Source organism: Gobio gobio (genome assembly GCF_949357685.1).
Source record: "Gobio gobio genome assembly, chromosome: 16".
Lineage (NCBI taxonomy): Eukaryota > Metazoa > Chordata > Actinopteri > Cypriniformes > Gobionidae > Gobio > Gobio gobio.
The window spans coordinates 24,673,025-24,799,482 of NC_137109.1; the positions used below are offsets into that span (position 1 = coordinate 24,673,025).

At 39.2% G+C, this 126,458-nt stretch overlaps 3 protein-coding genes and 1 pseudogene across 5 annotated transcripts; 1 reads left to right on the plus strand and 3 right to left on the minus strand.

The window, feature by feature from the left end:
• Positions 1 to 12,845: 12,845 nt before the first annotated feature.
• On the minus strand, positions 12,846 to 15,772 carry LOC307140011 (annotated as a pseudogene). Its single transcript, XR_013818691.1, has 4 exons — positions 15,664 to 15,772; positions 14,988 to 15,049; positions 13,955 to 14,799; positions 12,846 to 13,099 (listed from the first exon to the last, which is right to left on the minus strand). The product of XR_013818691.1 is annotated as an uncharacterized misc_RNA (transcript).
• A 2,124-nt stretch (positions 15,773 to 17,896) lies between these two features.
• atox1 (antioxidant 1 copper chaperone) lies at positions 17,897 to 22,394 on the minus strand. The gene is made up of 4 exons (XM_079839121.1): positions 22,042 to 22,394; positions 21,799 to 21,871; positions 21,393 to 21,548; positions 17,897 to 18,772 (listed from the first exon to the last, which is right to left on the minus strand). The coding sequence occupies exons 1-3, from the start codon at positions 22,045 to 22,047 to the stop codon at positions 21,424 to 21,426; spliced, it is 204 nt and encodes a 67-aa protein (XP_079695247.1). The 5' UTR covers positions 22,048 to 22,394; the 3' UTR covers positions 17,897 to 18,772; positions 21,393 to 21,423.
• A 502-nt stretch (positions 22,395 to 22,896) lies between these two features.
• Positions 22,897 to 116,159, plus strand: slc36a1 (solute carrier family 36 member 1). Of its 2 annotated transcripts, none has more exons than XM_079838219.1 (12): positions 22,897 to 23,046; positions 25,208 to 25,317; positions 25,882 to 25,993; positions 26,071 to 26,161; positions 28,488 to 28,576; positions 29,085 to 29,174; positions 37,083 to 37,167; positions 37,672 to 37,890; positions 46,631 to 46,729; positions 46,832 to 46,998; positions 47,230 to 47,399; positions 115,676 to 116,159. In XM_079838219.1, the coding sequence occupies exons 2-12, from the start codon at positions 25,290 to 25,292 to the stop codon at positions 116,035 to 116,037; spliced, it is 1,512 nt and encodes a 503-aa protein (XP_079694345.1). In that variant the 5' UTR covers positions 22,897 to 23,046; positions 25,208 to 25,289; the 3' UTR covers positions 116,038 to 116,159. The 2 variants fall into 2 exon arrangements, with proteins under 2 accessions (XP_079694345.1, XP_079694346.1); XM_079838220.1 differs by lacking the exon at positions 115,676 to 116,159 and adding an exon at positions 85,844 to 86,237 and having other exon boundaries at positions 22,906 to 23,046.
• Positions 98,860 to 108,018, minus strand: mtnr1al (melatonin receptor type 1A like; the record flags this gene model as incomplete). The annotated part of the gene is made up of 2 exons (XM_079838652.1): positions 98,860 to 99,629; positions 107,832 to 108,018. 2 exons carry the CDS (start codon positions 108,016 to 108,018, stop codon positions 98,860 to 98,862), a joined length of 957 nt encoding a protein of 318 aa, XP_079694778.1.
• Positions 116,160 to 126,458: the final 10,299 nt, after the last annotated feature.

Genomic DNA, 126,458 nt, shown 5'->3' on the forward strand with positions numbered 1-126,458 from the left:
TTCTCTGGTGTTTACTCAGAAGTGATTATTACATATACATGCCTTTATGTGATTCACTCCTACTCATTGAAGCATTTATGTTCAGATAATGGTGTACAGATAACCTTTAGTGCGGCTGACTGTATTTCAGACCGGCAGCACAGATTTTTTTTTGAGACCGAGTGTCAAATGGTTGAATCTTCTAAAAAAAAAAATCCTGTCTGAAATTCCAGGGGCCCATCCCAACTGTACTGTCTCTTAGTTTTGTGTGTCCTGACCACAAGACTAAACTAATCACGCCTACCGTTTCATTCCACCCATCAGACATCTGCTGTAAAATCCCAGTCAAAGAGGTTCACTCTGCAATAGATTGCTAATGTCTGTACTTTCTGAGTGTACAGAGCAGTTAGGAGAGAAACATCTGGATGAGACAACGATGGAAAAAAATAGTTTCTCTGCAACGTGGCATTTTCCATTCTGGCCTCTGCAGACACTGAAAGCAGGCCACGGAGGAGGTGTAATTATTCTATGCACTGCAGACGTGGCGCTGTCTGTGGGATCTAACAAGATCGCAAAGGGTCACAGACTCCCTGAAATTTATACACATTTATATTATAAAGAATAGGGGTGGGGGGGTATCAACCTGCAAAAATGAAACACCAGATATACTCTCTCAAGCAATATGTTTTGAAATGTTTCAAAATGTTGCATCACAAATGCTGGCACTTGATTTATTTTGAAAGAGCCCCTCTTTGATTCATTTACGGGAAATACCTCTCTTGGGGCCGTACTGAAAATAGCTAGATTCTGAATTACACACCAGATGGTGGGATTTCTACCACCATTTCCTCAATAAAGTTCCACAGGCTCTTCAAAGATTCATATCCTTTAAGGAACAAGCTTCCTTTTCACCCTAGTTCCTGTTTAGACTTTAGTCTCTGGCCAACAGGACCAGAGAATAATATCAACACTGGATGGGAATATATCACATATTAGTTTACTGTACATATACAGGATGTGTGTATAAATCATATGCTTTATAGAGCAGGTTTAGGTGGCATTATGCTGATAAAGCTGAAATACAATGTAGATATCAATATATTATATATCTTATAATGCCAGCAAGTAAAGCAATTTCCCCGATGACAATTTCCATCCTCCAAAAAAGTTGTGATGGGGAATACAATGACAGAATGTGCTTGGCAAGAGATACCTCTCTTTGTCGTTACGTCAACCGAAAAGAGCCCACACAAATTGAACGTGTCTTTTCACAGTGAACCATCTCATTGTCTCAAGAGCTGCTCTGTAATTTGGAAATAGACCCCATCATCTTTGCCAGTGTGTGGCCACTGTGCAAACTACTACCACAAGACACACACTCTTTTATTTATGTGATTCAGGTGCATAATATCATACTGCAGGCTCCGAATCCAGCTTGAATCTAGTTGTAGACTTTGAGTACAGGTCAGTGCTCAAGGGCACAATAGGTTATTGCTAAGCTTATACACCGTTCAGGCATAACATTATGACCACTAACAGGTGAAGTGAATAACACTGATTATCTCTTCATCACCGCACCTGTTAGTGGGTGGGACAAGTGAACATTCTGTCTTCAAAGTTGATGTGTTAGAAGCAGGAAAAATGGGCAAGCGTAAGGATTTGAGGGAGTTTGACAAGGGCCAAATTGTGATGGCTAGACGACTGGGTCAGAGCATCTCCAAAACTGCAGCTCTTGTGGGGTGTTCCCGGTCTGCAGTGGTCAGAGTCTATCAAAAGTGGTCCAAGGGAGGAACAGTGGTGAACCGGCGACAGGGTCATGGGCGGCCAAGGCTCATTGATGCACATGGGGAGCGAAGGCTGGTCCGTGTGGTCTGATCAAACAGACGAGCTACTGTAGCTCAAATTGCTCAAGAAGTTCATGCTGGTTCTGATAGAAAGGTGTCAGAATACACAGTGCATCACAGTTTGTTGCGTATGGAGCTGCATAGCCGCAGACCAGTCAGGGTGGCCATGCTGACCCGTGTCCACTGCCGAAAGCACCAACAGTGGGCACGTGAGCATCAGAACTGGACCACGGAGCAATGTAAGAAGGTGGCCTGGTCTGATGTATCACGTTTTCTTTTACATCACGTGGATGGCCAGGTGCGTGTGCGTCACTTACCTGGGGAACACATGGCACCAGGATGCACTATGGGAAGAAGGCAAGACGGTGGTGGCAGTGTGATGCTTTGGGCAATGTTCTGCTGGGAAACCTTGGGTCCTGCCATCCATGTGGATGTTAATTTGACACGTATCACCTACCTAAGCATTGTTGCAAACCATGTACACCCTTTCATGGAAACGGTATTCCCTGGTGGCTGTGGCCTCTTTCAGCAGGGTAATGCGCCCTGCCACAAAGCAAAAATGGTTCAGGAATGGATTGAGGAGCACAACAACGAGTTTGAGGTGTTGACTTGGCCTCCAAAATTGCCCAGATCTCAATCCAATCAAGCATCTGTGGGATGTGCTGAACAAACAAGTCCGATCCATGGAGGCCCCAGCTCGCAACTTACAGGACTTAAAGGATCTGCTGCTAACATCTTTGTACCAGATACCACAGCACACAGGGATCTAGTGGAGTCCATGCCGTGATGGGTTAGGGCTGTTTTGTCAGTGAAAGGGGGACCAACACAATATTAGGTGGTCATAATGTTATGCCTGATCGTTGTATATGCGGCTCATTTTGATATGGCAGGATCTGTGATGTCACATGGACAAATACTTATCTAATCTTTCAATTAACTGCCGCTTATAACAGCATATAAGCAGCCGCTCACCTTGCTCTGGCATCAGCTGTTTTGGCTTCCCTCCATCTCCCACATCTCCACCAACATAATTTAGGCATCTTGTTACCATACTCATCATCCAAGCGTTAGTTGTCACACTGGGGGATATATCTAAGCTCAAGTTGAAGCTGCTTCCTCGATCCCCTCCACTGCGGACAGCAAGCCAAATATGCTTAACCTTATTAGTTTAAAAATTATATGGGCAAACAAACTTGTGAAATATGTAAATGATTTCATAATGCTTTGTTTGTAAATGATGGTTTTGTATGGATAATGTTTTCAAAACCCTCACTCATGTGCAATAGCGAGTGGATGTTGATACTGTTTCCTATGCAATGACGTTAGCCAATCATAGCAGTGGGCGTTTACTGACAAGCTTTAAAGGCACAATATGCAAGATTTTTGTAATAAAATATACAAAAAACACTTGCACAGTGTGATATATTTCATGCAGTTAAGTAAAGATTTGTTAATCTAGAGAAATTTCGATTTTAAATAATGGCTCGTCCCTTGTCATTGTCGCCTATCAATGACGTGTTATGTATGTTATGTTTTTTTCCATGTATGCTTTGCAATCTGCATTTCTTTTTTTTCTGGAGAGCGTGTGACGACGCTTTAAATAGCTGCGGCTAATCTAATCTAATCTAATCTAATATCCACACTATCCTCGGTTTCCGCTTGTTGAAACCATGGCAACATGTGTGGACAAATGAGGAAGTGGTGGTTATACAGCATCTAGCACGCCGCTGTTTTGTCGTCATCATGGATCGCGATTATTCTGTGGCAAATACATAAAATCCAAAAAAACGTAAGATCAACTGAGGCAAGCAGGCCTTGGGACAAACGGAGAAACAAAACTAGGATCAATATTGGCATGCCGTTTTCAAGATGGAGAGAGCTTCGCGACAAACATGGACTTGACAGAAACTCTGCTCTTGCATGATTCAGGTAAGCAAATATATATGCAAGTAATAGTCATGTAATTCTGTGTTGGTTATGCTGATGAAATTACACATAAAGTTATATTGCACTTTGTTTGTACTTCAGTAATGCTTTTTATCAAGTCTGGTGACCAAGTCTATGGCTGTGAAATTAAATACAGTATGTGTTGCACAAGAATATTTAGCCATTACTTGCAAATACTGTGGGTTTGTTCAAATGTACAGTACTTTTAGTACGATTGTTTTAAACACGTAAAACCGCGCAGCATTAACCAACCAAATAATTTGATATATAGTCACATATCAGTAACAGGCTAATATGGCATTACATTTCACGTTCCTTTCAGCTAATTCATTACGATGACATAAAATAGTGTGATCAAATGTACAGGTAATACAAAAACTAATTAATTACCTCATCCATGAACATAAATACGTGAATTCCATACATCTCCGGATGGTGAAAACGACATCTCCCATTGTTCCACTCTCTTTCATAGCGTTATCAAGCTTCAGCTTTGGTATTGTTTTGAAAATGCGACCTCTAGCGGCAAAAACGTACATGTTGTGCCTTTAAAGTAGCCACCCCTTAAAAATGGGTCAGAGGGGCAGAATTGAGGTTGAAAATAATTGTTTTTGTTTTGTAGTGCAAAAAAACTATATTAACATTATAATATGAACATATTAAAATAATAAAAAACCCATGTCATGACCCCTTTAAAACATTGATGGATGACGGTCAATACAGCAAAATCAAGTATTTGTTTATTTAATGTTTTTTTTATATTATTTCATTTAAAACATCAATGGACGATGGTCAATATTGTAAAATCAAGTGTTTATTTATTTATATATTTATTCATTTTTATAACTTTTAATTTAAAACATTAATTTAATACAATTGCTTTAATTTTAAAACCAGTGCAGTGTACATAAAACATATTAATCTCCATAAACTGTAAGGTGCAGATGCAGATTAAGCCGTGGATCTAACAGCACTGATGCAATGAGGCTGCAAATCCTTTTGTTCAGTGTAGGATTAGATGTAATCTCTGGCCATAAAGTGGCCATTTTATCTGACAGTAAAAAGATGCTGAGGTATTAAAGAAAGCTGTTATGGTGAGAACGCGTGGAAAAACAGATGGGAGCAGTGTACTATACAAAATACAATGGCACTTCCTCTGTAGCCTATCCCTTATTTCCTTTATGCCGAAGATGACTTGTACAGATAGACGTGGAGAGAAAACATCTGGCCATCGATTCAGGAAGACAATAATGGTAAACTGACAGATGGAGCAAACGGACTGAATAGTGAGTATGTTATGATTCTCCTGGAGTGTCTAACTAGATCAGAATGCAGCATTATGGGATGTGGGCATCAGGCGCTGTCAGTGGGACGGCTTGCAGAGGTTGGTCCAGATCTGCTGCTGGAGGTCACGTGCAGACTAGAAGAAGCCATGATTTATTTTTACAAAGACCTCTTATATGTCAAAAGATCAAGGCAAATTTGATTTCTCATGTCATGACCATTAACATCTTCAGGCTGGACAGGAGAACTGCTAAATTATCGGTCCTAACCTTTACTTTTTTATTTCTCTTCCCTTTTTTGCCTTTTCTCACCAAATGTGTGAACAACACATTTTTAATCAATTATGTTTATAATGACAGTCCTCAAGGCCGTTATTCCATAATAATCCCCACAAGGGGCATTTGATACCGAAGACATTTAAAACATTTGACAGCGCCGATGACAAGAATATTAAGAGTAGAAATATGATCTCATAAAAACGTCCTTGTGTTGCCACATCAGCAGCTTTCTTCTGAAATCTGAATTAGTGAATAAGTGATGGCAGATTTTTCATTTTATTATGGAAACTTTCTGCCACAGAATAAAAAAAGGTAATAGCTCAAAATTCAGACTTTTTTTCTTACAATTGTGAGTTTATAACTCGCAATTGTGAGATTCCATATAAAATAAAATTCCATATAGAATAAAACACATTTTTTTGTCTGAATAGTGAGCTATAAACTCGCAATTGCAAGAAAAAAGCCAGAATTGTGCATGACATTAAAACAAATTGCCTTTAAGCTAATTGTTTTTTAATTCCGTGGAGAAAATAAGCTTCCATATTTTCGAGAGTAATCTCGCTTTAGGAAATCTTACAATGAGCATTTTGTCTTTTTTTCTGTCGGTATATGCATAAAACCTATACAATATTATTTTAGTCCTTATGTTTTTTCTTTCTTTCCTTCTTTCGTTTTTATTTTTTTTAAAAAGCTGTATTTATTCTGGTGTATAGGCTATGTTTGCAGTAAGTGGCAGGGCATTTGAGATGGAGAAGTCTGAATTGAACAGGGTGTGCTTTTGTTACCTTGATCTGCGTGCATGATTACACTTGTCTCTACCTGCATGGCATCTCACTCTATAGTCACGTCTTGTAGACTCAATATTTTGAAAAAGGAAGGAATTCTTTTCAATGCCACATGTGACATTATCAGTAGATAAATATTTTACTGTTTTCAGTACCAAAGGGGAAAAAATAAAAATATTCAAGAGCAGGAGTTATTTGACACTGGACTTGGCCAGGACCACGTGAATGCTCAGTCCTGAACTGCATGTTGTGATACAGTAGCAGTTCATTTGTGCAGGAAAAGCTCTGTTTGAGCCTGTAAGTTTAACATTTTAAGGAATAGATTTAGCCACTGTCCTTAGGCTATTGCTCACTTCATTTTGTGCTGTAAACTGAGCCTTGCATTGCAGTTTAAACTGGTGTCTGATACTGAATCACCACACTATATGAAAATATTGAAGAATTGGTGCTGTAGATGACCATTTGATCAGACTGAAACAAAATATGTTTATTTTCTATAGTCTGTCACTCTGTTCTGTGAAATAATCTAACAGAAATTATGAATCTAGTCACCCTGCAGGCTGTTCAGCCGAAGGCTTAGCTGTGGCCTTAGATGGTGCATTTAACTCAACTTTCATTAAAGGCTTAAAATCTTTCCAGTATGTTGTTGATTTTGAATTACAATACTTTTGACACACCTAGAAGTTTTGTAAAAGTGAAGTTTACATATTTACTCCCATGCAGTGAGCCTAAAGCCCTTATATTGTGTCTATCTGTAAAACATTTTGATGGCAAACAGACACATCTAAGGTACGGCTGACTTTATTCTACATCCATCCATCATTTAAAGCTGTCTGAGAACTGTCATGTTTATATTTCTGTAGCAGCTCCACAGTATACTTTATATTAAAGGCACAATGTGTAAGATTTTTGGATTAAAATATCCAAAAACCACAAGAGCAATGTTACATATTTTGTTGACTTGTGTACTTACATTATCCCAAACGTTTCTAGCAATGTTTAAATCCAGAGAAATAAGCGATTTTAGCCAGGACACGGACCATGTCTGTGCATCGCCTATCAATGACATCATACCTGCGTTACTCTTGATTTCACATTTTATTTTGTAGAAACCATGGAAACACCAAAGACACTTTAATATATTATGTTTTATTAGACAGGTGAGCTACTGTTTGGATATATTCATCGACAGAAAACGAATCGTTATATTGCTCCACACGTTTAGTCTTATTGTTTAAATTTCGTTTTCATGATTTACCGCGAGTACCATGTTTTACCATGTCTAATATCGATCAAACTTACTGCAATGTGCAACAAGTGTCTCACAATAAAGTCACAATAAAGAACAAAGTCTTTCATAATAACGTTCAACACACTATAATGTAGGTAATATGATAAAAAGAACACTGCGCGCATGACCGGAAAAAGCGGAGGCTGTCGTCTGCGGACTACTAATAGCTCCGTGAAATCCATGCGCCATGAAGCTAATCCTTTGTTTTGAATAAGCGACCACTAGCGGCAAAAAATTACACATTGTGCCTTTAATTCAGTGTGAATCACTGTTTGCAACCAATTTTACTTCGGTAACATAACATATTTTGGAGTTTTAATGAAAAAAATATGTATGGCAGAACAATCCCAGGAACTGACTTTTGGAAACCAAAAGTTTTGGGACGCCTGCCATGCACATGAACTTTAATGACATCCCATTCTTAATCTAAAGGGTTTAATATGGAGTTGGCCCACCCTTTGCAGCTATAACAGTTTTAACTCTTCTGGGAAGGCTTTCCACAAGATTTAGGAGTGCGTTTATGGGAATTTTTCACGATTCTTCTAGAAGCGCATTTGTGAGGTCAGGCACTGATGTTGGACAAGAAGATCTGGCTCATAGTCTCCGCTTTAACTCATCGCAAAGGTGTTCTATCGGGTTGAGGTCAGGACTCTGTGCAGGCCAGTCAAGCTCCTCCACACCAAACTCGCTCATCCATGTCTTTATGGACCTTGCTTTGTGCACTGGTGCACAGTCGTGTTGGAACAGGAAGGGGCCATCCGTAAACTGTTCCCACAAAGTCAGGAGCATGAAATTGTCCAAAATGTCTTGGTATGCTGAAGCATTAAGAGTTCCTTTCACTGGAACTAAGGGGCCAATCCCAACCCCTGAAAAACAACCCCCACACCATAATCCCCCCTCCACCAAACTTTACACTTGGCACAATGCAGTCAGGCAAGTACCATTCTCCTGGCAACCGCCAAACCCAGACTCGTCCATCGGATTGCCAGACAGTGAAGGCTGATTCGTCACTCCAGAGAACACTCCAGTCTCCACTGCTCTTGAGTGCTTTACACCACTGCATCCGATGCTTTGCATTGTACTTGGTGATCTAAGGCTTGGATGCAGCTGCTCGGCCATGGAAACCCATTCCATGAAACTCTCTTCACACTGTTCTTGGGCTAATCTGAAGGCCACACGAAGTTTGGAGGTCTGTAGCTATTGACTTTTTTGCAGAAAGTTGGCGACTTCTGCGCACTGTGCGCCTCAGCATGCGCTGACCCCGCTCTGTGATTTTACGTGGCCTACCACTTCGTGGCTGAGTTGCTGTTGTTGCTTCCACTTAGTTATAATACCACTAACAGTGGAATATTTAGTAGTGAGGACATTTCACAAATGCACTTATTGCACAGGTGGCAACCTATCATGGTACCACGCTTGAATTCACTGAGCTCCTCCTGAGAGCGACCCATTCTTTCACAAATGTTTGTAGAAGTGTCTGCATGCCTAGGTGCTTGATTTTTTACACCTGTGGCCATGGAAGTGATTGGAACACCTGAATTCAATGATTCGGAGGGGTGTCCCATTACTTTTGGCAATATAGTGTATATTCGAATGAAGCGACTTCTCAAACAAGACAAAAATTGTAAGGCGGGGCTGGGATTTTGTCCCACTTACCCAATGAATAATAATAATATTGTCAGAGTCAGCAACACCTCAATCAGCACCAGATCACCAGCACCCACTCGTTCCCATGTCACCAGAATACTGATTCCCTGCACCTGCACTTCCTCATCAGCACGCCCTCGCCCTATACATTCAACACCATTTCTTACATCAGTGTCTGGGGTCTTGCCTTACGGCACGACTCCTTTTGGCTATCCTTATCCGAAACACTTGCCTGGTCGTTTCATCCTGTCTTCTGTGTTCTGTCATCCGTCTGCAACTGCCATCCTCGAGGATCCACTGATTCAGCCTTCATCTCCGGTTCAGTTCCTGCAAACATGAACACGAAAATTACACTCTGTCTACCATACGGAATGCATCTTGATTATTCAGAGTCACCTGTGTTTCTTCTACTTCCCCACTGACCTCTGCGTGTATCAATAAAGTGTTATCTGATTTCACTCACCATCTCTGTTCTCTTCTGTTGCCTGCCAAATATAAACATGATCACAGTAACTTAAGCTTTCTATTGGCCTCTACTTGATCTGCAGTATCACAGTGAAAACACAGTCATTCTCTTACAGTGGCAAATGAATTCCAAGAAATAAATGGGCTTGAGACAAAATTCCTGATAGGAATCAAGGATTTACCCTGTACTGCAGATGCATGGTGATACTTAATTTGTCATGCAAAGAAAAAGAAAAGTGAAGACTGGCTCCTTGTTCCAGAAGTAAGCATTAATGTAAAAGCTTCTTGTATCCTTGTTGTAGGCCTATACAGTGGGTTTGTTTGCCATTCACTATCCAGCCGGTGGGAACCACTGGGGATCTTTTTGACACTCATAGTTACAGTTGTGAAGGCTTCTCTAGTCACTATAGGATGGTTGAGCATTCCTTGCATTTTCTCTTTTCAATCTAGCCTTCCCACACAACAAAAGATCAATTGTGTGACACCACAGTAGCATGAGTGAGTTTCCATCTCGGTTTCCATCTCTTAAAACCAGGCAAGCTTGGCATGGCTGAAGACAGTTTTACTCTTGTCTTTTCTTTAGTGTGATGTGTAAATAGGCCTACAACACTGCTGCATTCTGTTCAGACTGGGATCTGTTTCTGGAGTTAAATGGTATTGTTTCACCAGTAAATGAATATATATATATAGAGAGAGACACTATACAGATATACAGTTGTTTTCCCGTGATGACGGCCCTGGTTTAGCAAAGCTGCATTGCCTGTCAACATCTCCTCTGTGCTTTTATAAGCTACACCCTCAGCAATTATACCAGCTTGAACAATGGAAAAGCAAGTCACTGATTCACCCTTTCAGATTCTTTTCGGGTAAGAACCTGTTCTACATCAATGAGAACACACTTATATTTTGTGGATCTGTATTCCTACAGAGCTGATAATACACAAAACTTTGCTATGGACATATTGGTATCCAGCAAACACCCATTTCTAAAGTACAAGATGTACAGCAGTTTGCACAGTTATTTGTATTATAATAAAACGTCGGCCCTTGAGCTGCTAATTGTAATTCTTTCTTACTTGATGACCGCATTTAAATGGCTTGTGTGGCATTTCTTTGTTACCCTCTTGTGATTGTGACCCTTACTTCTGTGGAATACACCTGCATGTATGAAATGTGTAAAGCGTATGCTGTACATTTGTTTGATTTTATGTTTATAATATTAAAGGATATCAGATTATGGCCATGTTGCCTTTTTTCTTTTCTACAACATCCAAAATCCAAGAGATTCTCATATAATATATTATTGATCATTCTGAAAAGAAAACTAGGTATGATGTTATCAAACTTCTATAAAAACAATCAGGAACTGCACTGATGCAGTTTAACATTAACTTTATAAAATAATTGGACTGTTGAATTATTTGAATTAATTTAATGTATATAGTATTTCATATTTATATTGTTATATTTTAGATTATATGTTTAATTAATACTGCAATTAAAATAAAAACTATCTATTTTACACAATTTTCCTATAATTTAATTTTCATTTCTGATTTACAGGACTGGAAACCCCATACATTTAATCAGTTTAATGACCAATAAATAGGCCCATAACTCTTCTGATATGATTCTAACAGATAAGATAAACACATTCAATGATTAATTTACTTTTTTTTTTTTTAAAGAAAAATATATGTGATTAACATCATGATGGCAAGTTAGAAACTCACTCCAGTCCAGACCAGTAAATGCAATATATTTTTATAAGGTCTTTTGTCAAGCACAAAGGGTGATCACAACACTATGCCATTGAAAAACACTGTTTACTATTAACTGTCCCCACCCAGTGAGAAAATATAAACGTGAAACTATGGACTCTGAAAATGACATAACTACACTGTAAAATCCAACAGTTGTTCTTACTAAGACTTTTTTAGTAAACTTTACTTAATGTCCAATAATTTGTTGACCTTCTTAAAACAAGTAAGTAATCTGATATTTGCATGCTATGCCTTCGTTACTTAGAAAACTCAGGTAAACATTACTTGACTGGTTTGAGTACCATTTGGCCAAAGCAAAAAAACAAACGGGCGGACGGGCGGGCGGGCAAAGTGTTTTTGAGGCAATTTTGTGTAGACTTATCACTCATTTCCTCCACTTCTTCTCACCATTATTGTGATTAGTGTTCCCTTTGGTTGGACACTTGGAACTTCATTCATATTATAGTAATTAACTTCCTATTAATGCAGCAATGCAACAAGAAATTGATTTCTAAACAAGGGAAGTAATATATATATATATATATATATATATATATATATATATATATATATATATATATATATATATATACATATATATATATATATACATATATATATGTGTATATATATGTATATATGTGTATGTATATATTTGTCCATTAATGATAAATAACATAACTATATTTCATATCAAATAATGACCTTTTAACATATTTTTGCTAATATTTACGGCATAACCTTTTAATTGAGTTGATATAATCCCTCTATGTTTGTCACAATATCATTTGACCATATTCGAGTGTGTCACACACAGACTTCAACATTCAGCATGCAAAACACAACAATGGTAACAAGGATTACATTTTTTTTTTTTACATTATTATTATTAATATGACCTTTATTATTTTACTTGCTGTCATTATTGGGGTTATACTGACAAAATACAAATAGTAAAATAAAGCCAAAAATAGTAAAACGAAGCAATTAATTTATTCATGCCACAATGCACTCTGGGAGAACACTTCCTCAGATCCCAGATAGAATTAAGTTGACAAAACTTAAACGGTTTAAGTAAGAACAACTTAATGCAATTAAGTAATGCTTACTTAATTGAATTAAGGCAACAAGTTTGCACAATTTAATTAAGTAAACTGAACTAATTAGTTTTTACAGTGTAGATTAGACATAAATAGAATAGACATGCGTCAGTGTGAGGAGCTGAAATGAGGAGCTGAAATTGGCTATGGACCACAATATTGCTTTGAATAAAAAACATCTTATGAATCAAATTATCTGATTTTTTCTTACCTTTTTAACCACATCAACTGAACTAATGATATTTCACAGTAATTTCCTCAGTAACAACCTTGCTTTTTGGATTTTAGCCTTGAATTTGAACTGGCATGTAAGTGCAATATGCAAAATATTCAAAAAGATAACTTATAGAAGTTGCAATTCTCAATGCAGTGATTCATTTGACAAGACATTTTTATTCTTAAAAAACATGAAAAAAGAAGCAGTACATTTGCGATTTCTATCTATTTTATGTTGTTGTTTTATTCTTTTTAACAGTTATCACCACATTGCCCTTTTGGGTAAATTACATCAATGATCTGAATCCGACTTGGATCCCAAACACAGTCTTCTTCAAGACCACTTCGCACCATGCCACAGTTTGGAGGGCACCAGGCAGTGTCGTATCCATTATCATGCCAGGTTTTTTGCAGTGGATGACCTTGATAATCAATCTTCTTCACTCTCCCAACATTGACCTTTACTCTTATAACATTCCGGGGGTTGTGAACGGGTGTCCCTTATTTTGCCACACCAAAGGTGGCAACCCTAACGTTAGTATGTGTGGCTTTAAACACAACTTGCTATAAAACGTAATGAAAATATGTACTATTCCACTGCGAAATTCTGATTCTGGCTGTTGGATGTGTGTTTTTTCTCCCCGGCCTCCCCGGCCCTCTCTTTTACTTTCACTTTCCTAGAATCGTCGACAATCATCACTATTCAAGCAACGTCACCACTCCACTGCAGCCAACCAGGCCACACCTTTTACGTTCTATGGGCCACACCCACGAAGATTAAATTGCGCGCCAGTTCAATCTTGGTTTGTTTGCTCTTTAATAATTAAGTGTTCAGTGTCGTGTTGGTGGACTTCTGAACTGAACAGGCAACCTCTGTTTTTTATAATAGATTTTATAATTATTCATAAAGTCACCATTTAAATATAGTTTCCAGGTAAGAGACATATGGATCAACATTGACAAGAAAACAACAAATTTTTTTATTTTCTTTATTATATCTTTATTTAGCATATTAACATACTTTTCAAATTTTTTCATTTTGATTTTACATTGCTTCAGAAATATAACTACAATAACAGGCCTACACTAGGCTATTACTAAAATCAATATTATTTAAATAAAATACAAAAAATAAAGCATTACTCAACTTATACTATGCATGTTTGTTTTTAGCAATGAATAAACAAGTAGTGTCAAAAATTAAAAGGTATGTAGCCCAATATAGCCTATATGACACAAAACTTAAAAGGTCAGAGCATTGTATAATGATCAAATTCTCAATACAACAATATATTTTAGGATAAAATACAGTAGGCTATAGGATTTACATCGCTCAGCTAACAAACATAACATACTCCTTAGTTTGGGCGAATTACATCAATGACTGTAATTCGTCTTGGATCCCAAACACAGTCTTTCTCAAGACCACTTCGTACCATCCCACAGTTTGGAGGGCACCAGGCAGTGTCATACCCATCATCATGCCAGGTTTTCTGCAGTGGATCACCTTGACAGTCAATCCTTTTCACTTTTCCAACATTAACCTTCACTCTCAGAACACTTCTCTGATGCATAGGTAAATGCGTAGGGACATTAAAGGCCTTTTCTACATCTCGGCTGAGGTAGACTCCACGTCCAAGTATGCCCTTAGACTGACAAATGCCATGAGCCTTGATTTTTTCTGCATTCTCCTTAGATGTGCCATAAAACATTGTGTATTCTTTATCTTCAACTGGATCAGCTTGAACAGTGTTTTGAAGGCTTGGTGGAATCACGTCAATAATAGTGATTCGCTCCGGATTCCAAACACAGTCTTCTTCAAGACCACTTGTCACCATCCCACATTTTGGAGGGCACCAGGCAGTGTTGTATCCCTTATCATGCCATGTTTTCTGCAGTGGATGATGTTTTTTGTCGATCCTCTTCACTCTCCCAACATTGACGTTCACTCTAATAACAACTCTCTTACTTGGTTTATCAAGCGGGTATCTGCTGGCCTTGTTAAGGTCTCGGCTGAGGTAGACGCCACATCCCAGCATTCCATTTTCAGATGGCTGAAAGCCAGAGTCTTTGATATCTTCTGCTGCTCTTTCAGTAGTGCCATGATACATTCGGTATATTTGATCATCCACAGGCTCTGTATTGCTTTGGAGACACGACACACCTGGACCCAAGTCACTCTCTGTCCACATGTTTAAGCCTAAAGACAAAAAATAATCAATCTACAGTTTTCATGTTTGGAAAGAGAATAGCAGAAAGAGGGAAGGAAGTCGATAAGGAGGAATACATGTTCACTGTACATTTTACATTAGAACATTTTTCTAAATAATCACATTCAGGCCAGGGTATAGGTTAGGGTTAAGGACGGGTTAGGGTTATGTTACTTACCTCTATGACAAATTCAGTCTGAGCAGAGATCAATTGTCTTGGACACACCTTAAACCAATAAGCTGAAGAGGCAGGAAAAAAGTAGCACAAGTGAGTACAGTGTATAGGTTTTTTTTCCCTGTAAAGAGTATATGTCAACATTATCAGTCTTCAGATGATTGGAGATGAGGTTCAAAGTACAGGTATAGATTGTACAGGTTTGTATGACTCAAGCGTGGACAAAACAGTCAGGCGATGCATATTAAAAGTCAAATTCAATAGAATGCAAACTTCTTATGCTGCGTTCACACCAAACGCGAATTGAGCGTCAAAATCGCGTCTAGTTTCACGCGCGAACATTTTGAATGCATTCGCGTGTCCGCAGAGAATTGGACGCGCGTAGAAATCGAGCATTTGAAGCGAAATTGACGCGCGTTCAAGGCACTCCAGGAGAAATATGTCATAAAACACCACTCTGCCTCTTTTCGTTTTCATTAAAAATATATATTAAGCATGAATAGCCACACAAATGTGGTCCAGGCAACTCCTACATTATCTTCACTGCATGTATGTTTAAATATCCTTAAAATATAAAGTTATGAAACTTCTCTTTGCCCTCAGTCAAAACGATTTGGCAGACAACAAATTATAGATTCATGAGAGCAAAGCTCGGCCGTTAGATCTACACAAAACGAACCACTACAGGACATCAGAGCCAGCGGCAGACGCCAGAAGGACTGGCCGAGGAAAGGCTGCCTTCGCCGGGGTTATGAGCAGTGATTGCCCGGTGATCGCCTGGATCTCACAACTCCAAAAACACAAGATTATTTTTTAAAATAGGCGCTCTCTTTATAAATAAACCACAGATTTGAGCTTTAAACAACTACATTCCCACCTGAAAAAGTCTTAAAACTACATTTTGTGACACAATAGTACTATTTTTAATTTATGCAGGGTTTCTCATACACGTCACTTTACCACGTGACAGCAGCAAGCAGGCTTCCGCGCCGCGGGACCTCCAGACGCGCGTCAACGCGCCTTTCCATTGACTTAACATTGAAATCACTCGCGCCTGACGCTCAATTCGCGTTTGGTGTGAACGCAGCATTATAATGCTGAGGCTAAACAATGCTGCAGAGACAGGCAGAATAAACTGGAATAAATTGACCAAATAACAGGCATGAGAAACTCAGGAAGGAAATGGGCAAAGAACTTTGCAGAATTATACAGTGCTATTGACTAAAAGCTTTTTTAATTTCATGAAAACCAAGAAGACATTTTAGATAACATTAACTATTACAGTATAAAATAATTTCACCGGTTATTCTGGGATTTCTAGGCTTAATGACCAAAACACATAGACAAAGTGGTGCCTTACCTCTGATGTCGCTTCTAATGCTGATGGTTAGCCGCATATAAATGGCACATTTTCTGGGTGTGTCCATGACCGTAAGTGTTCCATTGAGTATCAGTTTCTTTTCCTCTTAGTAAGCTATTATGGATTGCAACAACACTGCATCAGGGCATCTAGTTGACTTCATCCATATAGTTCCATCAACTAAAACTGATGGTTTTTGGTCTTTTTGCATTCAAAAAGTTCAGAAATGTTTTCTTTGTCCATGGGCTTTTGCCTTCATCAATAGGGCAGTATCTAATGTATGAGAATAACTGCACTCCAACAGAATACAGTACATGATTAACTTATGTGATGTACTGTAGATCCAGTTTACATTTAAAGGGATAGTTCACCCAAAAATGAAAATTACTCCATGATTTACTCACCCTCAAGCCATAGGTGTATATGTCTTTCTTCTTTCAGACGAATGCAATCGGAGTTATATTAAATAATGTCCTGGCTCTTCCAAGCTTTATAATGACAGTGAATAGAGGATTCGATTTTGAAGCCCAAAAAAAGTGAAGCGATGCGTTTGTGAAAGAAAAATATCCATATTTATAAAAAAAAAAAAAAAAAAAACTCCTGGCAGAAGGCCCACACAATTCGACTTACACCAAAAGAGTAACCCCTGACGCGATGTATGTTCGACTCCTCATGCGATTCAAACAAATAGAGCTGGGCAACAAACTCAAGATCTCTGAAATTTCTTTTTAAAAATTCTCGTTTTAGACTTCTAATTTTTTGATCGGTGATTTGTTTTGCTCTATCCTCTGCACCTCCGCATTTGTCTTTCACCGTAAATTGATGCATTCGGCCGTCTGTCACAAGCTAGTTATTTTAGTTAAAAAAGTTTTAAATATGGATATTTTTCTTACACAAATGCATCGCTTCGCTTCAGAAGGCCTTTATTAACCCCCCGGAGCTGTGTGGATTACTTTTATGATGGATGGATGCACTTTTATGGGCTTCAAAATCCAATTCTCCATTCACTGCCATTATAAAGCTTGGAAGAGCCAGGATATTATTTAATATATATCTCAGATTGTGTTCCTCTGAAATAAGAAAGTCATACACCTAGGATGGCTTGAGGGTGAGTAAATCATGGGGTAATTTTCAATTTTGGGTGAACTATCCCATTAACAGAGATCTTTAACAGGGGGTCTGCAACGGATCTTAAATTAATTTTTGCAACTTCAACCAATCCTCAAAAAAACTAAAATTCAGATGAAGTGTTTAATTTTCCCTTCGCATTAAAATGTATTATGTAAAACTAACCCTACTCTATTATTATTACTCTACTTCTAATTATTCTATTATCTATATGTATTCTTCTAAATATCTTCTATTCTTCCATTTAAATACATGAATATATGCATCTCTCAGTCCACCAAAGGGGTCATTTTTGGCTGAAAAAACATGCACACTGAATTTAAAAAAAATCGTGCCTGGAAAATGTATGTTTTATTGAAAGGGTGACATTGCCCCCTACTGGTGCAATGAGGCCAGTTAAAAATAAAAGCCCACTGACAGAAATCAGTGCTTCACAAATGTAAAATTGTGATTTTTTTTATTTATTTACTGTAACCAATAGATGCATTACTTCATTAGGTACCTTAAGGTGTTATGTAAAAAAACACTGAAGACGGAAATACAATCAAGTTGAAAGTGCCAGAATTATATTTATACGCATTAAGCATAACATAATCTGTTATATGTTGAAATATATTGATCTCAAGTAAACAAAACAAAACTGAGATCTTATTTTGAACTGAAACTACAAATAAAACCATTAAAAACTATTTTCATTACTTGCAATAGTATAAACATCATCTGAAATAAAATAAAATATATAAAAACATTTAAAAAAAGTTGTTTAAAAAAACTATTTAGGCTGCTAAGGCAATTCATTTAGTTTAACTTGATGTAATAAAATAACAAAACAAAAAAAAAGTGATATAGAACTTGATATAAAAACTATAAATTTTAATAAAAATGACAAACACACATTTGAACTAAAATGAAAAAGTAAAATATAAAAATAAAAACCTATTATCAAAAACTATAAAATCATCTCAATTATACTAAAACAACACTGGTTATAGACAAACACCAAACATTCACAAAGTTTTGTTTCCCTTTAAACAGGAATCTTTATTTGAATTATCATCTGGATACTTTCAACCATTCCAAGCAGACAAGTGTGGCATGAAAACAACCATATTGTAAAAGATTACATTTCTTTTCAACATTATTATAATTGACATAAAAACAAAACAAAATCAGCCTTATAGCCACTCTTCATGATGCTCTGCTGAACATCTCCTTCAGTGGTCCCGAAGATATGCGATGATTTATCTGATGTGTGATGTACGGTCCCACTTCATAATCTTCAAAGCAGCATGATTCTGACCTTTTAAAACATGGTTCAACTAATCAAAATAGATTTGAACACGTGTCCCCTTTAGGTAATCTCAACTGAAATATTTCTTTGTGGCAAAATCACCACTATGAGAAGGAAGAAAAGAATAAAAATGAGAGCTTCACTACCTGAAATATACACAGACCAGGCATAACATTATGACCAGGTGAAGTGAATAACATGGATTATCTCTTCATCACGGCACCCGTTAGTGGGTGGGATATATTAGGCTGCAAGTGAACATTTTGTCCTCAAAGTTGATGTGTAAACTTAGAAGCAGGAAAATGGGCAAGCGTAAGGATTTGAGGGAGTTTGATAAGGGCAAAATTGTGATGGCCAGACGACTAGGTCAGAGCATCACCAAAACTGCAGCTCTTGAGGGGTCCCATGCTGACCCCTGTCAGAACTGGACCACGGAGCAAAGGAAGAAGGTGGCCTGGTCTGATGAATCACATTTTCTTTTACATCACGTGGATGGCCGGGTGCGTGTGCGTTGCTTACCTGGGGAACACACACATGGCACCAGGATGCACTATGGGAACAAGACAAGCCAGCAGAGGCAGTGCGATGCTTTGGGCAATGTTCTGCTGGGAAACCTTGTGTCCTGCCATCCATGTGGATGTTACTTTGACACGTACCACCTGCCTAAGCATTGTTGAAGACCATTCATGGAAACGGTATTCCCTGCTGGCTGTGGCCTCTTTCGGCAGGATAATGCGCCCTGCCACAAAGCAAAAATGGTTCAGGAATGGTTTGAGGAGCACAACAAAGAGTTTGAGGTGTTGACTTGGCCTCCAAATTCCCCAGATCTCAATCCAATCGAGCATCTGTGGGATGTGCTGAACAAACAAGTCCGATCCAGGGAGGCTCCACCTCGCATCTAACAGGACTTAAAGGATCTGCTGCTAACATCTTAGTACCAGATACCACAGCACACCTTCGGGGTCTAGTGGAGTCCATGCCTCGACGGGGCAGGGCTGTTTTGGCAGCAAAAGGGGGACCAACACAATATTAGGATCATTATGTTATGCCTGATCTGTGTATTTGCGATCATAAAAACTTAAGAAGAATATATCCAGGCATATTAGGGCATTAGAAAGCAGAGGCAACACTGATTTAATGGACGCTTAGCAGGAGGATGGAAACTAAAAGTAAGACATGTATATGTTACAGCCTATTGTAAAAAAAACTAAATAACTTTGGACTTTCAAGTAAATCCTGTCTGACTAAAAACGTCAAGGGTTGTTTTCAATGGTGTGCGTTTAAAGGGTAACTAAACCCTAAACCAACTTTTTTTAGTTAATGATCTGTAATACAGGGGCTTTATTAATGCTGTTCATTGATTCGAGTAAATGTTTTGACATTTGAGTATAAAGTGTTTTAATTCTATAAAATATGGTGTAAAACCGTAAAAGCCCACTTTTCCAGCATTTTTTGAAAATTGCCAGTGGGTGGAGTTAAGCTCTGAGCAGGGGTTTAGTTACCCTTTAAAGAAGCCTAATCACATCAAACATTACAACACATCACTATTTAATTAGTTAGACCAGGTACCACCATTTACAATAACATAATCAGTTAATATGTTTAATCTGGCCAATAGATAGGTTGAATCAATAGTACTACTTTGCAATTAAAGGGTAACTAAACCCCTGCTCAGAGCTTAACTCCACCCACTGGCAATTTTCAAAAAATGCTGGAAAAGTGGGCAGAGCCCGGCGGACACAGAGGGGACGAACCGAGGGCGGGGCTGAGCGGAGGGTGTGCATCTGAGACCCGCAGTAACGGGTTGATTGACAGCTGTCTGACTCGCGAGTCGTAGAGATGGAGAATGACTGGAGTGACGCCAGCTTTGCAACAGAGCGGTCATTTCTCCTACCTTCACCTGAAGTGGAGGAGGGTGGATTGTCTGTAGATACAAACCCGGAGCCTTATCAATGCGAGCCGCTGCTCAAACTGCGTTAACTCCCGATGCCGACGATGCTAGTGAAGCAGCCGCGCAAGAGAACTGACCTAATCTATCTGCGTCCGCGGCAACCACTTGCGTGTCAGGGTTTGAAAGTGCGTCTCATGTATGAAAATTATCTGTACGTTACACATGACGGGCGGCAATAATATCTCAAGAAAAGCCTGACGTGTACTGACAACTGCATTATTTAACCGTATTTCCTTCAATACAATGTTAAAGCAAGTGTCAAGTGAGTTTCATTCATAATGTTTACTTCATGTAACATGACAGTTCATACTGGAGTGAACTTGAAGCCGTTCTCATCGTGTGATTGGGGGAGACATTTCTGAGGGCGTGGTGAGCTCGTGCCAGGGGCGCGGATAGTGAGCCGTTGGAGGTACCATCCTACGTCACGATGTACCACAACGTCCAATAGGAAAATTCAACTGCAGTAGCCACCGTTCAACCTTAAGAGGGCAGCACTTTGGCGGTTTTACACCACATTTTATAGAATTAAAACACTTTATACTCAAATGTCAAAACATTTACTCGAATCAATGAACAGCATTAATAAAGCCCCATTATTACAGATCATTAACTAAAAAAAGTTGGTTTAGGGTTTAGTTACCCTTTAATGTGATTGAATTTCAAACAGCCCCTTCTCACCTTATAGTTTTTAATGTAGGCATATAATATTTCATTTTGGACCAATGTAGGTAACGGTTTTCCCAGTCTTTTTCAGCGTTTCCAGAAGAACATCCGTATCTTTGTCTGACTCAACGAAGACCTTCTTATTGGGGAGATCAATGTCGAACTTGACATCTGTTGAGAAACACAACTGAACTATGAACTATGTCAAAGGCTTAAAGGGACCTTGACTAGTTCACCACATTAAAAAGCACATCTCACAAAAAAAAAGAACATGAAGCTACATTTTGGATGTATTTAACCAATGTAGTCTCACTTTCACAAACATCTAAGTTAGCTTAAATAGTTATGACAGGTTAACATACACAGTTCAAACGCCATACATGAGGAGACTGTTTGAAATATGAAATACTTAGAAGCCTACCCAGTTTTTTAAGCACTCGAGTCACTGCACCAGAGCATCCCTCACATGTCATGTCAACAAAAAACTCGTGAGTCTGTCATGAGGAAAGAAAACACATTTGATTCAATTCTAAGGGAGAATAACAAGCTAGCTAACGTTACAAAGCTAAGAGTAAGCGAAGTTATCGAAAATAGTGATTTAGGATGTCCAATAATCTGACAGCAGATCTTTGCGAGTTCAATTTTAGATTGAATGTGAAATTACCGTCATGATCGATCCGATTGTCTGTGCGAGCTCAAATCTGCAGACTCGCTTTTGCTGGGACTGTTGCTTTACAGATGATGACGCGTGTTTAGTTTAGGGCTCGTCCCTAATTTCTAACATTTTCTGACAAGCGTTCATTTGAACCACCAACTAAACGTACATATATCCGCTCAAAGCAGCCATATTTCGAAAACTCTCTATACTAAATATCACGTTTGTGTTACGAGTCAACGCGTTACTTTTCGAATGATATACAAGTGTACTATAAACACGTAGTAGTCACGCACAATACATAATTTACATGATCCCTTTTGCTTGACGCTCCCTCTGCAGGCAGTAAAATAAAATAACATAAAATAAAATGAAATAAAATAAAATAAAATGAAATAAAATAAAACAATTAAAAAATAATAATGGTTGGAAGAATTACAGGAACAACGAGTTACGTTTCGGATAATGTACAAGCGTACAATAAAAAACGTACAATACATATTTTTAAATGCCTCATTTTTCTTGATGCAAGCATTAAAAATAATAATAAATTAAATTAATTAAAATATAATAAAACAATTTAAAAAATAATAAAAAATAATGGTTGAAAGAATTGCCCAATTACACTGAATGCGATTGCAGATTCTCAAACAATAGCGATCTCTCGAAATTGTTTTAACATAATAAACGTTCGTTTTACTTTTGCCACAGGCGCAACATGGGATGTGGATACAATTTAAAAGTTAAAATCTTTCATTTTCAAACCAGAAACACAGAAGCATTAGATACGTTTGTTGTTGTTTTTTCTGTTACAGACAGAAGTGAAATCAGCTGACCGACACGTGTTGATGGTCATGTGACAGCACAGCAGCAGGAGGAGGAAGACGCGAGCAGACTCGGATCATATCATGTCCGTTCACTTGTGTGCGTCTGTGCTTTCATAGCATGTCCGGGTTCAGACATGGATTTTATGAGCTTTACATAGTAGGTGTATATCATTCAGCTGTGCTAACGGTAAGTCCAAGTCTGTCATCTCATGAATCTAACGTTACTAGCTCTACATTACATTAGCATATACAAGGTCTTCAGTTGTGACAGCACTGACAGCGCAAGGGAAATTCAGGACATATTACTGCTTTTTTTTTTTTTTTTTTTTTTTTAAACCTTTACACTTTATTACCACAGATTACTGTCGGGAACGATCTAAAGGTTCTCCCTTTAAATGAAAATACACTTGTCTTTTGTGATTTCCTTGTAGAATAGAATATATACTGTTCTGTACTACATTAACATCGTTACTTTCCGTGACATTTTACAATAAGGTGTCATTCGTTCGTTAATATGAACTAAGAATTAACATACTTCTACAACATAGCATTTACTAATAAATTTTTATGAGCAAAATATGTATTTGTTAATATAAGCTAATGCACTGTTAACTAACAACTAACAAACCATGAACAATTATATTTTACTAACGAACATAACAAAGATTAATAAATGCTTTGAGAATTGCTCATTGTTAGTTCATGTTAGCTAATGCATTTACGAATGTTAACAAATGGGACCTTATTGTAAAGTTTTACCATACTTAATAAGACAGCAAGTCTATGTCAATGTCCTTGTCTGAAATTTTAAAATGTTCCAGTAGTTGTTAGAGAAGCATTGAATATACAGTACTGGGTTTCTTGATGTTTGTATTGCTTTAAAAAAGCCTAAAACTGTGACTATAAGTTGTTCCCGTAGATTTACTTTGTTTGTTAAGACTTATATTTAGAGCATCTTTTTTATGCAAATATTCTATTAAATTTACTTCAATAACAAGTTAACTGCATGGTCATGAAATACTTTTTTCCCGCGTTTATTTGTTTTTATTTTGATTTGACTTTTACATACAGAGACAGTGAGGAGTCAATGGGAAATGTGTTTAAGCACTGGCCACTCCAAAGTCAAATATTGATTTTAGATGTGTGTCAGCACTGAATAGAGTTGCTTTGCATTATCATATAGTGTTGCTTTCATGCTCCGATAACTGTAGCAATAGAATTGGGCTATCTATAATTTGTGTCAGTTACAGCTTTTACTCCATGACTCAATGAGCTGAATTGTCTCAAATCTTGCCACATATGTGGTTTGGAACAATTTCAAATAGTTGTGACATCTTTCTGACATACTGTGCAAGCTGGTGGTGGCAGTGTGATGCTTTGGGCAATGTTCTGCTGGGAAACCTTGGGTCCTGCCATCCATGTGGATGTTACTTTGACACGTACCACCTGCCTAAGCATTGTTGCAGACCATGTACACCCTTTCATGGAAACGATATTCCCTGGTGACTGGATAATGGATCTTTCGGCAGGATAATGCGCCCTGCCACAAAGCAAAAATGGTTCAGGAATGGTTTGACAACAACAAGTTTGAGGTGTTGACTTGGCCTCCATATTCCCCAGATCTCAATCCAATCGAGCATCTGTGGGATGTGCCGAACAAATAAGTCTGATCCATGGAGGCCCCACCTCGCAACTTACAGGACTTAAATGATCTGCTGCTAACATATTGGTACCACAGCACACCTTCAGGGGTCTAGTGGAGTCCGTGCTCAACGGGTGGGGCTGTTTTGGCAGCAAAAGCAAACCAACACAATATTAGGAAGGTGGTCATAATGTTATGCCTGATTGGTGTATGTATATATATATATATATATATATATATATATATATATATATATATATATATATATATATATATATATATATATATATATATATATATATATATATATATATATATATATATTAGTATGTGTGCGTATTATATGAGAGAGAGAGAGAGAACTTTTATGTGCTATTTTTTTGCAGCTTACATAATACACATCTGCCAATTTGACAACACATTAATAATTATTTTCTCATAATTTTCTCTATATGCATAATTATACAGATGGTGGCTGTGAATGATGCAAAAGTTCATTTGAGCTTCTCTGTGAAATTCTCACTGCTACATTAAAGTGTCAGATATAACTAATGTTGATTGCACACAGTCATTTTGCATGTTTGAAATCTTCGTATTGCTTTTAGCCCCAAGAGATGATAAAAAATATGACGACACAAAGGGCATTGTGCGTCATGCGTGTGTTCTGGGAGGGCTATTAACTCTGTTCATTTGTCTGCGATCACAGTTCCTGTAGATGCAGCGTCTCTGCAGGGAAGCTTTTGATCAGTGAAGCTATCAGTGGCAAATTACACCCTACCAAAGCAAGCATGGCCTCTGATATCAACTATCAGGATGGTAAACCAATTTCCTTTGCAATATGGGACACTGATTGTGACTGTTGTTTTGTTTTGTTTTTTTGGTTAAGCTTGGTGGAAGATAATGTTATAAATGAATGAACAAATGTACGCTACTGTTCAAAAGTTTGAAGTCAGTAAGATTTTTTTAAAGAAGTTAATACTATTAATTAGTAAGGAGGATGCATAAATTGATCAAAAGTGACAGTAAAGACGTTTATAATGTTACTTTTTAATTCAAATAAATGCTGTTCTTATGAAAACCGCAAACCATAATATTAGAATGATTTCTGAAGGAACATGTTACACTAAAGACGCTGAAAATCCAGCTTTTCCATCACAGAATAAATTACACTTCAAAATACATTCAAACCGAAAACAGCTATTTTAAATGGCAGTAATGTTTTACAAATTATTACTGCTTTTATTTGTTTTTGATCAAATAAATTGATGGGCATAAGAGACTTCTTTCAAAAATATAAAAAAATCTTGCCAATGCCAAACTTTCGAACAGTAGTGTATGTGTGCTTTTTATGTAATAGCTATATTTGTGTGATGGTCTTAGGCCCAGACTTTTCTAGAAGAGATGAGAGCCCCACTGAAGATGAGCCCATCCGTTCACCTGGTTCCCCACGGCAGACAGAATATGAACGGATCGGAGGAAGAACAGGATCCTCGTAAGCACTGTGATCTTCGCCTATTAAATCTTTTATGTTCATATGACCTATTTTAATTTTGTTTGATTTTTTTTCAGGTTTTTTCAGACCATAATTCATTTACTAAAAGGGAATATTGGCACGGGACTGCTCGGCTTGCCTCTGGCTGTCAAGAATGCAGGACTCCTGGTAGGACAGAAAATCTAATTTGGAGATGAATGGTCATGATGTTGTTTTATTTTGAACTCTTCTGGTCTTGTGTTCTAGTTTATCTTATTTCCTCATTGTGGCAGTTGTTGTATGTCCTGATCTGCAACATCGTGTTAGCCTTTCATTTTCATATATCTAACGTTTCTCATAAGTGTTATGATATTTAAGAACTTCCACACATACCACACCTTTAGGTTTTTGAACAGGCAGCACAAACAGTGATTGTTCATGTTTGTACAGCCTTCTGGTTAGAGAACAGCTTTTTTGTTGTCTTCACTGACTGAGATCTGCTCGTGCTAGTATAGGGTGCAAATATAACTACAGTGCCCTCCACTAATATTGGCACCCTTGGTAAATATGAGCAAAGGCGGCTGTGAAAATAAATCTGCATTGTTTATCCTTTTGATTATTATTATTTTTTATATGAAAAAAAATCACAAAATTCTATCCTTTCATTGAAGTAAAAAATCCCTGAAGTATTTTCCCATTCATATTTACAGTTTTTTTTTTTTTAGCACACCAGGTTGACTAGGATAGTGAAATTGTCCAGCTATGACTTCTTGTTCCAAAGGAGTAAAAATATGAGGAAACACAAAGACCAAGTTCCTTTAATCATTCATCACAATGAGAAAAACCAAAGAATATAGTTCTGATGTGCAGCAAAAGATTGTTGAGTTTCACAAAATAGAAAGTGTCTGTAAGAAAATAGCTAAAGCATTTAAAATTCCCATTTCCACCATCAGGGCAATAATTAAGAAGTTCCAGTCAACTAAATATGTTACGAATCCGCCTGGAAGAGGATGTGTGTCTAAATCATCCTAATGCGCGGTGAATTGCATTTAGTATAAATATAAATGCAAAAAAAGCCACATCCTCTTAACAAAAATGACTGTCATAATTCATTACTCTGTAATACATGACTATTTTATTTTAATATAATTACATTCAGTATGAATATACCACATTTCTGCCAGAATACCTTGGTTAGAGTTAGTGTTACGACAGTAAATCATTGGTAAATATTGGTGATCAGTGTGACTGGCAGGAAAAAAAGTTCAAATAAAAATGCTGCCATTGTTACAGAGTTTAAGGAAACAAAAAAACAAGAATTATAACATTTATTTGTATTTTATTTCTAATAATTTAATACTTTCATATTCTGGTCATATTCATATTTTCGTTTTCCTTCTTTAATGTTCACTACCATTCAAAGTTTAATGTAAGAATATTTATTTTTATAAAAGAATATGAAGTATTTTATGCTCTTCAAGAATACAGAAATGCAGTAAAAACTGTAATTTTGAGAAATATGATTACAATTTAGTGTTTCAGTGTTTTCTATTTTAATATATTATCAAATGTAATTTATTCCTGTGATGTCAAAGCTGTATTTTCAGCATCATTACCCCAGTCTTCAGTGTCACATGATCCTTCAGAAATTATTCTAATATGCTGATTTGCTGCTCAAGAAACATTTATTATTTAAACAGTTGTGCTTTTTCATATTTATGTGGAAACCATGATACTTTTTTAAAAACTTTAATTTCATAACTTTGATGAATAGAAAGTTCAAAAGAAAATTATTTTTTGGATCATTATAAATGTCTTCACTGGCAATTTTTATCAATTTAATGTGTCCTTGATTCCGAATAAAAGTATTAATTTCTATATTAATTGTACAGACCCAAAACTTTTGAACAGTAATGCAAGTCAATTAAAATTTTCCACATTTAATGCATCTGTCATGTCTGTCCATAGCACAAACTAGGTCTAATACTAAAGGTTATGTCTATGTTTAAATCCCTTAAAGTCCCAGTGAACTTTCACGCTTTGACCTTTTCGCTAGTTGTATTTTTAGGGATTCTTTGTGTACACATCATTACTATTTTTTTATCATATAAAATCCTTCCTCCCAAATTGTTCTCTAGACTGCATAGTGGAGATGCACAAACCTAACCAATTAAGTGATGTAAAAGTGCACATTTTGTGTTGATAATTAGATATGTTATTAGCATATTAGAATGATTTCTGAGGGATCATGTGACACGGATGATTGGAGGAATGATGCTGAAAATGTAGCTTTGCATCACAGGGATACATTACATTTTAAAATGTTAAATATATTTAAAAAGAAAAGAGTTATTTTAAATTGCAATAATATTTCGCAATGTGGCTTTTTATTTTCAACCATTTAAGTTTGTATAGTGCTTTTTTTTGCATCAATATTCAAAAAGGGAGTTGTCAGTTAACAAGTTAAACATGCTTTATCATTGGGTTGATGTTCTCTGTCTCTTATATGTTGCAGGTGGGGCCTTTAAGTCTTCTGGTCATGGGTATAGTGGCTATACACTGCATGAACCTCCTTGTGAAATGTGCACATCATCTTAGCGTAAAGTAAGAATAAACAGCTTGAGTGTTTTTAGAAATACTGCCCCTCACTTTCTTGGCAGGTTTTTTTTTCCTGCCATGGTGAATTTGAGTTTCTTTTAGTTTGCTTTATCATATGCATTCAGCTAAAAAGTTTAGATATTTTTAAAGTTGCTTCATTTAGTCAGTGTTAAAGGCACAATATGTAAGATTTTTGGATTAAAATGTCAAAAAACCACAAGAACAGTGTTGTATTCTGTTGACTTGTGTACTTGCATTATCCCAAATGTTTCCAACAATGTTTAAATCAAGCTAAATAAGCCATTTTAACCAGGACACAGACCTTTGTTGTGCCTTTAAACGCAAATCTAACTCTATAGGGCTGTCACTTGAATTCATAGGTTAAATTAATTAATTAATGAATCCATGGTCTATTGATTAAATGTAGGTGTTTGTTCAGGGACATTTTAGTAGAATATAAATGTTTTGTGTTTATTTTTTTCTACTTTTCTAAATAAATATTGTCTGTATTTAGGATGGGCAAGCCCTTTCTTTCCTATGGAGATGCAGTGGAGTATGGCATGGAGAACGTGCCATGGCTGAGCAGACACTCTTTGTGGGGAAGGTAGTTGAACAACTTTGTTTCAGTGCTTACAAGGCAGTTTTTTTATATTCAGTAGTCTGTTAAAGTTGACATGCAGTTTGTGCTGTTCTCACCATAATCTTTGACCACTTGTGACTCATTCAGCACCTGATCTATGTGCTGTTTCACATTGTGCATATGATAGCATATATAGTAATCATACTCTACTGTTCAAATGTTTGGAGTCAGTAAGATTTATTTAATGTTTATGGAAGAAGTCTCTTATACACACCAAGTCTCCATTTATTTAATCAAAACAACAACAGATAAAAACCCAATGGTGATGTTTTTAAAACAACATTTGTCTATTTTGATAGATTTTAAAATGCAATTTATTCATGTGATGGCAAAGTTGTATTTTCAGCATCATTACTCCACTCTTCAGTGTCACATGATCCTTCAGAAATCATTCTTATATGATGATTTGCTGCTCAAGAAATATTAAATATTAAAAACAGTTTAATAATACAAATAAAATTTGGGGGGGTTATTTATTTATTTTTGATGAATAGAAAATTCAAAAGAACAGCATTTTAAAAAAAAACAAACGTTATACTGTAAATGTCTTTACCGTATTTTCCGGACTATAAATTGCTCTGGAATATAAGTCGCATCAGTCAAAAAATGCGTCATGGAGAGGAAAAAAACATGTATAAGTCGCACTGGACTATAAGTCGCATTACAGTGAGGAAAATAAGTATTTGAACACCCTGATATTTTGCAAGTTCTCACACTTAGAAATCATGGAGGGGTCTGAAATTGTCATCGTAGGTGCATGTCCACTGTGAGAGACATAATCTAAAAAAAAAAAAATCCAGAAATCACAATGTATGATTTTTTAACTATTTATTTGTATGATACAGCTGCATAAGTATTTGAACACCTGACTATCAGCTAGAATTCTGACCCTCAAAGATCTGTTAGTCTGCCTTTAAAATGTCCACCTCCACTCCATTTATTATCCTAAATTAGACGCACCTGTTTGAGGTTGTTAGCTGCATAAAGACACCTGTCCACCCCATACAATCAGTAAGAATCCAACTACTAACATGGCCAAAACCAAAGAGCTGTCCAAAATTGTACACCTCCACAAGGCTGGAAAGGGCTATGGGGAAATTGCCAAGCAGCTTGGTGAAAAAAGGTCCACTGTTGGAGCAATCATTAGAAAATGGAAGTTGAAAATGACTGTCAATCTCCCTCGGACTGGGACTCCATGCAAGATCTCACCTCGTGGGGTCTCAATGATCCTAAGAAAGGTGAGAAATCAGCCCAGAACTACACCGGAGGAGCTGGTCAATGACCTGAAAAGAGCTGGGACCACCGTTTCCAAGGTTACTGTTGGTAATACACTAAGACGTCATGGTTTGAAATCATGCATGGCACGGAAGGTTCTCCTGCTTAAACCAGCACATGTCCAGGCCCGTCTTAAAGGGGTGGTAAACCACGATTTCACTATTCTAACTTAAGCTAGCGTGTAATGTTGCTGCTTTAGCATAAACAACATCTGCAAAGTTACAACGTTCAAAGTTTAAAGCAAAGGGAGATATTTGCTTTTAAAGAAATCCATTTCTAAGAACTACAGCAAACGGCCAGTAGGCGACTACACACATTCCTCCAGGGTTGGTGACATCACCAGGCTCAATATTTACATAAACCCCTCCTCCGAGAATATTAAATAAGGGGGGGTGAGGCCATTTTGTATCGCGGCGCTGTTGAGGTATAGTTAGGCTGGAGTGGTGTTGCCGAGGAAACGCTGTTATATTCATCCGGATTGCAGGTCTGGGGTACTTGCTTTGTTCAGCCTTCATAGGGACAGGGGTGCGTTGCAGAGCGTTTAACATACAACATGTTATATGCACGTGTGTATGAGACAGAAGGGAACAGGCACGTGCGGGGCTCCTGCAGCACATCTCACGGAGGGAAACTTTCACAATGTTCGCGAGTTCATCACCGGATTTGCACAACGTCAGCTGCATAAGACAAACACTGCCAGTGTGTGAATGCACGACGCGCGCGGGGCTCCCTCCCGCAGCACATTTCACGGAGGAAAACTTTCACAATGTTCGCGAGTTCAACACCGGATTTGCACAACGTCAGCTGCATAAGACAAACACTGCCAGTGTGTGAATGCACGACGTGCGCGGGGCTCCCTCCCGCAGCACATTTCACGGAGGAAAACTTTCACAATGTTCACGAGTTCAATACAGGATATGCACAACGGCTTGACCTGAAAGCTGGATTTACAAACAGAAGCTGTTTACGGGCCACAACCTGTAAGTCTGATTTATATTTCATCGATGTGTTTTCCTGTAATAGGTTGTAGCAAGGAAGTAAACAGATGACAACACTGTTCTGCAAACCAGTCTGTTAAATGCTTATTCATACTTAACGTTATCCGACGAACACCTATCGTTACAAACACTAACGTTAAAATCTCAACAGCGAACTTGGCATTAGTGTAAATGATTCTTTGATTAGAGCTTTTATGTATTATTTATCTACAGGCATGCTAAACATGGTTCTGTGTGTGATTTGGCTACTATAGTAAAGCCAGTGTTTAGTGTTTTGGGTTAATAGTTCTTGCGACAGATATTTGGCTATAATCGTTCTAAAAATACAAAAGTAACAGTGCCATTCAGTAGCGATCACTATAGATCCGCAGTCTTTACTCATTAGGACTGAACAGGTTCTGCTCGATCATCTTCACTAAAATGTTCTGGGTCTGATTCGGGCTCAGATTGGTGTGGTTTTATTGACGCCATCGTTTCTAATACTGACAAAAGCACAGTCTACCGGTAAGGTAAGGGGCGTGACGTTTCCGATAAACGTACACTGCGGTTAGCGAATCACAACACACTGGGCCAGCTAACCAATCTGAGCCTATTGCGTATTTTTGAGGGACTGGCTTCATACAACCCGGAAAGCATCAGACCGTTTTACAAGGAGGGACAGAGCAGTGTAGAATAAATGTCAAATATATGAAAAATAATGATTTTTTTTAAAAAACGAAGCATTAACACATGTTACAGTGCACCCCACAAACACAATCAAGCCTTCAAAACAATGTGTTTTACCACCCCTTTAAGTTTGCCAATGACCATTTCGATGATCCAGAGGAGTCATGGGAGAAAGTCATGTGGTCAGATGAGACCAAAATAGAACTTTTTGGTCATAATTCCACTAAACGTGTTTGGAGGAAGAAGAATGATGAGTACCATCCCAAGAACACCATCCCTACTGTGAAGCATGGGGGTGGTAGCATCATGCTTTGGGGGTGTTTTTCTGCACATGGGACAGGGCGACTGCACTGTATTAAGGAGAGGATGACCGGGGCCATGTATTGCGAGATTTTGGGGAACAACCTCCTTCCCTTAGTTAGAGCATTGAAGATGGGTCGAGGCTGGGTCTTCCAACATGACAATGACCCGAAGCACACAGCCAGGATAACCAAGGAGTGGCTCTGTAAGAAGCATATCAAGGTTCTGGCGTGGCCTAGCCAGTCTCCAGACCTAAACCCAATAGAGAATCTTTGAAGGGAGCTCAAACTCCGTGTTTCTCAGCGACAGGCCAGAAACCTGACTGATCTAGAGAAGATCTGTGTGGAGGAGTGGGCCAAAATCCCTCCTGCAGTGTGTGCAAACCTGGTGAAAAACTACAGGAAACGTTTGACCTCTGTAATTGCAAACAAAGGCTACTGTACCAAATATTAACATTGATTTTCTCAGGTGTTCAAATACTTATTTGCAGCTGTATCATACAAATAAATAGTTAAAAAATCATACATTGTGATTTCTGGATTTTTTTTTTTAGATTATGTCTCTCACAGTGGACATGCACCTACGATGACAATTTCAGACCCCTCCATGATTTCTAAGTGGGAAAACTTGCAAAATAGCAGGGTGTTCAAATACTTATTTTCCTCACTGTATACTGGACTATAACGCCGGCTTCACACCGCACGGGCAAGCATTGGCAGGGCAGAAGCAGTGCGGGAGAGCGAGAGCAGCGCGTGCGCGCCCGCTGTGTATTCACACTGGCAGCGTTTGTCTCGCGCAGCTGAGCCTCTCCTGGCAGAATGTTGTTCAAGCACCCATCTGTGGACTCGTTCCTCCAGCTCTGGCCATCTTGCTTTCAGTCCGCGATTCGTTTTCTTCATTACAGTTAAAGCTACACTATGTAACTTTTCCGTCCACTAGAGGTCGCCTGTTCAAAACAAAGGCGTAATTTGATGACGGCACGTTTGAGCGCAGAATCTCGGGACATGTGGTCTTCACCTCTCAGCCGGTGGGAAAGAGTCAGGATAGGACTCGGGCAGAAATCATGTTCATGGATGTGATTATTATCATTACTGTAGTGAAGCAGAGCAGGACCGAGTGTTGTGGAGCTGAGCAAGGCCGCAGGAGCGATTGAAGAGCGGGACTGTTATTATGGCATAGTCGCTGGCGGGACTTTTATTATGACACGGTTGCCGGCGCTACTTCCTCTTTTCCAGTCATGAGTTTGAGGTAACGCAACTCTGTTTATCGTATTAGATATATCTGAGTGTGTTGAAAAGGAAGTTATGACGTTCGCTCGGCGGCTGCTATGACACTTGTTCACAATGCAGTGAGAGTAAAGTGTTAAACTGAATAAAACCGGAGACCGAGGGTGACGCAGATATGACGCAATCGACAGGCGACTCCCTCACAAGCATAGCTCACACGTCCCGGTTCCTTGGTTAAAATAGCAATTTTCTCACGATTTACAAATAGTTTAAAACATTTGGGATATTCTAAGTACTCAACTGAACAAAATATATAACACTGGCCTAGTGGTTTCTGGATATTTTACTGCAAAAATCCTACATAGTTCACCTTTAAAGTAACCTTTGCTTTTCGCCAGTCCCTCACAAGTTTCTCACTCACTCCAAACTTTCTTTCTGCTACTCGATTACCGGTTTCGGCTGCATATTTTACTAACGTTACCTGCAGTTTGTAATTTGCAGAATAGGATTTTCTTTTTGGGGGGCTTTTTGTTTGTGTTCAGTCTTTCTCAGTTGTCTTTAAGTTAATATTTCAGTTAACAGGTTTTCAGTTTTCTGTTGTTTTCAGTAAATTTTTTCAGCATAGAGCGCCCTCTCGCAGCTGTAGACGTAGATAAATGTTCATTCTTGTCAGTCAGTATGAATTAATTTTGATAAATAAGTCGCACCTGAAGTCGCAGGACTAGCCAAACTATGAAAAAAAGTGCAACTGTAAGGCATAGCTTGATGACGCCTTGATTTCGCTGAGCTTTTATTATGGCCGCAGATGAGAGCTTTCTCTTATTCCGCTCATGCGTATGTAGGGTAATGCAGCGCTGCTTTATCATATTAGATACCTGAGTGTATTGAAAGTTATTTTATAATGCTACTCTGTGCAATTGCTCGGTGGCTACTATGAGACACTTGTTGCACATTACAGTAACCTTGATCAATATTAGACATGGTCAGAGGTAGACAGTAACTAAGTAAATTTACTTGAGTACTGTACTTAAGTACACTTTTTGAGTATCTGTACTTTACTTGAGTATTTTTTTTTTTCTGGAAACGTATTACTTTAACTTCACTACATTTGAAAGACAAATATCGTATGTTTTACTCCACTACATTTCTATCAAGGTCCTCAAAGTCGAAAGTCGTTTCTGTAGCAGCTCTGAAAGTCAGTGGATGATTTTTTTCTTCTTTAAAAGTTTTTTTTTTTTTTTTTTTTGCAGACAGCCTATCGGTAATCACTCTTGTCTTGTATAGGGTCATGTAAAGTTCAGTGGTGGTAAGTAATGAAGTAAAAATACTTTGTTACTTTACTTAAGTATTTTTTTCGGGGATCTGTACTTTACTTGAGTATGTTTTATTTGCATCTACTTTCACTCTTACTCCACTACAATATTACAGACAAAGTTTACTTTTTACTCCAATACATTTCCCCATGCCCGCTCCAAGTATTTATTACACTTGCTTTCCAAACCAACAAAAAACGTGGGTGCAGGAGAGAATCAAGCTAGTAAGCTGGTTCTCCCTGCATGCTGTCGATCGGTCATGGATGATCCAGTCGGGGCTAGACTTGGAAAAGCTGACTAGGTTTGCCACACTAACGTTAGCTCAGTGTTTCCCAAACTTTTTTCTTTCGCGGCACACTATTTACTATGAAAGCATCGGTAACACTTTACAATAAGGGGTGCACTAATATGCAATAATTCATGCTTAACTAATGCACAGATAATCAAGAGTTAATGTATGACTCATGAAGAACTAAACCATTTATTAATGATTACTGCATCAGCAACTAATGAACATTCTATGATTAATAGATTAAGTAATACATTAATTTCTATTAATTAAATATGACAATGTATTAATTCCCTAATAACATATTATATTAACTAATATGTAAATTAATCTGTTAATTATCACAATGAGTCAAAGCCATGCATTTCAACTTCCAGTTGTCTGCTTTAATTAATCATTCGATAACGATTTGCAAAGGTTTCATTATGTCATGACTTCACTTGTTGAGGCACATCACTATTAACTCATTGTTAAGTAATATGTCATTGTGGTTATGGCTTTTGAATTCATTTTAAATTAGTTAATAGTATCTTGCACATCTTCTGTGTGATGCAGCTAATGTTATGGAGCATGTCTATTTTAAGTTCAACCCCTATACTGGTGCTTCATTGTCTCTTATGATTGCAAATCTAACAAATTCTTAATTGCAGTATCTAATCTTATCATTTGTTCAATTAAAGCATTGCATATCACTCCCAAAATAATTGATGTGTTTAATTATTGATATTTACAGTTAATTTGAATATTTACTTTTTACTTTCGGTACTTGAGTACGTTTTAAATTGGATACTTTTGTACTTTTACTCAAGTGATGTTTGAATGGAGGACTTTCTACTTTTACTGGAGCCATTTTTTATTTAGGTATACATACTTTTACTTGAGTATAACTTTTGAGTACTTTTACCACCCCTGGTAAAGTTTCCCAAAATTGAACACTGATCAGTTTATAGCAAAATGAAAGAAGGCGGTTCCTCTGCCCAGTGTGTGCACCCATGGCCATACTTTAAAAAGTATGTGTTTTCTGAAAAGATTAAAGATTAGTTTAGTTGGTATACACTTGATGCATGTCTCATAAAATGTAAAAAAAAATATAGGGTCCATGTATTCCGCCTTAAAGTGACAGCACCTTTGTAAAGAGCTTTGTAACTTTTATACAAGTATTGAAATGAGTTTAAGGTAGTTGTATGCTAGCATGTTGGATGGAGCATCACTGACTGGCTTAAACCACCATGGTAGCATAATGTGCATTTATACAACAACAATAATAAAATAATGTATCGACATAAAAAAAAAATACTTTTGATACTTAAGTACTTTTAAAAACAAATACTTCTGTACTTTTACTTAAGTAAAAATCTGTTTTTAGAACTTTCACTTGTACCGGAGTAATATTTGACCAGCAGTACTTTTACTTTTACTCAAGTAATAGAGTTGTGTACTTTGTCCACCTCTGGACATGGTAAAATATGGTACTTGCGGTAAATCAAGAAAATGAGATTTAAACAATAAGGCTAAACTTGTTGAGCAATATAACAATGATTACTTTTCTGTCAATGAATGGATCCAAACAGTTGCTCACCTGTCTAATAAAACACATAATAATAATGTTGGAAATGTTTGGGATAATGTATGTACACAAGTCAACAAAATATATAACATTGCTCTAGTGGTTTCTGTCAGAATTTTTTTTTTACTGTCTCCAAACATTTGAACAGTATAAAATATAACTAGATATTTAGATTACTAAAAAATAGTTTGACATGTACCTGAACATATTGTTGTTGTTTTTTTTTGTTGTCTTTCAGGCGTGTTGTAAATGTATTCCTCAACATAACCCAGCTGGGCTTCTGCTGTGTGTACTTTGTGTTCCTCAGTGACAATGTCAAACAGGTGAGAGACCTTTAAAACAGAAGAAAAGACATTTTTCAGATTTGAATAAAGGTTTTGTCCACATTAAAATAATACACTTTAAAGTCACACAGCATCATTTCCTTAATTATTGTCAAATTAAAAAATCACTCAATGAAAACGGTAGTGTTTCTGTTGGCCAACTCTGGCAGAACATGATGCTAGATGCCAAGGTATTATTGGTATTATTTGTATAGAATGTATACTAACGTAGAACTGCTAAAATATTTACCCTTTGGATAAAAGTTTCTGCCAAATGTATAAAATATAAATGCATCAAAGAAATGCTGTGAATTTTTTTTTTTTTTACCACAAGAGGGCAGCATTGCCTTTCACTTAATTTGGATAAACCATCCAGTTTTGCTTCCCCCAAATTAAAAAGATGTTCTTCCTTTCTTTATTTTGAACCTGCAAATATAAAAATCTCTCAGTACAATCTGTCATATTGTTATTGCCATAAATAATCTTTCCATTGACTTTTTATAGGTGGTTGAGACTGCCAATGCGACAACAGTGAACTGTCACAACAACGAAACAGCAGTGACTGTCCCCAGCTACGACTCTCGCCTCTACATGCTCTTCTTCCTGCCCTTTGTCATCGTGTTAGTGTTTATCCGCAACCTCAAGTACCTGGCTCCTCTGTCGTTTGTAGCAAACATTTCCATGTGTGTTAGCCTGGTCCTCATATACTACTACTGTCTGACGGTAAGACACATTAAACACGGAGTACACAAAATATGTTGAAAGTGTATCTTAGTTACATACATTGCATCATTATTCATTTATTGTAAATAGTGTCATATATGATTCTGTCACGGCGTGAAGGGAGGACACAAACGCAGAGGATGCGTATAACAGTTTATTAGGACAAACAGAAAGTCAAATAAACATCCGACGTGTGCAAGGATTCACACGTAACAAAATAAACTGTAGAACAGATTCCAGAGCCGTCCGTACAGCGAACTGCGGACACTGGCTGTGGAAAACACCCCCGGTGCCAGCCCAAACGGGACGCAGAAAAAAGAACGAGGAAGGCGGGCACACGGCCAGCCGAAAACCTCCTCGTCTAGGCGTCCTGAGCACAACAGCGGGAAACAGGTAAGACACGAGACAGATACCACCGTACAGGACAACAACACAAATCTACTGACAACCAGGGAACGACACAGCTGGGAATATAAGGGAGGAAGGGAATAAGCGACAGGTGAGGGAAAACAGCTCGTGATCAGAACACACCTGCGCTGAATCTCAGCGCTGATTGCCCTGGCCACGAGCTGTCGAAATTGACAGGACAAACACAGACAACAGGAAGGCCGATGACACACCCTGAAACCGTGACAGTACCCCTCCCCTCAGGGACGCCTCCTGGCGTCCCCGGAGGACTCACCATGATGCCGATGGAATTGGTCGATGAGAGCGCAATCCAGAATGTCGCGAGCTGGAACCCAGCATCTCTCCTCCGGACCATAGCCCTCCCAGTCTACCAGGTATTGATGGCCTCTACCCCTACGTCTCACATCAAGGAGCCGCCGTACAGTGTAAGCGGGAGACCCCTCGATGAGTCTGGGAGGCGGAGGGACAGAGGTCTGGGGCTGAAGGGGGGAACGCATGACGGGCTTGATCTTAGAGACATGAAAAACCGGGTGGATATTCTTAAACTGGGGGAATAATTTGAGTCGAACCGACACCGGACTGAGCACCTTAGTGATGGAAAACGGTCCAATAAATTTGGGTCCCAGTTTACGTGAGGGGAGTCTGAGAGGAATGTCCTGAGAAGACAACCAGACCTTCTGCCCACACACGTAAAGTGGGGGCTTAGTACGGTGACGATTCGCCGACGCCTTGTTCCTGTCACCTGTCCGAGTAAGGGCTTCTCTGGCGACCCTCCACGTACGGAGGCATCTCTGAATAAACGAGTGTGCGGACGGAACAACGACGTCGGACTCCTGGGAGGGGAATAAAGGTGGCTGGTAGCCTAAACAGCACTGGAAGGGAGAGAAACCCGTAGACGAGACCGGAAGGGAGTTATGTGCGTACTCGATCATAGTTAATCTGGAACTCCAAGATGACGGTTCTGCAGATGCCACACAACGCAAGACTCTCTCCAGATCCTGGTTAGCACGCTCGGCCTGACCGTTTGTCTGCGGGTGATACCCAGAGGAAAGACTTGCAGTCGCCCCCAGCTGTCGACAGAAGTCTGCCCAAAACGTTGACACAAATTGGGGACCCCTGTCCGAAACCACGTTAACCGGGAGGCCATGAATACGGAAAACGTGATCCAAGACGATAGTCGCTGTCTCCCTCGCTGAAGGCAATTTGGGGAGGGGAATAAAATGAGCCGCCTTCGAGAACCTGTCCACAACAGTGAGGACTACCGTGTTGCCACTAGACGGAGGTAGGCCTGTGACGAAGTCCATCGCTATGTGTGACCAGGGTCTCGAAGGGACAGGCAGCGGCTGGAGTAACCCTGCTGGGGGTCGATTGGAGCCCTTACCCGCAGCACAAACCGGACATGCCGACACGAACTGGCGAGTGTCCCGCGCCATGGACGGCCACCAGAACCGTTGCTTGATTAAACTACAGGTACGAGTCACTCCCTGGGTGGCAAGCCAGTGCGGATGAGTGACCCCACTGGAGAACGCTAGTACGGACCGATTCAGGTACGAATAACAGACTCTCTGGGCACCCCGCGGGAACAGTGACGTTGCGCAGAGCAGAACGGACTCTGGACTCCATCCCCCAGGTGACCATTGCTACCACCCGACCGGGAGGAAGAATGGTCATCTGGAGGTTGGATCTTGGTTCAGCCTCAAAAATCCGCGAAAGTGCGTCAGGCTTACCATTCTTGGACCCCGGACGGTAGGAGATGTTAAAATTGAAACGACCGAAAAACAGTGCCCACCGAGCCTGTCGGGAATTTAGCCGTTTAGCGGTGCGGATGTACTCAAGGTTTTTATGATTGGTCCAAACTAAAAAAGGGACCTCTGCGCCCTCTAACCAGTGGCGCCACTCCTCCAACGCTAACTTAACAGCCAGTAACTCCCTATTCCCGATGTCGTAGTTCCGTTCCGATGGGGTCAAGCGATGAGAAAAGAAGGCGCAGGGATGTACTTTGTCATCCGAGGGTGATCTCTGAGACAAAATCGCCCCCGCTCCCACCTCTGACGCATCCACCTCCACAATGAACTGACAAGACGGATCGGGAGTGGTAAGGATAGGAGCTGAAACAAAGCGACTCTTTAAGTATGAAAACGCAGTCTGAGCCTGCGGCGACCAACAGAAACGTCTTCGAGTGGAGGTGAGATCCGTCAGAGGAAGAGCGATCTGGCTGAAACCCCGAATGAACCGCCTGTAAAAATTGGCGAACCCCAGAAATCGCTGGACCGCTCTGCGACTATCTGGGGTAGGCCAATCAGCAACTGCTTTTACTTTGGTGGGGTCCATTCGGATTCCCTCGGGTGACAGAATAAATCCCAGGAACGGAACCGACCGTGCGTGAAACTCGCACTTCTCCACCTTGGCGAAAAGCCGATTCTCAAGTAGCCGCTGAAGCACCCGCCTGACGTGCTGGACATGGTCACGCTCGTTCTGGGAGAAGATCAGGATGTCATCGAGGTAAACAAATACAAACCGGTCAACCATGTCTCGGAGCACATCATTAACGAGTGCTTGGAAGACCGCCGGGGAGTTAGAGAGGCCAAAAGGCATAACCAAATACTCAAAGTGCCCCATGTGGGTGTTAAAGGCGGTCTTCCACTCATCCCCCTCCCTAATCCGAATTAGGTGATAAGCATTGCGAAGATCCAACTTTGTAAAGATGGTCGCCCCCTGCAAGAGTTCGAAGGCTGATGACATCAACGGCAAGGGATAGCGATTCTTTACCGTGATGTCATTCAAGCCCCGATAATCAATACAGGGACGGAGTGACCCATCTTTCTTCCCCACGAAGAAGAATCCCGCCCCAGCCGGAGAGGAAGAGGGTCGGATGATTCTGTCACGGCGTGAAGGGAGGACACAAACGCAGAGGATGCGTATAACAGTTTATTAGGACAAACAGAAAGTCAAATAAACATCCGACGTGTGCAAGGATTCACACGTAACAAAATAAACTGTAGAACAGATTCCAGAGCCGTCCGTACAGCGAACTGCGGACACAGGCTGTGGAAAACACCCCCGGTGCCAGCCCAAACGGGACGCAGAAAAAAGAACGAGGAAGGCGGGCACATGGCCAGCCGAAAACCTCCTCGTCTAGGCGTCCTGAGCACAACAGCGGGAAACAGGTAAGACACGAGACACAGATACCACCGTACAGGACAACAACACAAATCTACTGACAACCAGGGAACGACACAGCTGGGAATATAAGGGAGGAAGGGAATGAGCGACAGGTGAGGGAAAACAGCTCGTGATCAGAACACACCTGCGCTGAATCTCAGCGCTGATTGCCCTGGCCACGAGCTGCCGAAATTGACAGGACAAACACAGACAACAGGAAGGCCGATGACACACCCTGAAACCGTGACAGATTCATACTTAGCCCACAATACAACTGAGCAATTCAAAAAACACTTTGAACACTTAAGCCATGCTACTGTATGTATGAATGTAATTGCATTACATAACAAAGAGTTAATCCAATTGGTATAAAAATGTTTTTGGTGTCACACTTGGTGTCTTTAACTACTATGTACCTACATCCAAAAAAATGTTAGGCACAATGTACTTGTGGTTATGTTGTATTGCAAAACATGGTTGCACTTTATTTCACGGTGTCCATGTTACAGTGCAAATATGCATTTAAGGATTGTGTAATAATAATTAACTACATGTACTTACTTTTGGGTTAGGATTAGGGTGTGGTTTAGGGTTAGTTGCATCTAATTAGGCATAATTTATAGTTATTACTACAGTAACTACTATGTAACGTGGAACAAGGACACTGTAAAATAAAGTGATGCCCAAAACAATTCAAAGCTGATTTTGAGGGATACAGGTAAGGTTAGGCACAGGTTTAAGGGTAGGTTAAGGTCTAAGGAAAGGATCAACAGTAATAATAGATGAATTACTGCTGTAATTACATGCAGGTATTTTAAAAATATAATTATATGCAGTATTGGAGAAAGTTAGTTTTAAATGTAATGCGTTACAATATTGCATTACTCCCTAAAGTGACTAATTGCATTACTTGGTTACTTTTTTTAGAAAGTAAGACTTTTGCGTTACTTTTTCTCACCTGTGCTGGGCTTCCTTGTTTGCTTTTTAATAACAAAAAAACAAAGTTCTATTTTTGCTAATGTAAAAGCCCTTTCACACCAAAAGTGAAATGAATAACACCGTGTCTACACCGGAGTCGGACGCGCTGCAACAGCTAGAAGCTTTCTACACTGGACAAAGCAATTGTTTCAAAGCATTTGTCCCTTCATGTCATAAATAGACAGGGCATCAGTTTACTGTTAGGGATTTGTTGCGCCACGCCACATCCATTGTAGACAACATCACTGATTATAATGGGTTATATTGTCGTTTCCCGCGTCACATCTGTATCCGGTGTAGACACGGTGTAAGCCTCAGACCGAAGGAAATTCAAATACATGCCTGTAAAGTAGATACAATAAATGGGAAGACTTGTGTTACTTATTTGAAAAAGTAACTCAGATGTTTTGTTTTAATTTCTAAAGTAATGCGTTACTTTTACTAACCTTTTTCAAGTCACCTTTATTTATATAGCACTTTTTTACAATACAGATTGTTTCAAAGCAGCTTTACAGTGATAACAGGAAAATAATGCAACAAACTTTGTTTCACTGTACATCAGATCTGGAAGACAATAGTGTCATAGTCCAGCTTAAGTAAGTTCAGTGATGGTCCATTTCTGTTGTAAAAAAAGTTACCTATACAGCTAGAAAACAGTGATGTCTTCGTCCAGCTCAGTTCAGGTCTCATACAATGCGGGAAGATCAGTAATATAGTTGAATATTTAGTGTCCCCAACTAAGCAAAAGCCAAAGTAAACAAAGGCTACAGTGGCAAGAAACCAAAAGTCCATCAGGTGACAGAATGGAGAAAAAAACCTTGGGAGAAACCAGGCTCAGTCGGGGGGCCAGTTCTCCTCTGGCCAATGGACAAGCAGTGTATAATTATGATTCAGGCAGCGGATCGGAACATTCAGAATATTTGTCCAGTTCCATCTGGTTGAAGTCATCAGGCCAGTATGGGACGGGTCTTGTTGGGGATCAGTGCCACTGTCTGTCGTGTCGATGAGGCCTTCACAGGGGAGAGTTTAGTTGACACAATCTCTGCTGACACTTAAAGGTGCACTATGTAACATTTTTGCAGTAAAATATCCAAAAACCACTAGGCCAGTGTTATATACTTTGTTCAGTTGAGTACTTACAATATCACAAATGTTTTCACCTATTTCTAAATTGTGAGAAAATTGCTATTTTACCCAAGGAACCGGGACGTGTGAGGGAGTTGCCTGTCAATTGCGTCAGATCTGCTTTACCCTTGGTTTCCGGTTTTAATCTGCAGAAACGCTTTACTCCCACTGCAATGTGCAACAAGTGTCATAGCAGCCACCGAGCGAACGCACAGAGTAACGTCATAACATCATTTAACACACTCAGATGTATCTAATATGATAAACAGAGCTGCGTTACCTCATACTCATGACCGGAAAAGCGGAAATGGCGCCTGCGACTTTGGCATGATAAAAGTCCCGCCGGTGACTGTCATAATAAAAGTCCCGCTGCTCGCGAGGCGTTTGTTGCCTTCATCTTATTAACAATCGCTCCTGCTGCGTTGCTCAGCTCCACAACACTCGGTCCTGCTCCATACAGTGACGTCAATAAACACATCCATGAACATGATTTCTGCCCGAGTCCTATCCCGATTCTTTTCCACCGCCTGTGAGGTGAAGACCACATGTCCCAAGATTCTGCGCTCAAACGTGGCATCATCAAACTACGCCTTTGTTTTGAATAAGCGACCTCTAGCGGACGGAAAAGTTACATAGTGCACCTTTAAGCATTGTGGTCGTGTCTAGGCACATGTCCACCATCTGATCTGGATTCGGCCCAGATCCGGCTGACTACAGTAAACCTCGGGATAAACAGTGAGACTAATATTAGCGTAGATGCTGTTCTTCTTATGATGTAAATGAGTATATTGGTGTTAAATAGGAAATGTTCACGGTTCCAGCGGACCTAGTTAATGGAGCCTAACAATCATTTAACTGATTTGAATAATAGAAATTGATAATGTTCTATGTGTATGCCAGGTTAAAGAGATGTGTTTTTAGTCTAGATTTAAACTGACAGAGTGGGTCTGCATCTCGACCAATGCTGGGAAGACTGTTCCAGAGTTTGGGTTGCTAAATAGAAAAAGGATCGACCACCTGCAGTGGATTTTGATATTCTAGGTATTATCAACTGGCCAGAATTTTGAGATCGCAACAGACATGAAGAACTTTAATACGTTAAGAGCTCGCTCAAGTACTGGGGAGCTAATGAAAACACTAAAAACATGTGTTTACACAATAAGTGTATTGTACCAAATGATGATTCATTTAAATGTTACTACATAGTAGTTAAAGACACTTAAGTGGTACCAAAGTTTGTTAGGGTTAAAGTTTGTTGTTAAATAATACAACAATAGATCCTCTGCTCCAAGCAATTTTCAGGACCAAGTGCTCTCCCCTGGGCTAATGATTCAGTCGCAGATGTTATGGATGAAGAGTTAAGTGTAAATGACAGGTTTCAGGGATGTTTTTTAGAGCCCATTTCCCATTGAACCGCTTTAAATGCTTTAAATCAGACCCTCTGCTTGTAATTGGAAGGCAGCTACTGAGAAATGAGCAAGTGGGAAAACAGTTTTTGAGTGAGGTAAGAAAAGTTGTCATGGTGGAAACAGCAAGAGGAAGTTGGCTGAAGATTGCAAATTGGTTTGTTGTTCACAAAAACATTGTGAGCATGAAGTCAAGGGAAAAACATGTTCCTTTTAAATGCATCTTGAACCAGCACAGCACATCATAAGATCACTGTAAATTCAGTGGTTTACCTTCATGATTTCATTTGCATAACAGTTATGCTCTAAAACTTATTTTAAATCGTTCTGATTTATACAGTGTGTCTCAAAAGTATGCGACTTCTTAAATTTGAAATGTTTATCATATTGTAAGATATTTTGAGTTTTAAACAAAAATATGAGTTACAATGAATAATTATTAAGGAATATTTAAGATAATAACTATTTAACTATATAATTGTTAAATGAAATAGTTAAAATAAACATTTTTCAGCAAGGATGCATTAAATTGATCAAAAGTGACAGTAAAAACATTTATTATAATGTAAAATAATTTTTTTTAATTTTAAATACAACTGTAAATGCTGTTCTTGTGAACTTTCTATTCATCAAAAAAAAATAAAAAATTATCACGGTTTCCACAAATAAACTAAGCAGCACAATGGTTTTCAGCATTGATAGTAATAAGAAATGATGACTAGAGAAATCACAGGAATAAATTACATTTTTTATGTATATTTAAATCGAGAGTTTGTTGAAATTAGCATTGGAGCTTTGGTGAGCATAAGAGACGATATTGTATATAAGTATACTTAAAGCTGCTGTCCGTAACTTTTTTTGTGTTCAAGATTTACAAAAATTATATAATGAGAATAAACAGCATGAATCCATTTTCCAAACTGTGTTTTTGTCTTACCCTGAATCATTATGGTACACTTATAATAAGTGTTTATATTGGGACTATTTCAGACCGGACTGGTAGGAACCGCTGCGGAGGAGCACAGTCCCTGCGTGACTCGCTATAGACATAAACATAGAGAAGTAGTTCCGGCTGCAATGTTCTTCCACGAGACTCTGCAGTTCTGTTTATTAACCGCTAGAGCGCAAAAAGTTACGGACTACAGCTTTAAAAATAATTGTAAAGAAATTTCGGACCCACTTTATATTAGGTGGCCTTAACTACTATGTAGTAACATTTAAATTACTCATTTGATACAGTGCACTTTTTGTGTACATACATGTTTTTACATTGTACTTACATTTTAAAAATGACCTGCATGTAATTTCTGTAGTTTTATAATTACACTGTTGACCCATACTTTACACCTAACCGTACCCTTAAACTTACCCATACCACTACACCTGTCCCTAACTTTACCTGTATCACACCTCAATATCAGCAAAATTGTGTGCAATACAATATTTTTATGTAAGTACATAGTAGTTAAGGCCACATAATACAAAGTGGGGCTGAAATTTCAATAAATTGGAAAAGATTGCAAACCAGAAGAATTTTCTTGGTTGTAGACTTTTTGATCTCACTATATGTATATATATATATTCATGTAAACTTTTTTTGAAATATTCTCAATGTCACAGACTGCCAGACATGTTTTTCTATTCTTCTTTTGCATCAACAGAATATCCCATACCCCATCAACCTCCCGCTGGCAGGAAGGGCAGTTGACTATCCTCTTTTCTTTGGAACGGCAATATTCGCCTTTGAGGGAATTGGAGTTGTAAGTTTTTCTTTTGCTCTGATTTTGCTCTGGCAGAAATTTTATTCAGGGGGAAAAAGTTCAATTTAAAAAGGTGTCGCTCCTGTTCTTCATCATTTACAGGTGCTACCGCTTGAGAATAAGATGCAGAATCCCAGAAAGTTCCCTATGGTTCTGTATCTTGGCATGGGCATCGTCACCACCCTCTACATCTCCCTGGGCACCATCGGCTACATTGGCTTTGGAGAGAAAATTCGGGGCAGCATCACATTAAACTTACCATTGTGCTGGTGAGTGCCAGGGAATCTTTAATGTGTCTTCTAGTCTAACTTTTTATTTAGATTTTTTTTAATAATAATTCAGAATATTACTGTTTTTACTGTATTTTTGATCAAACAAAACACAGCCTTCATGAGCCTATAAGAGACAAAAAAAATCTTACTGACCTTAAACTTTTGAAAGGTCTTATTTCTGCAGCCATTTATGTCAAACTACATGAATGTAATATGTGTGTTCTGTAGGTTATATCAGATCGTGAAGCTGCTTTACTCTTTTGGAATCTATATCACCTACGCGCTGCAGTTCTACGTGTCAGCAGAAATCCTGATCCCGCCGGCAGTGGCGCGATGCGGTCCCAGGTGGGCGGTGTTGGTGGACCTCAGCATCCGCGTGGCTCTCGTAGGCCTCACATGTGAGTCGTGCTGCAGCAGAAACACCTTAACACACCTCTTCACTCCAGTAGCCTTTCAGCCAAATCCAACAGCCATTGGGCCACTTACATCAAAAGTCAGGAGCGTTCATGCGAGTGTCAAATGTCTCCTTTTCACTGTGGCTCAAGGTTGTTCAGGCACTCCACAGGGCATTTGTCATTGTTAGATGAAGTCTATTTTTACCTTTTGTCACTTTCTGAAATAAGCCAAACCTTGAACACAACAGATAATGTTTTCCGTGCGTGACTCAGCCCTGTGATAGATATTTGAAAGGAGTGCTGAAAATAAATGAGCCCTGTGTTTTGGTTGCACAATGTAGGTGTGTCAAAGAAAGTGGTCAGGTAGTGGACATCTTTTGCTGTAGATGAAGATAATCATGCCTTCTTAAAATAGCCATGAATGGCACGTGCTGTACCAAACCACTCTACTTTCAACACAACAGCTACATCCCAGACCTTTAAATGTATTTACAGAAATATCCGGGGTTAGTCTTTTTTTAGCAGTTGTATTGATTTCCCTTGAAACACAAGGTTGTTAATTCCTGTTTGACACGTGAGGTGAGAGCATCTCACACGAGCAGCAGCGGCCGTTCTGCTCTGACAGTGTTTTCTTCACTAGGAGGCAGTCTTGAACACTGCTTCCTCTTATATCTGTTAATCTTAATATACTTTACTTTGTCTCAAGTATCACATGGGGACCAAACATGTAGATTACATATTAATGCATAATGCAGTTTGTTTTTGTTTTTACAATTTCCGTTACCATTTCTTACACCACTTCTTTGTCTTTCTTTTTGATTGAAATCTCTGTCAAGAACATAGTAATTATTAATTTTTTTTCATCTGAAAACATGCGCAAAGCATTTAGGTGATAGATTATGTTCTTACATTCACCAAGGCTGTGAACAGTTAGCGGAAGTTAGAGATTATAGTTTGTAAAGTTTTAAATATGGATATTTTTCTTACACAAATGCATCGCTTCGCTTCTTTAATAAGGGCCTTTATGAAACCCTGGAGCCGTATGAATTACTTTTATGATGGATGGATGCACTTTTATGGACTTTTATCTTAAAACAGAAACACCATTCACTGCCAAAATAAAGCATGGAAGATCCAGGACATTTAAAAAATATATATATAACTCGGATTGTATTCGTCTGAAAGAAGAATGTCATATACAGCTAGGATGGGTTGAGGCGGGTGAGTAAATCATGGGCTAATTTTCATTTTTGGGTAAACTAACCCTTTAATGTAATTACGTTTTTATAAAAGTGGTAAATTCACTTTTTTTTGCCAGCCATCGCCAGCATTTTTGATAATTTTCACAAAATGTCATGGTCCCCAGAATATTTTGTTGTATGAATATCTGAACATGCAATATATCAAAAGAGAGAACAGACCCTCTGCTTTTTTCCTTAAAAAAACATTTATTTTATTAACACTTAAAAATGGGTAAGTTTCATAAAAAAAGCTAGCCTGGATGTCAGCCGAACTTAGCCCCACTCACAACATTTGAGGTTGGGCAGTTCGGTCTGGAATTGATCCGTTGTGGAGTAACTATGCCCGAAAAGGAGCTGTTCGGACCAATGAAATTGTCAGGGCCGGCTTTATACGATGATGGACAGATGATAAACAGTAACGTAAGCATCCACGTCACCAAAGAGCGCTTGGGATGAATTTGTTCTAAACCTAAACGGAGAACTGGTTCGTATATGCATTCACCTTCACTATTTCTCTCAGAAATGATGATCGTGTTGGCAAGTACTCCGTATATCCTTAAATACTTTTTTACAACACCGGCAAAGATCGTTTACACTCATCTTCTTCTTCTACTTCTTCCAGCATGCGTGCAGTGCAGTTGAGTTCTGTTGACATTTGACAACTAACGTTATGCGTCGCTCCATTGCTCTGATTAGTTGTAGGTCTATCCAATCGAGGTCTTCCTGGTTCGGTTGAAACACGCCCCATAATCACTGCCCAACGGAGCAGTATCAGACTCATATTCTGACTAGAATTGAGTATGACAACGTCAGGCTATAAAAAAGCTGAGCAAAAAGCTGAGAAAATCCTGTTTTTGTCAAAGACTACATCTAGATCGCAGTGCGATGATCAAAACATAGATGGAGTAAATCGACTTCATCAACACCCCCAAAGTTTCACAGTCCTATAGCTCATCCTGGGTCGACATTTCATTCAGTAACATTAGACAGTTTTGATTTATATACCGTTTAATGTTGATGATCGAGTTATTTTACATTTGCATATGATTACATATGATGCCGCATGTTTCTGCATCTTCTTTGCATATGTTTTGATCAGGAGATTCGGTGCTCCCTCAGAAGATGTGTCATAGCACCCCCTACCGTATAACAGTGAAAACATGGAAACGCTGAAAATTCTGTCTGGCAGGGACGTTTTCTCACAAATAATGGAAAATTCTGTGTTTGGCGGGGTAAGAGTTAATACAACTTTGATTGTGTTGAGCTGAAAGAAGAAAGTCTTATACACCTAGGATGGCTTGAGGGGGACAAATTTTCATTTTTGGGTGAACTATTCCTTTAAATATTCGCTTAGTTATCACTAAAGCTCTCTCTGTTTAGCTGTAGATCATTAAGCCATTACGCTGTCCATTATCTGAAAAAGTGTTGCATGCATGGTGAAAAAAAAATTGTTAATTGAATAGGGTTATATGAAGGACTAAATGCTCCATGTGTTTCTGTGTTATTGTGTCTGCCTAGTTGCTTTGAACTGGTTTTAAGCAGAAACATTAAGGGTACCATTTCAGCCATCATGTTAATGGCATTCAAGCGTGTAGGAAAAATTGTCAGCACTGTGGTGTTGGGCTGGCATGGAGTCAGATGTGCAGCTGTGAGATTATATTTGGTTTTTAGTTAAATTGAGCAAACCGTGTGATAATGTCACTGGCGACATAAGCAGCAGGTGCCGGGAGAGATAGGCCTTTTGAGTTTAAATCGCCCAAGGCATTGTGCTTGATGTTTTTTTTTTTTTAAAGAAAAACATTAATCATTTGGCTTTTTGAAAATCGAAGTGAATGAAAATATCATGTGACACATGTGAAATGTAATGCCTGTTTATCTCCTCACCTGAATGGGGTTTGAACCCAAGTTGGAAATCCACTGTTAACCTTGAGGTAGTTGTATATCATTCAGCAGTAAAAAGAAAAATGACTTCAGCTCAAGTGTTTTTCTAAAGGACAAAAACACAAATCCCACCCCTTTAAGAAAAAAGAAATGCACACAAACTTAAGATATTTCTCTTTCATAGAACCAGATTCACAGTGATTCAAGATGCTCACATTTATCTCATTAAATAGAAAGGATAAAAAAACTAAATACCTTTGTTGCCATTCATTGCTTGAAGCACAAAGCTGAAAGCACATAACAGTCCAAGGCGAGTTATCTTAATAATGAGAATATAATTGTATTTAACTTTTTCTCTTGCACACATTTTACTGAAAGACGATTTATACGGCAGGAATGTTCAGTAGGCCACTGTTGGGTTATTATAGAGCAACAGTCGGGTTCTGGAAGTAAAAACTCCATGCATTTTCTCCATAGGGAAATTGATTTTTGACGATAACTTATAAACCTTTAAATACAGCCTTACTGTGAGCTATGAGGTTGTTAAGCGATTGTACTTGCTTCTGTTGAAGCCGTCAGCCCGCATTATTTCAACTTTGTTTTAAAATAATCGTGTTTAACAGCCAATTTCATTGTGAAAAACGGCGCCTTTCATCTTTGCGTCATTACGTCACATCTGTATACATAAAGAAGGAGTCCGGCTAGTAGTAGTATCACGTGAGGATTCTGCAGATGGCAGATCATTTATAGCCTTTTCTCACAGCAGCTGGAATAATTAAAAGTATCATTTTGATGGCGGATTGTAATCCAGAAAGGTCCAAACGACAATCATCAGTGACAACTGGAGATTCACTCGTAGTCAAAAGCAAAAGTTTAGACTGTACGGAAATTGAAATCAACAGGTAACGCTAATACACACTAAATACACGTAGTCATGCAATGATGATGTTGTTAACATTAACAGTTTGAGAACAAAGTATAGCAATAATAATAATTTGAACGGTTTGATGTGAAATGAGCCAAGCGATCATTAGATTCAATCACCGTTGGTACCGTTAGCTTGATTTTATTGTAATGCTTTTTCTCTCAGTTGGTCAGTGGCAGACATGCTACTTGTTCAGATGACATTTTCTGGTGAAAATTCTTATTTTGTTCATACTTCCAAGATGTAGAATCTGTGATTCCGAAGAACAGTATCCACCCCGGTGCGGTGAATGAATGACAGCCACACAAACTCCTCAAAACATTAGATGAATTCGCGCTGAGGAGCCGTGCCGATGCACAACCCACGTAAAGATGATAATTCCTCAAATGCAGGTTTCAGACAAAGAGGCAAAACTTACGGACTGCAGCTTTAACCGATCCACAAAAAAAAAAATCTGATTAAAGATAATTGTTAGTGACAGCCCTAGATTAATTAAAACATTTCAAAATGCACTTGAATGACTTTCACATATTTTGTCATTGAAAATTTCTATAGTGTTAAAATATTGTCTTGCCTAATATTGTGTATTGTCTCATCTCGTGAGCTATAAGTGTATCATCACACCCCTAGTTATTACTTTTTACTTGCTGATTACAACAGAGAACATTTTTAGACCAATTAAATGTAAACTTTTCCATATGAAGCAAAAAGAAAGGCATTTCTAAGAACTTGGCTTTCTAGATTTTTTATGGGTCATTGAGCCATAAATCTAGCCAGATTTAATGAGGTTTATGCTTAAAACAAGCGAACACAAAAAAGGAAAAAGAAAACAAACAAACTTAATTCAAGATATATTCGCAGATACAAGTATTTAATATGCAATTTTGCCATGCTTGTTTTAAAAACATGCCATATATTGAATTTCCTCATTGCAACAACCTCTAAAACCTCTCGTCTTTTGTGTTTTCCAACTTTTCTCCTTGAAACTTTGGTGGAAGTTTGCAGTCCATTGAGATAATCTCATTGTAAGCACATAATAAAGCATAGCTTTCTTCTGCCTGCTCAGCAATTTGCATCAATATTCACTCTGTAGCATTTGCATCTTAATTCTGTTCTTTCCTTTTTTTTAAATTCTGAATCCAAAATCAAACACCAGAGACTCTCTGCATTGGCTGATTGAGGGCAGACAGGACGTGGTTGAGAGTGGCTTTGTCTTGGAGATGAAGAAACCAAGACTGTGACTCCTCATTTGTAGATCTCCAGGGAGAAGCTTGAGGGCTTCATCTAGCACACAGAGCTGAGGCTCTTCTTCCACCTCGTGTGATCACAAGTGTATGCAGAATCCATCAAAGGCCAACAGCGGCTGGGCTGTGCTGATAGTGAGGATGCAATAAGCATGTGTTGCAGAGAATAACGTCAGTAGACAAGAACACTATGTTTGGCAAGAGGACTGATCCTTTACACTTAGGGGCTTCAATGCTGACTGACATATAGCTGGCATGTTACATTTTTTTATAGAGCTGCTTGTGCAAAATAATCACTTCAAAAGAATCGTTTGCAAAACATAAACATTTATACACATTCACGCCACAAACATCAGCATACAACAATCCAAATATGTAGGGAGAGTGGTACTAGTTCCTGTGGTTCCAATGGAAAGTTGTCATAAGGGCTCTATTTAAAGTGTGTTTTAAGTGATTAACTATAATGTATACACTCACCAGTCACTTTATTGGGGACACCTTGCTAGTATCGGGTTGGACCCCTTTTTGCGTTCATTTCCACCTAGCGTTATGGTTCAGTACGGGACACATTTTTTGCCATTTCCATTGCCAAAAGAGGTGAATGGTATCCTAATTACAAACCCCTTCTGTTGGGGTACCTAGCACAGTAGTCCGGTACTAAAAGGTGGAACTTGACTCAATGCAGAATGTTTATTTGTTGACAGAGAATTGTCATGTGCGTGTGCTTTTTCGGCTGTGTTTTTCCTAGAGATGCTCCGATCAGCATTTTTGGGGCCGATCACCGATTACCAATCACCAAGATCATGATCTGCCGATTGCCGATCACTGCCGATCACAGAATGGCAGGGGAATGGCAATCTTTTATCTATAATCTTGCAGAGTAGAAAGAGTAGAATCAGAGTAGAATCTTACATTTGTAGAAATGAAACTAACTCTAAATTAACTGAGTCAAGATCTTGAAGAACCACCAAGTGTTTATTTTAGAAAATTAGATAACTTAAGGCTACTGTAGGCCATCTTTCCCAAATAAATGTATATAATAAATGTATATAATTATCTCACCTAAATATTTGATCATGCAGTGCATTTTTGTTTTTAAAATTTTTTTTTTCAGGTATGTCTAACATTAGTATTGAGGTAAGAAATACTAAAGACATTTAATAAGAAATCAAATGTAAATTAATACTGGTCTTCCCTGAACAAATTAAATTCGATTAATCCTTACACTTAAGGTTGCAAAAGTTAGTAATTCAAGAGCAGTGAGTGTCATAAAGGTTCATCAAACAACACAAGACAAAGAGAAACTCAGAGACAGCAGCAGTTTATTCGACAGCTGTCACTTTAAGAGCGAACACGGATACGGTTACATGCAGTTGCACAAACGTTCACTCGCGAGTCACGACGGGGTTTACGTGCACACTCGTCAAGACGGTCATTTAGTACATACATTTGTGTGTATCTGACCATTTCCATTTTTCTGACCGTGTGTGTGTGTGTGTGTGTGTGTGTGTGTGTGTGTGTGTGTGTGTGTGTGTGTGTGTGTGTGTGTGTGTGTGTCTCTCCAGACCGTGCGCGCGAGTGCTGAGCGGTTTGAACACTGGCAAGACTTAAAAATAACTTTAGTGACGATGCGACACTGCCTCGATTGTGCAAAGTGGCAAATCCTGTGTCAACTGTGCAGCTCGATTTTAGTGCACATATGATGCGCTGATGTGAAGCCATTTGAGCATTTTGAAAGGGAGAGACTGAGAGGGCGCGCACGCGGTGATTCACGTGCGCTGTTTGTGAACTTACGTCCCACAGAAAGTTTTCAAATGACTGCGTAAGTTATTTAATATAGAAATATGAATTGTACCTCACCTTCAGCATTATAATTATTTTACCCGCGCTGGAAAGAGAATGAGACCGTGTCGCTGCATATCATGCCCTAGCTCTCACGGCAGGCACGGGTTTACTGTGTCGTCAGCATGCGATCGGTTCATGAGATCGGCCTTTTTGGAGACCGCCGATCAATCATCCCAAAGCGATTATCGACCGATCGAGATTGGTTGCCGATCAATCGGAGCACCCCTAGTTTTTCCTTGGCTCAAAGAAATCATGTCTTCTTCTTGTGACAACAGCCACATGTCCCGAGAAACAAGAATAAGGTCTACTGTATGTCATCCATTGTCATTTACTGTGTTGCTTTTTTCTTTGTGCGAGAATGGCGTTGATCGCTACACCACGCCTATCATAAGGGTACTGTTGGTGTTGGAAACGCAAGCCGGATTAGGGTTTACGGTCCCGAATCGTATTGTACTTTACTGTACCACTCAGTGGAAACAAGCCATTAGTTCTTCTTGGCATAAATTCAACTAGGTGCTAGAAACCTTCCCCAAAGATTTTGGTCCATATTGACATCAGTTTCTTTAGATTTGTCAGCTGCACATCCATGATGTGAATCTCCCGTTCTACCACATCCCAAAGTTGCTTTTATGGATTGAGATCTAGTGAATGTGGAGGCCTTTTGAGAATAGTGAACTCATCGTCATGGTCAAGGAACCAGTTTGAGATTATTTGAGCTTTGTGACATGGCGCATTATCCCGTTTAAGCAATGTTCAATTGGTACTAAAGGGCCCAAAGTGTGCCAAGAAAATATCCCCAACACCAATTAACCCCCAGCAGCAGCCTGAACCGCTGATACAGGCAGGATGGATCCATGCTTTCATGTTTACTCCTAATTCTGACCCTGCTATCTGATTGTCACAGCAAAAATCGAGACTCATCAGACCAGGCAATGTTTTTCCAATCTTCTATTGTCTAATTTTGGTGAGCCGGTGTGGATTTTAGCCTCAGTTTCCTGTTCTTATCTGGCTGGAGTGGCACCGTTGTGTCTTCTGCTGTTGTAGTCCATCTGCTTCAAGGTCTTATGCATTCAAGGTCTAACGTCTAATGCCTTCATAGATGCTCTTCTGCAGACCTCGGTTGTAACCAGTGGTTATATGAGTTACCGTTGCCTTTCTATAGGCTTGAACCAGTCTGGCCATTCTCCTCTGACCTCTGGCATCAACAAGGCATTTACACCCACAGAAAATATCACTGGATATTTTCTCTATTTTGAGCCATTCTCTGTAAACCCTAGAGATGGTTCTGCATGAAAATCTCAGTAGATCAGCAGTTTCTGAAATTCTCGGACCAACCCATCTGACACCAACAACCATGTCATGTTTAAAGTCACTTAAATCACCTTTCTTCCTCATTCTGATGTTCAGTTTGACCTTCAGCAGATCATCTTGACCATGTCTACATGCCTAAGTTGCTGTCCCGTGATTGGCTGATTAGATATTTGCGTCAATGAGTAGCTGAACATGTGTACCTAATAAAGTGGCCGGTGAGTGTATGTTTGCTATTTTTGTATGTTATTTTTATTAATTGTTTTAGGCCTACTGTTTACATTTGACTAAAAAGCCCTTAATAGTTCCAAAGGAAGCAGGTTGCAATGTGGCAACTTACTCCATACAGTGGGACAACATGGTTCATGCTATTAGGTCAACATGTGAGTAGTATCTGTACTGAAATTGGCTTTCATACAACAATGTAAGGTTTTTATAATAAAAAAAAAGTATACATGGAGGTCCATAGAGATCCACCCTAATAGATATAAATTGCCATGAGATTGTTGTTTCTGCAAACCTGAATAAAATGGCAAATAATGTTTCTAAACAGGGTTCTGCTCTCTAGGCTATCTAGCCTGTAAAATGTATCTAATACTTGAAGGTGATGATACATGGTGCAACTTTTTGAGCAATGTTGCTGGGCAATGTTTTTATCAATGGGCAACTGAGTAAGACACAGCGCCCACAACGAATTTGTTGCCCATTCTCAATGGGAAAGAGCCAGAGCAACATCGCTCTAAAAGTTGCCCAGTGTATCATCACCTTAAAGCCCAATTTATACTTCTGCGTCGAGTGTATGCCGTAGCTACATTATGCGTGTTGCACGCATAGCCTACGACATACCCTGACGGGCACCTCTCCAAAAATGTAAAAACACGTAAATTCTACGCAGGTCTGACAGAACCCCCTCCCTCAGGGGTACACATGCTCCCTCTGCATGCGTAACTGCACGTCAACACGGACAAGGACACAGAAGTATAAATAAAAATCGATGCATAGCCTACAACTAGAGGCTACGGCGCAGGTCCGACGCAGAAATATAAATCAGCCTTAAGGCTAATGTTAGTAATAATCAGTTTAGCGTCTGTAAAGAATCCTCTATTATATCATTTCACATCCCATGCTTGCTTTTTTTTTTTTTTGCTCATTTTAATTTGAATAATTAACGAATGGTTATCTTAGTGTAACACATTTTGAACGTGGCACCAATAAATATTGTGTTTTCCTATATGACTTTAATTCTTCTGCAGAACACAAAATACATTTTTTTGAAGAATATTTTGGCCATTTTAATGAAAGTCAGTGGGGTCTAAAAAAACATTGGACCACATTGACTTTCATTGTATGGACAACAAATTATAAGACATTTGCAGAAGGAAGAAAGCGTGTGAGAGAGTGAGTAAATGATCACAGAATTGTCATTTTTTTGGGGGTGAACTATTCCTTTAATAATACAAAAGAATGTCTTGTCTTTGTTTAAATGAGAGATTCTTCTTCAGCCTTGGTTCGTTCAGTTTCAGCACTGCAGAAATAGATAATTTCTTCAAATCAAACATTTTAAAGATTAAATGCCTTAAAGGGATATGTAGACTGGAAAATCCCAATTCACACTACAAAACTCATCTGACGCACACTGATAAAGCTTACTTAATGTTGCACGCTGAATCTGCTCTTATTAATTCATGAGCAGTTGCAGAGTTAGTTTGTTTCATAACTCTTTTAAAAGTTTGCTTCTGTATTTCTGATAATCTCCTAAGACTGTCAAGAAACCGTTCCTGTCTGATCTGATGTTTTATTTTCCTCTTTGTGCTTTGTTTAGCTGTCCAGCTTTCAAATCTTGGTGTACATAAAAATGAAACCGGATTAAAGACTCAATTCAGTGGTTATTTGCCATTTTGCAGGCTCTCATGTTGTGGTTTCAATTCAAACCAGGCTTCAAAGGAACTCTTGCCAGCTTACCAATTCATAAATGCTTTGCAAATGCTGTTTTCCTCTTTTGTACTAATTCCTCTTTTAGGCTCTGTCATTCTTTTCAATTTGATTGAATTGACATGCAAATTGAGAGGTGTGTTTTCCGTTTCTATGAGAGTAAGTGACATCAAGTCTGTCTGATACTCTGAGACAATAGCAAAAGGAAGTTATCTCCTCCACTTTCACCTGAATGTCGTAGAGCGATTGCTGAAGCATGGATGTTAAAGACACAGTGAAGTGCCTTGAAACGTGCAGCGTTATTCAAAGTGTTGACGTATTTCCACTGAAACAGGAAGACAGGGCAGGACATATCAAGCAGTTCCTCCCCTTTTTAAAAATAGCCAATAGCGTTTCATTTATATCACAGCTTGGCCAGAGCTGTTGAGCTCAGCAAAGTCGCATTTGACAGCTTCTGGCAGCATTTGTATTGTCTACTCATCCCTCTAACAGGTGAATTGATTGGTTCTGGCTGCGTGTATTTCAGCTGGGACTGATGCACTCTTTTTTTTAAAGGCTAATTGACATAATGTAATTGGACTCTCTATTAATCGAATTAGTGCTAATTAACCTCTTAGGGCTTGTTTTGTTGTATTGAAACATATATATTTGAGGTGCAAATGACTTGCATTAATTCTTTGCTTTGTTTTTAATTAAATTAATTAAAAAAAATATGTAAATGCATGGTGCTTTGACATGGAAGCAGAATTATTTACTAAATTACTTAATCCATAAAAGGGAAACGTTTGAGGAATAGTTTTGAATGGTTTAAAAAATCTGTTATGATAATATATCAATTAATTTAACATGGGAATGAATAAGTTTGAGTGGATGGTGCAAATTGTGCCATATTCCCACTTTTAACATTATTTATTAAGAAATATAATTTCTTACTTGCTTGCATACATTGTCTCAACTGAAAATAATAAAATATCTCTTAATGCACAGTTAAAATTGTGGTTGGTAACATGCTCACCAAGGCTGCGTTTATTTGATTTTAAAAAAAAAAATACAGTAATATACAGAATATCATTACAATTTAAAATAATGTGCTGCATCCCAATTCGCCTACTTATACTATGACCTAAAAGTATGTACTCTTTTTGTGAAGCAAAAGTACATACTTGTGTGTAGCAGAAGAGTATGCAAGTTTTAGGACATACTACTTTGTCATCTATAACGGACTCTGTCGCTTATTTATGTGCATCCCATCACTGTTTAAACTGCCCTGTCAATCGTCACAGTTCAAATCCTCCACGTTCAGTTTAATTTCCTACCGTATTGGAGAGAAATGTAGTAGCACGTTGATCTGCCATTTGTGGGTCTTTAATGCAGAGACTCTCCTCATGTGTTTGCAGTTTAAATATATAATGATGTATTTAAAAGGTAATGGCCAAACGTATCATTACAAAAGTTCACAATGATGTTTCAGGTGAAATATAATGTGGATAACACTGAATAAATATATTTTCTTCAGGTTAAATACTGATAATTGATCACTCAAACCCCTTTATCTAATCCTCTCTACTTAACCGTCGGACTCACACATCCGTCATGTTTGTCGTTTTTTAACACTTTTTATCTGCGTTTGTAGTTCTAATCGAATCCTAGTCCAACTCGCAATGGGTTGTGGGCAATATCAGCCATTAAAGTGCGCGTCGATCTGCACTTCGAATTCTGACCGGAAATAGTGGACCATCCGGGTGTCTTTGGAATACTCTTTTCAACATACTACGATTTGGGACATACTAATTATATTTTTGAATACTATTTTGGATGGATAGTATGTGAATTGGTACGCAGCAAGAGTTTTCTATTTATATGACGTGCTGGAAAAATGAGCAAATGAGCAAACAATGAGAAACTTTTTAAAATGTTTGTTATTTTCTTAAATAACCTTCAAAATGATGTATGATTTGTTTGAATCAGACAAAAAAAACTGAGCTACACCTGTTTGAAGTCGATAGAGTCAGCAAAGTCAGTTTTGAGAAAAATCGAGTTAAAATTTTCTGAAGGTTCCAAAACAAAATCACCTAGCAACCATACCTTAAAATCCCTGGTAATAACACCACATTTGGCACACACCAAGTCAAAAAACATATCTATAGGAAAATATATATTCAATAAGTGTTTTATTAACATTAATGACACAGACAGCCTATAGTATATTAAGACCTACTGTACCGCATGGATCTAATATAATGTTACACATCAGATGTTTTTCCCCAACAGTTGACCAAACATAATTTTTTTTAAGTAACAGACAATGTTTGTGTGAATACTTGCCAAGAGAGAAATAATACTGTAATTCTGTGTATATGTTTGGGGATTGCGCGCTGTCTGAGGCGTCTTTGTGCGCATGCTTCGGATGTGTCAGAGTGATTTAAGATCATTTTGTTTACATCAGCATGAGTTTGAAAATCATATTTCATTGGTTCAGACTCATGCCATCAAGAATTTGCTATGAATATTCACAAAATATTCATGAATACTTCCCTCTTCTCACATGGCCTTTTCTTTTCTTTTTTTTAAAGATTGAAGCTGTCGATCAACTTGTTTACTTCAGAAACCAATGAGAATTTCTCAAGGTTTTTTGATGTTGGGGCTGGGCAGGGATCCTCTGAGCTGTAATTGGTGTGTCAGCAGGGACTATGTTGTTGTGTATCTCTCCAGATCAATGAGCAAATAGTTATCTACATCTCTCCACACTCCTCCATCACCCCAGCTGTATACAGTACTTAGATGAACCACAAAGGCTGTGGAAATGCACACCAGGAGATGGGCAAAAAGGCGGCACGTCACCGCTTAGAAGTCAATCCAGATTAAGGCTGCGTGTCCACCAAAGCGTTTTAGCCAGCTGAAAACGTCTCGCTGTGGGCGCTTGAGAGCATTTTGGCAGCGCAGCGTTTTTTTCAGTTGAGGCTCTTTGCTTGTTATGATACGGAATATCCGCGGAAGTGTTACTAGTATCTCATTTCACAGAAAGTTTGTTTCTGTACTTATTCTATATAAAAATGCAGATACAATGTAAAGTATTTGCTCTGGCTCTTGTTTTAAATGATTTTGTTCCGTTATTATTAGGGCTGTAATCAACTAAAGAAAATCTTGGTCGACTGAAGTCCTGAAATTTTCGACAAAAAATGACGTTAGGAAAAAAAACTTTAAATTAATTAGCTGCGCACTGTGCGCAGTACTTGGTAGCCTTGTTGTCTGCATAAATTAATTATAAATAAACATTAAAAAAACTACTAGGCTATTTGCAGTATATTAAATCGTTTTTGACCTGATTATTTTGCACTGAAATGAGTCTGACACACGAGTCTGTCGGCTCTGACAGCGTTGCATCACGTGCACCTGCGCAATATCATAGTACTCTATTTTCGGAAGTCATAGGCTATGTTGTCAACTAGTGATATCATCACAAGAACTTTTGAGGAATATGCAACATAATTTAGAAAATAGTTTTTGTCATATGTATTATAATAACTGACAGACACTATCATTTCAGCCGCTCTGTGCAGCTCGAACATAGGAGCTCAGCTCAGCTTTGCGGCTGAGACAAGAATAGACTATTAACTTAAAGCTTTTACTCTTAAACACAAAAGGCACGTCCACTTTAATAAAAAAGGAATATTTATTAAACAAGCCAGATCAAGAGCAGAAACGAAATAAAGTGCATAACTGAAAAATAAAGCATAGGCTCAAAACTAATACAAACAGTGGCCACAGCGCATCGCTCATTAGGCTCCAAATAAAAAACATTGAAATATGGCAATTCTGATATGTTCATATAGCCTACTCAAAACAGACAGGGCAACCTAACGCAGATAAGTTAGCTTACCGTTTATAGGTGATATGACATGTTTGTCGTCGAGCTGTGATATGCAAACTGTTGCTTGCAAAATTTGCATTTCATCTTTTTTCCCCATTTTCTATTTAAAAAAAATGCTGCCACACTGCCGATGTATTTGTTGACATGGTAGAAGAGGACTGACTAGGAAAACGCTCTCACAATTAAATAAATAATATACAGCAAAGTATAGCCTAACGTTACTTCAATCTGTCTCTCTTCTCCAGTGGGTTGGGCTAATCCAAAATAAGTGAAAACAAGGGGGGTGTTCTGAAGACCGACTGTTACCTGTGAAACAGGGGTGCTCTGAAAACACCCCCATTAGCAATTTGTGCTTTCCACCTGATGAAATGAACGCGGCAAAACTGATGAAATGAACGCGGCAAAAAATCGACCAATCAGAATTTTGGTCGAGCCAGAACGTATCGACTAATAATCGACTAATCGACTGGGAGATTACAGCCCTAGTTATTATGCTGCTTGTTTTCATCAGTTGACGTTGTACAAGCAGAATGTTGCGGTTGGTCTGTGTTGTATTTGTCCCGCCCCTCCTCCACTCTGATTGGACAGCTGGGTGAAAAGTGACAGTGATGAGCGCTGCGTTTTACTCAAAGTTGAACATTCTTCAACTCTCGGCGACCAGTAAAAAAACGCTGAGCGCTTAGCGCTTGAGCGTGAAATACTTGCTCAGCGCCTCGTTACACTCATGGCGTTCTAAAAACACGACGCTCCCATTGTAAACAATTGGATACGCCAGCCAGCAGTGTGAAAAAATGCGTTGGTGGACACGTGGCCTAAAGCTATCAGATTGAGAAGAGACCACGGCCATGATGCCTTCCATCTGTTTGCACGTGTCTCGCTGAAGGATACTTGATTCGACTGCTGTTATAAAACATGCAGAGTAGTTATGTGGTGGTTCTTGAAATCACAAAACCTTTTAAGAACATCAGTCACTCTGCAAAAACAGACATTAGCATCGTAAAGATAACATTAATATTCATCCTCTACAAGTCTCTAAGAAATTAGCTCCTGCTATATGTAAGGCAATAAGAATATGTCCAGAACATTAGATTAATCTATCATTTGCCCTGAAAGGATTTTGAAAATCCTCATTTTGTCATTTGCCTCATGATCACTGACCTAGTGTTTTTCATGTTGTTTGCTTTCAGATTAATGAGGTCTAATGAAAGGTCTTATGTTGTTGTCAGCCTTGTTAATGTTTTTGCTTTATTGAGGTTGAAGATAGGAGAGCAGTGTGTAGACATCAGATCATGCAACCAAGCTATTATGAAGGAGACACAATGCTCTGTTCCAAAACCTAGTGACCCAACAGACACAGAAAAACTCAAGCACCCACGGAAAAACATGAGATTTTCTCCATTCATGTCTTTTTTTTGTTTTATAGCTCATTTGAGGCCGTTTCTATGGTGTTAAATGTCGAGAGCACATTATTGTAACACAAGAGTATATCCATGTAACGAATCTCTCCACTCGCTGGCGGATTTCTTTCACTCTATAGCACAAAACTTACTGGAAGCGCACTTTCAAATATGGCTCTGCTCTCGCTCAGATTTTACACATACACACTCAAACTTTGTCCAGTTTGCTCTCGTGAATATTTCCATGCTCTTTCTCTAGAATTGTCTTCTGATTTGTCCAGAAACCTGCCATTTTCACTACAAGGATAATTTACTAAGCACGCCTAGCACCTACACGCAGTCTTTGCAAGGGACTTGCCTCATCGTCATGGCAACGTTTCATGTCCAGGTCAGATTACATGAGCGTTTGTTGGAAAATCGTACCACACTGCTCAGACATTCCACGACCCAAAAAACGCTGATTGGACATGTTCGGTCTGGTGAAAACCAACTCCGACCAATGGCAACAGACGCCGACCGGGGTAAAACACTGATCTAACAAACTCCGACAGACTTGTTTGTAGGGCTGGGTATTGATTCAGATGTTCCTATTCGATTCGATTTCGATTCGCAAGCTCTCAAATCGATTCGATTTCGATTCAACTCAATGAATATAGATTTAATTCAAATAGCCTACTATATTTATAAAAAAGAACAGTGAACATGAGTTTACAAGTGGGTAATTAAAAATTAATTTAGAGCCGCAAACCTGTATATTAAACTCTTTTTATTTTAGGTACACTTGGGTAGGCCTACATTAAAACAGAACCCATCTCTATATTTCAAATGCATACAATTATGTTAAATACAATACAATTTAGTTTTTTTCGATATTTTGAGACACTTATTCTAAAATATAAAAAGGATATTGGATGATTTTCAGCAATTTTCAGTAAAGGACAAGCTTTTCTTGCGATTTAGCCGACCGTCATTCAGACTCCGTCCGTTTTTATGGAGGCTTTTTCCTCCAGGGGCGTCTGAGCTTTGATTCGTGCCCCGGATGATGCATTATATTTTGTCACTATCTCTGTTATTTGCGTGCCTTCCTTAGTTGTGATTGCCATTCGATTTAATCTTAACGACAAGCATAATGCAATGCAATACCGGGCAGGATCGACTGGAAACCCCCGGGGGCAAAAAAACTATTCTTGGCCTTGAGAATCGATTTTGAATCGACCACATTTTAAAAAACGATTAATCAAATTTTTTTGCCCAGCCCTACTTGTTTGTTGTCGTTTGTCTCTGCGTTGTGAATTGGCCTATAAGTGATGGATTCGAAACACTACACGGGCAGCAACTTATGTGTAATGCGCAGTTTCACTTGTTGCTAAGCTAACGTCTTGACACTCTTAGGCTACGTTCACACTGTCAGCCCGGATCCAAAGAGAAGAGAAAGAGAAAATACTTTACCAGGTAACGCAAGCTCACTGTTCACGATGCTCAAAATATTGGAAAAAATATATAAATATTAAATTGGGTGTGGGGGTTTATATAAATGTGTCTCTGAAAGTTTATATGACATTTTCTTTTCCATTTACCTAAATAAAATGCCTATTATTAAAGTAGTGTTTATAAGCGCAACGTTGCTTTCACATGAAATTTACAGCGGTAACCAAAGAAATGCTATATCACTGCTGTTCCATAAGCAGAGAGTGAATTTTCAGTTTTATTCAGTCTGTCTGCTGTTTGTTAAGTGCAGGTATGTTTAATTTCACAAAGCTAAGGTCAGACCATTCTGGTTTGACTTTAAATCTTGAAATTATGCTAATTTAAATTGAAAACAACTGCTCATGTTTCATGTGTATAGCATCTTTGTATGGATCGTGATTAAAATGCAGTGGTTGCCTCTAATTTCAAATGGCTACAGATTGTTTGTTTTTTGTTTGTTTGTTTAACCCTCTGGGCCCTGAGCTGTTTTCTGGGCCCTGGGGGTTTTGTGACATGCCCTGATATTTGAGCTTATTTCTGTTACTTGTAACATTTTCATGGCTAAAATCTGAGTACACTGTATTAAGCGCAAACTCTGCTACAATAATATGTGAGCAGCATGTGTGTAAAAGTTTGTAGTTTTGAGAAAATTACCTTTTATGCGTGGTTTGTGGGAAAAAAGTTGCTGTTATAAGGCTATAAAACCCATACTGAATATTTGTTCACAATACTTTTGATAACTGGATCACATAGGCTAGAATTTTTGCTTCAAGACGATGTAAAAATCACTCCTTCACATAAAACAATATACAGGTTTAAAATTTTTAAGACATGTTTTGTGTCAGGAAGGCTTATGCGAGGAGGGTGTGAATCATCATGAATATTGATGTTTTTCACACCTGAGAAAGACAAAGACCCCTCCCCTAATCCTAATGGCCCTAAATCAGCTGAATGACTGTGAGGGAGCTAGAACAAAGAATGTGAAGAGATTAAAAGAATGGCTTTTTGAATTGTTTGCATTTATTACAACACAACATAATCCAAACATACACCACAAAGGACAAAAAGTGGGACAGAAATAAGGGACAAACAATAGTGGTTCTTTATAAGGGACACTCAAAGTGTGTTATTTTAGTGTCTGCAGTTAAGTGTGTGTATAAAAGGTTTTCCGATATAAAAACATTTGATTTGCTCAACCTATTAATGCACAATTTAATCCTAAAAAGAATTTCAACATCATAGAAATGTCAGAACCATCTAAAGCTTTTGTAGCATTATACACTACGGTTCAAAAGTTTGGGGTCCGTAAGAATTTGTTTTAAATTAATAGTTTTATTAATAATTAATATTTTTAAAGAAATTAACAGTTTTGTTCAGCAACAATGCAGCAAATGTGTCAAGAGAGACCGTAAAGAAATTTTAATGTTACAAAAGCTTTCCATTTCAGATTAATGCTGTTTTTTTTTTACTTTCTATTCATTAAAGAATCCTGAAAAAAATGAACACAACTGTTTTCAACATGGATCTCCCATTACAGTATCACAGTTGAATATCATGATTTGTTTGCAATATAATCTACAAATGCATACACAAACAGATGTTCCTGCCACGTTTAAAGGCGTTTTATTCGAACACACCTTTGCAGAACAAACTAAACGCTCCCATGTTTATATATAAAATATTTTGAAAAACGAGCGCACCGCATGAGCATCACGACGACGTTGCGTTATTCTAAATGTAATAACGAACTTGAGCGCGCAAAAGATGCAACATATGTGAACGACCACTTAGTCAGTGGTTAGATGAGTAGCAGTCAATAAACGGGACAAGGGAGGACATTTAGGCCTAATACACGGGACGTCCGGGCTAATACGGGACAGTTGGTAACCCTACTTTTATATCATGCTGTGTTTAATATTATAGAGCATAAAATACTCTTGTGTCGTACGTGTATCTTTATTTAGCATTGAATGGTTGCCTACCTGTCTATATTTAATTTTCAACATGTTTCCGTTGATTTCACACATTTTAGTCTAGCAATAGTTCAACTAGTAGTCTACAATGTGAAGTTTATGCATCAATAACGCTAATATAAGTGAGAAGAAATATCACAGCCTCTCTTCCAAACTCGATGAAAAGCAGAAGAATGATGAAGATGATGCTTTGTTTTGAGGTGATGGGGGGCGTTTACAGGTTTGCATTCCTTCTACATGGACGATTTGCATGAGAATCTCTTTCCACGCGCGTGGGTGTGGTCACATTAAAGATAATGAGGCTCCGCTTGAGGAACTGTGACTCTTGCTGTTAAACAGAGAATATTTTATTGATTTAAAAGTAGACATTCCAAGCTTTATAAAGAGATATCTGTCGTGTCTGTGTGTCAATTTTCCGCGGAGTTACAGCTCATTTTCTGACGCATTTCAGAGTGGACATCGCAGGGAGACAGACAGGAGAATGTGCATCTTGTGTTTTCTTTATTTAGCGAAAAGCACAACATTACTTTTATTTGTGTACACTCAAAATAAAAACTAAGACACTTTAAGCTTTGTAAAGACATGGCTTTCATGTCTGTGAGGCCAAAAATGATGGAGTATTTTAAGTTGTTTTACACTGTCATGAGGAAAAATCAAGCAAAACACACCCGCGCGTTTCTCGGGTTCAGAGGGTTAAAGGCCAATTTATACTTCTGCGTCGAGTGCACGCAGAGTGCACGCAGAGGGTACGGCGTATACGCATAGACGCGTTGGAAACGCCGTACCCTACGCCGTAGCCTGACGCGCACCTCTCCAAAAATGTAACAACGCGTCAATTCTACGCGGACCGCAAGCGCTGTGATTGGTCTGCCAGAACCCTTCCCTCAGGTCAATAAATAAATAAAAAATCTGCGATAGGAGTGTGTGTGTGTGTGTGTCAAGAAATGGGATGATAGTTCCTTACGACTGCTATAACACAATATTTTGCAGTCCAGCGATTCTTTATGGTAGTAAATAAATACATAGATCCGCTGAGTATAGTTTATTTATTTTCTCATTAAAACCAAAGATGTTAATCAGTAATTGTATACCATGAACAGGGACACATTAGGGTATATTTCGTGAATGAAGTCTCCGCAGCAGCAATCGATTGCTCGAGCCACCGCTGCTGAAAACAGCGGCCACGAGCTCTGCATGATTTCACAAACACATTCCAGCGCCAGATCGCCTTATTTAACTTTACTAATCAACTAGAGATGCTTAATTTGTATTAGATACAACAACTCAAGCTGCAAGAAAAGCCGCTCTCTCACTGCTGCTGATATTCCGACATGAATGTACAGATTCTACACATCAAGCTGCTTCTTCTTCGGCTGTTGTCTTGATTACACCAACATGCCCGAGGACACTGCCTTCTAGTGTCTGCATGTGGAATTGCACATTGACGCAGACAACAGCGCAGAAGTATAAATGCTCACGACGGCGTCGGCTACGCGCGTAGCCTACGGCGTACACTCGACGCAGAAGTATAAATGGGCCTTAAGGCCTATAATAGACCAAAAAGACAAATTTGCTCCAACAAAGAGAAAAAAAATCAGCAACTAGTATGGGAATCAGCCCATTTGCTTGTATAAAAAAAGGCAATTGGAATCAGCCATGAAAAATCATGATTGGTGCATCCCTAGCAAATATTTAGTAAATTAATAAATTTTTATTTCATTATAAATTTTAAATATTTTAGTTACTTTTCGAGATTAAATGAAATGTTTATTTATAAGCATTTCTCTCAAATTGTTCACCATCTTGGATATTTTCCTTTCATTTAGGACGTTTCAGTGCATTCTGGTATTGTCATCTTTGTGATTGTCTCCTTTTGGCACAAATCTGTCTTAGGAGACATTTAATATCCGATGTTGTAAAGAAATTTAAGATTGTCCTGCGGCAGCCATGTGTGCCAGTGAAATCGACCATAAAAATAAGAGATGAATAATAAAAAATGGATCATGGACATGCATAGCTGAGCATTTATAACTGCAGACGAGACCGCGTCTCCCTGTTTCTGTTTACCTCATAGAGTTTTTTTTTTGTTCATTTTATTAGTTTTTTTTGTAATTACCCTCCTCCATCCCCAGCTCCTCTGATATTCCTCTTCATATTCTTCTCGAATTATGTTGTACATTTCAATTATTTAACATTAAATATGTCTTCAATACATGTATGTTGGTTCTGTTCTGTTTGCCCTTGGGGGTTATCGCTGCCCTCCCTGCTCTTATCCATGCTAGGCTGAATGGATGACCAGGGAGTTCTTGCCCAGAACAGAACCCTACCCCCAATCCAAACTGTATGCTAATTGTCAAGCATCTTTGACAATATTGGTCTGACAAAACTTAAGTTCCCTTATTTTTGTTTTTGCATGACAGCAAGCATGCACATGCAACTTGTAAGATGGGGCATTAACGTTTTGCCATCTAGTTCTTATGTATGTGTTCTTGGCAGGCACATACAAGTTACGCTTTATAAAATGCATTCTCTGTTCATACTTTGCTGTTAAAACAACAGTGACGCACATTTCCTGCTACTTGCACTAATCACATGTACATTACTCAGTACAAAAGCATCCTGTACAAGTAATGATACACAGTCTTTTAATGAGTAATTCACTGCAAAAAGCTCTTCTTTGTATCAGCAAGTTGCCTAATGCTGTTCAAAGGCATTTCGCATTCAAACAGCGTTGCTGGATTGCGGTTAGAGCTTATCGTTCTGAGTTGTTTAATTCTGTAAGTGTCACAGTATTGTGTCTCTGCTTTGATTTATCGAGGCGAGAAAACGGTCTGTCTTTCATTTGTTCAAGACTTTGCAAAGAATCCTCTCTGTCTGGTTCATGTTTGGATGAATTAAGTGCAGAACAGTTCCTCTGTTTGCCTTGCTCACCAAAAAAGTCGTAAGGAATTAGGTGGGTGTGTGACGTGTAGAAACAAGAAATGAATGCTCAATCTTATAAAGGCTCCGTTCTCACAGTGAATTGCCTGCTCGAAATCAACTTCACAGATGAGCACATCAAAGCTAGCTCTGAAAAGATGAGAGTGGTATTACTGGGTTTCCAAGAGTGAGAGCTTGCCCGTGTGCACTCTTAATGGAAAGTGGAATGGACAGTGCGTGAGCCCCCTCTGGTCCTGTACTTTTTCTGGGAATGCACTGCTACCTCTGACAGCACACTGACACATGAGCACCAGGGCATTCAGACTGCGCCGTGTTCCTCTACTTTACCTCAGGAGCTGCTGAAACTGACCTCCCGTAGCCCCAGGGAGGCTCCAAACCTACTTCCTTTAGTCCTGCTGAAACAAAAGGAGACACCTGAACCATGTGGCTCCAAAGGTCTCTGAAAATGCCATTCAGTAAAGAATGAAGGTCTTTGAAGCTACTTACGTGACTCACGTGCTTCCATGCTCACCGTTCATGTGATGATCTGACCTTTAATCATTTATAGAGACCTCCTTATCATTGCTTACATCTGACCTTTTACTGTATGTATTTGTACTTAACATTTACAAATACATCTGTTAAGTGAGGGATAATGTACAGTCAGATATGAAGCACATCTACATGCCAGGGCTGCACGGTTTGGGTAAATAATGTAATTGCAATTTTTTTTTTCTGATAAAAATTGCAATTTAAAATGGGATTTAAAGGATTAGTTCACTATAGAATGAAAATTACCCCATGATTTACTCACCCTCAAGACATCCTAGTGGTATATGACTTTCTTCTTTCTGATGAACACAATTGGAGTTATATTAATAAATATCCTGATATTTCCAAGCTTTATAATGGCAGTGAACGGGGTCACGAGTTTGAAGCTCAAAAAAGTGCATCCATCCCTCGTAAACGTACCCCACACGGCTCCAAGGGGTTAATAAAGGCCTTCCGAAGCAAATCAATGGGTTTTTGTAAGAAAAATATCCATATTTAAAACCAATATCCAATATCCCTCTCGCAATTCAAAACGTTTGCGCTATGTCCTACATCATACATCATACATCATGATTTTCATCATACATTAAGCTTTTTTCGTAAGTTGATTATGGAAGGTGAGCCACTCTGAGCCACTGAAAACGATGGCTGATCATTAGCTGCTCACGTGTAAAAACACTGTGCATGTGCTTCACTCTGAAACACACAGCGCATATATTGATTTAATTACACCGCAGCCCTATGTCACAATTTCAGTTATTTTGATTAATCGTGCAGCTCTTATTATGTGTGAAGAAAGACCATGGAGTGATATAAAAGACATGAAACTAACACAACTATCGGACATCCATTGCCTGGGACAACGATTGATTCTACAGTTTAGATGTTGTTGTGCCGTAGTGTACTGTACAACGATTGTCCAATAAGCTATAGACTCTTTGCCTGCCTGTGAATTCCTCTATCCTGTCCATGTGATTCAGTGGTTGCTGGAAAGAATACAAATGGCAACTGATTGGCAATATTTGAGTAGTCTTGAGTCCAAGTCAAGACCATATTTTCAAGGTCTTGTTCCTGTCATAGACTCGGAAGCATTTGGACTCACTCTTGACTCGCACTCCGGTACAGTCCGGTCTCCAGTATTACAACTCTGTATACGTGTATTCGGTCTTGACTCAGACTTGCACATTGGTATGCAGTTGCTAAAGATTACTAAAGAGTTGTTTACAGCTAGTGGTCGATGATATATCTTGTCGACCACTAGCTGTAAACAACTCATTAGTAATCTTTAGGTTCATGTCAGAGCCTTGACCTAGTAGTTAGTTACTTGCATGTACTCCATCATGTTGAGCCTTGATGCTCATTCATGTGGCGTGAGTTTAATTTAATTTTTCAATCCAATTTCTCCCTCTTTTCCCCATAATTTCCTGCCCTCTTTCTGCTAACTTCATCATTAAAAATAGCTAAAAATCCAACAAAAGAAATCTTAATTGTTCAGTATTGAATTAATAGTGAAAGGAGCCCTAATGTTCCTCAGCTAAGTGATTTGAGTAATTTAAGCAATTGTGCTGTTAGGTAGCTGTTTTTCCTCAAGATAAGTACCAGAAAATGTTTTACATTGCAATTTAGAGAGGTTAAAATCCGTAGAAACGTGTCCAAATTAAATGGCATACACAAGCATCAATTTTAGTCATCAGGATGAGGACAAGACAAATTTGATAAATACTCAGATTCTCTGAACGCACACATTGCTAATTATAAGACATTTTCCCAGCTGTTTCACACATACAGTGATGAGATGTTACATTGCAGACCTGTCGTGTTTCTGGAATATTGTTGGAGATGAGATTTGGCCCATATTTCTATTTATAATGACTTATAATCTCAGCTTCATTATCTCTCCTCATTCTGACCATAGTGATTTTCTTCTCTGCCATAAGAGACTGAAACACACTATTTTTCATGACTAATACCAGAGTTTTTATGACGCTAACTGTCCCAGACATTGTAATGAGGTGTTATGTTGTGTTTCCTCCCATATTTGAAGGCTCTTTTATTCCACGCAACATATTCCATGTGCCTTTCTGTCAATGTGATAGTTTAATAGTTGCTCATTTTGAAGCGCTGCTGAGAAATAAATAGCTTCTTCATGACTGATATGTCTGAGATGAACTTATTAATTTTACATAATGGCCACTGACAACAGGCCTTCTTAAATGTGCTGAAAGGATTCATTGAGGACATCTCAATGGACTTGTTACTAACAATATACATGTATTTATTTTTCCGAGAAGGGGGCAAAGGCCTTTTCCTCACACTCGAACGTTCTCTTTGGGAAGCCAGTCTGTGGCTCCTGAATAACGTAATAGACAACAGTTTCTTTGTATTTGGTGCATTATATGATTTATACGAACGTGGGCTAACTTTTCTAAGGAGCACATGTTAAAACATTAGTCTGTTGTGGTGCGTACGCAGTGAGTCATGCGGTCGCTTCGATCACATCGCCAGCATCAAACTTTCATTAAAAGAGTTGCAGGCCTGTGTTGCGTCCAACAGCTGCCTACTGCGTGTGTTGCCGTGCTTTGTGATCTCCCAAAAAGAGAGATATTTATAAATGAGCTTTTTTGGGGGGTATTTAATTCCAGAATGTCAGACGGATTCCTAGTGCTTTTCAAGTGTTTTCAAGATACTTGACGCAAACATTTTATTACTGCTCAAATACAGGCCACCGAATCTGGAACCCGTGATGAGCCTCTTATTTATTTTTCATTGTCATTGTCTAAGGGGATAATGGGTAATTTGTCACAGTGTTTGCGCTCCCCTCTGTAGTTTTGTCACAGGCCGCCCCTAGAAATCTTCACATGGCAGAGGGGGATTCGCCCTGTGTGCAAATGTAAATTGGATTGTTATTAAATTCTCACTTGTGTGGTCTGATTACACCGGAACTTTCAAAGCCTGAAATAAACAAATTAGCCTGGCCATGCTCAAACGTCAACTAACCAATTTTCTGGTCATCAGAGCCAGGAATATTTTAAACTGAAGTGTTGTCAAAGGCGAGACGCTTTATGCAGACTCCCTCACTCTGACCCGGCGCTGACATTGCCGTGCTCTGTTGTCTTGAGTGCTGAGAAGTGAAGATATGCCCATATGTCTTGTGTGTTTGCAACTGTGAAACGTGTCCCTGAGGTCCGCTGCTTCTGGTAATTAAGAGACTGGGGATGTGTTACATGTATATAGCCTTGAATAAGAATATTGTTGCCTTGAGGCTTGTTTTAGCTCATTCCTGGTCCGGTAGTTTTGTTTGCATTGTAATTTGCAACAAAAAGCCATCATAATGTCACCACAAAGCCTAATACGGGTAATCACCAAACAGGCTGTTTGTTGTTTATTACCTCCTCTAAATGTGCTCACGTGTATAAAGGGAAAATTAGGATGGGTTGATACATCCTGAAGTTTCAATGCTTTCCATAATGAGGTTGTTTCATCAGAATATTCTGATTTTAAAAACTGCATCAGATAGTTATTTCACATGAAATTAGGGCAAAGCTACATGAGACATTCTATTATTACTTATTTATGGATGCGACGATTGTTATAAATTTAAAATAAAAGTTGGGTCACACTTTAGATTAGGGTCCAATTTTCACTTTTAACTAACTATTAACTATGACTTTTGCCTCATAAACTCCTAATTAGTGCTTAATAGTTAGTAAGGTAGTTGTTAAAGCTACACTATGTATTTTTTCGCCGCTAGGGGTCGCTAACCTCTTCAAAACAATAACAAAGGTGTAGATTGATGACGAAGTGAATGAGCGTGGAATCATGGAACTTGTAGTAATACCAATGGATCTAATAATATTAATGGGGAAATAATGTTTATGGATGAGGGAATGCATTCATGTTTTTTAACATGACTGTGGTATGTAGCAGGGCCCGATTACTAATAAGAGATGGATATCAGTGCCACATGCACGAGTCCCAGGGGATATAAAGAAATGAGGACATTTCATTCTACCCACGAACTACCCGCAAGTGCTGAATTACTACTCATACAGGTCAGTTTATTTGACAAATTAAAATTGTAAGGAAACGCAATGCTGTTTCACTTGGTCTCCACTATATAAACGGCATTTGAGTGTTGAAAGTTATAATGTTATTCTGTGTGTTAGTTTGTTGGATGTATGAGACTAGCAGTAAGCTACATCAACATTAGAACATCATACTGATGATATTCTAATATTTCATCGTGTTGAGCGACATAGCATTGATCGTTTTATGTACATTTGCTCACCTGTCTAATAAAGCACATGCAAGAACGGCATCCCTGTCAATTCGAAGTTCATTGCGAAGCTCTCACCTTCTCAAAAACGCCATGTTGATACTGGTCCTCTTTTGATTTCTCATTTCGTTCCAAATTCTGCTTGCCATGATCCATAATTTTCAAACGAAACTACAACAGTGTGCTGCTAGATGTTACTTAGTTGTCCACGTCTGTCGCCATGGTTTCTACGGTAATAAAAGCGGAAATTGAGGGTAACGCAGATATGACGCCATTGACAGACGACTCCCTCACTATTTCTATTCATCAAACAGTCCTAGAAAAATGTATCATGGTTTAACATCGATAATAATAATAAATGTTTCTCAAGCATCAAATCATCATATTAGAATGATTTCTGAAGGATCATGTGACACTGAAGACTGGAGTAATGATGCTGAAAATTCAGTAGTGTAAATATTTATATTCTTATTAGTCTAATAATTTGCAGTTTAGGCCTGTTAAATGTTGGTTTTTAAATGTATTAAATTGATACACTATATTGCCAAAAGTTTTTGGGACGCCTGTCTTTACATGCACATGAACTTTCCCATTCTTAATCCGTAGGATTTAAAATAGAGTTGGCACACCGTTTGCAGCTATAACCGATTTAACTCTCCTGGGAAGGCTTTCCACAAGGTTTAGGAGTGTGTTTATGGGAGTTTTTGGCCATTCTTCTAGAAGCGCATTTGTGAGGTCAGGCACTGATGGCTCTAATTCATCCCAAAGGTGTTCTATCGGGTTGAGGTCAGGACAGTCAAGTTCCTCCACACCAAACTCGCTCATCCATGTCTTTATGGACCTTGCTTTGTGCACTGGTGCGCAGTATAGAATAGGGGCCATCCCCAAACTGTTCCCACAAATTTGGGATCATGAAATTGTCCAAAATGTGTGCTGAAGCACTAAAGGATTAGTTCACTTAAAAATGAAAACATCCTGATATTTTACTCACCCCCATCTCATCCAAGATGTTTATGTCGTTCTTTCTTTAGTCGAAAAGAAATGACATTTTTTGAGGAAAACATTCCAAGATTTTTCTCCACATAATAGACTTCCATGGCAACTAAAATGTTGAAGGTCCAAATCAATTCAGTTTCAAAGGACTTTGAAGGGCTTCAGAGGTTCTGCATGATCCCAGACGAGGAATAGGGTCTTATCTAGCGAAACGATCGGTCATTTAAAAAAAAAAAAAAGATTATACTTTTTAACCTAAATTGCTCATCTTGCGCTGCTCTGCGACGTGCCAAGGATTGCGCAATCACGTCATAAAGGTCACGGTAGAAGTACCGCCCCGCACATGCGAAGACTAAGGGTGCTTTCACACTTGGTTCGATTCCCTGGACCGAATCTGAGTTTGATTGCTCCCCCCTGCCCCCGCTGGACTGTGTTCATATTATATTATTTGGGTCCAAACCGGGGTGCGTTTGCGTCAGCAGCTGTTTATCCCGTTGCCTAGTAGGTGGCTAAATGCATAGTGTTTCTCACCTCACTTTTTGTTTTTCAACCGTTGGTTTTGTTACCAAAGCTTCAGTACATAATGGCACTTGCGTCTACCTGCCGCGAATGTACTGCAAATGCTGTAAAGCAGTGTTTCCCAACCTTTTTTCAGTCATGGCACCCTTTGAAAATGTTCTCCATTTTGTGGCACCCCCTCGCATACGTTACGCTAGGGGTGTAACGGTACAGATATCTCACGGTTTCGGTTTGTATCACGGTTTTAGGTTCACGGTTTCGGTACGGTTCAGTATTTGCTATGTTCAGGGAAAAAAGGACTACTAAGAACAAATAATTTAAATACAAGCAGCAGCACAAATAAATACTATTGAGCAAAGATACTAATAAAATAAACTATGCTTTTCAGGTTTTCCAGGTACGTCTAACATTAGTTTTCAGGTACAGAAATTGTAAAAGACCTAATGCACGGATATACGTCTTCTTTCTCGACTGTGAACAGTTTACTTAAGGCATATACAGACTATGTCTGCTAGAATACTCATCAAGATGGACATGTTGACATACTTTTTGTGTGAGTTTGTCCGTTCAAGAGCGAGACTTGAAAGAGAACTCAATATTTGCGCGCTGTGAGACATGCTTTCGAATGAGTGCACAGAGACAAATTTTCTCACAGCACGCGCGCGACTTCTCATTGGCGTCTTATGGCACTACACCCAGGTGATGACGGTGAAAATGACTGGTCATATTCAAACATACGGCAGCACTCGCATGCATTGAACAAAGTCTACAAAGAGAGAATTATTTGAAAAATGTGAAGAATATTTTTTTTTTTATTTGAAAGACTTTTACACGGCACCCCTGCTCTCGTCAGACGGCACCCCAGTTGGGAAACACTGCTCTAAAGAACGCTGAAGACGAGCAGAAATTAGATCTACAGCTCAGTCAGTCACGCTCACCAGGAAAATGAGTGAAACACATTTTTATAAAATCATACATCATTTAATAGCGGTTCACTTCCGCGATTTTGGTATGATTGCGTTCACATCAGCAGCGAACCGTACCGGAGTTCACATAAACCGAACCCCAGACCACCTTTTAAAGTGGACTTTAGTACGGTTTGCGGGTGCGCACCCGAGTTCAGAAGCCCAGCATTCACATCATCCAAACGAACCGAACTCTGACGTCAATCAAACCCGGGTGCGCACCAAAACTGCTAGTGTTAAAGCACCCTAAAGGCCTGTTCAAACGGGACAATTTTCTCGCGTGTTTATCGCCGACATTTAAGGCCTCGTGACTAAACAAAGGGCGCCAATGTGAGTGTGCATTGACGCGCAAAACGGCAGGTGTAAAAGCGTAATTTAAAAAAAAAAACGCCTTGGGTTAGTTTTTTTTGTTTTGACGTGGTGCGTTAAAAACTGCCTGACCAATGAGATTGGCGATTTTGTTCACACGTCTGGAGCTGCTGAAGTAAGAAGGAGCTCATATGAAGTAAGTAAAACACGACTGTGTGGCGCTCAAGCACAAAACGGTCTTGCCAAGCACACATTGATACGACGAAGAAGTAGTAAGTAGACAAAGAAGAAGATGAGCTGCTAATGCTGCTTACCAGTTAGCAAAAAGTGTGAATGGTTTTGGCAAGCACGTAAATACTGTCTCTCTTCTTCTGTGTGACAAGCGAGTGTCAGAAGCGTAAAGTGCCGCAGCAGCACCTTTTGTACCGGGAACGTCATCTACTGAATTTGCACGTTCACTCAGCGCATCGCCAGTGAAAATCGCTTGGGTGTGAACACTCAAGACGCGCCGAAATATTCGATATTCGTCCCGGTGTGTGCAGGCCTTAATACAAACGTCCTTTAGCAAAAAAAAAAAGGTAAAACAACAATGTTGGACAATTTTGAAGTTGAAGATGGAGTGTTTTTTGGTAAAGGTCGTTTGTATTAGTCCTCGCACGTTCGATTGGGGCGGTTCTTCCGCCTACGTCTAGTGTGACCTTTCCGACTTGACTCTGCAGAAAGTTGGCGAATTCTGCGCACTGTGTGCCTCAGCATGCAAACATTTAAAGTATTTATATTTTAACATAACATATCAAGTTTTATATTTGAAAATCAACAAACATCAAATAAGCAAGCTGCACTTTTTTAAGCAAGATTCTATTATGGGGCATTTTCTTCCTTATAATGACCGTTGTCAATAGCATTGCATTATAACAGCACACATCCATGCATGACAACGGATGCGCTCTCTCGTTTCATTCAAATGCAACTTAACGTCTTGCATTTCCGTTTTTGATTGTATTGAAAATGAAATCAGAGGACTCTACTATTAATACTACTATAATATTGTTGTGATCATCTTGTCAGGACGATTGTTATGTATGTTGTACAGAATGGATTTATAAACCAGTCAGATGTAAAACATTAATCTCAAATCAATATGTCCCTGTAATTATTTATATGGTAAAAACAAATCTGTGTAATAAGTGTACAATGTATATACATTATTATTAGAGGTCGACCGATTCATCGTTTTTGCCGATTAATCGGCACCGATAGCTGATTGGTGAAACAATCGGTTATCGGCAAAAATCCACACCGATAGTTTTTCCGTGTTGCGTCCATTGCTGGAGCGGCTGAGACGAGTGCGCTGGCATTACACAGTACAAGAGTGTTGAGAAGAGTCTGCTGGCATTATATATCACGAGAGCGGCCTCTAGAGGCGAAATAAAAACTCAATGACGCCTTGTTTACATTCACACGTGAGGCTACACGTGGCGCTGCACGGAGAGCGCTCACACATCAGATGCGCGTTTAAAACACGACAGCGAAACGTATGAATACAGAACACTACAATACTTGTTTCCAAATCATTATAAAGTAATTAATTTCTTGACTAGATGCTGCATTAACAGGTAAATAACAGCAGTGTGTATGTTTGTCAACGAGGCTGAGAGGACGCTAACATTAGCAGTACCTCAAGAGTCAAACAGGCAAAACAATGTGATAAAAACATACACAAGTCCGACCCAAATGTTGCATATATAAAACTAGTGATTTGAGAACGCAAACTGAATCATCATGCTGCCGACAGAAACATAAACAAAGCAGAAGCGCATTCGTTTTTTATTAGATAATCGCCTTATAAAAAAAGCTGACTTTTTGGATTTATATGAAATGGTAACACTACAATAAGATTCCATTTGTAACTAACTAAGGTTAATAAATGCTGTGGAAGTATTGTTCATTTGTTAGTATGTTAATTTCAACATTAGATTGAGTTTGAATTTTTATTTTTATCTGTTAACCTTAGTTAATGCACTATGAACTAACATGAATGATCAAGGTACAATTGTATTGCTCATAATAATACATGCTTTAAAAATGTATACATAATGCTTATAGTTCATGTAAGCTAATACATCCTTGTTGCAAAGGGACTTGCATAGTGTTACCTATGAAATGTACATGCATGTTTCTAGGTTATAGGTAAAGAAAAAAATTTGACATGTAATATTTTAATGTTTAAATTATTTTCTAAAGAATTTGTTCTGTTAGAACTTCTAATTTTAATATTCATATTTATATGTTTTTAATTTAGCACATTTTCATGGATCAGTACTATTTTTTTATTTCTTGTTATAAAGTTCAGCACTGTTTTATTTATGTTTTTTTATCCAGTATCCATTTTAAAAACTATCGGTCAATTAATTGGTTATCGGCAAGTGCGGTCCAAACTAGTTATCTGTATCGGTAAAATCCACTATCGGTCGACCTCTAATTATTATCCCTTAAATGTCACCCTTAAAGGATTAGTTCACTTTTAAATAAACTTTTGCTGATAATTTACTCACCCCCATGTCATCCAAGATGTTCATGTATTTCTTTCTGCAGTCGAAAAGAAATTAAGGTTTTGGATAAAAACATTCCAGGGGTTTCCTCCATATAATGCACTTCAATGGGCCCCAAATGGTTCACGGTCCAAATGACAGTTTCAGTACAGCTTCAAAGGGCTTTAAACGATACCAAACGATGAATAAAGGTCTTATCTAGCGAAACGATCAGTTTCTGCGAGAAACCAAGCAGTATTTATGCTATTATTTTACCTCTTTTCAGACGAGCGTGATCATCTCTGAGCTCAGCCATAACTTCCACCAAGTGAGGTCAAATACGATCGTGGTCATAGATATATCGATCGTAGATGCCTCATTCTACTGATCCGTGCAGGCGCTAATGAGGTATCTACGTATACATCTATGACCACGATCGTATTTGACCTTTAAAAGTGAACTAATCCTTTACTAGTCTTGTTTGAACGTGTGCATTCACCTTTGGCTCCAAGCCACTTGCTGCAAACTTTTCTTCGCGGAAGCTTCAAGTTTATTTCAAGTGAGTGAGATAAAATATTTAAACTCAAAACAACATTTTGCGTCCAATTATTTCCCAGACGTAGTTTTGGTATTGAGGTCAAAGTTAACTTGCCTTGCGTTCGCTATATAACAGTGGGTGATGATGGTCACAAAGAAGACGTTGCAGATTTGAAGGGTTTCACTTGTCTGGCTATCACCAGACCAAGCTCAATCTTTTAATATTGAACATTGGTCTGGGGAGTCTGCTATGTATTTTTTCCTGCACAAGAGGCGTGATCAAAAATGACTCTGTACACAATTGGATAGTCCTTCAACCAATCAGACCACAAGAGGCGTGATCAATGGGCATCGATCCATCCCTTCTCTATCTGTCATTGTGTTAAACCCACCAATAGCGCGCCAGGTGAATAAGCCAGTCTGTGATTGGTTCCCACAAATGTGTAACAGACACAGGATAAATTAATGTACAGGTTTCCAGCCTGAGCGGTTTCCCCCTATTGCAGTGACTTTCTTTTTGCATGTTCTGCAGACAGGATGACCATCCTCGATTAAGTTTCCCTCAGGACTTTTGTAAAAGCCAAAATATGACCACACCTCAGATTTGGTCCTTTTAGAAGGCTGAAAAATCTCACAAGCGCTGTCACTGCCTACCGCCATTTCTTCTCGTTCAAAAAACAACGCTGCGAAAGCACCAGGCTGATGCTGGCTGGCCAGGATTTTCCACGAGTTTGAAAATTGCGATAATCAAACACAGTTTGAATGATAATTCAATTTTAAACGATAATACTAATCGTCAGTACATTTCATTGTGGTTTATCGTGAAACCGGTAATCGTCCCATTCCTAGCTGAGTTGCTGTTGTTCCCAATTGCTTCCACTTTGTTAAAATACCACTAACAGTTGACTGTGGAATATTTAGAAGTGAGGAAATTTCATGAATTGACTTATTGAACAGGTGGCAACCTATCACGGTGCCACGCTTGAATTCACTGAGCTCCTTAGAGCGACCCATTCTTTCACAAATGTTTGTAAAAGCATCTGCATGCCTAGGTGCTTGGTTTTATACACCCGTGACCATCGAAGTGATTGGAACACCTGAATTCAATGATTTGGAGGGGTGTCCCAATATTTTTGGCAATATAGTGTATAATTACTAATTTTATTCTAAGAGACTGAATATAATAAAGCTTAATAGCGATATCTGAATTTGTATCAGTGATTCTGGCCTTGATTAGTAGATGACAAATATTAACATTAACAGATGAACAGATATCATTTAAATTATTTAATTAAAATGAATTTAAAAAGAATGTGTAAATAGTATTATTAAACATTGAATTATGCAATTTGCTCTTACTTTTGTAATCAACTGAACTCATCCAGGGTACCATAAAACAAGATTGCATTGAAAAAGGGACCTGAAGCATAGCGTTATGGCAAGACACATCGGCATTCACATTTTCTACAAAGAGTAAACGTCTAGTCTGATTATGGCATTTTACACTAGTAAATGTGCTTGATATGCAATGGATCTGATAATGAATTTCATACTGTGCTGCTGAGCCTGTAAAACTGTGCTCTGGGGTTAAATATGATTAATGGTCCGTTGCCAACAGCTCTTATATCCTGTGCTGCTCGACACCTTTTTCGCTTGACACTTTTTGAGTTTCTATAAAGGTCTGAAAGTGGGCTTCTCACAATCGTCTATACATAAATCAACTCGTCTTATACATTTGACTCAAAGCACAGTTGTCAAACTTGCTGTGCGTGCAAATCAAATGCTTGCTGTGCGTGAACTGCCTTTATAAAAATAGCTTAAATAAAGTGGCAGACCTCATTAATCTAGAAGCCCTTCGATTGGCAAGGCATAGCCGATTCCCTTTCCAAGAGGAGAAATGTGCTGACTCCAGACGTGGATTCAGTGACATGTCAAGGTGAGCCAGAGGTGAGTTCTAATATGGATGGGGGAAACTCGCTCGGACCTGGGATGTGCCTGACATCCAATTAATGGCAGAGAGGGATGGGCCTGTCTGATTAAATACCATCTTCCTCAGCTCGGATTTCAGTGGATTTCTGTAGATGGCTCGCTTATAGGATGTGGATCCAACGATACAGGGCTGGGGACGTGGCTGGCTGAGTACAGGGAAACCAGATGGCAGCTGTCCTCGATACAGAGAATTGGACCCTAAACTAAAGTGTTACCAAAAGTTGTTATTAGATTGACAGTAAAAACAATTATAGTGTTTAGCAAAATAGAAACGTTCTTTTGAGCTTTCTATTCAACAAACAGTCCTAAAAAATGTATCATGGTTTAATTGTATCAACATTGATAATAACAAGAAATGTTTCTAGAGTGTCAAATCATCATATTAGAATGATTTCGGAATGTAATGATACTAAAATGATACTGAAAGTAATGAGTAATGATACTGAAATTTCAGCTTTTCCATCAAAGGAGTAAATAACCATTTAAAACATAGTAAAATAGTAAACTCTTATTTTAAATTATAATAATAGTTCATAATATTACTGTTTTATGTATTAAATGCAGCCTGAGTGAGCATAAGTGATGTATTAATGTATTATTTTTTACTGTAGTGTAAATAATATTCATACAGGGTTGGGGACATTGCCGAACACTGTACAGTGAAACCAGATGGCAGCTGTATCTCTGAAATTTGGCAAACGACATGAATTACAAAACACTGAGCTGGGATGTGAGGATGTGGCGGTAGAGCTTCAGCTGTTGTCTGAAACATGCTCTGTGAAATCTTCCTTACTGAATGATATTTGATAGATGTAGGGTAGCAACTACAAACTAAAATAGATGTCAGAGTGTTCACTAAAGAGGATCTCAAACCTCTTCAGATATTTTCTTCATAATAGTAAAGCTGAATGGCTTTAATAAATAACAAATATGAGCGTCCATGATGAAAGAAAAGGAAAAATCTTTTATAATTCGAGCGTTTAACACGTTGTACGTTTTTAGAAATAGACTTTATATATTTATGATGGTTTCATATGGCTTTATATCATTTTTATACCATCTTCAAGAAAATGTTACACTTTGAATTCATGTGAGTGTACACATCTTAAATATATTAAATATATTTTTTCAGGTGAGTCTTACCACATGGCATTTTACAACCTGAACTAACCTAACCTCAAAATTAACAGATTTTGTATCACACTTTTTTTGGGTCAGACAAAAGTTTGCGAAGAAGTGACGCAGTTTTGTAAAAAAAAATGTGTTCTAATAAATAAATAAATAAATATAATTATGCCAAACTACATACATTTTATTTTCAAAATGTTCATTATTACAATGAGTTCTTTATGATATCAGTTAAATCAGTGAAATGTTTGACTTTATTCCCTCAAAATATAATTAAGAAATGTAAGACTTGCTCATCATAGATGTTTATTCAAATCATTGTATGCACATATGTATGTTTTGAATACATTAACTGCATCAGGTAAATGACCCATGCAATAATCTTTCTGCAAATTCATGTCCTCTCTCATCATAGTCAAGAACAAACGAGCAACAGGCCGAGGACACCTGTACAATTTAGTTTGTTAGAAGAGCTGAGCTTAGTAGATCCATCAATTGATCCAGCACATGTCCTTAATGTGAATTTACTTTGCGATAGCTTTTAAAGCCTTGTTCTTCTCTCTGTCCCCGAGGGGGATCTGTCACCTGTGCCTGATTCTGTAAGCTGCTTGGTGTGTGCTTCTCAAATCTTCAAAGTGACCTACATCTCAACCCATTTGGACTATTTGTCTTTGGACTTAAATTTGACCACAGCCCCTCTCAAAACAACATATTTTCTAAGCAGCTGGTTCGGTTTGGTTCGCTCGCCAAGCCACAGTCTTTGGATTGTGTCACGTCCTTCGAAAAGAACATCCTTTCAATGCTGATTTGATAAGAATCGCATGTGTCAAATGAGAAGAAAATGGGAAGCCGACAATCCCTTCAAAATAATAATAAGTGACAGGAAGTGCGCTCGAATGTGTGTGTTCATGTGTGACAGACAGGAATTTGCAATGTGAACGTTTGAAGATTTAAGAGCTGCGTTGTATTCCCGTCGTGCACAGCGTGAAAAACACAGGGACATTTGGAGGGGAGAGACACATCAGAGGTGGCTTGTTTGGTTGAGAACAGAGCCTTTCCATGCCCACTTCAATCCCCTTAGCAACACATCAAGATAACTCATTCCCAAAGCACTGCACGGCATGGCCACTGTCCTCACCCAAACATGAAACACTCGATTAAAGGGATAGTTCACCCAAAAATAGAAATTCTCTTATTAATTTCTCACCCTCGTGCTGTCCCAGACCCACAAGACTTTTGTTTTTCTTCAGAACTCGAATGTCAATATTTCTAATGATATCTGTCCCTCCATTGAAAGTCTATTACCCCAAAACTCTGACGCTTCAAAACATTCATAAAGAAATCATAAAATAAATCCCTATGAAATGAATCAAGAAGTTTAATCCAAGTGTTCTGAATAGACATCATATGATGAACAGATTTAATTTAGGATTTTATGTTAACACTTTATTTTAGGGTTCAATTCTCACTCTTAACTAGTTGCTTATTAGCATGCAAATTACTAAGCTATTAGCTCTTTATTAGTACTTATAAAGCACATATTAATGCCTTTATTCTGCATGACCTTATTCTACATCCCTTAATCCTACCCAATACCTAAACTTAAACACTACAAAAACGACCTTACTAACTATTAATAAGCAGTAAATTAGGAGATTATTTAGGCAAAAGTTGTAGTCAATAATTAATGTGTTCCCCATACTGAAGTGTTACCGATTTTATTCACACATTGATTAGTAAATGTACAAATAGCATTCAGATTTGGTCTGGGAAGCTCAAGAATGTTCGTTTGATGCACGAGAAGTTTCATTCTTTCGTGTTAAAGAGTTAGTTGGGAGTTATATTAAAAAAGGTCCTGGCTCTTCCAAGCTTTATAATGGCAGTGAATTCGTTTTTTAGTTTTTAAGTATTTTAAAGTAAAATATCTAGCTTCCGCAGATCGGAAAAAAAGCGTAACATTTTGAACTGCGAGAGGCGTTACACTTTTTCCGTGAGCTGAATACGGAAGGCGATCTGGCGGAAGCTAGATATTTTACTTTATAAAGTTTTAAATATGGATATTTTTCTTACACAAATGAATCGCTTCGCTTCAGAAGGCCTTTATATGATGGACAGATGCACTTTTATGGGCTTCAAAAACGAATAAACAATTCACTGCCATGGTAAAGCTTGGAAGAGCCTGGACATTTTTAATAAAACTCTGATTGTATTCGTCTGAAAGAAGAATGTCATATACAGCTAGGATGACTTGAGGGTGAGTAAATCATGGGCTAATTTAAATGTTTGGGTGAATTATCCCTTCAAGCATTACATTTGAACTTCCGCATGAACCAATGAGGTTTGTTTTGCTTGTCAAGCAGGTTCGGTTGAGCTTCTTTTTATGCTTGCTGATCAGTGTTTATATGTGAATAAAAGCCTAAATTAAATCTGTTCATCATATAAAGTGATCTTGTCTATTCAGAAGACTTCTTTTTACAATGTCTTTATGTGAAAGGCACGAGAGTGAGTAAATGACAGAATTGTCCTTGTAGGGTGAACTATCCCTGTCAGTTCAGCTTCTGGCTTTTTTACATTTTTCTCTCTCACGAGCAGCTGGAAGTAGTGGCTCGGTTTAACATGATGTTCCTTCTGCTGTTTCACCGCAGGTGTTCTCGCCATATTGATCCCGGAGCTTGACCTCGTCATCTCTCTGGTGGGCTCAGTGAGTAGCAGCGCTCTGGCCCTCATCATTCCTCCCCTGCTTCAGATCATCACCTTCCATAATGAAGGCATGAAGCTCTGGGTGATGGCCAAGAACATCGGCATCAGTCTCATTGGCTTTGTGGGCTTCGTGGCGGGGACGTACATCTCCATCCAGGAGATTGTGACTCGGAACGGCAGCAGACACAACAGCACGCACCTTCAGCTCCTGTGAATGTTGACAGAATGACAGATTAAATGTAGGCCGTACAGACCCACTGAATCATTTACTCACTACAGGCTCTTTTGATTTGTGCTGAATTCCGCTTGGGATTCTTCTTACTGAATGTCCGTAGATGACTCATGGAATTTTTTATGTTGTTTTGTCCTTCAGTTTTTGCAGCACTGAAGTCTCATCGTATCTCGTTTCCCAAGTTACATTGGTTATAAAATAGTTCTGTCAAATATCTATGTATGTGTGTGTGTGTATATATGCATACATATGTTTGTATGTGCAAAATATAATCATATATATATATATATATATACACACACACATAAACAAACTTTTATTTTAGAAACGATTAATAGATTTTTTTTTTTATCTTTAGGGTCATACGTAGCCTAAATTTAAGCTGAACGTTATCAGAATAATCTCTGTATTGTTTATCTTTATGTTGTTTACAGTGTTTCAACAAACAGATTCTCAGTAAGTATTTTTTGACACTTTGGATTTGTCTGATTCACATGTGCTGTTTACTCATTTTGGGTGTTTGAAATGGAAAAGATTTGCTGTGGACAGTAATTTCTGCTTGTAATTGTGTAATAGAATTTGTGGGGCTCTTTAAAGCAAATTATTTACTTCTGTATATTACACACAGACTCAATCTAGACTTGTTGTGTAAATGTGGAAATTCATTCGTAGTACAGATTGTTTTATCTTTGCACAATTACACAATACCCAGTACCTCTCAATCTCAACCAAGATGAGTGGTCCTGAAACAATCTTATCTGCACAATGCTTTCTGTTTTAGTCTGTTTTTTTTTTAATTGACTTTTTATTTTTAAATAATTTTTATAAATATATTTAATGTTTTTTTTTAAGTATGCCGTATCAACCGTCTTATTAAAAATGTTTTTTATATTCAACAGATGCCATCTATGACTAGTCTAGCAGAGAAATCTGTTGATATAACCTTCAATTTTTTTCAGCAGTTTTTCCTGATTGCAGCATTATTATTCAAAGAGAATAATCCAGATGTATTTTTCAGTAACTACATATGACCTGATCTCAATCAAGATGTGCAATATACAGCTCTGTAAAAAAATTAAGAGACCACTTAACATTGATTTCTCAATGTTAAGTGATCTCTTAATTTTTTCCAGAGCTGTATATTAGTTTTAAAACAGGCTCTATATCTATATCTCATGTTCCGCACCCAAATCACTTCATGTTCAGACCAACGGGAGTGTGTTTTAACTGAATGTGTGTTGAGTACCTTTCATTTTCAAACTTAAAGGGATAGTTCATCCAAAAATGAAAATTCTTCATCATTTACCCTCAAGTTGTTCCAAACCTGTATATATTTATTTGTTCTATACAGCAGCAATGTTTGTAACCAATGGTTAGAACCAAGATCTGCTTGGTTACAAACATTCTTCCAAATATCTTCCTTTGTGTACAGCAGAACAAATACATTTATACAGGTTTGGAACAACTTGAGGGTACTTTAACACTGGTACGGTTGTGTTTAACACTTATTACTGAGGTACTTGAATTTTTTGTTCCTAGTTTATTTGCTTCGTATCAATCTGCTGTGTGTACTGATGGCAGTGCCAAATTTGTTGTTGTTGTTTTTTACTGTATCATTTACTGTATCATACACTTAGTTGCACTCATTTACAGCTGTTGTGATTGCAATGTTATTTGTTTTGGATTTGTCGTTTCATTTTTGCCTTATTGTACACATACTGTAAGTATTTTGTCCATGATCACCTTGTTGAAAATGAACATATCTTAAAACTTAAAACTTGGTGAAATTATGTAAAGATGAAGGACCGACGTCACGGTTTCGCTTTATTTTGATGGTCCCTTTAACGCATTCCGTTGAGGCTTGCATCAGCGCAAACCCTATTGGCGTTCAAAAACTACTGTCAGGATTTACTAAAGTGCTAAGTGCTAACACTGTTATCTTTGCAGCTGACCTTATTGCATATACATTTGTAGAAGTTTCCCTTTCAGGCACAAAATTTATGGGAGGAGAGTATTTAAACGAATCAGGCAAGGTGATTTACTAAGGTTTGCGCTAGTCAGTTTACAGGATTTTGCGCCATTATTTACTGCCCCAAAAAAAGCATGTCTTAAGCCAGACACTAACGGGTAGATGCGCTGGTCATTATGGAAATGATTCGGCTGCGTCTGTGTTCTTTAATTTTAACACTCACTGAACTGTCCACTCTCATTGACGCTTTTATGGAATTGCTCTCTCGCTAATTTGCCCTGTTTAGTAAATCTTTCCCCGTCTACGAACTCATTAGTGTGTTAGTAGGGCATTAGTAGATTGGTAGGGTTAGGTTATAAGTTGACATGTAGTTGCAAAGTTACTTATAGTCAGTAGAATGTCTGTTGGAAGAGTGAGCAGATATTACGCAGACAGTCTATTATTACTCTAATGAGAGTTAGTTGACAGAATTCTGTAGTTAGACTTACAGAATGTTCAAAATGGACCATCAAAATACTTGTTGATTATCAATATGAGAGTTTCATGGTGCACCAGTTGAGTTCCCTCATTGTATCTTTCTAGTTCATTTAAAACTGCAGGCTAGTATGTGCTTTGTGGTTGAATTAAAGAACGGATAGCCTGTTTATAAGTCTACTGCCTCTTCTTCATGTGTGATTTTTCTCTCTGCACCTTTTGTTTCCAACTGAGAGTGTGCATGCTCCAAGGGTACTTGGAAAGATTGTGTATTTTGAAATTATGTTGAAATCCTTCCTGTCTCAGATCTTTTTTCTTTTCTTTTTTTACAAAGGGGTTTTACAGCAACTGTTTGCAGTTGTTTTTGGCTGTTAAATGTGTCTATAGTCGCATTAATTTTAGACATTTTAGAAAAAGCAACACGTCAGGAGGTGCATTTATTGCCGGATTATAAGACCAGAAGGGAATTCAATCCAAGTTGGTATCTGTGAAAACCTCAGATGAATTTATAGCTACAATATGTAATTTTTCACCGCTAGAGGTTACTTATTCAAAACAAAGGCGTAACTTGATGACGCCTTGATTTCGCTGAGCTTATTTTATGCCGTTGAAAGTTATGTTATAATGCTACTCTGTGCGTTCGCTTGACAGCTACTATGAGACACGTGTTGCACACTGCAGTAAGCTCGATCGATATTAGACATGGTAAAACATGGTAATCGCTGTAAATCAAGAAAACGAGATTTAAACGATAAGACTAAATGTGTTGACTTGAGCTATATAACAATGATTCGTTTTCTGTCGATGAATGTATCCAAACAGTTGCTCGCCTGTCAACAAAAAAAACATAATATTTTAAAGTGTATTTGGTGTTTCCATGGTTTCTACAAAATAAAACTGGAAATCGAGGGTAACGGTTAAAATGGCTTATTTCTCTGGATTTACACATTCTTGGAGTCAACAAAATAAACTTATAAAATTGTTCTAGAGGTTTTTGGATATTTTAATCCAAAAATCATACATGTTGTGCCTTTAAAACATTCAGTCATTCCTCTAGATCTCATTAGTGGCTGTTTAGATAGAGGTGACGTGTACCAGTATGGCAATGAGGCTTTTTGTAAGGGGAAAATGACTTCGCTCTGAGTAATAAACAGCAGATTTCATCACTGAATATCAGCATGGTTATGATTACCATACTGGTAGGATGTGTGTGTATGCATTCATTTTATTTCCATTATCTTTCTTCTAATATCACTTTTGCACAAATGAGCGAGCTGAGAATGTTGATTTGTAATCCACAACTCTTTCATTGAAGTTGCATCATGGCAAAGCCTTTGATTGGTTGGCATGGTGAAGGCTGACATCCGCAATACTGTGTCAGAAATTGAAATAACAGTGTTTTGTACTTAGCCTGATCAAAAAGAAATTGCGATGGTACTAGGCTGTCATTATTTATGAGGAGAAAAGCAAAAAATACAGTGTGGCCTAAAGACAAGTGTTGACCATGTTCTATTATGTAGTTCTGGGCCTCAAATGTTTTTACTTTTCTTCAGCTGCTCGGCAACTAACAAAGAACTCGCCGTGTCTAGCACATTGTTGGATGTAAGGAAGGTCAAGATCAAGGTCGACTTGTGTCAAGACTCATTATGGAAATGTTTCCAGCTCTGTGGACTTTTGTCTGTGGCATCCTGTCGATTACAATAGGTAGCCACTTTAGAGGGAAAAGGCATATTGTTAAATCATTTTTAAATTCTTCCATACAATTGCGAGTATTATTTGAGGTTTCACATTATCAACTGATTTAGCTTCAAGACCCAGCTTTTACGTTGAACATCAAGTGGAAACCCAACACAGAAATTGATTATTGTAATTTCAAGGTTTCATGCTCTCGGCAGCCAGTAATTCACCACACAAAACATATTGTGTTCGACACAATCCATGTTTACAGTTGCAGCAAGTAAACCTGTATTTAATATAGTTTGGGTTGTGTTTTCATTTGCCTTGTCATTTTGCTTCATGGAATTTTAGGGCCGTGATACAGCCTATCCACACTGGCATCTGTGTAATTTGGCTAGCTTCTACCAAGAGAGATGAGTTTTATGAGCTTTGACATCAACAAAAAATATGGGGAGCGTGTCATGGCTCATGAGAAAGTTACATGGTCTACCAGCTGTAAACGAGTTTAATAAGTAACATGTTATTACATAAAGTATTGATTATGAGTTTGTTATTGAGCAAATTATTGAATTAATTACTTATTTTAAAACAGTCCATTTATGTACAAAATAATTGGTCTAGAACAAGACGAGGGCAGCAATAATGTCAGTAATATTAATAATGAAGTGCCTTGAGGTTTTAGAGGCACACTCAAAAAATTATTTTATGATGCTGTTCACTTTATTTAAGCAATTCATCTTGATTTAACACAATTATATCAGGTTTCTGGTTCAAATGTAATTGATTCATGTTAAACTGAACGTTATTCTTTGACATAACTTGATGTTTTCATTTTGAAATAACATGTTTCAATCAAGTAACCCAATCAAACAAGACTTTCACTTCCCATCATGCTTTGCAAAGGGGCTGAATTCGGAGAGTAAATGTTTAAATAAAAAGTGCTGTTGATGCATTTTTAACAAAATGGGAAAATGGAGAGACTTTTTAATGCTTAATGTTTTATGTTGGTATTTAAAAGTTTTTGTTATGTTAGTGTTTTTGGAGGTCACCATTGTGGTGAAGTGTAGAGCATGTGCTTGCGGTGAGGACCTGCTATTAACAATTAAAGTTGTTTTAATAACAAAAAACAACTATTTTGGGCATGCCATGGATGTAACAAAACCATCTTCTGGCTTGCAAATAAGGTTTTGTAAATGTTGTAAAAAATAGTACTTCACTAAATAAAAATAATCAATTAATCTGGAATACTTGTTTTGGTTTGTTTTTAATATTCATTTTAGAATAATTAAATTAAATAGTTTTGGACAAATTTAATAATGTTAACCTGATTTAACTAAATGCCATTGAATTAACCTTACGTAAAAAACTTAAGTTTACTGAAATAAACAATTTTAATTAAATTCAACATAACCCAATTACGTGGAACCTGTTGACATAAAAAAATTAAGTAAAAAGTTCACATAACTTAATTTTTTTAATTACGCATTAAGTTTATTTACTTAATAATTTTAAGGCAATGTGTTTCCTCACTTTTTTAAGTTAATTTAACTGATCACTTTTTACAGTGTAGGGTTGTACACTTTTTTTTGCAAAACGCAGTTTTTGAGAAGTGATACAGGTTTAGTGGGATGGTTCGGTTTAAGGCAGGTTAAGGAGTAAGAAAAGTGTCAACATTGTATTAATAGATATTAATATAATTGCAGTAATTATAACAAGTCAAAGGATCAATTTATGTGTTTGTACTGTACATGGTAGTTAAAGACAAAGTGGTACCGACTTAAAGGTGCAGTGTGTCGTTTTTATGAGGGTCTGTTGACAGAAATGCAATATAATATACATAACTATGTTTTCTGTGGTGTATAAAGGCCTTAAATAATGAACTGTTATGTTTTTATTACCTTAGAATGAGCCATTTCTATCTACATACACCGCAGGACCACAGTGAAGTCGCCATTTTGCCCGTCCGTCATTGTCTACGGAACTCAAACTCATAGAACCTCACAAACGTGTTCGGTGAGGACCACCCCGCCGCATCACAGACTTCTTGCAGGGATAACAAAGCTTTAGAAGCCGCCATACTTCTAGTAGAGTGGGCCCGTACAGCCAAAGGTGAAGGCTGACCGGCCGCCTCAAAAGCAAGTGAGATGGCATCGACCACCCACTTGCTCATTCTCTGCTTGGATGCTGGGTCCCCTCTCGAGGGTGGCCCAAAACAAACAAACAGCTGTTCAGTTTTCCTCCACAGGGCAGCTCTGTGGACATAAGCATCTAGTGCCCGAACCGGGCAGAGCAGATTGAGTGTTTCCTGGTCTGACGTCAGAAAGGGAGGAGGACAAAAGGCCTGCAGTATCACTGGTCCTACAACATTAGTAGGAACCTTAGGAATGTAACCCGGCCTAGGATAAAATAAAGCCTTAACCATACCGGGCGCAAATTCCAAGCACGGGGGTGCCACAGATAAAGCTTGAATGTCTCCAATTCTTCTAAGAGATGAAGTAGCAAGCAAAAGTACAGATTTAAGGCTCGAACGGAGGCTCAACCCTGTTGAAACTGGGTGGACGACACCTGAATTGAATGGCGTACCCCTTTTTTATAATATGCAGGACCTAACAAGATATATTTGGACGATTCTCTCACTCTGCCAGAAAATATACTACGGGTACCAGCCTCTCGAGGCTGGCCTCTGATGTATTCTGCACAGCGAGCGCAGCGCCCTGAAGCAGCGAACCGGCAGGGAACACTGGCCCGACTGCACTGTGACCCTCCTCAGAGGGTTTGCGGCCGGCATTGCAGCAGGGTTAGTGGATCGACCCTGTGAGGGCACCAAAGGGAGGCGGGCACCGTATACTGAGGTGGACACCGCCTGCCTTCGGAGGAGACCACCCTCACGATCCTGACACTCTATGCTTCAGGATCTGGAGTACGAGTGGCAACGCTCTGTTTCTGTTACGCTCGATGTGAGGAGCTCGTACTCTGCTTCTGCTGCTCCTACCAGGCAGCAGCTGGAGTCTGGGGTTTCCGAGGGAGAAACTGTTGGAGCGCCGCTGCCTGTTTTTTGCCTTCCTGAAATCTTGTGAGGTTTAGTTCAGTGAGGTTTAACCATAAATGCCTCTCCGTGGCCTCCAGGGCTGCCATAGAACGGCCAACAGATCTGTCCGTCTCCTTGGTGGCATGGAGAGCTAAATCAGCTGACAATCGGAGCTTGCGAACAACATCAGCTCAGATCTCCTCACTCTCCCCCAGATCTTTTAGCAGGTCAGCTTGGTACTCGGCAGCAGGTCAGGCTGCGGCATGCTTGCACACGATGGCTATTGTACGCTTTGCCCACCAGCGCTGATGTAGCTCTTAATGGCTTGGTGGGCAATGTCTGGGCTTTAATGGACTTGGGATGGGGAGAGCGATGGCTCGCGAGCGTCTCCTCCACCCTCGGCATCGGACCATATCCATGTTTTTTCAGCCCTAATATATTGCTATATGTAGATGTTTGTGGACTGAAAATTCTGGACGAAATTGGACGTTTCCACGACCTCGACACCTCTGTGTTGAGGTCGGGAAAGAACGGCAAGCCCCGACGTGGAGGTTGGGCAGAGTGCGCAGGTAGGAAACGCTCATCTAATCTGCTCCACCGGGGCAGAAGAAACCGCAGCACGGGCTTCCAAAAGGAATGGAGGCACTAGATCTGACAAGTAAGGGTAAAGATAAGGCAGAGCCCGTCTCTAACCCCGCTGTCCGATCCATTTGCGAACCCCACGACTGCAGCCACCGCTCTGCCTCGGCAGCAGCGGGACCGGAGCCGCAGGGAATGCGAGCCGAAGGTCCCTCCTCGAAGAGCGCCCGGTGGGAGTTCTGTAAGACTGGAAAAAACGAACATATGCCAGAATGAGGAATGAGCACTCTCTGAGAAAATAAAGGATATTAACATCTGAACTCAGTCATGCACAGTGATGGGAATAACGGCATTATAGATAAACGGCGTTACTAACGGAATAATTTTTTCAGTAACGAGTAATCAAACGAATAACTGTTTCTCCCGTTACAACGCTGTTAGCGTTACTGAGGAAAAAAATGCAGCGTTACTATAATTGAGCTCACTGAAGCGATTTTCATCCAAACAGGCTCTGTCAGTCGGACCTGGAACGTTTTTCTTTCTCTGGTTAGTAGGTTGGTGTGTGTGTGCACGGGCGTGCATGCCATGCGCGTTGGGGAGTAGGTGGGGTGGTATACATAACTGATGATGATTGGTGGGTGGGAGAGAAGGTTGAGGTTGATAGGTTGAGTTCACACACACATACACACACACACCTATGCTATGACACACACGCATATGCACAGTCACACACACCAAGTCCAGCGACTTCAAAGGTAGCTTTCGCAAACTGGAAGTATAAGCGCTACTTTTCCCTCATTGAGGTCAAAGATAAGAATGTTTATGTAACGTGCAACTTATGCCCAGGAGGAAAGAGTCTCTCCACGCCGGTGGCAAGTAATTCTAATCTAATGAAGCGCTTCACATCATCACATGCCGCCACAACATTAGTGGCTAAAAACCCAGGTGATAACGTGAGCTCCTCTACCAAAGGAGTAGTATAGTACTGATAATATTTACACAATATTTACACTATAGTAGGCCTACTGATAATATTTACTGTAATGTATTGAATTTGATAGGTGTCTCTCACATTGTCCCACAGCAACATTACAATAGTGTACATTAGTGTACAATGTTTTATAACAATAAATTATTCTATTTAGTGTCCCAATTCATTCATTTTACATATTTAATATTGGAGGCATCCAAGTTTTGAAAAAAAAAAAAGTAACTCATTAGTTACTTTCCCTGGTAATTAGTTACTTTTATAAAGATGTAACTCAGTTACTAACTCAGTTACTTTTTGTAAGAAGTAACTAGTAACTATAACTAATTACTTTTTTAAACTAACGTGCCCAACACTGCTCATGCAGTTATCATCCCCATCCGAGACGACATCACGCTGAGTGAATCATCTGAGAATGGGTTTAATGCCTTTTATGACTTTCCTTTCATCGACCTCTTCCCCCAATCTCTCCCCAATATATAATGGTTTAATGTGAATTCTCACTATACAGTATTATACGTGTTTGATATCGTTTGAAATGTCTCAGTGTGACTGGTACAAAGATTTCATCCCCACAGAAGTAAAAAAAGAAGATAAAAAAAGTTTTAAGTGTTTAGAGATATTTTTCTTATAACGTTGTGTGTGGTTTCAGCCAAATGGCCTACCTTCTGCTGTCAATACAGGCATATGGGACAGTGACTAATGTAAATTCCCATTGTTCACATGTTTCCATTTGAAAGAGGTTTCTGTCTTGGTCTGAGCATTTAAGGAGGTGTTTCAGAAGGGTCAGGGTGCAAACTTTTACATCGTTCAGCCCATAACGCTGAGTGTCTCCTAGATGCTCAGCGTTATGTCATTTTTAGATGTCAGGTATGCGTCTTTCACTCTTTACTTCAGAGTATTTGATGTTATGAATGGATTATCTTTGAATTGATTACGTAATTGGCATTATACATTTACCTGACTGTTAATAAATTGTTACATTTGGATTTATTCTGACTTACTCTGGAATTATTAGTTATCTCTAGTAGATTATGAATGAGCAGAATATATTCATACTATATTGAATAGTTAAATGTGTAGTTAAACTATTAAATATAAATGACCAAATAACCAATTGGCATTCTAGCCTAAATTCAAGATTATGATAAATGGAGTAATTAAAGGAATTAAATCCCTTTGCCCAGCTGAAAAGACTGAACGCGCAGTGACCTTCACCCGCGGATCGTTAGCCCCCATTGGGACGATTGTGCGGGCCTTACAGCTCACAATGCTCACAGGCAGCCCCCTCGAGAGCTGCCTGAGCGTGCTGCACTCCCATAAAAACAACACACACTGGATGTGTATCCCCACCCGTGATGAAGTGTGGGCAGGGATGAACACATTTATTGAATTGCAGTGGTTGTTCGCTCCCCATTTTAACTTAAATGTGTCTGCAATAGTCAGTATAAGGTTTTTTGTGTGTGGTGAAACTCCTTTCAAACAACAGAGGGACAAAAACACCAGAACTGATAGACAATGATTACATAGAGCGCTACTGAAGGCACAGAAGTGTTCACGTCACGGGTGCTTTTATAGTTTCCGGGTCTATGACGTCACCCGCCTATGACGTTCTGTCACTTTATTGGACTGGTTACATACATGCTTCAGGACACAATCACGCAGAGGCGTTCCCACAGCGGTGACGCAGCGTCTCTTCCCTATTCAGGAAACTCCTGTTAACACATATCATGTGTAAGTATTTGACTGCATATTCAGTACAATGGCCTGCCTGGAAAAATCATTTAATAATGTCCAGCCATGCACTGTAAAAAAATATTGTTGGTTTAACTTAGAAAAGTAAGTTACCTGCTGCCTTAACATTTTTAGTTAATACAATGAAGGAGATTGGTTTAATAAATAGAAACTCAAACTATTATGTTATCTGAACTACAAATATTATTTAAGTTGATTCGACAAAATAGAAACAGTAAAAAATGTACTGTGTGGATGCCACTTAGACTATCCTTTGAGCAAAATCCAAGCAGTGTTGTAGGATACCTTTAACTGTGATTTGGGCTTTCTGTGAGCCTCAGCATCTGTTTGAAGTTTCCCTATTTTATTCTGAAAGGCAATAATCTAACATCTACAAGCTACTTGTCCTCGCTGACCCGCAAAGCTCCCTGTCAGAGATCTATACTTTTTCTTCTGCCGAACCTGTTCTGAATGGTTAATGGTGACTGGCAGCACACCATGAAGAAAACTGCCCTGGGCAAGTGTTCGTTTCTAACGTGTGTTGACTTGTTTGTAAAACACTTGAGGTCCTGAAAACAACATGCATCTTGCCAAGCATGTACTTCTGATGTGCATCGAAAACAACCACATGTCAGAAAAGGTTTCTTTACTTCTGTGTAAAACACAGCTTCCTTTCCACACAGTGCTGTGAATATTTCATATATTTTATGTTGCACTGTTAAGCACAGTGATCAAATTGCATTACTTAAACATTGAATGACTACAGAACTCTGATTCCAAGTACATACATAGGAATGTCTACATATAAAATATGATTGTTTAATAAAACAATTGATCAGACAAATGTGCAGAGTGGAGATTTCAAATAATACAGCATTCCACTTATGATTTCCAACCTTTACACACAAAAATGCAAATATTTTTTGGGTCCATGGAAGTGATTTTCATTGCAATTAAATATTCCTTGTGCATTTTTGCCAGAAAAGAGGCTATAATATGACTTTTTTTTCAGTTAATTTGAATTAATATATCATACATTCTTTTATTTGCAATTGGGTTACCATATAATACAGTAATTTCATTTAACATAACCCTATTCCTTCAGCAGCAATATGGTCTCAAATGTAATCTATCAAAATCTCATATATCCCACATCCTCTTTAATATACTTTAATTCATTCAGAGCAGATATATTTTCTTATTAAAAAAATAAATACCAAGTCTCTACAAATATGGAACTTCTGTCACCCTAATAAAACTGATTTAATTGATAAGTTAATTAACTTGAGATTAAATGATATGTAGATTTAAGTTTAATAATAAACTTAATTATAACCTGAATATTCTCTTAACGTGCCCCCTAATAACTCATTTGACATGCTCCATTTGCACTTCAAATATCCACTGATTGTTTTGGTAGATCTTGCTCCAATGGAATAAAATATTTCACATATAAATGAGACACCATGATCAGGACAATATGCCGAAATTAAAAATCCCATTGCATGTTTTAAAGCAATAGCATTTCAGAAAATGTATATTTAAACACTACATTTTTAGGCATTTGAATTGATTTGAAATAAAATCAAGCGCTATTTTAATTGAAATAGTATTTCAAATGGACATTATCATTTTGCTTAGTTTTGGGGCAAAATCTTTTACATTAAGATGCCAATTAAATATTTAAATATGAACTTAAAGGGATAGTTCACCCAAAAGTGAACATTTACTCATCCTCAAGGCATAAGTGGATATGACATTCTTCTTGCAGAAAAATACAATCAGAGCTATATAAAAAAATGTCCTAGCTCTTCCAAAATTTATAATAGAATACCTTTATTAACCCCCCCAGAGTCGTATGGATTACTCTTATAACGGATGGATGCACTTTTGGGCTGCCATTCACTGCCATATAATGCTTGGAAGAGCCAGGGCATTTTTAAATATAATTCTGATTGTATTCGTCTGAAAGAAAAATTTATTTTACACCTAGGATTGAGGCTTGAGGGTGAGTAAATCATGCATGGAGTAATTTTCACTTTTGGGTGAACTATCCCTTTAATGTGTAGATGAAAATGTAAACGAGAAAATCAAAATATCATTCTGTGCAAATTTAAGCATGTACATACAGTGACTTAAATATGTCCATATTTGGTATAACAAAATTCAAAGAATAAAAAACATTCAAATGACAAAAGATGCGTCATTATGCTGCACTCGTAAGTCAATGGCTTTTGAATAACTTATGAATTTTAAGAAAGACAGTCTCGTTGTGAAAACTCAACAATTAAACTTGAAAATAGCAAGTACAATCCTTTTATACTCTTTTCGAAAGTTGTGGTTTAGCACTCCATATATAACACCATTCAGGCAGCTGTTGAAGTATGCCATGAAGTAGCTGGCTGTGAAGAGCCACTCGGGTATGGATTGACCCAGTCTAGGGTGGATCGCCACCGCCAGGCCTATCAAGTTCAACGGAGCCCAGCAGACAGCGAACAATACAAACACCACAAACATGGTGAGAAAGTTCCGGAAGTCATGAGGCTTGATCTTGGGCCGACTGTCGGGCTTGACCCGTCTGCGGACCTGTATGACGAGGATCCAGATGCGCAGGTAGCAGTATGTGACGATGCCGATGGGCAGAATGAAATGAACCACCACCACAGTAATAGTGTAGAGCGAGCTCACTGATTGGGCGAAGGTGCACGAGTAGACGCGTGGGTCATACTGCAGAGACTCCACAAACCAATTGGGGGCGATTGCCAAGATAGTCAGTGCCCAGACCAGCACCACGTAGCATATTGTATTCTTGTTGGAGAAGAGCTTGTCGTACTTAAGGCTGTGGCAGATATAACAGTAGCGGTTGATGGCGATACCTGTGATGTTGAAAATAGAGCCAATCACGCTGAGCCCCATGAGGAAGCCACTGATTTGGCAGTGAATATCGCCAGCGATCCAGCCGTCATGGAAGATGGCCGTTAGAACGAGTGGGTAGGGGTAGATGGCTACTACCAGATCTGCTATCGCCAAACTCACCACAAAGGCATTACCTGTCAGGACGAGAGAAAAAGATCACTGAAAACAGGTTGCGGTATCTACTTTTCATTCTCTTCTTGAATATCACAAATAGACCTGGGAAAAAACTCAAGCTTAGAAGGAAATGTCTAGACAATACATTGCAAACCTGCCTTTAAAAAAACTGATTGAAAGCTATGAACAGTTGCTTCACGGTTATGCAAGATCGATAGATCGATTGTTTTTCTAACGTGATTTGTACAGAAATGTACATTTTTTAGAAAAAATAATAAGCATGAGGTTCCACCCCAAAATCGAAACCCTAACGCTCAAAATAATTAATTGGTTTGAGAAGAGCCAACTCAAATTAAACAAATAAATTCAATCAAATTAACTTTTGAGTATTTCTTTTGAGTTCACAAAACTGACGCATTTTGTACAAAACATCTGAATTGTTTCATTGTTTTGAGAGTTACGAACTAAATTGGACTGGTATTTCTATTTCCCAGAATGCTTTATTGTTATTGTTATGTTGGTTTTTTTGGGGGGTGAAGCATGAGCTTAGTTTGAGAACAGATTTACATTATGTTAAATGTTCTATATTGCCGTAATCATTCAGCAAGTGTAATGCTATGCTAATTTTATCAAAGCATTGTGTTACCAATTAGCAATGTAGCATTTATTGAATTAGCTAGTTAAAGCAAGCCAAGCTTCCACAACTAAAAATATTTAAGTTGATCATTTTAATTTAAATGACTGAATTTGCTTACTCAGATATTTGAAGTTAAGCGCAATTAAAATGTATGAGTACAAAATAAACATCTGCAAGTTCTGCTTTAACTATTTAAAAAATGTAGGTAATGTGATTGCCTCCATTTTTTTGAGTTTGGCCAACTTATTTGGGTTTACAGTGTAAGATTTAATACACCATTAAGTGATTTCTATTATTTCTAATCTGAATAAATATTAAAATTTAAAGCAGTCTCGTCATTAGTTAGGATAGGATCTTGCGTGACACTGCCAGGACAGTAGAAGAAGTCAATGTACACTAATCCTCGCTATAGCACCCCTTGTGGAAACACTGAGAATGCAAGATTTGTCAGGGGTTTTTTTATAGGGTTTTTCACAATCCATGTTGTTTTATGTCTGCTACTTCATCATCTGAACCTAAAATTCTAATTGGTTTTAAGGCATGAATTCCTCAAGCTCAAATAAGAAGCATCCGTGAACATAGATGGCAGATTTCAAATTGTGTATTCATGCCATTGAGATAACTTTCTCCAGGTATTATAGACAAACTTCAAAATACAATGACTCATTAAATCGAGCATGCAAAGGTAGAAGCATTTGCATTCATATAGTTGTCAAGTGTATGTTTCAGGTCTGACCCATTGTAATGCCATAGAGGAACCGCAGAACACCTGATTGAACACGTGAAACCAGCTTGTTTGTACATATTTTTCGAGGTGGCTAATTTGTGTGAATTCGACCTCACTCGTACAAATTTGTAAGATTATTCAAAAGCATCATCAGGAAAGACCACCCCTAAACCCATTACTGGGGTCTAGACAAATTGTAGCAAAACGTACGAGTGAGGTCATACGAATTTGTACAAATTAGCCACCTCATAAAATACGTACGAATTGTGATCATACAAATCCCCTTATTTGGCATTTAACAGTCTTACACTGATGGTAAAGTCTCTTGTTGTACTCTGTTGTGCGACTGAAATTAACGGCCATGTTACCTTTCCATGAGTGGATTATCATTCTTTATTTTAGCATGAATGTCAGAAACAAAACCCAGTCTATGTGATAAGCCCAAAACAAATAGACGTGCTTGATATAGTCACAAACAAACCTTATGTGCAGTAAATATCAATATCAAACTGTGTGTAGACAAATCCAGGGGGTTTAAACAATGACCTACACAGGATAATTGGATCTTGTAATGTTTGAGTAACATCTTCATACTCCATTACGATGCTCATGTAGCTAAAGACGGTCCACGTTATAAAACCAATAATTGACCTTTCTTCTTTAAAGAAAGGATTTGCTAGTTCTGTGTAACTAAGAGGCTTTTAAAATCTAACGAAACAGTTAAACCGTGCCCATGCCTGTGAAGCACTTTGAACATATGTTTTTATATTTAGTACTAGTGTGGCATCTCATATGGGGGCTGACTTTCATAATAAAATGCTGTTTTACACAGCAACACAATAAACACTAATGAAATGGTTTTATTGTGAATTTCAATATCTATTTAAAAGGCACTTTCAAGTACACTCCAGGTACTAGATTATCCATTAAACAAGTGCTGCATTGACTTCTGCATCCACTTCTATGACTGGAGGCAAGGAATTGAATTCTTTGAATTATCGAGCACACATCCAGCTGTGTTAAACTCCCACGTGTCGGAAGGGTTCGGATGTGAGCAACACAGTTATTGCAAAGGATTTTAACCCTGGTATCCAATTTAACATTTTTGATATTTTAGTGTACTTACTGGTATTTTTGAAATGGCTTAAACCAGGGTGCCTTATCTTCTGCTTATCAACTCAATCAGCAACAAATGTATAGAACATGTTAATGGTGCTTCTCTTCACAGTCATCACAGTGCAGAAATTAGGGACAGGTTTCCATGATTGGTGTTAAAAATGTATGTGGAAAAGTGTCTGTAGGTTGAAAAGGTGTCAAATGATATGTGACCCAGGACCACAAAACCAGTAATAAGGGTCCGTTTATTTTGAAATTGAGATAAAATAAGCTTTTCCGTTGATGTGTGGTTTGTTAGGATAGGACAATATTTGACTGAGATACAACTATTTGAAAATCTGAGGGTGTTAAAAAATTGCCACAAATATAAAATTCAAAAAAATTGCCACAAATATACCGTGTGACTGGTTTTGTGGTCCAGGGTCACATATTAAGACATGAGGAAGAACTGGTTTTGTGGGATTGTTCAAGTCTTTCTGTGTTGCACGGGTAGCACTGCACAATTAATTCACAGTTCACCTCGTCTCGCTCAACAGATATCTGTGATGACAAGACATATGTAAATTCATGCCTACAGGCTGTCATTTTGAAACAAGCTCACAGCGTTGTTCTGGGAGTTCAGTTAGGTGATCAAAGTATAGACTTTTTACTGATGGGAGTGTGCGCATTTTGATGGACTGGATTGTTCTTCATATGAACTCTGCTGTCTTGGAGGTACTTTCATTGGTCCATGTCGGCTTTTTCTTCATTTCTCTCGCCCGACAGAGTTTGGGTTCCTTGCCACAGTTGCTTTTGGCTTGCTTAGTTGGGGTTTCATATTCAGTGATATTAACAATTTGAATGAACAGACGCTATCAAATGAGAAGAAAACTTGAACTGAATTGAGCTGGATGATGACACTATTGTCTTCTTTACTGCTGATTTGTTTCATAATTGATGAATTTTGCAACATTGACAGTGTTATTGAACTCAACTGAATCAACATTGAACTGACTTGCGCTGAATCACAATACTTTTGTCTTCTGTAGTGCTGCTTATATAGTAGCTGAATTGAACTTGTTTCAAAATTGATGAACTTTACAAAGTTATTGAACTGAACTGAATCAACACCGAACTGAACTGAGCTTAATAATGACACTACTGTCTTTTTAGAGCTTCTTTACATCAGTATTTTCATTTGTTTTATATAAAAATTTGCATAATTCATTCAGTTTATTACTGTGAAGCTGCTTTGAAACAATCTGGGGTGCGTTTCCCGTACTGTACACTGATCAGGCATAACATTATGACAGGTGAAATGAATAACACTGATTATCTCTTCATCACGGCACCTGTTAGTGGGTGGGATATATTAGGCAGCAAGTGAACATTTAGATGACTGGGTCAGAGAATATCCAAAACTGCAGCTCTTGTGGGGTGTTCCCGGCCCGCAGTGGTCAGTATCTATCAAAAGTGGTCCAAGGAAGGAACAGTGGTGAACCGGCGATAGGGTCATGGGTGGCCAAGGCTCGTTGATGCATGTGTGGAGCGAAGGCTGGACCGCGTGGTCCGATCAAACAGACGAGCTACTGTAGCTCAAATTTCTCAAGTTAATGCTGGTTCTGGTGGAGAGGTGTCTGCTGCAGACCAGTCAGGGTGCCCATGCTGACCCCTGTCCACCGCCGAAAGCAATCAACAGTGGGCACGTGAGCATCAGAACTGGACCACGGAGCGATGGAAGAAGGTGGCCTGGTCTGATGAATCATGTTTTCTTTTACATCACTTGGATTGCCAGGTGCTTGTGCATTGCTTGCCTGGGGGAACATATGGTACCAGGATGCACTATGGGAAGAAGGCAAGCTGGCGGAGGCAGTGTGATGCTTTTGGCAATGTTCTGCAGGGAAACCTTGGGTCCTGCCATCCATGTGGATGTTGCTTTGACACGTACCACCTACCTAAGCATTGTTGCAGACCATGTACACCCTTTCATGGAAACGGTATTCCCTGGTGGCTGAACAAACAAGTCCGATCCATGGAGGCCCCAGCTCGCAACTCACAAGACTTAAAGGATCTGCTGCTAACATCTTGGTGCCAGATACCACAGCACACCTTCAGGGGTCTAGTGGAGTCCATACTCAACGGGTCAGGGCTGTTTTGGCAGCAAAAGGGGGACCAACACAATGTTATGCCTGATCAGTGTATTTAACATTATCATTTGTCTGGCTATCACCAGACCAAGCTCAATTTAAGATTGAACATTGGTCTGGGGAGTCTGCTATGTATTTTCTACTGCATAAGAGGCGTGATAAACGAGCATAATTCAAATGACTCATGTTTACGTTCCCCTGGGTGTAGTTCTCAGTGTCGCACTCTGTCTCAATTGCCTGTATCCACTTTTTAGTTTTTTTGGTCAACAGCTTATAAAAACTTCTTGGTTTTTGGTTCTGGGTTTTGTTTAGCTTGTTTGCTGTACACTTTAGCCACGTTTCCATCGCAGGAACTTTCCCCAGGAACTAGGAACTTTGGGGTGGTACTCGGTGTGTTTCAACCGCAGGAACCAGGGTCTAAATGAAGTTCCGGGTAAATATTTCCCCCTCCAAACGGCCCTGCTCGTGAGGTAGTACTTTTTCAAAGTTCAGGAACTTTCGGGGGTGGGACTTGGGCGCTGAACATGCTGATTTGTTGAGCTCACACAGCATTTTATTTCAACCGGCATTTTTAAAATTCTTTAGTGAGGTTCGTTCTGCGTTCAGTAAATAAATATCAATCTTGCTCTTTCTGTCCGATGGCGCGCATTGTCTCAGCAATCTCACGGTCAATGTCCGTGATAGCTGATAATAACATATGTTGCCTTATCTTAACATCCATACTTGTTATTGTTGCAGACAGTGTTGCACAAAAATGATTACTGTCCGTTGCTGACTGGGAGGAGCAGTCTCTATAGCGTGCCAAGTGGATAAGCCAGTCTGTGATTGGTTCCCGCAAAAGTGGAACAGAAGCAGTAGAAAGGAATGTACAGGTTTCCAGACTGAGCTGCAGGGCGAAATCAAATCACTGGCAGATCAGGCTGGGTTTACCCAATCTACTTATAGTTCTGTCATGACAACTCTCTGAAGAGTTTAGCATGGTAATGGATATGACAATGTTAATGTATTTGGTCTTGGCGGAACAGATCTGCTATGCTGCTGCAGAGCAAGTACGACTTACTTCTGCCAATGCATACACGACACACTGCTGTGAGCATGTAAGACATGCCGCTGCTACACAAATAGTATATATGAAATTACCCGTAGAAAGTAGAGGTGGAGGGTTTAAGAGGAACTTTGAAGATACGCTGCAAACTGCTACAACAAACACTGACTAACTATTTAAATGTCGAGCAGCAAACTCATTGGCTGCAGATCCTACAAGAACCAATCAGCTTGTGCCGTGTAGTTAATGATGTAATTGTAAGTAGGTTGTGTTAAGGATCCATCATAGTTTTTTAATTTACATAAACAATAGAAAGCGGTTCATTTTTTAATCATGTTAACATGCCGTACACACTTTACTCCCATTATATATGTAGTTCATTCAGTCAGCAGCTTTCTCCACAACATAATTTCTATGAACTGTTTTTTTCCCCTGTAGTTTTCCATTCATCCCTTATGTATTTATGCACATTCTTCAAAAACAGCGCTGATTGTGACACACTTAAAAATAAAGATTGAAATGTATATTATGTTTAAATATCCAAGAGCAAGTTCACATCATGTCAGCTGTAGTACCAACCACAGTTTGCGACACGTTTGCGAATGTTCGTTGGAACTTTGGTTTCGGGAAATGCCAAATCGTTCCACTATGTTGGTTATGACGGATATTGAAATGTTTTTGGGAAACGCACCCCTGTATTGAGCTATTTAAATAAATATGACAACTTCAATGTCACAAGAAGGGAGGCCAAGAATGTTTTAGATTTGTCTGCTATAGATTAATTAGTTGGCTATTGATGAATATGATGGAAATGGGACACAAATTGAATTTTGTCACTTTTGCATCACTCAGTCTGAAATCTCAGGACCAGCGATGGAATAAATCATCACATTTATCACACATTAGCTTTGATCCAGATTCCCTATCCTTAATGGATCTGCCCTCGCTGAGCATCAAGTGACGAGATAAGTACAGCTTAAGTGTTTACAATGAAAACACATTGAAAAAGACCTATAGAGCTATACAGTGCCTTATAGAGATTATTGTCTGGTCATTGCTAAACACTGCAAAAATGTATTTTCTTTAGCAAAAATGTTCACATGAAAAAAGTAGGGCAAAAATAATATTAAAACTGTATAAATAATAAGTTTTTATCTTGTTTTAAGGTTTTTTTAAATATTTTTTTACTGATGAAGAATTGTTGTTTTGCAGTGTACTTATTTCAGGGTTAAAAAAATATCCCCCAAGGTATTCAACAAGAGATCATATGATGTAAAAATAAATGTGATGGTATCTCTAAAACAACCACACATCACATTGCAGCAAAACACTAGAGCTCTAATTACTGGGGGTGTGTCAGCAGTTCATGAATCCGTCTCACTGCCAGCGATTTTGTGAGCTCCTGCTTAGAGGAAACATTGACAGTACAAATCACACTTTGTTTAGTTTCGTTCCTTCAGGGAGTCTAATAAACAGAATTAAACATCACATAAGATGATATTTCTGTGTGGAACTAGTATCTATAAGGCTACACATGTTGCATTAGCCAGAAGATTATATAATCTATATGTGTCTGGTTAGCATGTGTCTCAGTTTCAAGCTCTGTTTGAAACTTTATTTCTCATACCAAAAAAAAAAAAAAAAAAGTAGAAGATATAATTAGGAAAAGTGTGTCTCATTTGTCTTCACACATTCTCAGTGCTTGTCTCCTTTAAATGTCAATCATTAGTTGGTCAGGCAAAATGACTGTACATTAGAAACACTTAAAGTTTACATCTCCAAAGGAAAAGGTCAGGCTGTGCTGTGTTCAGGAGATAAGACCAGTGGCCAGAGGTAGATTGAGATGTTGCAACTCACCCCACAGACTAAAATGGCCATGTTAACAGAGCAGCATGCAGAGGCATCCATACAGCAGCTGCATACCACAATGCTTTTGTCTTGTCTTTTGTTTTGTTTGATGCCTCATGTGATCATAATGGTCTGGAAATAATTTATGAGTCAATTACTCTGTGTCTGAATCTTTAAAAAAAGAATGAACAGTGACAGATAGATAATCAGTTACTGGTATCGGGTCTATGAATAAATACCCCCATTTGACACAATAAAAAATAACAGTGATCACAGTTTGTTGTGCAAATTAATTTTTTCAGCTGCTCATTCTCAATAAAGTTTTGCTTGTGGCTTAGTTAAAACAATGATGAACATTTGAGACCATTTAGCTTGCAAAACAATTGTGCATAAATATTATTATTAGTATTGTATTATGATTATTTACCTTTTTTATTATTACTATTATTAAGAACTGCTGTGTTCTTGTTTTAGATTATTTTGGGAACTTTTATTAGTTGCACAGGTTTAAATACCAGCAGACCATGTGATGATAATAATACATATTCATAATGCAGATTTTTTTGTTGTTGTTGTTGTAGACTAATGATTATTTACTAGGCTACTCTGTTATTTTCTTGATCAATCAGAGATATCAGTAGATCTTTAATAATGTTCATTCAGAAGCTTCCAAATAAATGACTGTCTGTCAGCATGCTGAATTATAGAGATGAAGACATTTACCTGCCTTCCTGAGCTTTTTGTTTCTGAAGACTGATACAATGACCAACAGGTTGCCCAGAACATCTACTATAATCGTAGTGATCAGAACACTGGAGAGTAAAGTCACCACCCAGGGGAAAGCGAGGTCATTGCTGTCCCGATTTCCTGTCGAAATGTTCCTCAAAGGGGCGTCCGTTCCCTCCACCATCCTCAATTCATCATTACAGGGCAGCGGTGAGGGGTCCAGTCCTCCGTGCCACGGGGATCTTCCGCGCAGCGGGCGCATCCAGACACCGAGCAGGGTAGTGCTCCAGTTCAGTTGCGCGCTCTTACAGCGGCCATGAAGGGATTTCGAGATGATAAAAAGGAAAGCTGTAAATGAAAGAAAAATAGTACCGTTTCAAATTAAATTGCGGCGATACAACCTCGTTTTTAGACATAAAACCCCACTTGACAAGCGGAGGGACATTTGTAATCCAGCGTCTCTTTGGTCGATCATGATAACTTGAGCAGGGATCATGAAGCGCGCTGTGCTTCTCAAGACGCCCATTCATAAATCTGATTCATGTGCACATGAAATACAGGTCGTGTTCTTTCATTCACCTCTTAACCGTGCGTCACCCATTCACAATGCTGCCTCCAAAAAAGCCGCCGGGAAATAGGCTCCAAGAGTTGATAAACATCTCCCAAACTCCAAAAGTTCTCTCATCGTGAGACTCAGTTGGAGAACCAGCGACCTGTCTCATTTATATCCGCATGTGCTCTGACTTGTGCTGCCTTTGTGTGAAGCTGGATGCTGATGCTGAGGATGCTCGTGCTGATCATGTGAGGACACCTGATGACTCCAGCCTTGCGAGCGCAGTTAAAGCTCGCTGTTGTGTCCCAATTAGCGGTGTGCACGAGAGCACACTATAACCAGAATGTTTTGTATGGGGTGTGGGGAGGGGGGGCGCCTGACCCTTAAAGCTGCCCTTAAAATGATGTAAAAAAAGAAGCTCTAAAATGTTGTTCAGCCACGTAATAAGAAAAAATATGCTTTGGTTGGTCAATCTTAACCCTCTGGTGTTGTTCTGTCATTTTATATCGATTTTTTTGTGTGAAAAATCTGTGGCTTTTCTGGCATTCGCTATGTGCTATAGCTACAGTGCATCCGGAGAGTATTCACATCGCTTCACATTTTACACATTTTGTTATGTTACAGCCTTATTCCAAATTAATTAAATTCATTATTTTCCTCAAAATTCTACAAACAATACCCCATAATGACAACGTGAATGAAGTTTGTTTGAAATCTTTGCAAATGTTTTAAAAATAAAAAAAAACTGGGGGGAAAAATCTGTACATAGGTATTCACAGCCTTTGCTTAATCCTATGTTGAAGCACATTTGGCACCAATTACAGCCTCAAGTCTTTTTGAGTAAAACCCCCAAACATACATGAACTGGTGTGACTGTAACACAAAGCAAGTTTTTGCAAATGTGTGAAATAAAATCAATAATTCAAGCACAATGTAGTAAAAAATGGACAGCAATGGGGTTACTCTGTAAAACATCAGAGTACAAAACAGTCACACCCACACACACACACACACACACACACACACACACACACACACACACACACACACACACACACACACACACACACACACACACACACACACACACACACACACACACACACACACACACACACACACACACACACACACACACACACACACACACACACACACACACACACACACACACACACACACACACACACACACACACACACACACACACACACACACACACACACACACACACACACACACACACACACACACACACACACACACACACACACACACACACACACACACACACACACACACACACACACACACACACACACACACACACACACACACACACACACACACACACACACACACACACACACACACACACACACACACACACACACACACACACACACACACACACACACACACACACACACACACACACACACACACACACACACACACACACACACACACACACACACACACACACACACACACACACACACACACACACACACACACACACACACACACACACACACACACACACACACACACACACACACACACACACACACACACACACACACACACACACACACACACACACACACACACACACACACACACACACACACACACACACACACACACACACACACACACACACACACACACACACACACACACACACACACACACACACACACACACACACACACACACACACACACACACACACACACACACACACACACACACACACACACACACACACACACACACACACACACACACACACACACACACACACACACACACACACACACACACACACACACACACACACACACACACACACACACACACACACACACACACACACACACACACACACACACACACACACACACACACACACACACACACACACACACACACACACACACACACACACACACACACACACACACACACACACACACACACACACACACACACACACACACACACACACACACACACACACACACACACACACACACACACACACACACACACACACACACACACACACACACACACACACACACACACACACACACACACACACACACACACACACACACACACACACACACACACACACACACACACACACACACACACACACACACACACACACACACACACACACACACACACACACACACACACACACACACACACACACACACACACACACACACACACACACACACACACACACACACACACACACACACACACACACACACACACACACACACACACACACACACACACACACACACACACACACACACACACACACACACACACACACACACACACACACACACACACACACACACACACACACACACACACACACACACACACACACACACACACACACACACACACACACACACACACACACACACACACACACACACACACACACACACACACACACACACACACACACACACACACACACACACACACACACACACACACACACACACACACACACACACACACACACACACACACACACACACACACACACACACACACACACACACACACACACACACACACACACACACACACACACACACACACACACACACACACACACACACACACACACACACACACACACACACACACACACACACACACACACACACACACACACACACACACACACACACACACACAAGTGAACTGGTGTGGCTGTAACAATGTGTGAAAATTGAACCAGAAGACTCAAATAAGAGGTTGAAATCAGATGGGCCCCAGATTGATTAAGCTCTGATAAAGAATTCCTTTTCAATTTGTACATTTTTTATTGAATTTTTATATCATATAACAAAATGTCTTTCTCTGTGTTCAGGTTTGATTGTAGTAAAATGAATGGAAGAACTGAAACTTCAAATCATTTCAAACAACAAATATCTAAACCTTGACAAAAAGTTACTTTAGACCAGGTTTTTGTTGGTCAATGGTGCAGTCGTTTTCAGTTCCTCAAAATAGCAACGTGCCAACAATGCGCCTGAACACACCTCGTTTTCAGACCAGCACTCCCATGGGCGAACAGATGGGTGCGAGTGCATTTGCTATTTAAAGGTCCCCTGGCATGGATTTTTTTATTATTTTATAATGTTTCCTGAGGTGTACTTATATTGTTAGTATGGTTTTTTTTTACATAAAAAAATGTCATAATTTAGAAATAAAAGGCATTTTTCTATCTTAATATTAGCCCTCTGGCTTGAATGCTCTGTTTGAAGGGGCGTGTCTGCTGTGAAACTTCAGTGAAAACGCCCACTGTTGTGATTGGGGGTGTGGTTTAGAGAGGTCTGCAAGCGCTGCCAGAGAAAGACAGACTGCATGTGTACCAGAGAGAAGTAGAGCTGGATAAAGATTGCTGAGAAAGTTATATTGTAAGGAGTTGTTGACAGCGCAAGTTTATTTTGTTTGTAAGAGTTCTGAATAAACACGAATCCCAGTCATGCCGACCCTGTCTTCTTCCTCCTTATTCTACGAACTTTGTAACATGTGGAACCCCTCTTGAATACTTTTACCAAGTTTTTTTTTACCATCACAGCCGTCGAGATGAAGGAATCATCAAAGTGTTGATTATAGCATTATTTTTAGATCTTTTCCCATCACATGAAAGGCTTGAGCATTGAGTAGACTGACAGTCTGTTGATCGCATGAATGCAGTGATCTCGTCATTGCAGCGTGTTTTCTCTCTCAAAATGCTTTCACCACAACTAACAGAGCTTTGTTGTGCAGCATAACAGCATCATTCATTATGACGGCAGTTTGGGCAAGTGTGCAGATACACTCACAATGTGTGATTGACAGCTCCGAACATTATAAAGAGAGTGTTTTTTGATCGCTAATCTAGCGTCTAATCAAAATTGAAATAACAGATTTGTTTCATGTTTTGTTTCACTGGCTTGATTCACTGATGCATTACGCTTAGGGCATCAAGACGGCCAGCGGCGAGACTGACAGTATTAAACCATTTAGAAAGAAAGTCTGCGTGAACTTGAATGATTAGCTACACATCAGAAATCAATGTGTTGTGCCTGTGCTGACATCGCAACTGATAAACGGAATCCATTTTATCCAAATTCCCTGGGCGGGAATTTTTATCAAAATGTCTAGCCACTTGGGGACCATATACAGGCTAGGAGAAATACAAAGTTCAGTCATGAAACTCTATTAATCACCGATTGGTTCTTTCAGTTCTACGACACCAACCAATCGGAGGTACTTCCTCATTTACGTGGCTTTACTTATACCGTATCCTAGCAGCTATCCGCATGCTGCGCAATTATGAGAACTCCGATAATCCCACCTCCTCCCCAGCGCCACCTGTAGAGATCTGCTGGGGGTTACATCATTCTGTAGCAGCCTTCCTTGTTGTTATCTTGACTAAGCTGAACATTATGTATTTGCTCAGCCGCAGCAGCAGCAGCGTAGCAGATCTCGTCCGCCAAAATCCAGCCTATGTACATTCCATGCTCTATGCTAATAAAATGCTGGTTGAATCTATTTCACTTTGAGAGTTGTCATGATTGAACTCATTTTAATGTAATAAAAACCTCATAAAATGAAAATTTCATGCCATGGGACCTTTAAACAAAGTGGTGCTGGATGTGAAAATTATACTTGCGTCTGGCTGAAACTAGCAAAAAAACACTTGCATCACGCCTGTCATTGCATTGCGCCAGGCGTACGATAGGGCCCCTTGTCTCTATTTTAACATGAAATACAGTTTTAATTGAAAAATCTTTGTTTTGTTTTTTTTTGTAAAAAGTGAATTACTTTCAATGGGGAAAATGTATCATAATTATTGCATAAATATTAATTAGTAACACATCATTTTCTCAAAATAAAATATACAGTATTATTGAACAAAAATATATTACATTGATTTTACTGGGGGGAAAAAATTGGTTCGTTTGGTCAAACAAACACTGCATGTGACACTCAAATGAACAACACCAGAGGGTTCATTATGACATAAATTCATAATTATGAAATAAAAAGTCAAAATTATGATATTTAATTTAGACTTTTATGCCATAATTTAGACTATTTATGTAATAATTATGACTTTGTGATGACCCACATAAGAGGACTGTAAGAGACATTCACTAAGGGACTGTACCTTTACGGGAGAGAGGTTGTGATATGAGAATTCTGGTTGAACGTTTGTCGTCGTTATTGATCTCACTCGCTCTACAGTTCTGAGTTATATATAAAGTGGAGAGTAAAGCTGACTCGACCCATCTCCGTCTCTTGTCTCCTCACTTATTGCACTCCACAACTTTATACTTTGATGTTGTCATAATTTGTCATCATTTTTTGTGTGCTATAATTATGCCTTTACATGTAATAATTTTGGCTTTTTATGCCATCATTTCAACTTATTATGTCAAAATCATGACTTATGTCATAATTATGTAAAAAGAAAAAAAAAGACATTAGCATGGACACATGATGGGTGAATTAATGCACTGCTGCGATTATTAGGTAAAACGTGTATTCATCAATATTACTGATAAATTGTCCAAATATATCTATATTACTCATCACTCTAAAATGCTGGGTTCAAAACAACCCAAGTTGGGTCAAAAAATGGACAAACCCAGCAATGGAGTTAAATGTTTGCCCAATGTGCTGGGCTGTTTTATTTAACCCAACTATTGTTTAAAAATGACTATATGGCTGGCTTAAAATGAAGCCAAAATAGGTTGGAAATAATTATAGAGGCAACAATAACAATTAAAAGGTGAACATTTTTAATAAGAAATGTATTAATGTTTAATTATTATTCATTAAACTTTTTAATAATGTTCATTTATTAAACATTAATAAATGTTAATTTCCAACATACTTTTTTTTATTTTAAGCAAGCAATACAGTAATTTTATATATAAAATTCCACCCCATATGTTTCCACCCCTGTTCTTTCCTCTTTCCCCTTCCATTGCATTAGCTTTGAACTGTTGCTGCCTGTTTTTGTGCTGGATTTCAAAAGGTTAAATTGCACATAATATCTAGTATGCAAGTACGATTAATCCCATTATCTTTTTCTCTATCCAGAAGTCTATTGTTACTACCATAGCCATATCACCCTGTAGCCCAAGACTGGTTGCCCACTGAAGCTAAGCAGGGTTGAGCCTCCTGGAAAAATGGATAGCAGCTGGAAGAGGTGTTAGTGAGGCCAGCAGGGGGCACTCACCCTGTGGTCTGTGTGGGCCCTAACGGCACAGTATAGTGATAGGGACACTATAGCCTACTGCCAAAAAGCATCGTCCTTTGGACGAGACATTAAACCAAGGTCCTGACTCTCTGTGGCCATTAAAAATCCCATGGCACTTCTTGTAAAAGAATAGTGGTGTAAACTCGGTGTCCTGGCTACATTCCCTCCATTTGCGCTTATCAATCATGGCCTCCTTATAATCCCCATCAACTGAATTGGCTGTATCACTCTCTCTCCTCTCCACCTAGCTGGTGTGTGGTAAGCACACTGGCGCCGTTGTACTGTGGTGTCACAGTGTATTTTTGTTTTGGTTCATGTTCTTATTTTGTTATGTTCAATAAGGTTTCCTGGTTTGTCATGTGATTCCATTGTGCCCTCATGTGATCATGACATGTGCTTCTCTTGTGTCATGTTATCATTGGTTCATTGTCTTGATTGTTCCTTGTATATTTAAGCCCTCATGTTTGCCTTGTTCCCTTGTCTAGTATTATTCCCTGTGTGAGTTCTGTGTCTGTTCGAGTCAAGTCTGTTCGAGTCAAGTCTGTTCGAGTTAAGTCTGTTCGAGTTAAGTCTGTTCGAGTCAAGTCTGTTCGAGTCAAGTCTGTTCGAGTCAAGTCTGTTCGAGTCAAGTCTGTTCGAGTCAAGTCCTTTTTTTTGTTTTGTAAATAAACTGCACTTTGGTTCTTAAAGCTTGCCTCCAGTGGATCCTTAATGTTACAGAATACTAGACCAACCAGCAATGAACCCAGCAGTCACCCTACTCCGCCTCGGTCAAGGTGAACCCATTGAGAATTATGTTGAAGAGTTTCGTGAGCTTTGTCATGCTGGACTTTAATGATGTAACATTAAAGGACATTTTTAGGATGGGGCTAAATTAACCGAGGTCTCGATTGCCAGGCGGGAAAATGTACTTTTCCCTGGCCCAATATATCGACCATGCGCTACTGTTGAGTGGCTCTGCTTTCACTGTGTGTTTTGCAGATGAGGAGCCCCGCAATCCCTCAGTGCACTCCACACCAGAATGTTTCCACACCCCAACCATCATGTCAGGATTTGTTCATGCCACGACTGCCCTGCCACAGTCTGTCCATGTCCAGAGTCCGGTGACGTCTCCTGTCCATGACCAGAGTCCTGCGACGTATCCTGTCTGTGACCAGAGTCACATGGCATCTCCTGTCCGTGACCAGGGTCCAGCGACGTCTCCTGGTACCTGGAGATGCACCTGGCTTAGGTACATCTTAACTGCCTTAACTGCCCCTGAACTGCCTGCACCACTATGGTCCCTTGAACTTCCTGCAACACCATGGCTTCCTGCACTTCTATGGTCCCCTGAAACACTGTAACACCAACATATTGCCATACCAATATATTGCCCTTCTCTCTTTTTTTCTTTTCTTTTTTCTATATGTATCAAAACAAATAAACTAAATTAGAATTCTAGAATAAAGAACAAGACCATACTTTCAATTCTTTGCTTTTCTTTTTATATTCCAGCATTTTTTGTAAGTTAACTTATTTCTCCAGTCCTATATATATATAGTATATGGCTCATAATAAGCTGTCAGTAATGGTACATTTTCTGATATATTCCACTGCCTCATCATCTGTCAGTCTGCCAAGTCCATACATATTTTATCCTTTATCTTGTCATTCTTGGTTGGTTTATTGACAAGTTTATGACAGCAATATTAGTGTAAATGCATGTAGGAGTACATACACACTCACTTCATATAATGATTCTGTTGAAGATAACATTTTTATTTTAAAGGGGAAAAAAAGATTTTTATTCATTCTATGTCAACAAAAAATGAATTTGTGATTTATGTGGCAACTAACATGTCCAAATTTCATGCTCCACCATCATGCCATATATAACAAATTGAACATCATTGATCATTAGTTTTCAAACAGACAAATGTGTCAAGTATGAATTCTTTAATGTATGGTCTGTCACCTTTTTTCTCCCATATTTGTATTTGCACGTGAGTTGTGGGCATAGGATTTTCACTGTGTTTTTTCCCATAGTCAATGGCTTTTCATCTCCCCTCTTTTAATAAAGCACTATAAATGCACTAATCTGAGTACACAAACCACTGCTGCCCTCCATCTGTTGACCCAGAAATGGCTGAGGGTCACATTAATAACCAGACTTTTTTGTATGTATGATAATGAATGCAAAGCAGTGCTCTCCAGCCACCGTATTTAACAATCCAGATGTGAGCGAGTATTACCCACAAGACTGTTTATCATGCCATGTGAGAGTGTCACAGGGGGATGAACAGGACACTCACTTGTATCCCGTTAAAAGAATGACTTGCCTCTTAGTACCAGTATGTGAAATGCTGTTTTTTTTATGGATCTTGACTGGCATCTGAATAATGCTCAGTGGCAGTGCTGATTACAGACGTTTGGGCCACAGCCGAGTTCACAAAAGGTTTGTATGTATGAGGTGACCCTTTTATGCTAATGAGTTTCTTGCTCAATTTAGTACCTGAATATTGAGGGGACGGTAGTGCGAACAGCTGCACAGTTGCTGATAATCTTTTAACAGCATCTAAGCGTGGACATTAAAGTCATGCTGAAATCAAAATGGACAAATCTTTTTTTTTTTATGGAATACTGCAGTATTTATTACAAATGATTTATCCTTGCACATCTTTTTTTTTTTTTTTTTTACATGCTCTCATTATCTTTTATCAAAATAACTTCCTCTCCCTCTTGCAATCTCTTGTGTTTACTGGTGTGAGGGAGGGACAACCTGTCACTCACATAAGATCGACCAATAGCAAACCACTACCATCCAATACCATGTCACAATAGACCTAATTCGCAACAGGGCTATCTTTGATTTTAAACCCCCATGAATGTTTCGCCAATCATTATTACATATTTGGGTCTTTATCGACCTGGATCTACAGTGCATCCGGAAAGCATTCACAGCACTTTACTTTTTCCACATTTTGTTATGTTACAGTCTTATTCCAAAATGGGTTAAATTCATTATTTTCCTCAAAATTCTGCAAACAATACCCCATAATGACAACGTGAAATAAGTTTGTTTGAAATCTTTGCAAATTTATAAAAAATAATTTAACAAACATAAGTATTCACAGCTTTTGCTCAATACTTTTTTGAAGCACCTTTGGCACCAATTACATCCTCAAGTCTTTTTGAGTATTTTGGGCAGTTTCTCCCATTCTTATTTGCAGGACCTCTCAAGCTCCATCAGGTTGGATGGGGAGCATCGGTGCACAGCCGTTTTCAGCTCTCTCCAGAGATGTTTAATTGGGTTCAGGGCTCTGAAGTATCTTGGCTGTGTGCTTAGGGTTGTTGTCCTGTTGGAAGATGAACCTTCGCCCCAGTCTGAGTTCCAGAGCGCTCTGGAGCAGGTTTTCATCAAGAATGTCTCTGTACATTGCTGCATTCATCTTTACCTCGATCCTTATCTCGTCTCCCAGTTCTTGTTGCTGAAAAACATCCCCACACGCAGCATGATTCACTGTAGGGATGGTTTTGGCCAGGTGATGAGCAGTGCCTGGTTTCCTCCAGACACGACGCTTGTCATTCAGGCCAAAGTGTTCAATCTTTGTTTAAGACCAGAGAATTTTGTTTCTCATGGTCTGAGAGTCCTTCTGTGCCTTTTGGCAAACTCCAGGCGGGCTGTCATGTGCCTTTTACTGAGGAGTGGCTTCCGTCTGGCCACTTTACCATACAGGCCTGACTGGTGGAGTGCCGCAGAGATAGTTGTTCTTCTGGAAGGTTCTCCTCTCTCTACAGAGAAACGCTGGAGCTCTGTCAGAGTGACAATTGGGTTTTTTGTCATCTCCCTGACTAAGACCCTTCTTCCCTGATCGCTCAGTTTGGCCGAGTGGCCAGCTCTAGGAAGAGTCCTGGTGGTTCCAAACTTCTTCAAATTATGGATGATGGAGGCCACTGTGCTCATTGGGACCTTCAATGCTTCAGAATTCTTTTTCATTTCCCAGTACATTCAGCATCTGGCTCATATTCACGATCTCAAACATATTTTATAATTTTCAACATCTTCATTATTTTGATCGCTGACAGCTTCTTCACCAGATCCACCATCAAGTGACAGTGACAGTAATATTTGATTGCGTTCAGCACTTGCTCTGCAGGAAATCGCTGAGCCATTTCAAGTTTTGCTGATGATACTTTCTATTCTTTTGTTTTCTGCCTGCGGTAACTATGAAACGTCACTTCATCATTGTGTATCAGACATTGCCACCTTGTGGAATCAAAGAATCAATTGCTGTGCAAAAAAAAAGTATACTGTCACACACCTCGAGTCGTTAGTGACCCTATATAATTTGTACAAAAAATTAATGGGAAAGCATGCATTCTTTTATCATTTTTGTTTTGTTTATAATGAATTGATTGAGGAATACTAAGAAGGTTGATGTCTAACTTTAAAAAATGAACGAGGAGAAGGGTAGTGAATGACGTCCTTGGTTACTAAAGACCCGAGGTGTGCGTTTAAGGTTTAGCAGTGATGAAAGCAGGGTTTTTGTTCAGTAAACAAAAAACTCCAGACAACATGAGCTGTGGAAAATTATAAGTGATCTAGGAGCTTTATACAGCTTTTTACAGTGGATGGCATTGAAAACACAGTAAGTCTATCCCTCACATCCTCGCTTTCATACTCGTCTTAGCTGTGCTCTGAATAAGGCCTATAAGAAAGAAAAGTCAAACTTCAATTTTATGACAACTTCAATATTGAAGAGTAAATAATGAATACTGTTTAACGTTGCTAATGGCATTCTAAACAGTTATATCACATAAAATGTACACGTTTAAGATGAGTTATGGTGCTCAGCAGTGTTTTTAGTTGACACTTATTTCCGAAGCCCTAAAGGGTCCTCAGCTGTGAGGAGAGTCCTCTGCTTCAAGACAGATGTATACATAATGGGACTGCTCCACTTTCACTTGTGCATAAATCTTGTGAAATTGCAGAGTTACAGTAATTGTGGTGAAGCCTCAAGCTCCTCTGAGTGTTACCGTCTGATTCACTACCTTGAGCACTTATGTTCTCCCAGTATACTAATCACTTTTATTCTACGTGTGAAAGCTAATGAGTCTCCCTCATCCATCACTAAGTGAAGTTCACAACATAATTTCGGGAAGAGTGAACCCATCTAATCTTTCTATTAGCAACGTACACAAATGCAAATTTGGGAGGCGTGAACCCATCTAATCTTTCAATCAACTGCTAAGCATATAAGCAGCCTCCTACCTCCTTCCTTCAGGCATCAGTCGTTTTGCATCCCTCCACCTCCCCAACTCCACCTACTTACATTCATGTTTACCGTTCTCTTCTTCCTAGCACTAGTAGTCCCTGGGGGGTAAATCTAAGCTTGAGTAGAAGCGGCTTCCTCGAGCCCCTCCACCGCGGACAGCAAGCCAAATACACTTAAACCTTATCAGCTAAAGAGTATATGGGAAAACGAACTTGTGAACGTCATTCAGAGATGCCTGGAATAGCAACAACACTGTGATGCTCTTTTAATAAAGCTAAATTTAACCAAAATATCTATAAAACACAGCATTATAGTTTTTTTTTCCTGATGAATTAAGTCATATATTTAGACTTGAAAATGTATGGACTTCTTGATAGAAATAAATGTTATGATGGTCAAGATCTTGTACTGACAATGCAAGAGTCAAGCACTCTGTCAAGTCTCCTCCAGCACATCCCAAAGACTTTCAATGAATTTAAGGTCTGGACTCAGAGGTGCCAATTCATGTGTGAAAATGATTCTTCATGCTCCCTCCCAAGCATTCTTTCACAATTTGATCCTGATGAATCTTGACATTGTCATCCTGGAATATGGCCATGATGTGTCGTCCTACATGGTTGTTTAAGAAATTAAAATCTACACACTCCATCAATTAGGGTTAAAAGAACTTTTGCCAAACATAAAACATGCTAGACATACAATAATGATCCAATCATAGACTCTTAAGCATTTGCCTATTTAAATCCAAACAGCGAATTAATTAATTTATTTTTGGCCAGGCAGTATATTTTTATGCTCGACCATTCAAAAGTTTGAGGTTGGTAAGATTTCTTAATGCTTGTGAAAGAAGTCTCTTCTGCTCATCAAGGCTGCATTTATTTGATCAAAAATACAGTTTAAAAAAATGTAATTTTGTGAAACATTGTTACATCTTAAACTGTTTTCTGTTTGAAAATATTCTAAAATGTAATGGTAACACTTTACAAGAAGGTTCATTAGTTAACTACATTAGTTAACATGAACTGTACTTATAAAGCATTTATCTATCTTTGTTAATGTTAATTTCAACATTTACTAATGCATTATTAAAATCTTGTTAACATTAGTTAATGCACTGTGAACTAACATGAAAAAACCATGAACAGCTGTATTTTTATTAACTAACGCTAACTAATGCTGAACAGAGGTGTTGTTCATGGTTAGTTCATGTTAACTAATGCATTAACTAATGTTAACTAATACAACCTTATTGTAAAGTGTTACCAATGTAATTTATTCCTCATCATCAACACCTCAGCATCATTACCCCAGTCTTCAGTGTCACATTTAGCTTATTTGGTATTTTTTACAATTTTTTAAACATTTTTTTATAAACCATGTGTAGCCTGTGAATTTGGGGCACTCTCTTTTCCCCCTCTTCTCCCTCTTTCTCCGCCTCTCGCTCACTTTCACTCTTTCCCGTATTGCTACGTCACCTAATATGGGTGGGAGAGGTTGGCAATTAAGCGCAGGCAGGTGTATAGGCACCTGGGGTCCTCATGCCGGTAGCCATTCATTGTAGCTAGCTACTGACGCGTTGGAGTGCAGCAGTGTTCCTGGGTGCTGTTTGTCATGCAAGGTATGTCCAAACTGGCTGTTGTTGAATGACTATAATGGTTATTTGGGTTCAGTGCACTAAGGGAAGTTTTAATGTTTTCGTGATGGGCTAAGGTGTTACCGAGTGATTGCCAACGGCGCTACTGTTTTGTGTGTGTGTGTCTGGGAGAGAGAGAGTACGCTGGTGTGTATAGAGAACAGCAGCTGGCAACAAAATGAGTGACGGAGAGGAGTCCGCGGTGGAATTACAGCAGCTGCAACGACGTTTGGAGCAGCTCCAGGCTGAAAATTAGAGACTTTTGGGGGGAGGGACAGCGGGCAACGCTAGTAGTAGTACTAGTACCCAGCCTGTTCGACGGGAGCAAGCGTTCTTTATACCTCGAGAGCGGCGATGCCCAAAGTTTTCTGGCTCCGCAACTGCAGGGTCTTTGTCTGTTGAAGAATGGATTGAAGAGGCAAAAAGTGGTATTCGGGCAACGCATATGTCTAATTTTGACAAGGCCCTGTTTTTGTTTGATCACTTAGAGGGTGAAGCCCGAAATGAGATTAAGTACCGTCCTATAGCCACACGTGAAAACCCTGAGTCGATAATTGAAGTCTTAAGGGAAGTATATGGGTGTGCTAAATCATATGTGTACTGGCAACAGCGTTTCTTTAACAGAAAGCAAAAGGACAATGAAACTTTGTTTGAGTTCTCTCATGCTTTAATGGAAATGTTGGATAAAGTAAAACAGTCAAATGAAGGTGCCATTAGGAACCCTGATATTGTTTTGCGAGACCAGTTTTGTGAAAATGTCTATGATCCTATGTTGCGCAGGGAACTCAAGCGACTGGTACGAGCAGATAGTGGGTTGACTCTTCTAGCCGTACGGAAAGAAGCTATAAGGTGGGTGCAGGAGGGTCAGTCCAACCAAGACCGTAGTTACCGTGCTCCAGGCGCAAGCAGTGAAGCTCAGGTTGTGTCGCAATGTGTTACAGCCCCCCAGTCATCGGAGTTCATTGAATTAAAAGACTTGGTTCTTAAGCAACAAGCTCAGTTAGACATGCTCGTGAGGCAGTTAGGACACCATAGTGGTAGATCACAGCCCCCTCCACCACACCGGGGTGGGCGATACAAACGTGCCCCCAATGGTCAGCCCATTTGTCTACGGTGTGATCAGCCAGGCCATATAGCACGTTACTGCCAGGCAGTTCCCCCCACCCACAATAGTAGGTTAGCTTCACGTTTGCCCCCTGACATTCCCCCTAACCAAGTACCGGGCCCAGACAACCTCCCTAGTCAATCGGGAAACTAGAAATTCCCAGTGTGCAGAGCCACACGCTGGGAAGGGATGTGTCTGGCTCAATTTATCCTCAATCATATGATAAGTTAGTTAAAACTTGCCCTGTATTGTCTGTTTCTATGGGAGACGTAACAGTTCCCTGCCTGATTGACACTGGGTCAATGGTGACCACCATCACCGAGAGTTTTTTTCAAGAGCATTTTCATCATCTACAAAAGAAGGATTGTAGATGGCTTGGGCTTAAGGCCGCTAATGGTTTAGACATCCCCTATATTGGTTACCTAGAGTTGGATGTGGGGGTACTGGGGCAATGCATTCAGGGGAGGGGAATTTTAATTGTTAAAGACCCAGAGAATAGCACTCTTAAAGACCGTAAGCTTGTAACACCCGGGATACTGGGAATGAATGTAATTGGGGAATGCTATCAGGTCCTTTTTAAACAACATGGGTCACAGCTCTTTCATTCCCTCCCTGTGAAATCGGCGGCACTGGCAGCCCGACGTGCGTTGAGACACTGCGAACAGATCCAAGCCATTGTAAATGCACCAAAGCCGTTTAAAGTGAAAGTCCATGGGAAACGGGCAGTCTGTCTGGAGGCAGGAGCCCTAACCATGGTCCCGGTTACATGCCCCCAGCTTGAGTCCGTAGAGTTTTTGCTGGAGCCCTTGGACTTTGACGAGGAGCAATTGCCCGAAGGCCTACTAGTGTCCCCTACCCTGGTGCCGGCTAGAAAGGGTTGTCTATATGCACCTGTAGTGAATGTGGGTAACACAAAGGTATGGTTGTCCCCACGCCGTCCTATTGGTACTGTACAAGTTGTGGCAGCAGCTGTAACAGGAACCGCTGCCTCTATATCCGTCGACCCTTCATGGGAACAGTGTCAAGCTTATGTATCCACCCAGGAGGTAGTTGAGTGCTGCAGTGTTCCTGAGTTCATGGCGCCAGACTTTCCGGGGTTGACCCAGCAACAAGCGGCTGAGGCCAGGGCCCTCCTTGTCCAGTATAGTAACATCTTTTCCCAAGGGGAGGGAGACCTAGGATGTACGTCCTTAATCAGCCATGAGATTCCCCTGTTGGACAATGCTCCTGTTAGACAGCCATATCGTAGAATTCCACCCTCCCAGTATGAAACTGTAAAAGCGCACAAACCCGACAGCTCTTAGATAGTAAAGTCATCAGAGAAAGTAGCAGTCCATATTCTTCCCCTATAGTCTTGGTGACTAAGAAGGATGGGAGTTTGCGCCTTTGTGTAGATTACAGGCAGTTAAATGCAAAAACCCGCCGTGACGCATATCCCCTTCCCCGTATCGAAGAATCGTTGGATGCACTTTCAGGAGCAAAATGGTTCTCCACCTTGGACCTTGCAAGTGGATATAACCAGGTGCCAATGGTGGAGCGGGATAAACCTAAGACCGCCTTCTGTACGCCTTTTGGCCTATTTGAGTTTAACAGAATGGCATTCGGATTGTGTAATGCACCTGGAACGTTCCAGCGTTTAATGGAGCGCATGTTTGGCGATTGCAGATACCAGTCCGTTCTACTGTACCTGGACGATGTTATTGTCTTTTCCACCACTGTCCAGCAGCATTTGGAAAGACTGGGAGAGGTGTTTTCCCGTCTGCAAAAACAGGGACTAAAAGTAAAGCTGTCAAAATGCCGTTTCTTCCAGCACCAGGTTAGTTACTTGGGGCATGTGGTCTCAGCTGAGGGAGTTGCCACGGATCCCGCCAAGATAGAGGTGGTTAAGGAGTGGAGACGCCCTGGACATCTGGCTGAATTACGATCTTTCCTGGGTTTCGCGAGCTATTATCGCCGCTTCGTGGAGGGATTTTCAAAGCTGGCAGCCCCGCTCCACCATCTGGTAGGAAGACTCAGTGGACCTCGAAGGAAGGGAAAGACCCCCCCAGTTCCTCTGGCCTCAGCCTGGGATGAAGGATGTGAGCAAGCATTTCTGTCTCTGAAGGAACGACTCACCTCTGCTCCAGTGCTGGCTTATGCCGACTTTAAGAAGCCCTTCATCTTGGAGGTAGATGCCAGCCACGGAGGTCTTGGTGCAGTCCTCTCCCAAGAGCATGAAGGGAAAGTACGCCCAGTTGCCTTTGCCAGTCGGGGACTCAGAGCTGCTGAAAGAAATATGGAGAACTATAGCTCCATGAAGCTCGAACTACTTGCGGTAAAATGGGCAGTTACGGAAAAGTTCCGTGAATATTTGCTGGGGAATCATTTCACAATCCTTACTGACAATAACCCCCTGAGCCATTTGCACACGGCAAAGCTGGGAGCAACCGAACAGCGGTGGGCTTCTCAACTGGCATCATTCAATTTTACCCTCAGATATCGTCCGGGCAAGAGCAATCAGAATGCGGACGCCCTTTCTCGTCAGTATCTGGAACGCTTCGCCTTCGGGACAGAGGTCCCCGCGTTGGGCGCATTGACCAGCCTTGGTCCGACGCCGGCCATAGAGGGCCAATGCGAGGAGGTGGTGGCCTTACCTGGGCGTACACCTCAGGATCTCAGCTCGCTTCAGGAAGCTGACCCAGTCATTGGGCCCGTGAGGAAGTACTATCAAGAAGGGCGACGGCCAGGTGCAATGGAGCGTGAAGTGTTACCCAAGTCCAGCAGAGCCCTGCTCCGGCACTGGGACCGCCTAGTGAACGAGGAAGGAGTTCTGTACCGCCAGATTCATGCACCGGGGGGGGGGGGGGGGTCCAGAGACTCTCCAGCTGTTGCTGCCTCAGTGCCTGCAAGCTGAGGTCCTACGGAGTGTCCACGATGAGCAAGGGCACCAAGGCCCTGGAAAGAACACTCCAGCTACTCCGAAGCCGATGTTTTTGGCCCAGTATGACTAAAGATGCTGAACAGTGGTGCCAGCAGTGCCAGCGATGCGTTCTGGGGAAGGCCGTCCAGCCCAAGGTCCGTACGTATTGGAGCACGATGCAAGCCACTAGACCGAATGAAATCCTGGCTCTTGATTTCACTCTGTTAGAGCCGGCCAGTAATGGACGAGAGAATGTCCTGATTCTCACAGACATATTTACAAAGTACTCGCAGGCTGTCCCTACTAAAGACCAGAGAGCTCCGACTGTGGCCAGGGCCTTGGTGCAGCAATGGTTCCATAGGTTTGGTCCCCCAGCTCGTATACACTCTGACCGAGGGCGAAACTTTGAGAGCCTCTTGATCCAGCAACTGTGTCAGATGTACGGTATAAAAAAGAGCCGCACCACTCCGTACCATCCTCAAGGGAATGCCCAGTGTGAGCGGTTTAACCGCACCCTCCATGACTTGCTGCGCACACTACCTGAGACAGAGAAGCGTCGCTGGCCACATCATCTGCCTCAGCTCACCTTTGCCTATAATATTACCCCACACCAGACCACAGGGCATACACCATATTATCTGATGTTTGGCCACCACCCAAGATTGCCAGTCGACTTCTTGCTTGGTATCAGGGAGGCTGCTCCAGACACCAACACCCTAGAAGAATGGGTTGAAAAGCACCAGCAAAGTGTCAGGATGACGCATGAACATGTCCGGCAGAGGTCAGAAGAAATGGCCCTCAGGCGGAACCAGAACCACAATGATCAGGTGAACGATGCCGGCTTCCAAGAAGGAGATTTGATCTATCTGCGG

Coding starts and splice junctions, on each gene's coding strand:
- atox1 (XM_079839121.1), bottom strand. Junction 21,549..21,798: donor TCGAGTGCTTAAAAAACTGG/GTAGGCTTCTAA, acceptor GTTTCTCAACAG/ATGTCAAGTTCGACATTGAT.
- slc36a1 (XM_079838219.1), top strand. CDS start 25,290: ATGGCCTCTGATATCAACTATCAGGATG. Junction 26,162..28,487: donor TCAAGAATGCAGGACTCCTG/GTAGGACAGAAA, acceptor TATATGTTGCAG/GTGGGGCCTTTAAGTCTTCT. Junction 37,891..46,630: donor TATACTACTACTGTCTGACG/GTAAGACACATT, acceptor TTGCATCAACAG/AATATCCCATACCCCATCAA.